Genomic DNA, 144,179 nt, shown 5'->3' with positions numbered 1-144,179 from the left:
TTGAAATGACTTTATCTATCAATATAAATACAGTGCTTATGTAATTTCTTTTGCCTTACACTATGGATTCCATTTATTTTCAAAGTTGTGAGGGTTTTGTTTTGTTTTGTTTTGTTTTTCTTTTCCAGTTCCTTTCAATGACAACATGCTTTTCTTGGTGGTCCTAGCTGAATGTTGTGTTTAATATTTTTATTATAAAAAAGAATCCACATTATTCAGAATATTTTTATTTTCAATATGTCTTAGTTGATATCTCACATATTCTGCATAATTGCCTTAAAATATCTACTTAGGATTCAGGGCATCTGGACAGCTCTGTCGGCTAATTCTTGATTTTGGCTCAGGTCAAATCTTGATTTTGGCTTAGGTCAGATCTCACTGTTTGCGAGATCGAGCCCCTCATCAGATTCTGTGCTGGCTGTGCAAAGCCTGCTTGATATTCTGTTTCCCTCTCTGTCTGCCCTTCCCCCTCTCTTGCACACTGTCTCTCTTTCTCTCTCTCTTAAAACAAATTAAAAAAAAACTAAAAAAACTAAAATAAATAAAATATCTATTTAGGATTCTACATTATAGATGCACACATAACATTATCTCTGTAATTTTAATTATTTGATGTATGTTGCTTTATTTTGTGAAACAATCATATACTTGCATCCTTGTTTGTACAAAAATAATCATTCCTATCTGAAAGACATATTATTAGAAGTGGAGTTACTATATAAATGTTCTTGTAATAAAGATTATGATACATAGCATTACCTCATTTTCTAAGGGGATTATATTAATTTATACTAATGCATAGTGAATGAGATTGCCAGTCTCCATACAGTCTGGCTGAATTCTGCATAGGATTTTCTTTCTAAAATTTTTCTGGGCGAAACTAGGAAGTATATTGCCACTATATATTTAATTACAACCAATATCTGAACATAGTTGAATTTCTAATTTTTATATATTTCTCCAATTATCTTTTAAAGTTATTGTTGATAAAGGTTTTTTAAAAAAATTTTTTTAACATTTATTTGTTGTTGAGAGACAGAGAAAGACAGAGTATCAGCAGGAAAGGGGCAGAGAGAGAGACACACACAGAATCTGAAGCAAGTTCCAGCCTCCGGGATGTCAGTAAGAGCCGGATGTGGGGCTTGAACTCACAAATCGCGAGATCATGACCTGAGCTAAAGTCAGGCGCTTAACCGACTGAGCCACACAGGTGTCCCGATAAAGACAATTTTTATAGAATGGAAATTGGCTTACAACTGTGGAAAATATTTTCTCAACTATTTCCTAGTTTGGGATATTGTTTTTAACATTTCTGGTTGTGAAGAATTGTTAAAAGTATGTAATATATTCATAAACCTTTACTCTTTAAGTCTTAGGCTCTGTGTCATGTTTGGACAGTCTCCAAAATATTTAAATATTTTAGTATTTTTTTTTAGTAATGTTAACATTTTAATTTTATTTTCATGGTGTTGTAGTAATTTTGAGATGATCATACAAAACTTTCAAAATCAGTTTTAATTTTCCAACGTTTCTATATTGAACAGATATTAATACAAATCCAGATAAATAAAACACTATTAAAAGAATAAATATAAGTCAATGGAATTGACAAATTTCTACTGTCATTTTATTTCCCTTAACTTTTAGTTTTTAATATTATTTTTGTAAAAAAATTAATGCTTATTTTTGAGAGAGAGAGACATAGCATGAGCGGGGGAGGGGCAGAGAGAGAGAGGGAGACACAGAATCCAAAGCAGGCTCCAGGCTCCGAACTGTCAGCACAGAGCCCAACGTGGGGCTTGAACCCAGGAGCTGTGAGATCATGACCTGAGCTGAAGTCTGACACTTAACCGACTGGGCCACCCAGGTTCCCCTTTTATATTATTTTTGATTTTTTTGAGAACACTGTGTTTTAAGCTTTCTTGTGATCACCAATACAGAGATACCGTCACATGTAACTTAATTTGTTGTCTATTTGCAGCCTAAGCTAGACATCTTGAAATACACCCCTTAGTAAGCTGAACTCTTGGAAAGTTTTATTTGCTTGTTCAGTTTGGGTCAGAAGTTCTTTCATTCGTGGTGTTTGTGTTTCGGTGTTGAAAGAAAATGTATGTAGCGTTTGATGGTAATTCAAAGCTGACCTCTAGAAACATAGGATGAGTTGGTAATAATTCACTTAATGGATAGCCCAGTTAATCAGACAAAACTAATTTATAGTCTTTGGTGCAGAAAGAAATTCAGAGCGATAGAAGAAGCCAGTCTGCTTTTATAATCGTGTACTTTCATTGCACTGCAGTAACTCACCATCAATAGGTAGTCACATCTGATTAACATCCAGGATTTAGAGAGTGCTCTGCTCTCTCAAACCCAGCATTCTCGGTAAATGAGAATCTTACACAGATTTGGCAAGTGTGAGAAGTAAGCCTGTGTTAACCAAAGTACCTCGGTCGAAACAAAATTCTCAAGTCGACAGATAGGTATTTTATACCGTCTAAACCTTCTACCGCATGGCCCGTGATACTCAAATGAATATAGAACACAGTTTACTCTCCCACTTTATTCATGCCGTCCAACACCATTCCAATCCTTGTTATAATTCCTCATGTGCGGGTAGAGGGGCTTTTGTAACCTAGCCCCTTAGGTGCTTGGGCTTATGTCCCACGTGCGTGCCCTTCTTCCTGAATCAGCTGCACATTCCACTGGTTACACCACAGGAATTTATCATTACCTATTCAAGTCCCTCAGAATATCACTTCAAAAATGTCACTCTCCTCCTACTGACTTCCTTCTTTTCATATCACTTTCTTAAGCAAATCCAAAGAATCCAAATAACTTCCAATGCATTTGTAATCTCCACCTCCTTTATTCTGAAGTGCTATATTCATCCACTTTATTTTTTTAAAGTTTACTCATTTGTTTTTGAAAGAGACAGCACACAAGAGAGGGGGAGGGATAGAGAGAGAGTGAGAGAGTCTGAAGCAGGCTCAGCACCGTCTGCACAGAGCCCCACGGGGGAGCTCAAATTCACAATCCCTAAGATCATGACCTGAGCCAAAGTCAGATGCTCAAGCGACTGAGCCACCCAGGTGCCCCACTATTTACCCCCTTTAAATTCATTTGTCAATTCTTATATGACTTCCTGTGCCTACAGTCAAGACTATCTCTAGCCCTTGCCCTTGGCCAGGCAATACAAACTCTGGCTAAATTCATGTGTTTGATAACCCCATCCCTTATACCCTGGGAGCTACTGTGACTGTAATCAATGTGTAACTATGCTGAAAGTGATCTGTAGAAATTCACAATCATCAGACTGAATTGAGTCACTAATTCTGTCCAATAATTGTTAGATATTTCCTTACTCTGTTTCCTCCTCAGCACTTCATATCTTGCCTGTTTTTGTCCAGGCTCCAAGACAGCTTTCCCCTGCCCACACCTTGCCGTTGATAACCTAAACTTCACTGAGAAAAATTCATGCGCCTGCTACCTTCCCACATACGTGCCCATAGACTCTAGTTTCTCTCGTGTTATTATGGTTACGGTTATGCTTGCAGTTGGAGCATTCCTCGCGGCTGTTAAGAGCCTGCTCCTCCGCTGGATTATTTGTCTACATCCTTGCCCATTTCAATCTATTCTCAGCACAGCAACCAGAGAAATCTGCTAATAAGGCAATCAGATCATGCTGTTACATCACAATATCGATGAGTGGATGGAGGAGAAATTCTTGTTTATTCATCAATGATCTATTTTCTCCTGAAACCTAACTGCCTCATTGTCAGCGACCCTGTAACAATGCGCTGCAATTGGTCAATACCATGGATGCACCCTGCGTCTTATCTACCAGATCTTTTCTACTTCTGAAATAAAGAGAGAAGTCAAATTCTCTATTCTTATCACAGCATTCTTTATATATGTGCATATAAAAGACATGTATTTATTTATTTATTTATTTATTTATTTATGTGCAACTTGCCTATTTCTGTTCTCCAGTCCTGTTCAATCAGGGGGATTCCAAAGGTCTGAGTTCATCTTTTCCTATGTCTTAAGATCTTTGCTCCTATCCCTGCAGCGTGCTGACAAGACTCCCATCCTCGTGGATCTTATTGACTTTATTTCTCAAGCCTGGCTACTCTCTTCTCCTCTCATTGGCTTTCTTCTTGAACAGTTCCATCCCTGTCCCTAGCCTCAATTACCATCTATAAATAATACTTCTCTTTAGCCATTCTCTCCACAGAGCCTCTGATCTACCTATTACCACAGTTTCCATATTTGGGTGAGTCACAGCTAACCCAGCCTGTCTGAAACTCAACTCTTTTCCTTAAAACCAACTCTTCTGTTTCTTATTGTAACAAGAGGCATCACTGTCTATAAATTTGCTCAAAATAGCAACAGAGGTATTATCTTTAACACTTCCCTATCAGTGTTCACATCCAAACGATGTGCTGCAGTTTCTGCATTGAAAATGCTCACATCCGTCCGCTTTATTTGCTCCACACTAATCCTGTCTTAGGACAGACATTGGACACCTGGGTGGCTCAGCAGTTAAGCACCCGACCCTTGATTTAGGCTGAGAGTTCGGGAGACTGATCCCCTTGTCGTGCTGTGCACTGATAACACAGGCCTGCTTAGAATTCTCTCTCTCCCTCTATCTCTGCCTCTCTCTCAAAATAAGTAAATGTTAAAAGATAAAAAACAACAACAACAAACAAATACCACCATCACTCACCTAAATTCCTTTGGCACACTCAACACCCAGCTCATGGCCTCAAGTCTTTCCCTTATTCTGCTCCTGGCTCACCCTGCATCCGGAATGATCTATCTTTAACCAAAATATAGGAAAGTTATTTTCTTTGTCTTTACATTTGACAAAAAGGAGACACTCATTAATTATTTCTAGGAGGAATTAACTGATCTTTTTCTCAGCCAGTAAATATAAAAAATACTAATCTAAAGAAAGTATTTTCAAGGTACTTAAATATCTAAATAGCTTTCACAAGAAAATACATTTATTGTATGGTTTTACATGCAGAATCAGGATTAGAAAGTAAAAGTTATAAATAAGAAAATTTCATTTGAATATATATTAAAATTTTTTTTAACGTTTATTTATTTTTGAGACAGAGAGAGACAGAGCATGAATGGGGGAGGGTCAGAGATAGGGGGAGACACAGAATCTGAAACAGGCTCCAGGCTCTGAGCTGTCAGCACAGAGCCTGATGTGGGGCTCGAACCCATGGACTGCGAGATCATGACGTGAGCCAAAGTCAGATGCCCAATTGACTGAGCCACCCAGGTGCCCCTCATTTGAATATATTGAAGTACTTTTTTTTTTTTTAAAGTTTATTTTTGAGAGAGAGAGAGACAGAGTGTGAGCAGGAGAGAGGCAGAGAGAGGGAGACATGGAATCTGAAGCAGGCTCCAAGCTCCAAGATGTCAGCACAGAGCCCAGTGTGGGGCTTGAACCCACCAACTGCAAGATCATAATCTGAGCCGAAAATTGGAGACTCAAATGACTGAGCCACCAAGGCACCCCTGAAGTACTTTCTGATGGTCAGAAGTGTCTAGACATAGAAAGTCTTAGCTCATGGGAGAGTAGCTCTCAAATCAGAGGCTGGGCTGTGACAATGGAGAAATAGCATAGAGGCAATTCAGTTATATGGTCAGTTTCATCAGCATTTCACAAAATTGTGCTGCATTGCAAATGGTTTGGAGGCATTGAAAATGGTCAAGGATCACTTATATAATGGTATTCAAAATCTAAATTTGGTTTTGGCAAAGATGACAGTGTGATCTTAATCTGCACATATGGAGAAATGGTACCAGGACCCCTTGATGGCTTATATTAATATTAGACCTCACTATGTGACAGCATTAGTGGGAATAGGAGCCCTCGTGTGATTAAATTTGTAGTAAGACATCTCCAAGACATTCATAGTTGAATTGTGATTTCCATGCTCTTGAAATTATCTTTGAGGAGGGTGTTTTACCCTTTCCCAGATGATGGGAGATTGTAAATCCAGTAGCATCATAAGCTTCATATGTTGCTATCAGTGCAGTTACCTAGGGAACAAGCTCAGAGCCCAGCCCTACGCTTATGGGTTTAATGCTCCATGGTAGTTGTCTATCAATTTTTATAATTTTATCTTTGAGTTTGTGTTTTGTAACTTAATATGATATAAAACTGGAGCATGTACTAGGGACTGGGACCTTCAGTTCAGGTTCAGTCCCAACGATCATCGTCTCCTTGCTTTGGCTTCTCATCTACTTCTTCCTTCTTGTTCATATTCCGGGATGACTACTGCCCTCCACCTGGGGACATGAGGTGGACACATTCTTCTAACATCTTCTGGCTTGCAGGGGAGACCTGATCTCCAGGAATGGTGGGGGTCAGGCTTGCAGCCCATAGCATCTCTGGGCAGATCGAAGCAATGGACAAACTATCCTAGGCTGATAGGACCATCCACGATGCATTTGATGGACAACTTGACTATGACTTCCCACCAATTTATAATCCAAGTTTAGATAGCATTAGGATGGGAAGTTATGATGTCTTGAGGTCACCTTTCTACCATGTGTGGAGATACTAAGAAGTCTTTTTTTTAACATTTATTTATTTTTGAGAGACCGAGAGAGACAGAGCATGAGTGGGGAAGAAACAGAGAGAGAGAGAGAGAAGGAGACACAGAATCCAAAGCAGGCTCCAGGCTCTGAGCTGTCAGCACAGAGCTTGATGTCGGCTTGAACCCATGAACTGTGAGATCATGACCTGAGCTGAAGGCAGATGCTCAACTGACTGAGCCACTCAGGTGCCCCAGAAGTTTTAATATATTAAAACAATAGATTCTGTAAGGAAAGAAATAGTTAAGCATCAGAAATGTGTAACACTTTCATGCTTGAGTTTGACATAAATGTATAAATATGTATTTTAATCAGTGTTTTAGCCAGACACCTTCAAATATTTTCTGGTACTTTTATACTGTGATCCTAGGCTATTTATTTCCGTACTTCATGTTTTGCAATGATGTTATTCCACAGTAAGACAGTGTCAGGTTAATTGCACTGATGGCTTCTGCTATTTCAAGTCTCTAGAAGGTTATTCAAGTACATAAAGTGAATAGTTGTCTCCCAGGTGCTGAGACTAATATGATAAACTCCAACTTCTTGTATCTGTTTAAAAATATTTAAAAAAAAATTAACCTTTAATTCACATTGCTACAGATTATTTTTGTTTCTAGGGGCCCAATGATACTGCCTCTCTATTGCTCCCACCCTCATTTGTAACGCTTAAAAGCCCTGGGATGTCTCTTATGAATGCAAATAAACCAGAATTTGTCTGAATATGATGCATGCCAGTAACTTCCTGTGAAATACTAACTGATGAAATTTCAAGTGCCCAACCACTTTTTTGGTCCATTACCCCTCGGGACTAATTCATGGAAATTAAGTGATACATTAACTTATAGGTCAAAGTTAAATGTGCCGCCCCAGGCAGGAATTTTTGCTCAAATTTGCCATTCTGCTTGGAATAAACTTCTTACACTTCATCAGTCTGGTCCAATTTCTCCAAGCTCTGTGCGGTTCGACAACATATCCTCTAAGGTAATAGACTGTCCCAAACAGAGAACCATGTGCTGCAGTTTCCCCAAGAAACCCTTGTTGCTACAAGAGCCTTGTGTGGTAAACAGTGGGCTTCCCATCAACCCAAGACCTATAAAGATTTTGTCCAAATCAGGGTCAGGTAACTAGGTTTGGGACAGTTGAGTTTATGTAGATATTGCCTCTCTTATAATTTTACTATGGTGACGCTTTCCAAAGATATCTACAGCTTTGGACATGTGAAATGAGAAAGCAAACATAGGTTAGCTAAGACTCTCAGGACATTTAGTATGAAAACAAATGATCTTTCTGACTTAAGAGTGATCAAGATATACCTCAGGAGTATTTTCTAAAAGATGAACACATTTAAAATCATAGAAGGGACATGTGACTACCCATAAAAGTAAACAAATGCCAATATTGTAAGATATCTTAGTGTCCATTTGTAACTCAGAGCCCTATTCTCTTCCATGTAGATAGCTACATTTTCCTAAATTGTATTTCTTTTTTTTTTTTAGTTTTTTAACATTTATTTATTATTGAGAGACAGAGAGACACAGAGCATGAGCAGGAGAGGGGCAGAGAGAGAGGGAGACACAGAATCCGAAGTAGGCTCCAGGCTCTGAGCTGTCAGCACAGAGCCTGACGCGGGGCTTGAACTCACAAACTGCGAGATCATGACCTGAGCCGAAGCTGGTCACCCAATGAGCTGAGCCACCCAGGCGCCCCATGTATTTCTTTGCTTTAAGTCCTGAGTCAAATTTGACTGCTTTACACTGGTATAGGATACGATTCTCACAGACATCCTTCAGATAAGGGCCTGATAATTCCAATTATTGGTGATTCTTCCCCTCTGCAGATTCAGACTTCTCCGGGGCCTTTCTTTAAGGTTAGCGGGGTTTCTACTCTTGTTTCAATGTTCGTTGTGCATCTTTCTCTGCCCTGGCTAAATCTCCTCGTAGTTTTCAACTCTTATCCTTCTTGAAATTGACCACAAACCTTTAATTTGTTGAATCTCTACACGCCACATTCGATTCGCTTGGATGAACCTAGTAAGCACACGACTGAATAAATTTTTCAGGAGGAAGGGTAATAAGTTACATCATACGCCTTTGATTCCTTGCGTCAAATCCTCTCGGGCCAGGTCTGAGTTCAGCTGAAACTGTGGTGAAGTTTCCTAGATGCAGACTCAGGGTAAGAGCATCCTACTGAATGGGCATTTGTTTCTAAGAACCATCTCCAACATTCCAATGAAACATGATCAGCAAATTACAGACACAGTGTGAAAATGAGAAGACAATTCGTTGTCAGTAAATGCCTCAGTTTCCTTTTCTGCATGTGGGTAGTCCTAAGAGGCATTATGTGCAGGTGCAATTAAGGTGGTAAACATGGGACTCTTAGAGCCATATCACTCACTTTTAATGCACCAATAAGGTGCACTTAAGGTCACACCTCTTGCTTCTAGTGACTGCCAACACAGACAGGAGGAATAAGCCCAGGCCTGGTTACTAGTTGGGTTAGTTCAATGTATCTTGAACAGTCTGTTTATGGATTGATGCTGTTCCAATCCCTAACAGGAAAAGAGAAGATTTAAACATTACTAGGAAGGGAAAATACTCCCAATGGTTAAAATGGTGAACAGTATATAGTGGTTGACTCCTTTCTATTTCTATGGATCAACAAATGGTTTGAGATAAGCATATGCATGGACTTCTGGGATGTGTCAAATAACGTGGCTATTTGGTCAGGGGCTTGGAAAGCGCCAAATTAATGAAGGTCTGAGATAAGGGAAGAGGCATGTGGCTGGAGATGAAATGTGGGTATAGAGAGGGTAACTATGAGGTCTCAAATTAATGTGTATTGGAAGCACTGAAGAGTAGAAACTCAACCATTAAGTTGTCATCCTGGCCAGAAGGTGTCAGCCAAACTGTCTTTGGCCATCCCAGTGTTTACAGATAGGTTAAAAAATGGAGTAGCCATGATGGCAGAGATGACATATGAGCCATCTAGCCAAGGCTAACCCTTACCAAAGCTAATCTGTTGATCATCACAACTATCCCTTGAGGACACCAAATAGTCACCGAGTGGCAGAGTGGTTTGGAACCCTTCAAACCTGGATTTGTACAAAGGATTTCATATATATCCCATAAATATATATGAGTTTGTTTTTCTCTGGTTTTACCCCGATGTGTAGGCCTAAAGGAAGCCTAAAGTACTATGAGGCATACCATTGCCTCAGTAAGGGGATGCACTTGATGCTGAAGGAGGTACATAGAGTGTTGGTTGCATAGATATGTTGTCCACTGGAAGTTAACCTAATAGAACATTGGAAAGGCCTATAAAAAGCTGAGCTAGGGCACTATCACACCCTTAAGGTAGAGATAATGCTTCCAGAAAATGGCGTACGCGCTGAGCCAATGTTGTATACACACTGCTGTGAGTCTCAAAAGTAAGAATACATAGCACCAGGGATAAAGAAGTGGAAGGCAAGGCGACCATTCTCAACACTCTTCCTGTGATTGACCTGTAGGTAATGTTTTGCTTTCTTTTCTCGCAGTTGTAATCTTTATGGGATTAGTCTCCAGGGGAAAGCATGTGCGTAAGGGCAATCAGAACATTTTCCACAGTCTGAAGTTACAACTACTTGGTTAATTTCATCTTCTCATGACAGTAAAAGAGCAGGCAAAAATAATAATAATTAATTAACTAATTAAAGACAGTATACTAATGGAGGAAGTTAACTCTGGTTATCATCAGGACCCAGAGTTGCTACTGCATAAGGGGGTCTGAGAGAAGAATGTTTGTAACGAAGGATGTTTATTCACTGGAGCATTTTCAGGTGATCCCAAGGCTGACAATCACTGTAAAAATAAAATCCTCAGCCATGGCCTGATGTGAGCAAGGCAACCATGGCTCTGACTGCTCATGGATAAGGGTCTGTTTCTTCCCACCAGAGAAACTAGACCAGTTGAAATACTGAATACATTTGAAGAAGTGAGATGATGTCTATCACTTATGGCCTTGGGACCCTTTGCTGTGGCAGAGACTAGAGAAAATTTGAATGCATCTCTTACATTAAAAAAAAAATAATGCATCACCATGTTTAAAAAGTAAGTATCAATGTAGACACACTACAGAACACAGATTTGGACAGTGACAGGGATGGACTGTACTGGAGACTTTTGGGTTCCTTCTCATAGCCCCATGGTCCCCAGATAAGGCTGTATGTAGTTTAGTCCATGTGAGGTTGGATTCAGCTGACTGTCTTTTGCTTCAGGAACATATTGTGCATTTTCCTCCTTTCCTGCCTTAGTGTTTTCTCTGAACACGTAGTAATCCACTTGCCTGTGCAAAAGCAAAGCCCAAAAAGGATGAGGATGTAATGTCTCTTACAGGTAACGCCCAACGAAAAGAGATGAGAGCTGGTGGATAAATGCCTCAGTACTCTATGTGCAGGTAAAGAATATCGAGAGGCATTCTGTAGCAATCTCAGTAACATATCTTTGCATTAGATAGTCCTTTTTTCTGGCTCATTCTCTTGCTTCCTGGGATGACTTCTCAAATCACCCAGCTGCTACCAAGTTCATTTCTGAGGTACAGGTTTTAGCCAACACTAATTACTACTCAAAATAGGCGGCTTTAATTTATTTTTATACCATATGTTTTCACTCTTATGTAGATCCCGAGAAACTGAACAGAAGACCATAGGGGAGGAGAAGGAAAAAAAAAGTTAGAGAGGGAGGGAGCCAAAGCATAAGAGACTCTTAAAAACTGAGAACAAACTGAGGGTTGATGGGGGTGGGAAGGAGGGGAGGGTGGGTGAGGGGCATGGAGGAGGGCACCTGCTGGGATGAGCACTGGGTGTTGCATGGAAGCCAATTTGACTATAAATTTAATATTAAAAAAAAAGAAAATTATGCTCGCTTTTATTTTTAATGATTTGCCCCATATTTAGGAAAATTATATTTTAAAAAATGTGTTTGGGGCACCTGGATGGCTTAGGTGGTTAGGTATCTGACTTTGGCTCAGGTCATGATCTCACGGCTCATGAGTTTGAACCTCACATCAGGCTCTCTGTTGTGGGCACAGAGTCTGCTTCAGATGCTCTGTCTGCCCTCCCCCACTCACCCATACACACACTCTCTCTCTGTCTCTTAAAAATAAATAAACATTAAAAAAAATGTGTTTCATATCCAGTTGTTTCATTCATAATATATTCGTCCTACCACTTTTCTTTCATTGTAAGGAATATCAAATGCTTTTTTTGAGGAATGAGACGCTACATAACACATAAATTAAATTAAAATAAATAAAATAAAATTAAATTAAATTAAATTAAATTAAAAAAATATGTTGGTCCTGGAACATATTTGTTTTAAAGTATATATAGTTATGTATATATCTGTTTCTCCTTCCCGATTTTAAATTCCTTGAGTTTAGGGGCATAGATCATTTATCTTTTTTTCTATTAAATTGTCAGGCAATGCAATTTTCTTGACGTCAAATTCAGTTCATGTGCCCTCCATTTTAAAACAGCTCTGACAAAAGTAAGGCAAATCCAACATGCTGAAAATCCTTAGTAAAATCCAAAATAGCATGGTTAAATTCTTGGTTTTAAACATTATAAATCCATACTGAAATTACTTGTAAAAGGAAGCAATATTATACACCCCAATTGAAAAATAACACAAACAAGAAACTTGGGAAAAAAGAAATATTTAAAAATGTTCATAGAAGAAACCATTTCCTGTAGAACATGATACAATTCTAGAATACCAATAGCTCTAGAGAAGTTCTCACTGATAAAATACAACAAAACACTTAAACTTACTGCCTAGTTGAAGCTAAACCTTCTACATTTTCAGCTGTTGGTCTTGGCATAATTAGGATGAAGGAATAAAATTAAACTTACCTATTAAACTACTTTTCTCATCCCATAATTGTGTTAGTTGCTAGAGAAAAGCAATAGCCTGGCTTCTAATCACTTAAATGAGGCAAATCTAACATACTTGGTCTAACCATCTTAAGCTGAACAGAGATGAAACTATGAAAAACAAAACAAAACAAAACAAAAAAAACCACAAAAACACGAAGGCACACCATGGGTGTTGTAATTTTAGTATATTAAAGGAAAAGAAAGACGGACATTTGTCATTTGGGTTGCATATTTACCAAAGGATGTATTTGAACTGTAATAATTAGGAAAGGTACAGAAAATAAAATAGTGTCTTTGAAAGAGAATGCAGAGAACAGAGGAAGCTGAAGAAGGAGAAAAAAAAGTATGTAGAGTGCAGGAAATAGGTCGAATCCAGGAGAGTTTTTGTAATAAATAATGATGGAAAACTAATTTAAAAAATTATCATAAGGGTTTTATAGATGTTGAAAATCAGACTGAGATTTATATTTAATGCCATAGTAGTAGCTGGAAATGTGGGTTGGTTCTCTTGAAGGTTGAGATTGGAAAGAATCAAAGATAACTACTAATTTCTAGTTGTGATACTGGAAAAACTTGACATTATGGACAAAAAAGCTATGACCATTGTAGAGGACGATTCATAACAGGCAAAGTTAAGAATCCCATCTAAAGCAGTGCCCTGGATTCATAGATTATAGAAGGCAATCCATAATGAGAGAAAAGGCTGGAGACATTGGTCTTATTAATTTAGAGATTATAGTTGAATACCCTGGAATGGAAGACTTTATTAATTAGGTGAATATCAATGCAAGATCAAAAGAACAGAAGCTCAAGCAGCATGCCTATTTAGGAATAGCAAAGACAAAAGAAATAGCAAAGACAGGAAAAACAGAGGGGAAAAGGTAGTTAAAATATATTTATAACCAAACGTAAAAAGTGAATAAAATAAAATTAGATTCATACCTGACATCAAACACAAAAAAATTGTTATGTTTTGTTATGCTATGCTATGTTATGTTATGTTATGTTATGTTATGTGTATATAGCACTTAAGCACTTAAAGAATAAACCAGATATTTATTGCACTAATATCTCTAAGAGGTGGGGAGTTCAAACAGGATAGACAGTACAGAAATGCAAGGTAGATTATTCAGGTTTAGGTTATTATATATCAGGCTTAGGATAGATTTCTAGAGTTATACTGAGTATTTGCACAACACCCCCACCCCCACAGTGAGCAAAAGGCCCGAGCTATTTTGCATTTCTACAAGCAATGTGTCAAGCTTGGTTTTCCTCGATAGCTTCAATTTGTGAACTTATTCAATAACCCTCTGTGCAATACAGTGACATATCGATGTATTTGGGATCTCGTGCAGGTAATTTTTTAACACTTACTTATTTCATATGAGTAAATTAACTCCAGGAATCGTGAAATGAGTGATACTAAAGAAAAAATGCAGATGGTAAATATTTCACTTTATTGAACTTGCTATTATATGTAACAATAAAGACTTTTCAAATAAATAATATAGAAAAATACAAGAAGTAATCATAGTACAAAAATTTTTTAAATAATGATACTTTTAATTACATAAGTGTATTTTTAAATGGGGAAACAATTCTTATATTTTGGTCTGTCATTGTAATGAATAATATATTTACATTTCTGTTAAATTTAAACTTCTATACATGTGTTAAAGACTGTCAAAATTGAAGCTTTATTTTTTTTTGTTCTATATAGAATGTAGACCAAGTTGCCAATATTTCTTCTTTCCTCATTGATCAACTGAGATTTTTATGAATTAAAAATATTAAGAAGAATATGCATTCTGCCATCGTTGGATAGAATATTCTGTATACGTCGTAGGTTCATTTGATTTATTCGTCTAGTCCAAATCTGCTCTTTGCCTATTGATTCTCTGTCTGGATGATATTTCCATTGAAAGTGTTAAAGTGTTTCCAATGGGGTGTTAAAGTCCCCAATTATTATTATTATGTTTATTTCTCCTTTTGGTTCTGTTAGTTTTTCTTTATATATTTAGGCTCCAATGTTGGATGCATGAATATTTTAAAATTTATATCTCCTTATGGATTAGTCATTGTGTAATGACATTTAGCTTAAAGATTTAGCTTGCACTCGATTTTGTCTGATATAAGTATAGCTACCTTGCTTTTGTGGTTGCTGTCATCATTCATATCAAGTGACTTTTTCCATCCTTCACTCTCAGTCTATGTTTATCTTTAAAGCTAAAATAAGCCGCTTGTGGGAAGCATATTACGGTATCTTGTTGTTTTTAAATCTTTTTAAATTTTATCTATTCACCCATTCTTTGTCTTTTGATTGAAAAATTCAATTTGTTTGTGTTTTCAGGTTTATTTATTTATTTTGAGAGAGGGTGGGCAGTGAAAGGGTCAGAGAGAGAGAAGGAGAGAGAAAATCACAAGCAGCCTCTGCACCTGTTAGCACAGAGCCCAACATGGGCTCAATATCATGAACCATGAGATCATGACCTGAGTCAAAATCAAGAGTTGGACTCATAACCTACTGAGCCACCCAGGTGCCTCTCAATTTGCTTATGTTAGTTAATAATGATTTACTATTCCCACTTTGTTAATTGTTTTATAGTTGTTTGAAGATTCATTGTTAATTGTTTCTAATCCTGTCTTTTTTTGTGTGTTTCGATGTCTTCTGGTATCAGCATGTTTCGACTTCTGTCTCAGATTCCTTTGTATAATTATTATGGGCTTTGCCTTTGCAGTCAACGTGTTACATAAAATTTCTTAAAATGATAACATTCTATTCCAAGATAAAAACAACTTAACATTAATAGAATTCCTAAACTTTACACATTTATTACTCCTCCTCACATTTTAGGTTATTGCTGTTAAATTGACATTTTTTTAAATATTGTGCAACTAATAACTCATTATTACAATTATGGTTATTTTTACTACATTATGCTTTTTTATTTTTAAGCTAGAGTTGTAAGTGTATTATGCACCACCATTACCAAATTATAAAACTAATTTTTAGTTAGCTTGAAATGTTTACACTGAGAAATCTGCTGATAAACTTATGAGGATTCCCTTGTACGTAACTTCTCTCTATTCTCTTACTGCACTTAAAATTCTGTCTTTGTCTTTGAATTTTAACAATTTAATTATAATATGTCTTATAGTCCTATTTTGATTCATCTGTTGGGGTAATTTGGGTCTATGGATCTGGATGTCCTTTACTCTCCCCAGGTTCAGGAATTTTTCAGTCATTATTGCTTTAAGTCTACTTTCTGTCCTTTTGTCTTTCTCTTATCCTTCTGGAACTCCCACAATGAAAATATTATTCCTTTTCATTGTGTCCCTCTGCCTTTTTTCACTCTCTTTCATTCTTCTGTTATTTTTGTCTTCTGCTTTCTCTGACTGGGTCATTTCTAATGCCTCCAAGAAACTCATTCTTCTGCATGGTTAAGGCTGCTCTTTGAACTCTTTATTGAATTCTTTAGTTGAGTTATTGTATTTTTCAACTATAAGATTACTATTTGGTTTTAATTGATGTGTGCTAATTTCTTATCAAGCCTTTTTGTTTTATGCATGCAGCGTTTTCCTAATTTGGTTTCAGTTGACTGTGTGTTCTTGGAGTTCACTAAACTTCATTATGATTATTCTTAATTCTTCTCTGGGTAGTTCATAGATCTCCATTTATCTATAATTTATTATTAGATTTTTTTGGGCTGTTTGTTTGTTTGTTTTTGGTGGAGTCATATTTACTTGTTTGTTTGTGATCCTTGATGTGTTACATTGGCATCTGAACATTTGAATAATCAGATTCATCCTGGACTTTACAGGTTTTCTTTGGCAGAGGCAGATCTTCACCAATCAGTTCAGTTTGGGTTTCTGGGCATGGCTGCTGGTAATGTCTTTGGGCAGGTGCATTCTGTCATCATGCCTATTTTTGAGGGAGGTAACTGAGCTCTGAGGTCAAGGATGTGGGAGGTATGCCACTGGTTGAGAATAGTTGAATATTGCTGCTGGCTTGGTCCCTTTCCAAATGAGGCTGGAGGATTAGCTCCACAGTAGCCTAGATTCTCTGGCCAGGCTTATTAATGGTTGGGACTGGGCACTATATTTAGTAGAATATGGAGTTATGAATAAGCTTTCCTGTTCTGTCAAGGCAACAGGGAAAGACCCTGTACAGGTCACTGTTTGGTGATCCCAATCTGGCAAGAGTGTACATTTAATTCCCCGGTCAGGTGATTCTAGTAGTTTTGCTCTGAAGATGGAGAAAACAATAGACCGTTCGTTCTATTTAAGTGCCACCATAAGCAGGGCTGTTGGATGGGTTATGCAGCTTCCTGGTTAGGGTTCCAGGTCAGGGAGGCTGGAGTCTGCATTCAGCAATGAGTGAACTATGACATAGTTTCCCTGCCCAGACGCAGCAGGAGAAACAGCTCTAAAGCTGGAAAAGCTCTTTGTTGTCTTAACCCAAGGTGACTGGTGCCCCAAGTGTCCTGGCTAAACAAATCCACTGGCTTCGCTCTGCAAACTGCCCTCAGTCTGCCCTTCTCTTGGCTTTCGGGCGACCAGGCCACACAACTTCTAGATATTCTTGCCATCCTTTCTGGTCAGATGGCACCAGGATCCACAGCGGGTGGGGCCATATGTAGGTCCCTTAAGTGGGAAGGAAGAGGAAGGGTTGCTCCAGGCAGCTATCAGTTTCCCAAATAGGATTTCCTGTTGGGGGAGGCCAAGAGTAGCCTTCAGCTTTGGCTGTGAATTAAATTCCCTGGATATAAGTCGCTGAGGAACTTTGCATGCACAGTACTGATTTTGCTCTGGGGGTGATCAGCTCTGCCTGTGTTCCTCTTGACTCAAGTGCTACTGAGCCAAATAACCTTTCCTACCAGGAAAGCCAAATAACCATTCCTACCAGGGCCTCTGGTCAAATAGGGTTGGGAGACACTCTCCACACTGCTTTGCTGGGGTATGAACAAACTGGACTCTAGGGCAGGCAAAACTCCTTGCTTTGAGGTTCCAACTGAGACAGATCTGCATCTGGCTAACTTCTCTGGTCAGAGTGCACCATCAACTTGGCTTTGCAGATGGGCAAAACGGGTGTGAATTTGGACTGCCAAATTGTGTTTGCTGGCCATTTCAAGCCCCTCCCCCTCCCCCATTGCAGGCAGAGGCTCAGTGGATGAGGTCCACAGATTACCCTGCAATACCTGTGGGACAAGATCAGAGTGGAGAATGCCACAAAGCGACCACAGTTTGGGAAGGTGCTGGTTGTCTCCTTGGGTTTTCTTTTCCCGCTAGAGGCACCAGGGGGTCAGGGTAGAGGAAGGTCTCCATGTTAGCTTCCATATAGAACATAGTCTTTAACGGATAACAAAAATATGCCATTTTGAAGTTTTCATACATATTATTAAAACTCAACAATAACAGAAGTTATTGTTTAAAATTTAAATACTACAAGATTTTTTGAGGGAAGAATATTTTATCACTGACATCATTTAGAAATGCCGATACCCAGTTATCACGAAAAACAGACTGCCTTTTAGCTGCATTTGTCATTAATTAATTAATTAATTACTGACAGTTTGTTCCCTTCCTCCTGGTTCACAGGAGTGGACCTTGCTGATGCCTGCTTCGGGTACCTTAGTCCCAGGTTTCAGGGCCTCTACATTCAAATGTTAAGAGCCAAATTTTATTTATTTATGTATGTTATTAACTTGTCATTTTTTAAAATAATATATCTGGATCAAAAAGCCTCTACGTTCTTGCCCTCATATAAATGCCCTTAAATTTCATTTCTTGGTAAATTCTTCATACTCTGTACCACACCTTGTTTGTAAAACTTTATTCTTGCACAAAAATGGTGACCAGCTAAAGTAGACTCTCAAATCCATTCACAACTCGATCATATATATTCATACAATATGAAAAGCAGGACTGAGATAATTAAATCCAACATTCCTTCTCCATACCTGAATCCACACCAAAGTTACATTACAGCACAGAATAGGGTAATGTATTAACATCTGTTTATGATTGCTTATTTAGGCCTTTGAACATCACCTTCTTGAAAGGAGAATCCACCAGATGTAGGGTCAGAGAATGTCTCATCTGTGGTGATTGGTATAGTTTGTCTTAGAAAGTCTCCATTGGTGGAGTTGCTTGCTCTTGGTTATACAGAGGCTGATCAGGATGCAAAACGACATGTGTATTACAAAATAAGGCAAATTACTAGAATTCTGGGGCACTGACTATGAATAATTTCACGCTCAAGAAGGGTAAATTTGGAGGATGGTCTGATTTTCTGCTCCAATAATGAATTATAAAGACAACTGATATAGGAACAAGAGTGACTTCCTGTAGCCCCCCTCATGCATTAACTGTATTGAACAGATACAGGCCTAAACAAATCCACTGAAGCCAGGAGAGAGGGACTTTTCTAAGTAGCCTAAACATCAGAAGAAGGAAGATAGTAAGAAAAAAGAAAGCAGAGCTTTCTACAAAGCGTACAAAGGACAAGGGACTGGGGAACTCTCAGTAATACTTGGGGGCCTATCAGATGCAGCTAAGTCTTGGTGAGGCGTAGACTAGTTTTATATTTACACTCAGTAGCACTTTTGTATTTTCGTCTAAAACAGAACGCATTTTTGCTTCAAATTTACAGGTGGATAAGCCAGCTGCACCCGGATTATAATTAATTATGGCATTTCTTCACAAATAAGGAGGCTGGGATAATCATTGCTTCATTTTTAATGATGTTTTTGAATTATTCTGCTTTTAAAATATAGGAATTTCCTAATTTTACTTATTCCCATGTTACCAGTTTATTTCAGTCTTCAATCATGACATATCTGGAAAATCCCAAAGCCTGCATCTCTGTATACCCCACCTAAATAACCAACATTTTCAAATCACACAGCCCTTGGAGTATGGTAGAGATTTCTCCTGTTTGTTCCCATGGCGTCACACGATGCCAAACATAAAGTAGGAAGTTTTTCTCATGTTTTTCTTAAAAGATATTTACTACATTCCTCTCGTTTCATCTCATCTCACAAATTACAAAGTCTTTATACGCTAGAAGTGGAAAGGAAGTAAAGTACGAATTAGTGAACAAATACTAGATACATCCAAGTGTTTGGAGATTCAAAAATACATAGAGGCAGGGGTTGAGCATCCAACTTTGGCTCAGGTCATGATGTCACAGTTTGTGATTTCAAGCCCTGCTTCGGGCTCTGTGCCGATGGCTCGGAGCCTAGAGCCTGCCTCATATTCTGTGTCTCCCTCTCTCTTCCTCTCCCCTCCCTCTCTCAAACATAAATAAGCATTAAAAAAATACATAGATGCAAGAATATAGGGTTCAGAAAAATAAGTGAAGAAAAAAATAGCAGTGCACTTTGATAATGCTATGGTTTGCAATTTGTAATCTCTCAGAAGATAATTTTGATGGTAATTAAGCATCAGGAAATGTATTCAGGAATATTTTTAGAATTAACACCTGTAAAAAGGAATTAGAAATAAAACTGATCTGTGACTCTGTCCTTATTAAGCCCTTAGTGAGTAAGCAGTTGTAAACATCAGTCTTGAGTTGGAGCAAAGGGACCATTCCGCATACTTATTTCTCATGTAGCTTTGTCACCAGATGTGGGTTATCCTGTAAGAAGGCAACTTTGGGTGAGGCCTGACTCCTCAACTGGGGCAATTTCTGCAGGGGCCTAGAAGGTGAGAACTTTCTTCTAGAAGTGTTTCCAGTAATTGGGGGGAATTCATTGTTCATTCCTGTAGAGATAATGGTGGGACACAGCTCAGCATTCACTACACCATGATAGAGATAGCTGGTCAAGTGGAAACTAAGGAAGAAAAATGTTCCTGTCATTTGGAGAAAGGTCCAAGATTGAGGAGAGAATTTAATACCTTCGGAAATTTCCAGTGGTTCAGATGGCATGACTCCAGTAGTGATAGACAGTTGGTGAGATTGAAAATACTATAGAAAATGGTATGTATCTCCCACTAAAAAATTTGGGTATTTTCACATCGAGTACTGAGTGATGGGTAAAATTTATATTAGAGTATTATAGTTGTATATATAGTATAGTATATACTATATAAGTATATATATAAAAGTAAGTATATATAGTATAGTATATACTATAGTATTACAGTTGAAAGGTATATCTTGATTTATTTATGATTATTAAACGCTTCTGCAGATTCATCATAAACCATGAAAACAATAGAGTGTTTATCTTTTGGGCCTCATATCCATGTCGCACTGTCTGGGCACAAGGGTTGTTCAACAGATTCATGGAAAATAATAAATAAATGGAACTGTTCTCACAGGTAGGTAGTGATGGGTTTGGTTTGACTGTGTTGGGCACCATGAGGGCAATATCATAAGTATCAACAGTATACAGTTTAAATTGCATGCTGTAGGGTTAGTCTAAATAAACATAAAATATTTTAACAACTAACTTTAAAGTAGAAAAAGCGTTGGGCAAAATTCAACATTTTAAAAAATGCTGCTCCCAGCCATCAGCATTTTACAGCAATCACAATAGTTTGTGATCCTTATGTCACTGCCAATTAGAAAATATCTTTATGTATATTACCTAATATGGCTATTATATTTGGACAAGTGTTCATGGAATTTTTAATCTAATTTCTCACTAGAGACAACAAAGAGAGGCAAAAATAACTCCTTATAACAAAATGCCACCATCAAGAAATTTAACCAAAAATTAAATAAAAAAAACAAATGTTCAAAGATATTCTTAATTATTGAATAGTCCTTATATTTTGTTGAAAATTACTGTAAAATGTAGATCTTTTTACAGTGAGAATTTACATGAATATTTAGCCTATCTGTATAACCATTTTCTTATAATTTTCTTATAATTTTCTGCATGTGATTTTTTCTTCTTTTCTAATGTGTTTTTAATAATATTTTAAAAGGTTTCCTTGACTGTCATTTTAGTCTCAGAAGCCAGAGAGTGAGAAAGTAAGGAACGAATTAAAAAATTCCTAAAGGAGGGCGCCTAGGTGGCGCAGTCAGTTAAGCGTCCGACCTCAGCCAGGTCATGATCTCGCGGTCCATGAGTTCAAGCCCCGCGTCGGGCTCTGGGCTGATGGCTCAGAGCCTGGAGCCTGTTTCTGATTCTGTGTCTCCCTCTCTCTCTGCCCCTCCCCGTTCATGCTCTGTCTCTCTCTGTCCCAAAAATAAATAAACGTTGAAAAAAAATTAAAAAAAATTCCTAAAGGAATAATAGATAAATATTTAAAAGTCTTGGCTTGTAAAAAAAAAAAAAAGTCTAAGAAACTCAGTGAACCTTGAGTACGAAAAAGGAGAATCCAAAAGCCACACCATAGTCAAACTTCTGTAAATCAAGTAGGCAGACAAAATCTTAATATCCATCACAGAAAACAAGTATACATTGTATTTAAAGGAACACTAGTATGAACAGAATTCATGTGCATACTGTTCAGAAACAGTGGGAGCCCAAGACAACGGAATGAAATGTTTAAATGGAGAGAAAAAAAGAACGGCATTCTAGAATTGAAGGCAAATGGGCATTTTAGATAAAGCCAAACTGACAGAATTCATTAGTTGTATTACAATCTATACAGTAAAAGAAATTTTTCTGACAGAAAGAAAATGACATCCGATAAGATTCAGATCTGAAGAAATGAAGACAGCATGACATGGAAAACATGCTGTAAATATAACAGGTTTTTTTAATACTCAAATTTAATAAAAAAAATCACAACCAACCGTTTAAAGCAAAAGTTATAACACTGCGAGATGCATAACATATGCCAATGTAAAATACGTGATAATGACACAAAAATGGTAGATAAAAGGAAATACACTCTCCTAAGTGTCTTATGTTTTATACGAAGTGGCACAATATTAGGTCTAAGTCCACTACGATAGGTTCAATGAGACCCTTCTAATATTTAGAGCAACGTTTGAAAGTCAGACAAGCTATCAAAAATTAACATAACTGGAATACTAGAAATAATCCAAAGTGAAAGTAAATGTTTCCTTTTGCTACCATAACAAGTTACCACAGACGTAAGTGGCTTCAAATAACACAAATGTATGCTTCTGAAGCTCAGTAGTCCAAGAACGTTTTCAGGAGCTTTTAAAATCACAGTGTTGGTAGGGTTGGTTCCTTCTGGAGTCTACAGGGAAGATTCCACTTCTCATGGTTGCCAGCTTTCAGAGATTGTTCCTTGGCTTCTGGCGACATCAGTCCTATCTGCTTCTGTCGTCCACAGCTTCCTCTTTCTAATTCTTCCTGCAACCACTTTATTTATAAAAACCCTGTGATTGCATCGCGTTTATTTTAATAATCTGTAATAATTCTTCCCAAACCAATATCCTTAACTCATTCACATCTGCAAAATTCCCTTTGCCATATAAGGGAATATTTACAAGTTCTGGGGATTAGGAAGCAAACATTTTTGGGGGTTATTTAACCAACCACAAGAGAAAGGAGAAACTGAAGGGGAAAATGGGGTAAATAGATAACAAACAGAGTGGTATACTTAAACTCAACTACGCCAATGTTTGCAATAAATCTAAATGCACTGAGGAATGCGTTACAAGACAAGGATCACCAGAATCGTTAAAAAAATAAAGGATCCAACTGTATGCTTTAAATAAACTTTAAATACAGACACAGATAAAACTTAACATTAAATTTAGAAAAAATGATACATCATGCAAATTGTAAGCATAGGAGCCTGGAATGATTATATTCATACGAGCAGAAGTAGCCTTTAAGATAAGAAAGTCATAGTGATAAAGAAGGACTTGTCATAACGATAAACAAGTAAATTCATCTGGACAATAAGGTTATTATGTACTTACCTAATAAAAGAGTTTCAAAATGAAGCAAAACCTTCCTACATGAGGAAGTAGACACATCTTCAAGCATAATACTCCTCTCTCAATAGTTGATAAGATAAAGAGACAAGATTCAGTAAGGATATAGAACATCTAAATCAGTGAATCAAACCAAACTGATATGCACCCAGTAACTATAGAATACACATATTGATGAAGTGCACGTGAAACATTCACCAAGATAGCAATAACCTGACTCATAAAAAGTAGGTGTCAGTAATTTCAAAGGGTTGAAATACTGTAGTATCTCTGTATAAGTGGAATTAAAATAGAAATACATGAGACTATTTAGAAAGTCCTTAATACTTGAAAACTAAACCATATGATAATTAACTCTGGAGTCATGGTAACAGTCACAGTGAAAATTTGTTAAAAATCAAAATGAATTATGAATGTTAACGGCATGGCTAAAAGCCAAATGTCTACGTTTAAGAGCCAGTATTATAAAAGGTGAAAATATTAAAATTGGTGTTTTCATTTTACAAAATATAAGAAGAGAAAGTCAAACCAAAATTATATAAGCCAAGAAAACTACAAAAAAATGTATCTTTCATTTTATTAAAAACAAATTTTTTTTTACATTTTATTTATTTTTGATACAGAAAGAGCACAAGTGGGGGAGGGGCAGAGAGAGACAGAGACACAGAATCGGAAGCAGGCTCCAGGCTCTGAGCTGTCAGTACAGAGCCCGAAGCAGGGCTCAAACTCACAAACTGCAAGACCATGACCTGAGCCAGAGTCGGATGCTCAACCGACTGAGCCACTGAGGTGCCCCCACAAAAAATGTATCTTAAAATCATTGTGCTGAATAAGAGAAGCTTTATATAAAAAGTTACATAGTATGTTTAATTCTTTTATTTATTTGAATTTCAATGATAGGTAGAAATAGCTTATAATAATAGAAATAAAACATAACACCGTCTATGAAGTCATTCAAACCAAAATCCTTGTGGTTTCTACTCTGTCTCCCTCAGACTTATAGTAAATGAATCCCTGAGTCTCATTACTTTTATGTTTTCAAACTCTTTAGGAGAAATCTTAAAAAAAATTAATGTTTTTTATTTATTTTGAAAAGGAGAGAGAGAGAGAGAGAGAGTGAGTAGGGGTGGGGCAAAGAGAGAGGGAGAGAGGGAATCCTAAATAGGCTCCAGCTGTCAGAGCAGAGCCCAACATGGGGCTCAATCTCACAGACTGTGAGATCATGACCTGAGCCAAGATCAAGAATCAGATGCTTAACCGACTGAGCTACCCCAAGCATCCCCTAGCCTTTTTTCTTTTCTTTTCTTTTCTTTTCTTTTCTTTTCTTTTCTTTTCTTTTCTTTTCTTTTTTCTTTTCCTTTCTTTTCCTTTCTTTTCCTTTCTTTTCTTTTTTCTTCTTTTCTCTTTTCTCTTTTCTTTTCCTTTTTTTTTTTTATAGGTGAGTCTAAGCCATGATTACCTCTTGTCATGGTGATCACAGAAGTTTCGAGTCATTGCTTTTTTATTCATCAAATATTGAGTAAATGACAACTATATGGAGAGTCCTGTGATACTCACTAGGGGAAAAAAAGAAAAAGAATTAGCAAATAGATATGATCTCAGTTCCCATAAAGTGTATGGGCAAACTGTGAAAGGAAATGTTATTCAAATACTCAAACTCAAACAACTGATACATGTTAGTGTATGAATAAAGATAATGTGGCAACAAGTATGTAAGAAGGGTACGCACACTGGCTCAGGGTGGTGAAAATAATGCCTAAAAGAGGGACATTTAAGTTAGTTCTGAAAGTTGAATAGAATGTATTTAGTTAAAGCATAAGGCACTTTCCAGGTAATGGGAGGAGCATTGCCCCATTACTCTGAAGTGATAGGAAGCATTGTATTTTTAAGGAATTATGTAAAAGGCAAGATGAAGAGGAAAACAGGAAGTGGAGACAGTAGAAGAAGGTCCGACCAGAGCATGGGGATGGCAAGAAGGAGAATGTACACGTCCTTTTCATCTTTGAAACAGGATGATCTCATCAAAGGAAAGATATCATTGTACTTTTAAACTATAACTGTGTTTTCGGATGAACGGGAGGAGAGAGGAGGCTACCGTGGTTGTCCTCCTAGGAGAAACTGGTGCTGCGGACTGGGTTTACGGAGAAAGGGTCAGCTCATGTATGTATAAGACGTAAAATGGAAATAGCAGGGCGACCGCTCAGATAGGGGTGAAATAGACAACAGTAAGGTATGAATGATAACCGCAGGGCTTCTGGCTGGCTGAACTGGGAAGATGCACCAAGCTTTCCTACAAAGAAATAGCCAGGAGCAGCGAAAGAATGTCATTTTATTCCACCATATATATGCTTCAAGAACATAGGAAAGGAAACAGACTCTAACTCAATAAATGACACAAGCATTAATCTACTAAAGTCAAATAAAATTAAAGAAAAGAAAATCTATAGAAATCTCCATCTTTCATGGGGTCACATTTTAAAAAAAAATTAATGTTTATTTATTTTTGAGAGAGAGAGAGAAAGAGACAGAGCGTGAGTAGGGGACCGACAGAGAGAGAGAGGCAGACACACAATCTGAAGCAGGCTCCAGGCTCTGAGCTGTCAGCACAGCATGACCATCAAAGTAAAACAACCTGAGAAATTGGCCAAAAAAATCTACATCGACGACTACATTTATCACTATGTCTATCTACCTATTTAGCTAGCTGGCTGGCTGGCTATCATTGAGCTATTTATCTAGTGGTGCAAAATGTTAATGGATTGGAATACTTAATATCGTCACTGTCGATATGCACATTCTTATCAAACTAGCTATAGCTTCGACACAACACCAAAGAAAACTCCAGCAGGCTTTTTCGGTAGAAATTGATGAGTTAATTTTAAAGTTGATATGAAAATGCAAATGACATAGATCATGAAAACAATTTCAGGAAAAAAAAAAACGTTTCGGAAGGTTCACACAACCTGATTTCAAGGCAGACTGGAAAGTCATAAGTAGTGTTGACCAAAAGATAGGCATGTAAACTAATGAAATAAAGCAGAAAATCCAGACATTGACCCTCATATATGTGACTAATTAAAATTCAAACAATATGACAAGTTAACTCAATTAGAAAAGAATAGGATTTTCATCAAATAGTGATGTAAGAACTGGACCTTTGTGTAAAAATAAATGAACCTTAACCATTGCCTGATGCCATATCTAAAACAACTCAAAATAAATCACAGGCCTAAACAAGAGCTAAAATCATAAGCATTCTAGAAGAAAACAGACATTTATGAAACCTTGAGGTATCTAAATACTTCTTAGACAAGAAATATGATAGACTCTCAAAATTAAAAGTTTCTACTTTTGGGGCGCCTGGGTGGCTCAGTCGGTTGAGCGTCCGACTTCAGCTCAGGTCATGACCTCACGGTCCGTGAGTTCGAGCCCCGGGTCGGGTTCTGTGCTGACAGCTCAGAGCCTGGAGCCTGCTTCAGAGTCTGTGTCTCCCTCTCTCTCTGCCCCTCCCCTGCTCATGCTCTGCCTCTCTCTGTCTCAAAAACAAAATGAAAAAAAAAATTAAGAAATTTTTTGAAAAGTTTCTACTTTTCAAAAGACATCCCTAGTGTAACCGAAATAAAAACACAGTCATTTTTTTAAATTAGTTTTAAGTTTATTTATTTAGTTTTGAGAGAGAGGGAGAGAGAGGCAGAGCACAGGGGAGGGGAAGAAAGAGAGGGAGAGAGAAAATCCCAAGCCGGTTCCATGCTGTCAGCCTACGGGCCAAGACGGGGATGGATCCCAGGAACTGTGAGATGGCAACCTGAGCTCAAACCAAGTGTCAGACACTTATTCGACTGAGCCACCCAGGTGCCCCAAAGACACAGTCTTAAGGAAACTTTTAGCAATGCATATTTTATGCAAATAACTTATACTGCTAATATATATTAAGCAAATCACAACTCCCTAAAAAGGAGGAAATTAACTCACCTTAAAAAAGCAGAAGATTTAAAGCAACATTTCACAAAAGATGATACAAGAATTGCTGCTCAACACTTGAAAACATGTTCGATAGCATTAGTCATCAGAAAAATGCAAATGAAACCCACACTGAGATACATACTCTCCATGATAGCTATAATTGAAGAGATTAAAAAACTCTCGTATGTTGCTCTTGAGTATAACCCGGGACCATCATTATGAACGAACTGTTATTCAGTTTCTTGCAAAATAAAGTTGCACTTACCATTAGGTCCTGCAATTCCATGCTATGTGTTTGTTTGTCTTTTTGTTTATTTATGTATTTATTTATTTATGAGAGAGACTCTGTTTTAGACTCTGGGTGAAAGGAGTGAACCAAACAAGACAGATTTTTTTTTTTTTTACAACAAATTCCTGTTGTAAGACTAAGAAAATCGGACTGAACTTCTCAGTTAGCAGAGTTAAATTTAACTTTTCATTTTAAGAATGTTTTCATAAATGTCCTTTTATTTTCACCTTTTATTTTCCACGTCTCAATCTGTCTCAGGCATGCATCCCCATGACTATGCCACAAGGAAATCTCAATTAAACGTTTGATGCTGCGGTCAGCATTCTTTTTCTTTTCCTTTTTCCTTTGACCTTTAAATAAGTGGGTTCACCTAACCCTATCTCTTGCTCTTGGTGTTAACATTTCTCCATTGTCTTTTGGTCACTCACAGAGTGAAAATGTCGTAACCCATATTCTAACTGTCTCAGACATGGACAGGTCTTAAATGCTCAAGGGAAGACAGATTTGGTTTAAAGTGAGACCCTTATTACACACCGTATAAGAAAACAATTGGAGTTGCGGCAAGATGGCGGCTTAGGAGGACGCTGGGCTCACCTCATGTCCTGCTGATCACTTAGATTCCATCTTCACCTGCCTAAATAACCCAGAAAACCGCCAGAGGATTAGCAGAACAGAGTCGCCGGAGCCAAACGCAGACGAGAGGCCCACGGAAGAGGGTAGGAAGGGCGGCGAGGCGGTGCGCGCTCCACGGACTGGCGGGAGGGAGCCGGGGCGGAGGGGCGGCTCGCCGGCCAAGCAGAGCCCCCGAGTCTGGCTTGCAAAAGCGGAGGGGCCGGGCGGACTGTGTTCCGACAGCAAGCGCAACTTAGCGTCTGGGAGGTCATAAGTTAACAGCTCTGCTCGGAAAGCGGGAAGGCTGGAGGACAAAGGGAGGGAGAGCTGCTGAGCCCCCTGACAACAGAGCTCAGTTTGGTGGGGAACAAAGGCGCTCGCCAGCGCCATTTCCCCCGCCCATCCCCCAGCCGAAATCCCAAAGGGAACCGGTTCCTGCCAGGGAACTTGCTCGCTCCGCGCAAACACCCAACTCTGCGCTTTGGCGGAGCCAAACCTCCAGCAGCGGATCTGACTCCCTCCCGCTGCCACAGGGCCCCTCCTGAAGTGGATCACCTAAGGAGAAGCGATCTAAGCCTGCCCCTCCTGCCCCCGAGCACCTTGCCTACCCACCCCAGCTAATACGCCAGATCCCCAGCATCACAAGCCTGGCAGGGTGCAAGTAGCCCAGACGAGCCACACCTCCCCACAGTGAATACCGCCTCTAGGAGAGGGGAAGAGAAGGCACACACCAGTCTGACTGTGGCCCCAGCGGTGGGCTGGGGGCAGACATCAGGTCTGACTGCGGCCCCGCCCACCAACTCCAGTTATACACCACAGCACAGGGGAAGTGCCCTGCAGGTCCTCACCACACCAGGGACTATCCAAAATGACCAAGCGGAAGAACTCCCTTCAGAAGAATCTCCAGGAAATAACAACAGCTAATGAGCTGATCAAAAAGGACTTAAATAACATAACAGAAAGTGAATTTAGAATAATAGTCATAAAATTAATCGCTGGGCTTGAAAACAGTATACAGGACAGCAGAGAATCTCTTGCTACAGAGATCAAGGGACTAAGGAACAGTCACGAGGAGCTGAAAAACGCTTTAAACGAAATGCATAACAAAATGGAAACCACCACAGCTCGGCTTGAAGAGGCAGAGGAGAGAATAGGTGAACTAGAAGATAAAGTTATGGAAAAAGAGGAAGCTGAGAAAAAGAGAGATAAAAAAATCCAGGAGTATGAGGGGAAAATTAGAGAATTAAGTGATACACTAAAAAGAAATAATATACGCATAATTGGTATCCCAGAGGAGGAAGAGAGAGGGAAAGGTGCTGAAGGGGTACTTGAAGAAATAATAGCTGAGAACTTCCCTGAACTGGGGAAGGAAAAAGGCATTGAAATCCAAGAGGCACAGAGAACTCCCTTCAGACGTAACTTGAATCGATCTTCTGCACGACATATCATAGTGAAACTGGCAAAATACAAGGATAAAGAGAAAATTCTGAAAGCAGCAAGGGGTAAACGTGCCCTCACATATAAAGGGAGACCTATAAGACTCGTGACTGATCTCTCTTTTGAAACTTGGCAGGCCAGAAAGAATTGGCACGAGATTTTCAGGGTGCTAGACAGAAAAAATATGCAGCCAAGAATCCTTTATCCAGCAAGTCTGTCATTTAGAATAGAAGGAGAGATAAAGGTCTTCCCAAACAAACAAAAACTGAAGGAATTTGTCACCACTAAACCAGCCCTACAAGAGATCCTAAGGGGGACCCTGTGAGACAAAGTACCAGAGGCATCACTATAAGCATAAAACATACAGACATCACAATGACTCTAAACCTGTATCTTTCTATAATAACACTGAATGTGAATGGATTAAATGCGCCAACCAAAAGACATAGGGTATCAGAATGGATAAAAAAACAAGACCCATCTATTTGCTGTCTACAAGAGACTCATTTTAGACCTGAGGACACCTTTAGATTGAGAGTGAGGGGATGGAGAACTATTTATCATGCGACTGGAAGCCAAAAGAAAGCTGGAGTAGCCATACTTATATCAGACAAACTAGACTTTAAATTAAAGGCTGTAACAAGAGATGAAGAAGGACATTATATAATAGTTACAGGGTCTATCCATCAGGAAGAGCTAACAATTATAAATGTCTATGCACCGAATACCGGAGCCCCCAAATATATAAAACAATTACTCATAAACATAAGCAACCTTATTGATAAGAATGTGGTAATTGCAGGGGACTTTAATACACCACTTACAGAAATGGATAGATCATCTAGACACACGGTCAATAAAGAAACAAGGGCCCTGAATGAGACATTGGATCAGATGGACTTGACAGATATATTTAGAACTCTGCATCCCAAAGCAACAGAATATACTTTCTTCTCGAGTGCACATGGAACATTCTCCAAGATAGATCACATACTGGGTCACAAAACAGCCCTTCATAAGTTTACAAGAATTGAAATTATACCATGCTTACTTTCAGACCACAATGCTATGAAGCTTGAAATCAACCACAGAAAAAAGTCTGGAAAACCTCCAAAAGCATCGAGGTTAAAGAACACCCTACTAACGAATGAGTGGGTCAACCAGGCAATTAGAGAAGAAATTAAAAAATATATGGAAACAAACGAAAATGAAAATACAACAATCCAAACACTTTGGGACGCAGTAAAGGCAGTCCTGAGAGGAAAATACATTGCAATCCAGGCCTATCTCAAGAAACAAGAAAAATCCCAAATACAAAATCTAACAGCACACCTAAAGGAACTAGAAGCAGAACAGCAAAGGCAGCCTAAGCCCAGCAGAAGAAGAGAAATAATAAAGATCAGGGCAGAAATAAACAATATAGAAACTAAAAAAACTGTAGAGCAGATCAACGAAACCAAGAGTTGGTTTTTTGAAAAAATAAACAAAATGGACAAACCTCTAGCCAGGCTTCTCAAAAAGAAAAGGGAGATGACCCAAATAGATAAAATCATGAATGAAAATGGAATGATTACAACCAATCCCTCAGAGATACAAACAATTATCAGGGAATACTATGAAAACTTATATGCCAACAAATTGGACAACCTGGAAGAAATGGACAAATTCCTGAACAACCACACTCTTCCAAAACTCAATCAGGAGGAAATAGAAAGCTTGAACAGACCCATAACCAGCGAAGAAATTGAATTGGTTATCAAAAATCTCCCAACAAATAAGAGTCCAGGACCAGATGGCTTCCCAGGGGAGTTCTACCAGACGTTTAAAGCAGAGATAATACCTATCCTTCTCAAGCTATTCCAAGAAATACAAAGGGAAGGAAAACTTCCAGACTCATTCTATGAAGCCAGTATTACTTTGATTCCTAAACCAGACAGAGACCCAGTCAAAAAAGAGAACTACAGGCCAATATCCCTGATGAATATGGATGCAAAAATTCTCAATAAGATACTAGCAAATCGAATTCAACGGCATATAAAAAGAATTATTCACCATGATCAAGTGGGATTCATTCCTGGGATGCAGGGCTGGTTCAACATTCGCAAATCAATCAACGTGATACATCACATTAACAAAAAAAGAGAGAAGAACCATAAGATCCTGTCAATCGATGCAGAAAAGGCCTTTGACAAGATCCAGCACCCTTTCTTAATAAAAACCCTTGAGAAAGTCGGGATAGAAGGAACATACTTAAAGATCATAAAAGCCATTTATGAAAAGCCCACAGCTAACATCATCCTCAACGGGGAAAAACTGAAAGCTTTTTCCCTGAGATCAGGAACACGACAAGGATGCCCACTCTCACCGCTGCTGTTTAACATAGTGCTGGAAGTTCTAGCATCAGCAATCAGACAACAAAAGGAAATCAAAGGCATCAAAATTGGCAAAGATGAAGTCAAGCTTTCGCTTTTTGCAGATGACATGATATTATACATGGAAAATCCGATAGACTCCACCAAAAGTCTGCTAGAACTGATACAGGAATTCAGCAAAGTTGCAGGATACAAAATCAATGTACAGAAATCAGTTGCATTCTTATACACTAACAATGAAGCAACAGAAAGACAAATAAAGAAACTGATCCCATTCACAATTGCACCAAGAAGCATAAAATACCTAGGAATAAATCTAACCAAAGATGTAAAGGATCTGTATGCTGAAAACTATAGAAAGCTTATGAAGGAAATTGAAGAAGATTTAAAGAAATGGAAAGACATTCCCTGCTCATGGATTGGAAAAATAAATATTGTCAAAATGTCAATACTACCCAAAGCTATCTACACATTCAGTGCAATCCCAATCAAAATTGCACCAGCATTCTTCTCGAAACTAGAACAAGCAATCCTAAAATTCATATGGAACCACAAAAGGCCCCGAATAGCCAAAGGAATTTTGAAGAAGAAGACCAAAGCAGGAGGCATCACAATCCCAGACTTTAGCCTCTACTACAAAGCTGTCATCATCAAGACAGCATGGTATTGGCACCAGAACAGACACATAGACCAATGGAATAGAATAGAAACCCCAGAACTAGACCCACAAACGTATGGCCAACTCATCTTTGACAAAGCAGGAAAGAACATCCAATGGAAAAAAGACAGCCTCTTTAACAAATGGTGCTGGGAGAACTGGACAGCAACATGCAGAAGGTTGAAACTAGACCACTTTCTCACACCATTCACAAAAATAAACTCAAAATGGATAAAGAACCTAAATGTGAGACAGGAAACCATCAAAACCTTAGAGGAGAAAGCAGGAAAAGACCTCTCTGACCTCAGCCGTAGCCATCTCTTACTTGACACATCCCCAAAGGCAAGGGAATTAAAAGCAAAAGTGAATTACTGGGACCTTATGAAGATAAAAAGCTTCTGCACAGCAAAGGAAACAACCAACAAAACTAAAAGGCAACCAACGGAATGGGAAAAGATATTCTCAAATGACATATCAGACAAAGGGCTAGTATCCAAAATCTATAAAGAGCTCACCAAACTCCACACCCAAAAAACAAATAACCCAGTGAAGAAATGGGCAGAAAACATGAATAGACACTTCTCTAAAGAAGACATCCGGATGGCCAACAGGCACATGAAAAGATGTTCAGCGTCGCTCCTTATCAGGGAAATACAAATCAAAACCACACTCAGGTATCACCTCACGCCAGTCAGAGTGGCCAAAATGAACAAATCAGGAGACTATAGATGCTGGAGAGGATGTGGAGAAACGGGAACCCTCTTGCACTGTTGGTGGGAATGCAAATTGGTGCAGCTGCTCTGGAAAGCAGTGTGGAGGTTCCTCAGAAAATTAAAAATAGACCTACCCTATGACCCAGCAATAGCACTGCTAGGAATTTATCCAAGGGATACAGGAGCACTGATGCATAGGGCCACTTGTACCCCAATGTTCATAGCAGCACTCTCAACAATAGCCAAATTATGGAAAGAGCCTAAATGTCCATCAACTGATGAATGGATAAAGAAATTGTGGTTTATATACACAATGGAATATTACGTGGCAATGAGAAAAAATGAAATATGGCCTTTTGTAGCAACGTGGATGGAACTGGAGAGTGTGATGCTAAGTGAAATAAGCCATACAGAGAAAGACAGATACCATATGGTTTCACTCTTATGTGGATCCTGAGAAACTTAACAGGAACCCATGGGGGAGGGGAAGGAAAAAAAAAAAAAAAAAGAGGTTAGAATGGGAGAGAGCCAAAGCATAAGAGACTGTTAAAAACTGAAAACAAACTGAGGGTTGATGGGGGATGGGAGGGAGGAGAGGGTGGGTGATGGGTATTGAGGAGGGCACCTTTTGGGATGAGCACTGGGTGTTGTATGGAAACCAATTTGTCAATAAATTTCAGAAAAAAAAAAAAAGGAAAATAATTTCATTAGGTGTAGCAGTGGTAAAAACAAAAAGTGGCATTTTACTTTGAGAAGAATTCATAAGTCCTAGGCAAGCATTCAGAAATCATAACCTGGAAATTCTTTCCAAAAGATCAAGAAAGGGCACCTGGGTGGCTCAGTCGGTTAAGCCTCTGAGTCTTGGTTTCGGCTGAGGTCATGATCTCACGATTCTTGGGTTTGAGCCCCAGGTCCCGCCCTTTGCTGTCAGTGTGGACCCTGCTTGGGATCCTCTCTCTCTCTCTCTCTCTCTCTCTCTCTCTCTGCCCCTCCCCATCTTGTGCTCTTTTTCTCTCAAAATAAATAAATAAGCTTTATAAAAAAGCTCAAGAAAATATTGAATATTCACATCATAAATGGAAACCTATTGGAGAGGATTGAAAAGATCACCTTCAGATATCCATTTGGCAGCAGTATATATCATTACAAAGATAAATAATAAAAAAGAACAAATGTGGGTCAAGAAGTCCACACATGTTGAAACTATTAGTATAACTACAAAAATATAGTTATATAATGTTATTCATTTGACATGATAGCTATATTTTTATTCTCTAAAGCCACTATGTTATTTATAAAAATCAAGAAGCAGTGAATTCTTTGTACTCTGTGCCATTTAATTGCAATTTGAATAACAACTTTTGGGGATATTAAGGGCACTGAATCTTCAGTTCTATGAAGATAAGGTTATTTTCAAACCTGATATATTACTTCAGTGAGTCATATCTTAAGAAATAGCTGTGAAACTAATTTGTATCCGCAATATCTTCTTTTATGGGTTCCTGGGTGGCTCAGTTGAGCATCGAACTCCTGATTTTGCCTCAGGTTAGATCCCAGTGCTGTGGGATGGAGCCCCACATCCAGCTCTGTGCTAAGCAGGGAGCCTGCTCTCTCTCTTTCTTTCCATCACTCTCAAAAACAAAAACAAAAACAAAAACAAAAACGACCTCCACCGATTTCTCGTTAATTTTTTTTCTTGTAATGTTTATTTATGTTTGAAATAAATGACAGATTTGTGAAATAAAAGACTTATGACTATCAATTGTCAGTGTGGAAAAAACACACTATTTCATCATGGCACGCTGAACAAAGAAAAGGTTAAAAATGCCGTAAGGAGTCTCTTTTGACAAATGTTTTATGCTTTCACCTACATCATATACTGTGAGAATTCTATGGGGAACCCTTCAAATTTATTCCTGACATCGTAGAATAGAATGTCCTAGTAGTATTAAAATTAGTATGGCGCTAGAAAATGCCTGTGTTTTGTAGTCATTATTAGGTAGAATGTAATGAATAGTCTTTGATAAGAATTTATATTTCATATCTACTGACAGTGGTAAAGATATTAGGGCACATTCTTAATGGATGAGCAAGTGACATTTTCATTCATAAAACACAGCAAGTAGTTCTGGAAAAATTAAATGTGCTAATTTTACCATAGAAACCATTGTCATTTCAGGAAAATATCATAAATTTAAAAACTCAGATAATCATTGTGGTCAAATCTGCTTCTACTTTTATGTTTTTAGTTTAACTCTTACGTTCTTGAAAGCTAGGTTGTTTCTTAAAATCATTTTTCTGGAGGCAAGATTATAAAACATGAAGGACTCTAAGTCACTTAGAGGTTCAATGAAGGCAACAATTGTCAGGCCAGTGACTGGAACCATGGGAAAAATGTCCACTTCTGTGAGTTTATTATTTCTCTAATTTAACTTCCCTTCCTAGGACTGGGCAATAGATCTCCTTCCCCTTCCCCTTCCCTTCTCCCCTTCCCTTCCCCCCTCCCCTTCCCTTCCCCCCTCCCCTCCCTCCTTCCCCCTTCCCTTTTCCCCTTCCCCTTCTTCTCCCCTCCCCTTCCCCTCCCTTTTCCTTTCCCCCTCCCCCCTCCCCTCCCCTTCCCCCTTCCCCTTTCCCCTTTCGCTTCCCCATCCCCTCTCCCCCTCCCCTCCCCTTCCACTCCCCCTCCCCTTCTCCCTCTCCCCTCCCCCTCCCCTTCTCCCTCTCCCCTCCCCCTCCCCTTCTCCCTCTACCTCCCCTCCCCTCCCCTTCCCACCTCCCCTTCCCCCCTTCCCTCCCCATCCCCTTCCTCTTCATCTTCTTCTACATCTTCATCTTCTTCTTTTTCTTCCTTCTCCTCCTCTTCCTCCTCCTTCTCTTCTCTTCCTCCTTCTTCATTTTTCTCTTCCTCAGTATTACTACATTTGCATATGAATACCATTCATATACACCTTGATTCCTCTTAATCATATCTAGAAATTTTCTACCTCAAAATTAAAGTAAAATTATTTTTCAAACAAAGCTAGAAAATTCTCCCATGAATCCTTTAGTTTAATTATGAAATGCTAGCTTTCTTATCTCAGCAGCTCCCAGTATAGTCCTCTATGAGTCAGGATGACTTGACGTTAATAACATTGGAAACACATCAAAATCATTGCCATGTATGATCTGACCTCATATCTCCTTGAAGTGTGTAGGGCATGTCAAATACCCAACGTTGAATAAATGTTATTGAATGCATGAATGGAACACTACTGACATTCTACTTCAAATTGTCTCTTTCCTTGCTGTTTCAGAACCTCTTCTCCTGGGACTTCTCTCCACTGCTCACCTTTATTTTTCTTGGAGAGCTCCTTTATTTCCTCCAGGCTAAATATTTACATTTTCAAGAGTTCTATCTTAATCCCTTATTTCTTCAATTGTTTGTAGTGTCTTGTTTATGTCATTCATTCTCATGACTTCAATTTCTTCATAAGATGAGCAAATCAAATTTTATGGATAAAATTTCTCTTCACAGCTCCTGGTCATTATCACCTTTCCCATAGACATTTGAAAACCAAAATGATGGATTTTTTCTACTAATCATAACCCTTGTCACAGGTTGGCTTTTCTGGAAAGCACACCCTGTGGCAGTTTAGTGTATTAAGATACTTACATGAGAGTGCCCTTGGGACTTATACTTCGAAAAGAATAAAAGGACGCAATTAGCCAGGAAAGGGTGGATATTGATCTGTGACACAGGCCTAAAAATAGCACTGGTCACTCTAGTGACAGTGGCAAGTTCAGGAGTTCAATGACCCATCAGAGTTGTCCCAAGTTGGGTCAAGATTGTCGGGTTTTATACCCCAAATCAGTTATTACATAGGGTCACACTCTGCTACATCTCAGCAGCAATAAAAGAGACTTTCTATTTCTCCGTATCTTTGTCCAAAACTTATTGTTAGGTTTTGGATTTTAGGTATTCTGATACCTAATACCATCTCGTTTGTTTTTACAATATCCTAGTGACAAAGTTGACTACTATTTCATATGCTTATTGGCGATATATGTATCCCTTTTGGTGAGAGGTCTGCTCAATACTTATCTCTATTTCTAAATTTCTTTGCTTTCTTATTGTTGACTTTGAGAAGTCGTTTATGTATTTTAGATTTACATCCTTTATCACACATATGTATTTTGTAAATACTTTCCCTCAGTCTGTGACATATCTTTTCATTCTCTTCACAGTGTCTTTTGTGGTGTAGAAGTTTTTATTTGTAATAAACTCTGATGTTAGTAAATCCATGTTTTATGGTTAGTATTTTTAGTGTTTTACATAAAACTCATTACCAAACACAAAGTCTCACATGTTTTCGATGTTTTCTTTAGAAGTTGCATATTTTTTTTGCATTTTTTCTTGGCTTTAATGATTCAATTTTAGCCAGTTTTTCTGGATGTCCAATTGTCTCTTTGCTGAAAACACTATTCGTTTTCTAGTTGATTCCACACATTTGTCACAAATCATTTGACTCAATTTGTGTGGCTGTATTTCTAGGCTCTGTATTTTGTTCCAAAAATCTATATATCTGTTTTTTCACGAAGACTGTTCTGTGTTTAGTACTGTAGCTTTATAGCAAGATTTTAAAGTAGGGAAGAAATATCACTATTGTTTTTCACTATGTATGGCTAATCTAGGACATTTGCTCTTCCATTGTATTTTAGAATTAGTTTGCTAATATGCACATAATAACTATTCACAAACAGCTTTTGCTTTAAACTTTGTTGAAGCTATAAAGAAATGACATTTTCCTAATACCGAAACTTTAAATCTGTGCTTATATATTACGTCACCATGTATTTAGATCTCTTGATGTCATCATCAGAATTTTGTAATTTTCTGCATCTAGATGCTATAAACAAAATATGTTATATTTATATTCAAGTATATCATTTTTAATTTGGTGACAGTGTATTTTAATTTCAAATTTCAATTGTTGGTTATTGGTATACATGAAAGCCATGTGTGTATGTGTGTCTGTGTGCATTAATCTTATATCATTTAACCTTGCTAAAATTGCTTGTTAGTCTCAGGGGTTTTGGGTAGATTCATTCATTGGATTTACTACACATTCATGACATCTGCAAAGAAAGATGGTTTAGTTTTTCCTTCCCGGTATGTATAACTTTCATTTCTTTTCTTGTCTTAAGGCACTAGCTATGAATTCCAATGGTATTTAATAGACACTGAGAGGGGACATCCTTACCTTGTTCCAAATCCAGGGGAAAATTTTCTTGTTTCTTGCCATTTACTATGTTAGCTGCAGGATTTTTACAAATGTTCTTTTTAAAGTTTGAAATAATTCCTTCTCTATTTCAAATTGGTTCCTCATCCATTTTGAGTTTATCTTTGTGAATGGTGTAAGAAAGTGGTCTAGTTTCATTCTTCTGCATGTTGCTGTCTAGTTCTCCCAGCACCATTTGTTAAAGAAACTATCTTTTTTTTTTTCATTGGATATTTTTTCCTGCTTTGTCAAAGATTAGTCGGTCATACATTTGCGGGTCCAATTCTAGAGTCTCTATTGTATTCCACTGGTCTATGTGTTGGTTTTTGTGCCAATACCATGCTGTCTTGATGTTACAGCTTTGTAGTAGAGGCTAAAGTCTGGGATTATGATGCCTCATGCTTTGATTTTCTTCTTCAATATTACTTTGGCTATTTGGGGCCTTTTGTGGTTCCATACAAATTTTAGGATGGCTTGTTTTAGCTTTGAGAAGAATGCTGGTGCAATTTTGATTGGGATTGCATTGAATGTGCTGATAGCTTTGGGTAGTATTGACATTTTAACAATATTTATTCTTCCAATCCATGAGCACAAAATGTTTTTCCATTTCTTTGTATCTTCTTCAATTTCCTTCATAAGCTTTCTATAGTTTTCAGCATACAAATCTTTTACATCTTTAGTTAGGTTTATTCCTAGATATTTTATGCTTCTTGGTGCAATTGTGAATGGGATCAGTTTCTTTATTTGTCTTTCTGTTGCTTCATTATTAGTGTATAAGAATGCAACTGATTTCTGTAAATTAATTGTGTATCCTGCAAATTTACTGAATTCATGTATCAGTGCTAGCAGATTTTTGGTGGAGTCTATTGGGTTTTCCATGTATAGTATCATGTCATCTGCAAAAAGTGAAAGCTTGACTTCATCTTTGCTAATTTTGATGCCTTTGATTTCTTTTTGTTGTCTGATTGCTGATGCTAGAACTTCCAACAATATGTTAAACAACAGTGGTGAGAGTGGACATCTCTGTGGTTTTCCTGATCTCAGGGGAAAAGCTCTCAGTTTTTCCCCATTGAGGATGATATTAGCTATGGGCTTTTCATAAATGGCTTTTATGATGTTTAAGTATGTTCCTTTTATCCCGACTTTCTCAAGGGTTTTTATTAAGAAAGGATGCTGAATGTGACACAGGAAACCATCAAAACCCTAGAGGAGAAAGCAGGAAAAAACCTCTCTGACCTCAGCCGCAGCAATTTCTTACTTGACACATTTCCAAAGGCAAGGGAATTAAAAGCAAAAGTGAACTATTGGGACCTCATCAAGATAAAAACTTCTGCACTGCAAAGGAAACAATCAACAAAACTAAAAGGCAACCAATGGAATGGGAAAAGATATTTGCAAATGACGTATCAGACAAAGGGCTAGTATCCAAAATCTATAAAGAACTCACCAAACTCCACACCTGAAAAACAAATAATCCAGTGAAGAAATGGGAAGAAAACATGAATAGACACTTCTCTAAAGAAGACATCCGGATGGCCAACAGGCACATGAAAAGATGCTCAATGTCGCTCCTCATCAGGGAAATACAAATCAAAACCACACTCAGATACCACCTCACACCAGTCAGAGTGGCCAAAATGAACAAATCAGGAGACTATAGATGCTGGCGAGGATGTGGAGAAACGGGAACCCTCTTGCACTGTTGGTGGGAATGCAAACTGGTGCAGCCACTCTGGAAAACAATGTGGAGGTTCCTCAAAAAATTAAAAATAAAGCTACCCTATGACCCAGCAATAGCACTGCTAGGAATTTACCCAAGGGATACAGGAGTGCTGATGCATAGGGGCACTTGTACCACAATGTTTATAGCAGCACTTTCAACAATAGACAAATTATGAAAAGAGCCTAAATGTCCATCAACTGATGAATGGATAAAGAAATTGTGGTTTATATACACAACGGAATACTATGTGGCAATGAGGAAGAATGGAATATGGCCTTTTGTAGCCCCATGGATGGAACTGGAAAGTATTATGTTAAGTGAAATAAGTCAGGAAGAGAAAGACAAATACCATATGTTTTTACTCATACGTGGATCCTGAGAAACTCAACAGAAGACCAGGAGGTAGGGGAAGGGGAGAATAAAAAAAGTTACAGAGAGGGAAAGAGACAATAAATTTCATTAAAAAAGAATGCAATGTGTATAAAACTTGTTTATACATTTGTACTTCTTATAACAAGTTTCATAAAACCTCTTAATGAAAAAAATAAAAATAAAAAAAAGAAGTGTAATTGGTTGATCATGTGGAAATTCTGTTTAACTTTTGAGGAACCTCTAAAATGTTTTTCACATTGGCTGTACTACTTTATGTTTCTATCAGCAATGTATGTCAATTCTAATTTCTCCACATCCTTACCAACACATGCCATTTTCCTTTTTCTTCTGTTTTTCATGTATAGTCATACTGGTAGATATAAAGTGGTATCTCCTTGTGGTTGAATCCATTTTCATTTAATGTAATTACTGACAGAGGAGGATTTATATCTGTTATCTGCAGTTTATTTTTGTTATGTCCTGTCTTTATTTTTATACTTCTGTCTTTCTACCACTCCCTGCTTTTGTTAAATATTTTTTGGTGTGCGTTTTGATTCCCTTTTTGTTTCTTTTACTCTATTTTTTTTACATAATATTTTAGTGGCTGCCATAGGGATTATAATTAACATCTTGAACTAAAACAGCAAAATTCAGATTAATACAAGCTTAACTTCAAAATTATATAAAAATCTTTCTCCAACATAATAGCTTTCTCCCCACCTCTTTTATTTGTGACATTATTTTCATGCATGTCATGGCTTTAAATATAATAAGCTCACAAACATAGTGTTTTTATTGCATTATGCAGTTTTTAAAATTTTGATAGAGGAAAACAATCACAAACACACTGTCGTTTGTATTTAGCTATATAGTTATGCTTAACAGTGTTTTTTATTTTTTCTATGTAGATTTAAGTTTTTGTACAGAATAGATTGAATACGGTGTACTTTCATTAAAAAATAAAAGACTCTTGGGGTGCCTGGGTGGCTCAGTTGGTTAAGCATCTGGTTCTTGATCTCAAGTCATGATCTCACAGTTCGTGACTTTGAGCCCCACATGAGGATCAGCACTGATAGTGTGGGGTTTGCTTGGAATTCTCTCTCTCCCTCTCTCTCTGCCCCTCCTCTGCTCTCTCTCTCTCTCACACACACACAAAATAAATAAATAAACTTTAAAAAATACACAAACAAATAAAAATGATGGACTCCTGAGGTGTTTTGGTGGCTCAGTCAGTTAAACATCCAATTCTTGATTTTGGCTCAGGTCATAATCTCACGGTTCATGGGTAAGCCCCGTGTCAGGCTCTGCACTGACAACAGGGAATCTTCTGGGGATTCTCTCTCTCCCTCTGTCTCTCTGCACCTCCCCTGCTCTCTCTTTCTCTCTCAAAATAAGTAAATAAACTTTATGAAAAATGAAGGACTCTTTTCCTAATTTCTCGTAAGGCATATCTTCTAGCAATTGATTTTCTCAGTTAATGTCTTAATTTACCTTAATTTTTTGAAGGATAGTTCTACTGGATATACAATTCCTTGATAGTCTTTAATTTTACCGTTTGACTATGTCTCCCCACTAATTTCTGTCCTTTATATTTATGGATTAGATAACTATTATTACAGAGTACCCCTTGTATTTAACCGGGTAATATGCTCTTTTTGATTAAAAGTTCTTTGTCTTTGTGTTTAAATAGTTTTAATTATGATGTTTCTAAGCATGGATCTCTGAGCTTTCGCTATTTGGAGTATGTTGAGTTTCAGGGATAGGTAGTTCACTGTTTTTAATTAATTTGGAAAAATTACTTATTTAAATATTCTTTCTGTCCTCTTTCTTTATCCTGTTTGGGACACCCATTTGTACGTGATTATGACTTAAAGCTTCTCATGAGCCTCTGAGTCTCTGTTAATGTTTCCTGATTTCTTTTCTCATTTTCACATTAGATAATCTCAATTCATTAATATTCAGGTTTGCTAATTCTTTCTTCTCCCATCTCAAATATCTTTCTGATCTCATAGTGTTTTGTGTTTTGTTTTGTTTTTTGCTTTTGTTTTTTTTTGTTCCATTTAGATATTGTACTTTTCAACTCAAGAATTTTCTTTTATTATTTTTATAATATTTATATCATTATCCATACTCTATTTATTTATTTATTTATTTATTTATTTATTTATTTTTCATTATATGAAATTTATTGTCAAATTGGTTTCCATACAACACCCAGTGCTCATCCCAAAAGGTGCCCTCCTCAATACCCATCACCCACCCTCCCCACCCTCCCACCCCCCATCAACCCTCAGTTTGTTCTCAGTTTTTAACTGTCTCCTATGCTTTGGCTCTCTCCCAGTCTAACCTCTTTTTTTTTTTCCTTCCCCTCCCCCATGGGTTTCTGTTAAGTTTCTCAGGATCCACATAAGAGTGAAACCATATGGTACCTGTCTTTCTCTGTATGGCTTATTTCACTTAGCATCACACTCTCCAGTTCCATCCACGTTGCTAGATATTTCATTTTCAAATTTTCCTTTTGATCTTCACACTTGGTTTCCTTTAGTTCTGAACATATTTATTATAATATATGACTATATATATGATTAAAAGCCTTTGTTTAGAATTGTGATCTCTGGGCTTCCTCAGGAACTGTTTTTTTTTTTTTTAATTTTTTTTTTCAACGTTTATTTATTTTTGGGACAGAGAGAGACAGAGCATGAACGGGGGAGGGGCAGAGAGAGAGGGAGATACAGAATCGGAAACAGGCTCCAGGCTCTGAGCCATCAGCCCAGAGCCTGACGCGGGGCTCAAACTCACGGACCGCGAGATCGTGACCTGGCTGAAGTCGGACGCTTCACCGACTGCGCCACCCAGGCGCCCCAAGGAACTGTTTTTATTAACTGTTTTCCCCCTTCTTATGGGTCATAATTTTCCTGTTTCTTCACATGTTCTCACAATTTGGTTGTTCATATGTTGAAAACTGGGTATTAAAACAGTACAATATGGCAATTCTGGAAATAGACGCCCGCACACACTCTCCCGATCCTTGCAATGTTCATCGTTGTTGTTCTTCTTTCTCTTGATGCTGCTGCTTTGGGGTTTTGTGTTGTTGTTGTTTTTGTTTTCTAATGAGTTTCTTGATCTAACTGTAAATTTTGTATTCTTTTTTTTTCTATATTTCCACTACAATCTCTTCTTGCTTAGCATACTAGTCAGCTAATGATTGGATAGAGTTTTCCTAAATGCTTGAAACCACTAAGTCTCCCAGTCTGTACCAAGGGTGCGGTGCATATTTGGGGCAAACCTTTAATGCTTCTGCAGGCATTTCTAAGTCTACGTGAGCTTCTACTTCCATTTATGCTGAACCCCAAGATGGGTCAGATGTGAGCCCTTAAGTCTTCCCCAGGTCTTTCTTGCTTAGGCACACAGCTCCGCACATGTTAGAGGTCTTCTACAGTTAAAGCAATATTTCAGAGCTTTTCAAAACTTCCTATGGGTTTTTAATTAAACGTCCTAGTTTTAGCTTTTATTTTATTTTATTTTATTTTATTTTATTTTATTTTTTAATCAGTGTCTTGTTTACCTCAAGTCCTATCACCTCCTGAGGCCGCTCTCATGTTGGACGATTGTACCTGAGTTGTTGAACAAACACCCCAAGCAAATGATTCGCTTTGAAGGAGATCTGGGTCAAGTTGAATAAAAGCAATCTCTGAAGCAGGAGTTTCTAGGCAGCTGACAGTCAGGTGAAAGGTTAAACATTATCTGAAGATGGACCTTTCAGGGTCTCCAAGCCCATTTCATCCCTCCAATGGTTGCTAAATTGTTTGTTTTCTTTGCTACTATGACTGATTCTCCTGGTTACCACACAACTGGGAAAGATGAGAGGAAATAAGGCAAATTAACATCACAAAACTCACTTTTCTTGCCAAGAGTGCCATTTTTTCTTGAATTATGCTTATGAGATTGGTAAACACTTTTGGCAAATTTTGAGAGTTTTAAAATTTTGATTTTGACAGTGTTTGTGTTTTCATTGCTTTTATGGAGGAGTGGATTTCTAAAGTCTTTATTCTGTCTCTCTAGAAATAGCAGCTGCTAGGATATTTTTTTGCAGTCCCCTTGCTTATGTTAACTGCACTTTCTTTTCTTAAATATATTGAAATATATTTTGTCTGATATCAAATTGGTAGAGTATGATTTCACTCATTCCATTACTTTATTTTTTATTATATACAGTACATATTATTTTTTACTTTGTTGACATTCCCTTTATTTAAATTGTTTCCAGGTATGATATATATTTTATTTTTACTGCCTTTGAGAAGTAATTTTTTTTTTCATTTAAGGGCATATGTTCTGCTTAAGGTCACTTTGTTTTTCTTTTCAAATAGCATATTGTATGTAAATTCTATATCATGCATTGTTTTGTTCTAATATCTACTCAGATCTAATAATGTAATAGTATATATAGATTCTCTTACTTTAGGTTAACCACTTTAATATTTCCTTTTACTATCGTCTAATAAGTTAGTATTGTTGCTTCTGCATCTATATATACCTCAAATTTTTTTGTACTTACTCACAGAAAAAGCCACTCAGATGAGACTAAAATTATTGGCTGACAATTTAATTCATTTTTATAAACTCAGCTGACAACTTGTAGTCTAACATATAACTGATTTTGTTTTTAGTATTGTCAATTTGAAATGTTATGAAATGTAATAGAAATAATAACTGCCATCGTTTGCTGAGTCCTGACTATACATACACTAGATATTATGCCGTTATTTATTTATATACCTCAGTCCTTAACATGTTCAGTAGAGGTAAGGCTCATCCCAAAGGAGATGAGAAAATGAAGGCTGGCAAGAGCTTACAAACTTTTGTGATTTAGCGTAGGTAGAAAGTGTGGAAGTTAGGGTTTACCCTTCATCTTTTCTGATATCTTTTCTATGTGTTAATAGGTACCCCTTCCTGCTGTTTCAGGGATTAATGATTTGTCCCTTCCAAAAAGAAAAGCTTGTAGCATGAAAGAATATTGATTTTTGCTCTTTGGATTTAGTTTACTTAAATCTATACTTATGTGATAGCATGACACAGTCTAAAGAAATTTCAAGAAGAATAGGGAAACTTCGAGTTCAATCTCACAACAACATTGAACCATAGGAGTGAGATGGTGAACAATGGAATAACTAAAATAAACTGCAATTTTAGTTAGGTCAGAAAAATCATTTCTTCCTGAACATGTATCAGGGAAGGCCAGTGTTCAAATTATCCTGCATTACCACATTTTTAAGAAGCTTGCAAGTTCATTTTTTTCTTTTCTTTTTATCCAAAAGGCCATATTACTGGATAGAATTTATAAAGAAATCAGCAGGGATCAGTGGGGATTTTGCTGATTAATTTTAGATAAGCTGCAGTAACATTACTGACTAATTAAGGGTTAGACTCCACATGAAGCATTTTAAAGATTTCTTAACCCTGTTGGTGTCTTATAAATCCCAGGAGTGATAATATGCATCTATCTTTGTCTCTTTCTCTATCTGTATATAACTGTATTATGAAATTCAGTTTTTACAATCTCCAAATTTTTTTTTACTAAACCCAAATATAAATATGTCATTTTGTATTTGAAATCAGTAAACATATTTCAGTGACCATCTTGGTATTATATTTAAAGCATGGTATGAAATATGTTTTCTCCATTAGTTTTTGAAAATGGTTGATCTTATCTGTTTATAACATGTATGTTTATACATGTATAAACAGTTTATAACATGTATGATTTAAATCACAAACATTTAGATCATATTTCCATGGTTCCTGTGCATATCTGTGGGGAAAGGGAAGAGAAAATCTACTAAACTATGAACTAGCTGTGTAATTTACAGCATCCCCTTCAATCTCATCATTATCATCTACGGTATTCAAATAATAACATTCCAATATTTTATTATGCTACTTGCATTTAAATCATAATTTATACTTTGTAAACACATTTTGAACAGTAACCTCATAAGCATAGAAAAAGTGTAAGACAGATGCAACTATGCCCATCTCAAAGACTAAGAAACCAAATCACAGAAATTAATATATGCAAATGGGTGTCAATTTTAGTACTAGCACCTAGGTCATAAGTTTTCCTTCATATAATCTTTATATAAAAAGATAACATATATGCACACATAGGCATTCAAACATATGATTATTATATACTTAATATAATAAAAATGTATACTCACCTATATGATTAATATACACTACCATTTGTATTTTACTATTATTATTATTTAATAGATAACATAATATTTAAATTAAGAATGCTACTTAGGATAGATAGGATTAGGATATGAGAGCCAAGGATGAAAGAAGTGAATGTCAGAATAGATGTAGGTATGTTTGCAACAGAGTCTATATTATGTTTTAGAAGCTGTAAGTTTATACATTGAATTTTTAAATCTATATTGGGAAGAAGGACATTTGATATATTCAGAGATTTCAAAGAATCAAATTAGAATCTTCAAATAGGTTCTGCTACTTTAAAACAGGTAATTGTCATAAGAACTACTGAGTCTATATAGGCCTTTGATTTGGGGAAACTTTCACGACCCTATAAATATGGCTATGTAACACCTATAGGCAAACTATTCTATCACGTATGTCCTGGTAATGAAGAAGTTTTTGTTTATTTGTTTGATTAACTGGAACACCTGTCTGATGGAAAAATCACTAAAGGAATAACATCCACTAGGCTGAACACTGTGTAGTCAACTAAAAATGGTGTAATTTTGAATTGTGTTCATAATATACTATAATTTATTATTTTTGGCTGTTATTCAAACAAAACTAAATCACATTAGAATAGATTCTAAAACTATCAATCCTTCTGAAACTATGTAATGAAGGATAAGTTAACGTATAATACACACACACACACACACACAAGACTTACAATTCCAGTCTCGATGCAAAATATTCCTGTAGAGAGAGGGTGAATGGACTACTATCCAGGCCATCTGTTCCATGAAAGGGACACAATGAACGCCATTCAATATTTGGGGCATCCAACTATCTTGGTTTTGAAACTGTTTTCAAACCACATTTTCCTGGTGGTGAATGATTTTATAACCAGCTCTCCTTACAGAAAATAACACAAACATAACACTGACTTTACATATATAGATTCTTAAGACACTTTTTGATTGTGGCAAATCAACATGTCGGTCATACTGATGTGAACTCCAGCCTCAGAGGCACTTTAATGATTCAAGATAACAGCTTTGAGGACTCTAATAATCTAGCAGAAGCAAGAGCATATGTTTGGACCTTCAAAGCTGCTATCCACAGTCTGTACTCCCATTGAGGATGCCACCATCATCTCCATATTTCTCCCTGTACAATTCCAAAGTATTGCTTTTATCCTTTTTTATTAAAGAAGCAACAACAACAAAATTCTTACACGTGATATAATACATTACTTATTACTTACAAGAGATAGAATAGGATGATGGTAAACGTTCACATTCTAAAACTTAGCATAAAACTTGTTTTGTTTCACTGAAATACACAACCTGGGCCTTATTTTGTTATATATGACTGGTGACAAACTTATCACTGAATTATATCCTATAAAAGTTTGCCATGAGTATTTCTTTTGGAGCATGGCTACAGAAAAACCAAAATAAGTAATTATAGAAATAAGCCAGGCCATGCAGCCAATAAAGTAGCAAAATGGGAAAGGCAAAGATTTTATAATATCAGAATACGTAAAATAAAGATAAAACTCTGGCATAGACTTTGAAACTAAAGTCAGAGGTCTTGTCACTGTTCTTAACAGCATTAAGGACCGCTAGCACTTTTTTTTTCTTTTTTTTTTTACAAACCAAATTCGAAGATAATGGGCTTAGATTTGTATATGTAGTAATTTAATCTCTGGCTCTGGCTCATTGTATATTTTTTAATGGAAAAAATAAAGTTCATGGATAGAAAAAATCATCAGTAGCAAAAACCAATAATAGTCTGTCTAGAAAATAGAGGCAAGCCCGGGAGATAACCAGAAGGAAGTTCTAAAAGGCCCCCGCTTAAACTCAGTAACTGAGGTATATAATGAAGACTTAGGATCTGGGAGGAGGCCCATCAAGTGGGTCTGTCTTGGAACCATAAATCTGTAGCTTCTGGAGCTTTCCACGGTAAGAAGAGTCTTTGGAGTGTCTCGGTGATATAGATTCTAATTTCGGAAGCAAATGATTAATGTTCATGGAGAGGCCTCCAAGATGAACCCCAGACAATCAACTCAGAGAACCCCATTACCAATGGGAGAATATTCTTTTCAATATGAATTTGTTAATTCACATTACCAAAAATACATGAACAGGGACATTTCTCCTAATGTGATCACTATGAGATTATTCAGTGACCATGAATCCTGTAAGACTGCTCAGCCTCAGAATTTCCCTGAGGATATGGGAGAAACGACAAATAAGGGAATTATTATTTAAGAGGTAATGTAATATGTATCTCTAAGAGAACATGTAATTATTTTGTAAGTTTGCTACTGGTTACTGAATGACTTAAATAGCAGAGGTTTGTTTTCCCAGGGAGGCTAGAGGCTCGAGATAATTCTCTGCTGGACCCTCCATCGTCAACTTGCAGATAACCAACTTCATGCTGTGTCCTCACATGGCCTTTGCTCTGTGTGGTAACATGACTGGGGTCTCTCTTCTTATAAGGACACTGGTTAGATTGAATTTGGGTCTCATCCTAACCACCTCATTTTAACGTCATGACCTTATCTCTAAATAGAGTCACATTCTAAGGTACCAAGTTTGCAGATTTCAACATAGGAGTTTCACGGGGATATAATTCAGCTCATATCAATGATGTTAGGAAAATAAGAATGACCAATAGCCCTAAGAGACATTTTTAAAGTTTCAAAAATTCATCTCACAATTTCATTAGAATTTGAAGGTATATATAATTTAATAAGTAATAATTTAGTAAATTCATTAAACAATTAATTTAAATTAAATAATAATTAAAAATATCAAAGCTGAAAAATTCAAAAGTACTGAAATGAATTTAGTGAAATAAGCTTGCTCTGATACTTAAACTAGACGATAATACATTAAAACCAAAACAACAGATCCAGCCATCCTTTTTCAAAACTTCTCATTTAAAAACAAACAACAACTTAATTGAGTCAGGGTTCTTATCAAAATAATAACACATTTTTATTTTGTGAATTTGTCTACTACTATCTTCTGATAACCCTTAAGGAAATTAATTTTAAAGGCAATAAAAGATATAAAAGGCTTTTATGATTTAGGACTAAGTGAAAAGTTAATATATGAAAGAAAATAGCTTCCCTATAACTAGAAAGATTAGGTAGAAAATACAAGAGAAAAAATACCTTTTTTTTCACAGAGAGGAAAAAAGTGTCAGAGAAATTTGACAAGAAATATGAAAGCCTTCTAAATATAAACCTTTTTTGAGAGACATAAAGAGCATCGATATCATAATTTTGCTTGTCAATTCTATCTCAAAGCTAAAACTTAAAAAAAAAGTAAAATAAAATGTGAAAAAAGATCAAGTTTCCAAAATTAACTTATTAATGGTTAATAATTTACTTCCCAAACCCATACATATTTTGGGGGCATATGATTATAAACTTTCTTCAGAACAAATCACCAACCTGTGATGACAACTAGAAAGTTGTATAAGAGAGAAATAGTTTGAGAGAGAAACAGAGAAGGAGAAATTGAGATTTAGAACCATGACAAGGCCTTCATGTTAACTATACCTACCAACTGTGTGTGTGTTTGAGTGTCTATAAAATTATACTGAGGAATTTTATTTATAGTAAGAGTCTCTTTTGACTCAGCTATTGTTACTATTATCTTGAATCTCCAAAAAGTCTTTAATTTTAATTGGGTGTTTTGCTTGATAATGCTATTCTGATAATACACCTCTTTATCTGTGTGTGTGTGTGTGTGTGTGTGTGTATGTATATATATACACGTATGTATATACGTTTATACATATATATACGTATATATATATGTATATATATATATGCTTTTTCATTTTTTTTTCTTGCTCTCCCTGTGTACATGGAGGTATAAAAACCATCTCTTTGTTGGTGTCTGAATTCAAACAAAAAAATTGAAGGTCTTTGTTTTACTAAAATCTCAACCCTTTTTCCTTTCTTTACACTGACAGTTACATGTCCTTTCTCTTTTTGATAATGCTGTTCCCTTACAGGGAATAAGAAGGAACAACAGTGTTCTGCAGAGGAGACTATCACTCCCTTCCCTTAATAATAATGTTAACCACTTTAATCTTTATGACAACAATATAATTTTTTTTCTTTTTTAATGTTTGTTTTTGAGAGAGAGGATGTGAGCAGGAGAGGGGCAGAGAGAGAGGGACACGGTATCTGAAGGAGGCTCCAGGCTCTGAGCTGTCAGCACAGAGCCTGAAGCGGAGCTTGAGCTCTTCAGATCATGACCTGAGCTGAAGTCGGACGCAAACCAACTGAGCCACTCAGGCACCCCTATGACAACAATATAAAGCAGACACTGTTAAGTGCCCTAAGTTTAAACATGATGTTGCTAGATGTTCTGCTTTTACCCAATTGTCCACTCTAGAGAAGCAAATATGAACGTTACTTGTGAATGTTCCCAATGTGACATTTTATGTCATTCTACATTTATTGAACAAGTACTGTATACCCTTATGGCATTAACATTCAATACAATACGCTCTGCATTAATTTCATCCCAAAGAATAATACCTTCTCTCCATTGGTGCAAGGAAAGTCAGGATATTTCTTCTCCTTCCTCCTCTTCCTCCTCTTCCTCCTTTTTCCTCTTCTTCTTCTTCTTCTCCTTCTTCTTCTTCTTCTTCTTCTTCTTCTTCTCCCTGTGATTCCAATTAGTAACAGCCCTTTGTTTTGGATTCTGACTGGCGGCACAGAAGGGCAAAGGCTGGTATAGCTCAAATGATATAATTAAGGGAATGAAAAGGACAAAAGAGATTTCTTTTTTTTAATTTTTTTTTCAACTTTTATTTATTTTTGGGACAGAGAGAAACAGAGCATGAACGGGGGAGGGGCAGAGAGAGAGGGAGACACAGAATCGGAAACAGGCTCCAGGCTCTGAGCCATCAGCCCAGAGCCTGACGCGGGGCTCGAACCCACGGACCGCGAGATCGTGACCTGGCTGAAGTCGGACGCTTAACCGACTGCGCCACCCAGGCGCCCCGACAAAAGAGATTTCTAAATAAATAGTATATGGGATATGAAATGTTCTTTATGCATACTGCTAATGTTCCGAGGCTGCAGCAAAGCTAATCTCATTGTTTTCCCCCTCTCTCTATCTAACAGACCTGATTTTATAAAAATATACTTTTTGCTCTGAGCAATTGAGTACCATGGTAAGCGTAAGCTATGAGTTTGGTAGCAAAAGAGGGATAGAAATGTTGCCCTCATTTCACTTAATAAGATATACAATTTATGTCAACTTCTTATATACAAAGAGGGTTTTGTTCAAGTTTCCAAGGAGACCACTTTATTTTCTGTCAAAAATCTCAAAATACAAAGAGTATCTATTTTGTGGCCTTGTCATCTACGTTCACTATATCTTAGGGAAGATGCAGGGAATAATAGCAGAGAGGTGGCTGATGATTAAAACAAACATTCAGGATCCATAGACGCAGCAAAATATTTTTCTATATATATTTACGCAAGCATTTATACAATTCTGTATCTTTATAAGTCATCTTTAAGACTCATCTCTATGGCTGTCCTTTGTTATATTTACTTAAGTATTTTATATTCTACAAATAATTTTAATCATTGAAGTTTTCTTTTTTCTTTCTTTCTTTCTTTCTTTCTTTCTTTCTTTCTTTCTTATAGAGAGATAGTGTGAGTGGGAGAGGGTAGCAGAGGGAGAGAGAGAGAATCTTAAGCAGGTTCCTCACTCAGTGTGGAGCCTGATACGGGGTTCGATCCCATGACTTGGGATCATGACCTGAGCCAAAATCAAGAGTTGGACGCTCAACTGACTGAGCCACCCAGGCGCCCCTCAAGTTTTCTTTGTAATTAAAATTTATATTTGGTCAACTTGTTATTTGTTGGTTCATTTACATAAACTGCCAATATGCAGAAATCTATAATTAATACTATAATATAAATAAATCCATAATTAACATAGAGACATAAATATAAAATTATAAATCATATATGTTGTACATTATATTTACATATATAAATATACAATTAATATGTGTTCACAGTTAGTTCTTTTGTATTTTTCAATAAGAATTTTAACATGAGAAAATAATAATAATGTTGCAATATCTGATTTTATATCTTACCATTTTTTCAACTTACTGTATTGTAAGAGTAGCAGAATAAAGTTTATCAGTGTAGTAATAGATGGCAGACATACCTGAATTTTAATGAAAATATATAAAATTTCTATCAATTAATATATTGCTTATCCAAATGTTTGTGAATTTATCAAATACCCATTATGTGCCAAACATTATATTATACACTGAGGATCCTTAATTTAGATCTTTGTTAGAAATTGGTATCCTTAGAGGTGCCTGGGTGGCTCAGCGGGTTAAGCGTCTGACTTCAGCTCAGGTCATGATCTAGTGGTCTGTGCGTTTGAGCCCCACATCAGGCTCTGTGCTGACAGCTCAGAGCCTGGAGCCTGCTTCCAATTCTGTGTCTCCCTCTCTCCCTGCTCCTCCCCTGCTCACACTCTGTCTCTCTCAAAATAAATTAAAAAGAAAGAAAGAAAGAAAGAAAGAAAGAAGAAAGAAAGAAAGAGAAAGAAAGAAAGAAAGAAAGAAAGAAAGAAAGAAAGAAATTCATATCCTTTATGGAACTGATGAAGGGTGTTTCTATTTCAGGACTACCATGGATTTTTTTTTTTTATTAGAAATAGATGAATCAATCAAGATGATTCCTGAAGCATAACTTTCCTTTAACCTGATTATGTAATTTATTTATATTAAGTGTTGAAATATCCTTGTGCTATTATAACAAAAATTGATCATAAGATTATTTATCCTATTACTGGAATTTCTCTGTTAGATTTAGAATTTAAATGACATATAGATATGTGAGGCTGCTTAGTTGTCTCATATTTGCATATAAAATTATATTAAATATGTATAGTGTGATATAAATATTGTATAAATAACAATTGTAATAACAAATAATTATTAAATTAAAAATAATACATAATTCATAAATAAATGATAATGAATAAATAAATAATAAATTTATTATTAAAGATAATTAACATTAAATAAATGCTATATATCTACATATACATATTTAATGCAATTCCAGTCAAAGTCCATTACTGGGTGGATATAGACAAACTTATTTTAAAATTTATATGGCAGGACAAAAGACCCAGAAGAGCCAACATAATGTTGGATAAAAATAGTTGAAACACTGATACTACATGATTATAAGACTTATTTGAGACAGTAATCCAAACAGTGTGGTATTGGTGAAAGAATGACAAATAGATCAATGGAACATGATAAAGTGTCTAAAACTAGACCCACACAAATAGTCAAGTGATCACTGGTTAAGAAACAAAGATGATTGGGGCGCCTGGGTGGCACAGTCGGTTAAGCGTCCGACTTCAGCCAGGTCATGATCTCACGGTTTGTGAGTTCGAGCCCCGCGTCGGGCTCTGGGCTGATGGCTCAGAGCCTGGAGCCTGTTTCCGATTCTGTGTCTCCCTCTCTCTCTGCCCCTCCCCCGTTCATGCTCTGTCTCTCTCTGTCCCAAAAATAAATAAACGTTGAAAAAAAAAAATTAAAAAAAAAAAAAAAAAGAAACAAAGATGATTCCGTGGACAAAGGATAGTATTTTCAACAAATGGTGCTGGAACATCTGGGTATCCACATGTAAATAAGTGAATGTCCATAATTGGAAATGCCCTTCACCAAAATTAACTCAAATTTAATTCAAAACACAGTCATAAATGTAAAAGTAAAACAATGAAAATTCAAAACGATAACATAAGAGAAAATCTAAATGACCTTAGGTTTTCTGCTAACTTTTTAGAAAAAACACCAAAAGCATAATTTATGAAATAAATAATCATTGTTTCACTCAATTTAAATCAACAACCTCTGTTCTGAAAAAGATACTTTCAAAAGCACCGATAATCTTAGAGAAATGAAACTATTTTGAATATTATAATGAAGGAAACGTCATTATACATTTGTCATAACCCATAGACTATACAGCACCAAGATTAAATCCTAGTGTACATTATGAATTTTGGGTGAAAATTACGTGTTAATTATGGTTCATCAATTAAAAAAAAAATGCCATGATAGTGGGGACAGCGTACAGGCATGGAGGCATTAATGTACTCTGTAACTCTAGTTTCTGGCTGAATTTTACTGTGAACTTAAAACTGTTCTTAAAATTAAAGTCTATATTAAAATAATTATTAAAAACTCTACAGTATCCTGATGATATAAAAATGTTCAGAAACATTTATATTATTTGAACATAACAATTTGATTCCAGTGAATGAAACTGTAAAGGGTTTATCATCACAGCTTTATTTATGATAAGGACAACGAAAAAGTATGTGAGGACATAAACTAGGAGATTGATGATTTCAATTACAATTATACACATATGACAAAACAATGTTAATGTTACAATTTAAAAATAGTTATGGGAGCGCCTGGGTGGCTCAGTCGGTTAAGCGTCCGACTTCCGCTCAGGTCATGATCACAGGGTTCATGAGTTCGAGCCCTGCGTGGGGCTCTGTACCTACGGACAGCTCAGAGCCTAGAGCCTGCTTGGGATTCTGTGTCTCCCTCTCTCTCTGCCCCTCCCCCACACACGCTCTGCCTCTCTCTCTCTCTCTCTCTGTCTCTCAAAAATAAGTAAATGTTAAAAAAACTTAAAAATAATAAAAATATTTAGTTACATTAGAAAATATTTGTTAATTAATTTTAATTTGAAAAGGTAATATGCAGTATTATGATTTATAAATTTGTGGTTCTTATATATGCAACTTATTACTTTTTCATTAATGGCAGGTGTAAGAATTTTTCTTTTACCTTCCTATATTTCTTGAGTTACTTATAATTAATACATGCAATTTATAATTAATACATGCAATTTTTCTAATTAAAGCAGTGGTTTGTATAATTTCATTCTTCTGAGTTTTAGCTCAATCCAGAATTGTCAGTCTTACCAGTCTTCTTTTTCCTTTTCTGCTCGTCTTATGCACACTTTGAAGTCCTCATGGGTTTGCTATCTGTCTTCCCACTTTATACGTGATCAAATAAGATGGTGAGAGAATATGTGGGAGCAGGCTGTAAACTAAGGGCTGTCATCATCTTAGCAGACTGACCTTTCAGTTCTGAGTCATCCAAACGCTCTTTATGAAGTGAAATTGATTTTGTTCAATGTCGTGCTTTCCTTCTGCTCTGGAATGATTCGCGTTTGATGTCATAACTCTATTCTTACAATTATCATTATTACTATTAAGAATGAAATAATTCTGTGCAGACATACTTTGTAACACAGTGTGTAGTCACGGAATCATATCCAGAAATCATAGAATTCTGGAGCTGAATGGATCCTACGTATCCTAATGACGAAACTGCTGATCTAAAGAAAAATACCATTTTTTTCAGGCTGGTACAGTATAAGAATTGTAATCTGGCATTCATAGTTCTCTTATTTTTTTTAACTTTTTAATATCACATGATTCAAAAGCATAAAAAGTAGAAAGACAACACATTTGTCATTCATCATTTCCTTTTGCACAACCACTGTTACAATTTATTTACTTTTCCAGATATATATCATGCATGTAAGAGCAAATTCAAAAAGGTAGCATTTTTTTCTCTTTCCTACAAGTGATAGTATATGTGTCACACAATAATTTGTACTTTTCTCTTTTCCTCATTAATTAATATTTTGATTATTATACCAGTATGTAATAAGATTCCTTATTTTGACCTACGCATAAAATACCATATACCCTAATATTAGTGATCACCTGCTCAAGAACATTTAAGTTGACACTATACTTTTGTTGTTACAAAAAATACTATAGGGAATTACAATTAACATAGTTCATTTTACAAATATGTATATGTATTCCTGAAATAGATTTTAGAAATTTAATTACTGGATTTTATTTTTTGGTACATTTTAACAAATAACTCTCAACAGAAGTTGTACCAAAGCATATTCCTAGCAGGAGAAAATATTGTTTACCCCACAGCTTTTTACCTACACATCTCAATATAGTTTTTTGCCAAGCTTTAGGGTCTCTGTCAACCTAACTAAAGAAAAATATTGTATCACGATAACTTATTTTCCTATTCATATCTTTATCCATTTTCAGATGGCTATTTTTCAAAATAATTTGCAGAAAAAAATAAAATAATTTGCAGAAGCACATTGTGTGTTAGAGAAGTTATTTTCCTTTGTCTATATTATGCATTTTCTCTTTTTTTCTGAATTAATTGTTTTTGTTTTTCTGCTTGCCTTAGGATACTTTTCTTCATGCAGATTTATTATGATGATGGATATCAATAGATATTATATTCAAAGGTTATTGATTTGGGCCATAACCCTCAACTATTACTGAATCTGACGTTAAAAAAAAATGATTATAGGGGCGCCTGGGTGGCGCAGTCGGTTGAGCGTCCGACTTCAGCCAGGTCACGATCTCGCGGTCCGTGAGTTCGAGCCCCACGCCAGGCTCTGGGCTGATGGCTCGGAGCCTGGAGCCTGTTTCCGATTCTGTGTCTCCCTCTCTCTCTGCCCCTCCCCCGTTCATGCTCTGTCTCTCTCTGTCCCAAAAGTAAATAAACGTTGAAAAAAAAAATTTAAAAAAAATGATTATTGTTTTTTGGGTTTATTTTTCTTTTAAAAGAATCACTTTTTAAAATTATTTTTTCAATCAAGATAGGAGATTTGCATCAATTTCCTGTCTTTCAAGTGAAATGATCCTCAATTATTCAGATAGATTTGTATTAAAGTAAATTAACTTTTTGCATTGATCTGAACCAATGCAAAAGGGTAGTAACACCTTTGTTATACTCTAAGCACTCGTAGTTACTTTGCTTACTTGTGATCTTTTTATTTGTTGTGCATCTGTGTCTGTGTACAACAATGAACTTCTTTAGAATCCTCCTGAACATGTTAAACTTTGCATAGCTCATTAAGTTTATATGTTGACATTTTATAATTCTTTTTAGTAATTATATAAAGGATATTTATTTTATTAAATATTTCGATTATGTGTTTGTTGTAAATATGAATGGTATTAATTTCTGTCTACTAATTTTTTGAACTGTTACCTCATTGATTTATTGTTTGAAATAGTTTTTCAGGTTTTTTCTCTTAGGTTTCCCAGTAAACCATTGTCATGTATAAATAATCACACATTAACTTCTTCTTTTCCTCTGTATAAATTAATGTTACTGTTAACTTGTTTGGGTAATACCTCTAGGACAGTGCTTTATAATAAAGAGGATGAAAGTGATTTAGTATTTTTGACTATTGTGTAAAAACTTCAAATGTTATCTCATTGCACTTAATAGTGGAGTTTTGGCTGAGTATTAAATTTTATCACGTTAAGATAACAAATAATTACAATTAATTTGTTTGATGCAGGGAAAGATTTCTTGTGCGTACAAACACAGTCATGTTAAAGGAAAATATAGACCAAAAATAACTACATAGAAATTAAGGTCTTCTGTACATTAATAACAGCATGGAGAAAAACAAAACAAATAAAACAACAATAGCAAAAACAACAACAAAAAGAAATCACAGAATGTAAGAAAGACAAAAGAATCCCCTCTAGAATATATAATAACCTTTACATGTCAGTAAGAAAGAGACATCTCAATAGAAAAAAAAAAATGAGCCTGACACTTTATTTAGCACTACAGGAAAGAGCACACCCAAATGACCAGAAAACCAAATGAAAGGGTGCCTAATCTCAGTCATCAGGAAAATACAAGATTAATGAGAATGGTTAAAATTTGAGAATACCAAGTATTGGCACAGTTCTGGAATAAATGGAACTCTCATATTATGCTGGAGGGAGTGTGATTTCAAATACTTTGGAAAAACTGGTGAATATAAAATACTGGGTGTATCATTGAATATACACATATCACATACTCAGCAACTGCAGTTTTGGTTAAAACTTGAGAGAAATGGTGTGTATTTGTGTAACAAGGGATAAGGGCCAGAAATGTTCAGATCTGCTACATTTATAATAGCATGTACGTCATGAGCACTAACCAAATAGTGTCAACAATAAAGAATGGATAAATAAATTATTGCATAGCTCTTGATAGGGATAATGTACAGCAATTAAAATTAATTTAAACACCTTATAATAACCAGTAAGAATCTCACTGGCATTTTATTGACATGAGGATGCCAGACTCACCATGATACATACATGCTCCAGGAGTCCGTTTATATAATATTTAAAAGTAGGCAGAACTACTGCCGTTGTAGGTATTACAGTTAGGGAAGTGTTACATTGGAGAGACAGAAAGGAGTTCAGGACTGGGAAGGGATTGCAGATGCCGGCTGTGTCTTGTTTCTTAATCAGGTGATTATTCTGGAAGTGCGCACTCTGATAATTCATGAATCTGCACATTCATGTCTTAGAAAAATTTCTGTATATGTTGTTATATACTTCAATTTTAAGTAAGGATCTCAGTGTTGGCTAATCTGGGACTTTTTTTCGAACATATGATGTATATTTCAATATGTAAATTTCTGTCGTCAGCAAACGGTGCTGGGAGAACTAGACGGTGATATACAGAAGAATAAAACTAGACCACTTTCTCAACCGTACAAAAAAATACATTCAAAATGGATGAAAGACCTAAATATAAGACAGAAAACCATCAAAATCCAACAGGAGAACACAGGCAGCAACCTCTTTGGCCTGGGCCACAGAAACTTCTTACTTGACATGTCTCCAGAGTCCAAAGAAACAAAAGTAAAAATGAACTATTGGGACCTCATCAAGATAAAAACTTCTGCAAAGTAAAGGAAACGATCAGCAAAACTAAAAGGCAACTTATGGAATGGGAGAAGATAGTTACAAATGACATATCAGATAAAGGGTACTAATCCTAAAGGATTATATCTATATTTATATTATATTATATTAATTATATTATATTAATTATATTATATTAATTATATTATATTAATTATATTATATTATATTATATTATATTATATTATATTATATTATATTTAGATATATTATTATCTAGATATATTATATTCTATCTAATATGTATAAAGAATTTAGCAAATTCAACACCCCCAAAACAAATAATCCAGTGAAGAAATGGGCAGAAGACATGAATAGACACTTTTCCAAAGACCTCCAGATGGCTAACAGACACATAAAAAGATGCTCACCATCACTTATCAGGGAAATGCAAATCAAGACTACAATGAGATACCACCTCACACCTGTGAAAATGGTTAAAATGAACAACTTAGGCAAGAACAGATGTTGGCAAGCATGTGGAGGTAGGGGAACCCTTTTGCAAGGCTGATGGCAATGCAAACTGGGCCAACCACTCTGGAGAACAGTATGGAGGTTCCTCAAAAAACTAAAAACAAAACTACCCTATGATGCAACAATTGCATGACTAGGTACTTATCCAAAGGATTCAAAAACGCTGATTCCAAGGAGCACATGCACCCCAGAGTTTATAGCAGCACTATCAGCAATAACCAAACTATGGAAAGAGCCCAAATATCCATCAAGAAGATGTAATCCATATAAATAAATATATGTATGTATGTATGTATATGTGTGTGTGTGTGTGTGTGTGTGTGTGTGTGTAATGGAATAGTACTCAGCTATTAAAAATAATGAAATCTTGCCATTTGTGACAATGTGCATGGAAAGAGAGTGTATTATGTTAAGGGAACTAAGTCAGTCCAAGACAGATATCATATGATTTCACTTATATGTGAAATTTGGGAAACGGAACAGATGGACATAGGGGAAGGGAAGGAAAATTAAGACAAAAAGAGAGAGTGAGGCAAACCATAAGAGACTCTAAAATACAGAGAACAAACTGAGGGTTCCTATAGGGGAGTTTGGTGTGGGGGGGTGGGTTAAATGGGTAATGGGCACTTTTTCACATGACCACTGGGTGTCATATGTAAAAGATGAATCACAGGGTTCTATTCCTGAAGCCACTGTATGTTAACTAACTTGAATTTGAATAAATTTTAAAAAATAATATAGGGGCACCTGGGTAGCTCGGTTGGTTGAGTCTGACTTCGGCTCAAACCATGATCCCATGGTTACTGGGTTCCAGCCCTGCATCCAGCTCTACACTGACAATGAGGAGCTTGCTTAGAATTCTCTCTCTCTGTCCCTCTTTCCCTCTGACTCTCTCTCTCTCTCTCTTTCTCAAAATAAATAAATAAAAAATCATATATTATCCAAAAATTTGGTCCATTTTTAATTTTTATTAGAAATTACAAACTCTTATGTTGTTTCTAATTTACTTGTCTATCCTTTTTTTTTTAACCACCATTTTACATTCCTAGTTTAAAAAAAATCTTTTTGAAAACCAGAGTGGGAGGCATTACAATCCCGGACTTTAGCCTCTACTAAAAAGCTGTAATCATCAAGGCAGTATGGTACTGGCACAAAAACAGACACATAGACCAATGGGATTGAACAAAGAACCCAGAATTGGACCCAAAAATGTATGGCCAACTAATCTTTGACAAAGAGGGAAAGAATATCCAATGGAAAAAAGTCTCTTTAGCAAATGGTGCTGGGAGAAGTGGACAGCAACATGCAGAAGAATCAAACTGGACCACTTTCTTACACCATAAACAAAAATAAACTCAAAATGGATAAAAGACTTAAATGTGAGAAACGAAACCATCAAAACCCTAGAGGAGAAAGCAGGCAACAACCTCTTTGACCTCAACCACAGCCAATTTCATACTCAACACATCTCTGAAGGCAAGGGAAATAAAAGCAAAATGAATGATCGGGACCTCATCAATATAAAAAGCTTTAGCACTGCAAAGGAAACAGTCAACAAAACTAAAAGGCAACCGACAGAATGGGAGAAGATATTTGCAAATGACATATCAGATAAAGGGTTAGTATCCAAAACCTACAAAGAACTCACCAAACTCCACACCCAAAAAAACAAATAATCCAGTGAAGAAATGGGCCGAAGACAAGAATAGACACTTTTCCAAAGAAGACATCCAGATGGCTAGTGCACACATGAAAAGATGTTCAACATCACTCATCATTAGGGAAGGATGTGGAGAAACAGGAACCCTCTTGCACTGTTGGTGGGAATGCAAACTAGTGCAGCCACTTTGGAAAACAGTGCAGAGGTTCCTCAAAAAATTAAAAATAGAATTACCCTATGACCCAGCAATAACACTACAAGAAATGTATCCAAAGGATACAGGAGTGCTGATGCATAGGGGCACTTGTACCCCAATGTTTATAGCAGCACTTTCAACAATAGCCAAATTATGGAAAGAACCTAAATGGCCATCAGCTGACAAATGGACAAAGAAGATGTGGCTTATATATACAATGGAATACTACTTGGCAATGAGAAATAATGGAATCCTGGCATTTGCAGCAACGTGGTTGGAACTGGAAGGTATTATGCTAAGTGAAATAAGTCAGTCAGAGAAAGACAGATATCACATGTTTCCACTCATATGTGGAACTTGAAAAACTTAACAGAAGATCATGGAGAAAAGGAAGGGGACAAAATAGTTTCAAACAGAGAGGGAAGCAAACCATAAGAGACTCTTAAATATAGAGAAAAAACTGAGGGTTGATAGGGGGACCAAGGAAGAAGGGGAAATGGGTGATATGGGCATTGAGGAGGGCACTTGATGAGATGAGCACTGGGTGTTGTATGTAAGCAATGAATCACAGGAATCTACCCCCAAAGTCAAGAGCACACTATATACACTGTATGTTAGCTAACTTGACAATAAATTATATTTTAATTTTTTTTTCAACGTTTATTTATTTTGGGACAGAGAGAGACAGCATGAACGGGGGAGGGGCAGAGAGAGAGGGAGACACAGAATCGGAAACAGGCTCCAGGCTCTGAGCCATCAGCCCAGAGCCTGACGCGGGGCTCGAACTCCCGGACCGCGAGATCGTGACCTGGCTGAAGTAGGACGCTTAACCGACTGCGCCACCCAGGCGCCCCTAAATTATATTTTAAAAAACGTCTCTAAAAAGATCTTTTTCACATTCATTCCTTACAATCTTTATTAAGTATTTTAAAATGGTTATTTTCTTGAATATTTTAATGTTTGTTTATGTGTTTAGAGAGAACGAGTTGGGAAAGGACATAGAGAGAGAATGAAGGAGAATCCCAAGCTATCAGCACACAGCCCGACACAGGGCTCAAACCCACAAACCCTCAGATCATGACCTGAGCCAGAGCCAAGCCCGGACGCTTAACCGACTGAGCCACCCAGGCACCCCCCACATGTTCTCTGATTTTCTTTAAGTCATCAGTTTCCCCATTCTTTTCTCAGTTCTATAAGCTTCTACTGATATAGATATATATATACACACACACACACACACACATATACGTACAGGTAAATTTTGCAATTGTTTTTCTCATGGCTTGTGTATCTTCTTTGTTTCTTATTGATACAAAAACCATTATTATAGTTGAGACTGTTTTAAACTTTTATTCATTGCGACTGCTTTTCTTGAATAAATTATGTTGGTATGTTGACTATATTATGTTTCTCTGCCATCACTTTTTTTTGTGGTATTGCTATATGGATGCCCTCTTAGCAATTTCTTAAAATAATACATTCTTTTCAAAGCACATGGATTTTTCCTGGGGCAACTTTTTGGAAGATGTCTACAGAGGATGAAGACAAGTTCAGACTGGTCCTGTAGCTGTCCATTTTCACAGAGCAGAGTCTCTCATTCCTTATTTTTCTTTCTGAAAATGTCACTTGGCTCTCCTCAACTGTGAAAAATAAATAAATAAATACTGGTGCTAGCCTGCTACTAGGCTGTGGACTTTTAGTATTTATTTATATATTTGTCTATGCATTTCTGAGCATCCGATTACAAGCAGGTGCTTCATTTCATCTGGTCTTTTGCCATTGGAGGCTATGTTTCTGCTACCTCTGTCTCCTCTTGATATTCTCACCATCTATTTCTCTCTTTGACATGTATGTTCTCGCATCCTCAAGCACAAGGTCCTCACCTGTACCCAGCTATGCCTTTCTCTGATGTGTAAGGAGTTCAAATTGTTCTAATTGTCTAAAAATGGGCTGTGTTTCTTTTCTGCTTTGTTCTCGAATGAATATCAGGAGTTGAAAGGATGCCACGTCTCACACATAGGTCTTCCATCAATTTGGAGTTTATTTTTGTATCTGGTGTTAGAAAGTGGTCCAGGTTCATTCTTCTGCAGGTCCGCTATCCATTCTCCCAGCACCATTTGCTGAAGGAAATGTGTTTTTTCATTGGATGTGCTTTCCTCCTTTGCCAAAGATGAGTTGACCATATAGTTTTGGGTCCGTTTCTAGGTTATCTATCATGTTCCATTGATCTATGTGTCTGTTGTGCCAGTACCATACTGTCTTGATGACTGCAGCTTTGTAATATAGCTTGAACTCTGGAATCATGATACCTCCAATTTTGCTTCACTTTTTTTCAGGATTGTTTTGGCTATTCAGGGCCTTTGGTGGTTCCATACCCATTTTAGGATTGTTTGTTCTAGCTCTGGGAAAATGATGGTGGTATTTTGACAGGGGTTGCATTAAATGTATAGATTGCTTTGGGTAGTATAGACATTTTGACAATGTTTGTTCTTCCAATCTATGAGCATTGGATGTCTTTCCATTTCTTTGTGCTTTCTTCAATTTCTTTCATAAGTGTTCTATAGTTTTCAGAGTACAGATATTTTACTTCTTTGGTTAAGTTTATTCCTAGGTATTTTGTTGTTTTTGGTGCAATTGAAAATGAGATTGATTCCTTGATTTTTTTTCTGCTGCTTCATTATTGCATTATAGAAATGCAACATATTTCTGTACATTGATTTTATATTCTGCAACTTTGCTAAATTCAGGTATCAGTGCTAGTAATTTTTGGTAGACTCCTTTAGATGTCCTACATAGAATATCATATTGTCTGCAAAATCCTAGACAAAAACACAGGCAGCAACCTCTCTGACCCTGGCTGTCACAACTTTACAGGACATGTCTTTGGAGGCAAGGAAAACAAAAGAAAAATGAACTATTAGGACCTCCTCAAGATAAAAAGCTTCTGCACAGCAAAAGAAACAATCAATAAAACTAAAAGGCAACCTACTAAATGAGGAAATATATTTGCAAATGACATATTCAATAAAAGGCTAGTGTGCAAAATATATAAAGAACTTATCAAACTCAATACCTAAAAAACAAATAATCCAGTGAAGAAATGGGAAGAAGACATAGAGACATTTTTCCAAAGAAGACATCCAGATGGCCAACAGACACATGAAAAGATGAGATATCACTTGTGAGAATGGCTACAATTAACAACATAGAAAATAACAGACGTGAGGGGGAGTGGAAAAAGGAGAACCCTCTTACAGTGTTGGTGGGACTGCAAACTGGTATACCCACTCTAGAAAATAGTATGGAGGTTTCTCAAAAAGTTAGAAATAGAACTACCCAATGAACTGGCAATCGCACTATTAGGTAGTTACTCAAAGGATACAAAAATACCAATTCAAAGGGGCACATGCACCCCAGTGTGTATAGGAGTAGTATCAACAATAGCCAAACTATGGAAAGAATCCAAATTGCCATGAACTCATGAGTGGATAAAGAAGATGTATATATATACATATATATATATATATATATATATATATATATATATATATATATGCAGTGGAATATTACTCAACCATCAAAAAGAATGAAACCTTGCCATTTGCAACAATGTGGATGGAGCTAGAGTGTATTACACTAAGTGAAGTCAGTCAGTCAGACAAAGACAAATGCCATGTGATTCACTCACAGGTGGGATTTAAGAAACAAAACAGATGAACATAGTAATAAATCACTAAATTCTATACTTGAAAAATACAAACAAACAAACAAACAAATGAAAGGAGTTGAAAGGGTAAATGCTAAATTTAAGACACTATGTTCAAACCATAAATCTAAAGTATATGAGATAGAAGTTGCTTGTGATTTATTAGCAGAAAATAATAACTATCATAAAGGCTTACTTCAATTGTTTATCTCATATAAATGACATTACAATCATTAGATATATGAGTACAGATATGTTGATGTCTACTTCTATGTCTGTATCTGTGCCTGTATCTATCTGTATGTACATCTACATCTATGTTTATATGCTATGACATGTGTAAAAGATATCTCAGTGTAAACCAGTGTAAACCATTCATATACTCATGTGTTTGATGGAAAATTCTATTTCTCTCAAGAGGAGGACTAAAGAAGGGGGTGTATATCCTTAATTGATATTTTTACATAGCATTTATATTACATAATTGTTATGGGACTGTCCAGCTGATATAACGTGCCTTTAACCAATGCAATAGAAGACTGGAATTATCCAATTCTTTAAAGCATCACCCAGAGGACTCAGGCATCTTTGAGTATTAGTGATATGCATTAATCTTATGAAAAAAAAAGAGAGGAGTAGATATAGTATGTGATTCTATCTATAATGAGTTTTCTCTATTGTTTCAGACTATTTGTGGATAGTCTGAAATCCACAAATTGATTTTCTTTAAAGATCAAGGATTGAAATATGAAAATACATTGGATTAAGGTTATTAAGATAATGCCTTAGAGAAAAGAAGAAAAGCTTCTTTAGTCTCCAGTGTGCACATGCTAACTTTTGCAGATGCTTTTGTCTGCACTATTTTGTGCAACGATCCGATTTAATTAAGAGTAGTATGTGTGTGTATGAGTGTGTGTGTGTGTGTATGTGTGTGTGTGTAAGCGTGCGTGTGTGTGAATGTTGTAAACAGCGTTTTTGACTATAGCCCTTAGGTCTTCCTACTTCTAATATTGCTCCTATTGGATGTAAAGATCATGTTAGATGCTATTTATTGTTTTCTTGCTTATCTCAAATATTCTGTTGATCTTGAGATTTTCTTAAGACAAAACTCATTTTCCTTTTGGTTATTGCATGCTTATTAATTATGATTGTTAAAAGATTGTTTTGTGCTATGGGTTGAACTGCGCCCCTGCCTCATTCTTATTTCAAAGTTCTAACCTCAGGATCTCAGAATGAGGCTGTATTTCAAGATAAGGTCTTGAAAGAAGAACCTAAAATGAGGCCTCTAGGGTAGTCCCTAATCTGACTGGCGGCCTTAGAGGAAGAGGAAATTGGAACACAGATGGAAGACCACATGATGACCCTGGGGGAGTCATGATGGCCAGAGAGGGGCCTCAGAAGAGTTGAACCTTGTCTACACCTTACCTGCAACCTTCTGGTCTGGAACTATGAGAAAATAAATTCTGTGGTTTCGTCATTCAGACTGCTAATCTGTCCTGGCAGTCTTAGCAAATCAGTACAGTTTGTGGATTATTAGGGATATTAGTACAGATCAAGAAAACCAAAGAATATATAGGCAGGTAGAGGAAAACAAACAAATAAATAAGTCTCTCCAGGAATCTTAGTAGAAAGAGATAATGTACCGTCTTTCTTAGATGTGACAGTGAATCTGACATAATCTTTCACCTACTGTGACCCACATTCAATGTCCCAGGCCAGCCTCTGGGTGTCTCCAAATCTGTTTATGCCATCTGGAAGAGACATCTGAAGTATCAGTTTTATCCAAAGGGTCTCACTATGAAGGTATCTATCAATGAGGGTGTGTGCATTTAAATGTGTTTTTTTTGTTGTTTTTCACATTTATTTATTTTTGAGAGACAGAGAGAGACAGAACACAAGTGGGGGACAGGCAGAGAGAGAGGAGACACAGAATCTGAAGCAGGCTCCAGGCTCCAAGCTGTCAGCACAGAGCCCGAAGCGGGGCTCGAACCCACAAACTGTGAGATCAGGACCTGAGCTGAAGTCGGACGCTTAACCGACGGAGCAACCCAGGCGCCCCCATTTAAACGTGGTTTTAGTTGGCTTGATCTAGCTGTGGCCTTGGAGGAGTGGTTGTAAGCCTACCAACTACCCAAATCTCACCAACGCTGAGAAAGTTTATAACCATTTATTTTTTAAAAATAATAATAATAATAATAATGAAAGGAATTGCTATGGACTCACTCTCCCTAATGTATTTAAGGGATTACTACTCCTTCTATATCCTCCTATTTTTAGTTTTAATGATGTTTATACAACTTCACTTCTTCACTTCATTTAATAAAACATATGTTTTCTGCATTTTTAAGTTATTTCTTGTCAATTCCGTTTGAAATTAGGTATCATCTCACCTAATACACAGGCTACAACATTAAACCACTCCTGTATATTTGGACAGTTTTAAAGAATTTTCTATTCCAGTTATTGTTGCAATGAACAATGAACAGATGGAGGGTCCTTTTATTGTTTTCAGGATGTGCCTGTTAATAATCCATAACTTGCCACCCTGTGAGGCTGAATGCATTTCTCCTGCCTGTTTAACCATGATGCTATCAGCATGGTCACTCAACAGGAAATAGGTCTTGATAAACCCTTCACCATATGTCCACTGGAGAGTGATCTCTAATCTTGTAGAATTAATTTTTAATGTTATGTGATATAACATATTTCTGTGCTTATCAGAAGAATATGCATAAACAAGTAATTTCTACTCTTTAAAACAATAGCAAATACTTGTTATGTAAAATCTGTTAGGCAACATATAACATATACTTCTACCTCTATCAGGAGACTAAGAACAGAGAAGTGATTTTTGCTTGCAAAAGTAAAATAAATATAAATTAGTATTTTGGGTGGCTTCTTAGATCCTATAAGAAAATACATAATAGATATAAGAAAGACAAACAAAATCTTATTTTTAAAATGAGAACAAAAGATGTCTTGAGTAGATATAAACTCAGACTTACTTTCTTGCTTCCAGTTCTGAATAAACTCTCCATCACTACACTTGCATTTTAATAAATCTAAATCTCGTCTTTACCTTTCTTGTTAGATACCATACATCAGGTCTTCTTGCTTATTTGGGCAAAATATGTCCATTACAATTAATAAGTTAAATACTCCTTATTAAACATTTCTCAATATATGCATAAAGCATCTTTTAAAAAACTTGATTCAAAAATATAAGTATAGAAAGAACTTACCTTCATATAATGAACACCCTGTCTGAAAAGCCTACAGAGAACATCATAATCAGTGGAGAAAAGTTAAGAGGTTTTCCTTTAACATCCAGGACAAGGCAAGGACCCCCACACTCTCACCAATTCTATTCACATAATACTAGGGATACTAGCAAAAGTAATCAGTCAACTAAAAGAAATAAAAGTGATTTCTCCAAATAGGAAAGGAAGAAGTAAAATCTCTGTTTGCAGACGGCATGATTCTACGTGTAGAAAAACTCAAATAGTCTGCAAGAAAATTGTTAGAACTAATAAATCAGTAACACTGTAGGATACAAAGTCAAAATTCAACATACAAAAATCAGTAGCATTTCTTTACACAAGCAATAATTTATCTGAAAAGGAAATCAAGAAAATGATACCGTTTCAAATAGTAGTCAGTAAAATAAAATAGAATAAAGTTAGCCAAGGAGTCGAAACATCTGCGCTGAAATGCATTGCACTGAAAACTATAAAATATTGATGGAAGAAACTGAATAAGACAAAAAAATTTTTTAAAAAAGGAAGGGAAAGAAGTAAGTACACATATACTAAAAATGTTGCAGATTTTCTTGAACAAATGATGAACATTAACCCCAATTATGCATCTGATTTCTATAATAAATGATTATAGTCTACACATTTCTTGAGTTCTGATTTTATGATAACTACTGGTTAGGTTTTGAAATATAGAAATATCATAATCAATATTCTCTAAGTGAAATACAGTAGAAGCCAAATAGTTTTAGATAAACTAATAGTATATAATTTTAATAATTGAATTATGTCCCAGATGATTCATTTTTCAGCATTCACATTTACAGATGGAATGATTCATATAATTTATTTAGTTCCAGAAACATATCCAGTCTCTGGAAAAGTGATCTTCTCCAAGATGCATTTTTGTCTTAAGAATGTTTACTTTATGGGGCGCCTGGGTGGCTCAGTCTGTTGGGCATCCAACTTCAGCTCAGGTCATGATCTCAAGGTTTGTGGGTTCAAGTGCCGCATCGGGCTCTGTGCTGACAGCTCAGAGCCTGTAGCCTGCTTCAGATTCTGTGTCTCCTTCCCTCTCTGCCCCTCCCTCACTTGTGCTCTGTCTCTCTCTGTCTCTCAAAAATAAATAAATGTAAAAAAAAATTTTTAAAGAATGTTTACTTTACCATCTTAAATGGGCAAGTAAAAAAAATTTTTTTCAATAGTTAACAAACTTCTCTTGACCATTTTATTCTATTCTCTTGTGACTAAAATTTAAGTCTTTTTTTTCTTTCAGGAAATGTTTAAAAATTATTATGTTTTCAATTATATTTAATTATATTTGAAGGTTTTATATATATATATATAGCCTCAATTATGAACTATAAGTTAAAGAAGAAGTATAGAAAATAAAAAGTTACAAAAGCTCCATTTAATCCAATTAAAATGTGAAGTGGGAACAGTTTCCTTCACCCCTATAGTAGGAAGTATGTATTATAGTTTCAGTTGCAGACAGAAAATTAGAGAAAATGCAGATAATAAAATATGCTTAATTTTTTCCAAAAGACTTCTTGTGTTTTATCTGGAATACTGTATTATTGCATCCCCTTTCATTGTCCAAATGGTGTCATTTGCACTTCCTAAATAATATTTTTGCAATTCATCTTTACTTCACAGTCTACTGGTAGGAGATTCCAGAATGATAGAGATTACATTTTAAGGTAAGAGTGCAATCCTTAACCCAGGAAACTGTATCTCAGGATCTGTGTGATGAATAAACACAGAAGTATCCTTAGGAAAGAGGTCCCTGAATAAGAATTGGATGATTCATGGGCCAGACCCTTAATTGTATAAACAACCATATTACCATTCTTTTTGTAGTAGCAAATTGTCTTTTTGTAGAAGCAAATTTTGAAATATGCGTTCTTTTGAAATTATCATGGCACTAATGTTTCCATACAAGTGTGTTTGAGTTCATTATGTTATAGAAACACAAATATTTTTCATAATTGTAAAAATGTGTTCATTTCCCAAAATATCCATTAGAAGACTACTGTTTTTCTTTCTTTTTTTTGCCCTAATGTTTTTATTTATTTTTGAAACAGAGAGAGACAGAGCATGAGCAGGGGAGGGGCAGAGAGAAGGGGAGACATGGAATCTGAAACAGGCTCTGGGCTCTGAGCTGTCAGCACAGAGCCCGACGCAGGGCTCGAACTCACGGAGTGTGAGATCATGACCTGAGCTGAAGTCGGACGCTTAACCGACTGAGCCACCCAGGTACCCCAAGATTACTGTTTTTCATTGCTAGTGTCATTTAATGATTCTGTATTCCATTTTCTAAAGGTAAGTTAAAAAATTATTCTTATCTGTGTTACACAGCTATTTTAAAACAAACAAAAGAGGAAACAGCATCAACTTCCATTCTGGTATCTTGCTTCGATGATCAGCGAATGCTTTTTGTTTATTTCACCACATTTTAAAATCACAATCATTACAAAGTATACATGAAATTTACAGGTGAACATTACTTATTTGAACAATTGCTCAAGGGAAGAGAGTTTCCCTATATTGTCTCTTACAGTTGGTACAGCCATGTTGCCTCCGTTCAAATGCCTTTGGAGGTGGACAGTTTACCAATTTTTCTTTATTGTTTGGCGTTGGTAATTCTTAGATGAAGTTTCTTTAAATAAAACTAAGTCTGACTAAGCTAAGGTAAATACTTGCTTATATGGTGTGAAACATGTTCCAGAACGTTTCAATTCCTACCTCTGTCAATGCTTCATATTGTCTGACGTTATCTGTAGATGCTTTCCAGATGTTGGCTATAAGCTGTTAAGCAGCTTCAAATACTATGAAAATAAAATGATAAAATTAGAACATTGTGCCTTGATAGCCAAAACAGTGTCAAAGGAAAAGCTTTTGGCAAACACAAGCCAATGGAACTCTCAAGATGTTTTCCATGTAGACAGGGAGCTTATGAGATATAAGTTACTGAGTATCTCTGATCAGATCAATGCCAGAACCAAGAGTCATGAGAATTGTCCAGAGATGTTATCTCTGCAGTATGTTCCTTAACCTGTCCCATTCCTTTCTATCAGTCATATAAACTTAACCTATAAACCTTAAACATATAAACCTGTCCCATTCCTTTCTATCAGTCATATAAAGTTTGGATTTTTGAGATAGATTGAATATATAATTTTATGCATATTATGGAAAAATGCCAGTGACACTTTCTTATCGTTGCATCCCTCAGCAGAACCACTCTGACAGTTTTAGGACATCAGAGCTATAAATTCTATCCCATGGAGATAAGAGAACGTCCTCATCTTCCCAGCTGCCTTTAAGATAATCAACACTGTGTTGAATCATTTATAAAGGGCATGTAGACATATTAGATCAATGACATTTTTTAGGAAGAATAATTTATGTGTGTATATACAGAGGTTTATGTTTTTAATTAATACATTTTAAAGCAAAGATATTGAGCAAAAAAAAAAAAGATCTCCATATATACAGTATTTGTTATTATTGCTTTCCCCAAATTATGAAGCCAATCGCCATTCTGGTGACACGTTATGACACATTTAACTTCAGTTCCTGGTCGATTATCATTTGTCATTTCTGCTTTTTCATTAAAATAGATGGGAAACAATAAGAATGAGTTGCCAGACAGATTACCATGATACCCTGCAAAGTTTGTGATTGAGGTTAATATATATTCTGAAGAAAGTTCACATAGCCAAATCACTTTGACATGACAAGTTTATAATATGAGAACAGAATGCCTAAACAATATTTTTTTTATAAATTCTCAAGAAATAAAACATAGCAAGAAAAAGACTATGAGCTTGTGGCATTCAGTGTAGGTGTCTGCATCCCACTTTCTGATTTTCTTCCAGTGGTAATAGTCACACTGGAACATTCGCTGTCCCATAAAAGCAATGTACTTTCTCCTTAAGGCAAACTAAACATGAATGGAGCTTACAGATAATAAGTTGTGGTATCCTTTCAAGACAATATATCATCTCCAATTCACTTTCTTTCAGCTAAAACAAGAGTAGGTAATCTAGTTATTATGAATTATTAATCATGTGCACAGTCATTTAAATGTTAAAGGAGGTTATGTAGCAATGGCATGCCAAGATTTGAGCAAAGACAGGCATTAAAATCCAAGCATTCTTCATTTTGAGAAGTTACTAGGCCTCTAAAGCATTCGATATATTGTTTAGATGGAGAGGAAGTATATAGAGAAAAGAATTCTAAGGAAAGTCCTGCCAACTCCTCCAATCAAAGCTTTTATTCCTTACTGAGAGTTCTGTGGAGAATAACGACCCATTTTCTGTACTACAAGTATACACTCATTCTTTTCTTAGAGGTAGTTAGATATGTTAAAAGAAACCACTTATTTTAGGACCATATCCCCAAGTATCTACCTCTTGCCTTGTGGAATAATCTCTTCTGTACAATAAGTGGGGATGGTTTTTTGAGACTCTTCACTCTTACCTCTTAGATTCTTCCTTCTGAATCTCATTGCTTATGTGTTACAACTCACTTCTTATAAGTATACTTGTGTATGTACTGCACTATAGCTAACCAGAATCCATTTTATTTTGTGCTAAAACATGAATGCAAACAGAGCTGAGAACAATGCGGTAGACACATATAATTGAGAATTAAAGCATATTCTCACCAGTCGATACAGACAATTTATTTCAATCTTAGCCCCTCCTATTTATTCTGTCTGTGAAAATCATTTTCCTTTTGCTTTATTCAGATAATAGATCTATCTATACAGCTTTTTGGATGCATCTATCAATCTTTAGTTCAAAGATCTTTACATTGCTTATCAGAATTTGGAAATGAAGGAAGGAGTTTCAAATGATTTACTGTGGGCATCATGTAGCTATATAGTCAAGTAGCAGAAGCTTTGTTGGGGGTAAAATACCTCCTTTCATATTTCTTATTCTTTCCCCAAATGATATCTTGATGGCTTTTTAAAAAATGCTCACTAATAAATAAGAAAAAAAAGAAATGGATAAATGATTCCTATCCTTCTTTCTTGTTACCAATTTCTCTACCCCAAGGCAAGAAAAATAATGTTCAATTCCATGTATCAATAAAGAATCCACCAGTCAAACAAATCAATCTCATAAAGTCATTTCATCTGATGTAAAGATTTGGGTTAAGCATTCTTGATTTTCATAACACCACACTCTCTGATTCTCTCCCTACCTCTCTGGATATTGTCTCCTGCTTCTATTCTGTCCTTAACTTTTAGCATGTCTTAGGACCCAATTCTAGATCCACTTCATTCATTCTTTCTTCATGATTTGTCAATTTCAGAGATTTTCATTGTCATGTATATGCTGATGAGTCTCCCATACCTCCCTGGTGCTGGCTTATCTCCTGAGATTTACCAAGGTGTATGCAACTGCCTTCTGAGGTAGTTACATAGGTGCTCAGCAGGTGATCCAAACTCTGCCTTTCCAACTTAAATTCATATTCTGTTTTCCCAGATTTCTCCTCCAGTAGGAGAAATCCCTTTAGTACTTTAGTACTTAGTACTCATTCCCTTTAGTACTTAGGTCGGAAAAGTGGGACTTGTTTCTCCCCTTTCCTTCTGTATCTTTAATTGGATTCAACATGGCAAGTTGCTAATTTTATTGTTACCTACCTTTCTGATACAATCTCCTCTTTTGGAATCAGAGACAGCACATCCACATCACCTCTCACCAGAACTGTAACAGACTAATGAGCCTCAAAGTCTTTCTCCTTTCCACTCCAGTTTCCCTTTGAGAACTAGAAGAGTTTCCAAAAATCAGACTGATGATCAGGGGCAGATTGACACTGAAAATCCTTCAGTGATATCTTATTTTCTGAGTTACATTCCCCAATTCCTCTAATGTCTCTGTAAGGTTCTCCATGGTGTTTTGCTTTCTTAACTATCTGAGCTACATCTAACAACTCTGACCTTCAAAGTGTATTTTTAATTAGGTATTGGTTTTCATTTCCTCTTTGGCCCCATGCTTTATTTTGCATGGAAACTTTATATATGGTGATTCATTTACTGGAACACTCCTATTTTACCTTATTCTTTCTCACTCTCCATTACACCTTAACCTTGGCTTACTTACCACTTCTCATGGAAGGCTTTCACTGCCCTCTTGATGAGCTCAGCTTCCCCTAGTGTATCTTTTCATAGTTTTCCTCTTTCTTCATTCCATCTACTTCCATTGCTTCTCTTCTTAAGGACTTGATTAATTTTTGTTATTTTCTCATTAGATGTTAGCCTTGTGATGTTAGCGAAAGCTCTGTCCATCATGCTCACCATAGATGTCAGAGCCCAGAGCAGTTAATAGCAAACGGCTATTGTATGATAATACATTATACAATATGTATATATAGTATATATAGTATATATAATTATATATATAATTATTAATTATATTATTATATATAATTATAATTATATATTATATAATATATAATATATATATAGACAGAGATATATATATCTCTCTCTATATATATTATATATTATATATATATATATATCTGTATATATATATATAGATATCTATCTCTCTATATATATGTCCTGAGTTTTTTGGAGGGAGCTTCTACACCCTTTCATTTCCCAAGTTACAGGAGTGTCTTTGTTATTCATGGTAGATCCTTGGAAAACACCTGAATTTATGCTCAGGAGATGACTCAGGATGGGGGCTGGTCATGCCAGAAAGACTAATAATATGAATAGACGAGTGAGGCTCTGGGCCACATGATATGGCCCCAACTGCCTGGGAAGGAAGGGGGTTACCAGTTGAGTTCATTTATGGGGCTAGCAGTTCAATCTATCATGCCTGCAAAATGAAATCTGAATTTATTTACATATTTTAACATATATTTATTTTGAGAGAGAGTGAGAGCGAGGGGAGCAGAGAGCAAGGGAGAGAGAGAATCCCAAGCAGGTTCTACACCATCAGCAGTGTGGAACCTGACACAGGGCTCAAATTCATGAACCCCAAGACCACGACCTGAGCCAAATCAAGAGTTGGACATGTAACAGACTGAGCCACCCAGGCACCACTGAGTCCTGAATTTAAAACATTGAGATTTGGGGCACCTGGGTGGCTCACTTGAGCATCCGACTTCAGCTCAGGTCGTGATATCACAGTTCATGAGGTCAAGCCCTGCATTGGGCTCTCTGCTCTCAGCACAGAATCGGCTTCAAATCCTCTGTTCCCCCTCTCTCTGCCCTTCCCGCACTTGTGCTCTCTCTCACAAAAGCAAAACCAAACACATTGAGCCTTGTGTGAGCTTTCTGGTTGATGAACACATCCACGTGCTGGGAGGATGACATGCCTTGACCCCCTGGGGACAGGCCTCAAAAGCGCTGAGGCGACACCCTCCCAGACCTTGCCCTATGTGTCACATTTATTTGGTCCTGATTATGTATCTTTTACAATGATACCATAATAATAAATTTAGTGCTTTCTTGAGTTCTGTCCGTCATTCTAACAGATTTTCAAACTTAGTGTCGTCATGCACCTTCCAGAATTTGTAACCAGTTGGCCACGAGAGTGGCCTAAAGATCCCCCAAAATGTGGCTAGTATCTATGGTGGGTGCAACCTTGTTGACTACTGTGCCTTTAACCTGTGGCATCTGTGCTAACTCCGGGTAGTTAGTGCCAGATGGCACTGTAGTATTGCAGAGGCATTTTTAAGTTTTTACTGAAGGAATGGATAAATGTATTCATGAATTAAAAAATGAAGTCTCTTTCTGAGGCAATGAAAATCTTTAAGCAATCTCCTTCCGTCTTTAAAGTAGTAAATTATTTTATTTTATTTTTGTTTTATATATATATATATATTTAGTTTTATTTATTAAAAAAATTTAATGTATAGTTTTGAGAGAGAGAAACAGAGTGTGAGCGGGGGAGGGGCAGAGAGAGAGGAGGACACAGAATCCGAAGCAGGCTCCAGGCTCCGAGCCGTCAGCACAGAGCCCAACGCGGGGCTTGAACTCACGAGCGGTGAGATCATGACTAGAGCTGAAGTTGGATGCTTAACCAACTCAGCCACCCAGCTGCCCCTAATTTTAATATACATTTGTATTTTTAACTATTTTTATTTGTTTTCTTTTTATTTATTTTTAATATTAATATCATATCTATATTATATTATATTATATTATATTATATTATATTATATTATATCAATTTATTATATTATATTATATATTTGTTTTTTTTTTTCTTGTGGTGGATATATTTCCAAGGTGACCACCAAGATTTCAGTCTACTAGTGTGTGAGTCATCTGCTTTGTGTGTGGCAAGACTGAATGTATGACAGGATAGCTCCCTTGATGAGGCTACAGTATAAGAAAAAAGGGATGGGATAGCGACTCCCATCACACGGCATAAGATTCCATTTAGCAGACTAGAATAAGACTCTCCCGCTGACTTTCTGGAAGTAAGCTGCCACATGAGAGAAAGCCATGTGCCTAGAACCTGAGGGAATTGCCTAACAGGTAAGAGAGCCAGCAAGAAACCAAGGCTCTCATTTCTACAACTGCAAGGAACTGAATTCTTCCCACAACCTGACAGAACCAAGGAGAGGACATCGTGCCCCCGACGAGAACATGTCCCAAGGACCTTTTGGTTTCAAACTTTTCAAATCTGGAGGACTGACCAAGCAACACTGTGCCTGGCTTCTGACCCACCGAAGCTAGCAGATAATAAGTGGGTGCTGTACTTCCCTGGCTTTGCAGTTATTTGTTATACACAATAGAAAACTAGCGTACCTCTCCTTCTACATTTACCCTGAAAGAAAAAAAAGAAAGGTGTTAGAAACTTTGATGTTCCCCTTTCTAGTAAAGACTTAGAAAGCAATTAATTGCATCACCAATTAAAGGGAATTCTGTATTTTGATATCCAGCCAGGCACTGGAAAAGGTAGGTAAATTCATAGAAAAATAAAATAAACATTTAATTTTCATTGTGGCTTCTTCAAATAGGCGGCTCAAACTCGAACATTTGTATATAGAGTGCTTTCCACACCAAGAGGAATGTGTAATAAAATAAGGACACTATAGGCAGCCTTTATATCAAGTGTCGCATGTTTCTAGTTAGAAGAATGAAATGGCCTTTTGGAGCCACGTGGATGGGACTGGAGAGTGTTCTGCTAAGTGAAATAAGTCCTACAGAGAAAGACAGATACCATATGTTTTCACTCTTAGGTGGATCCTGAGAAACTTAACAGAAGACCATGGGGGAGGGGAAGGAGGAAATAAAAAAGTTAGAGAGGGAGAGAGCCAAAACATAGGAGACTCTTGAAAACTGAGAATAAACTGAGGGTTGATGGGGGGGGTGGGAGGGAGGGGAGGGTGGGTGATGGGTATGGAGGAGGGCGCCTGTTGGGATGAGCACTGGGTGTTGTATGGAAACCAATTTGACAATAAATTATATTAAAAAAAAAAAAAAAAGAAATGCTTGTTTATCAAACAACCAAAGCTAACAAAAGTACAATTGCCACGTTTTTAAAAATCATCCTCTCAGGGCCCCAAATTAGAAGATTCATCATGTCAATAACATAAACAATGCAAACATAGAAACAAACATTTTCTGCCAATAAGGAGTTGGAGGTGTAGCAATAAGAACGAACGAGAAAATTTTAATAATGATGAAACTCACGTGTGTTTGTGTGACTATGGCATTAAATATATGCCTTCAATGGCATAAATTGTCATCTACCTTTTTCACCTAGAATCCTTGTAAATAAATAATCACTTTTTTTCTTAAAGCTGCAGTGCAATTAATGTAATGTAAGATCAAGGAGTTATGGAGTGAACAAGTGTCCACGTGGTTTTTGTCGCACTAGATCCTATCACACAGTTCTATTTTCGGCCTGTAAAACCTGGAGGATATTTAGAGGTGCATAGTGCTGTTTGAGAGAGGAAGGAGTTTTCTACTAAAAATTAAGAGTTTATGCATTTAAATAATACCATCGCGAGGCACCCGGATGGCTCAGTCGGTTCAGTGTCGGACTTTGGCTCAGGTCACCATCTCACGGTTCCTGAGTTTGAGCCCCGCGCCGGGCTCCCTTCCGATAGCTCAGAGCCTGGGGCCTGCTTCAGATTCTGTGTCTCCCTCTCTCTCTGACCCTCCCATGCTCCCACTCTGTCTCTCTGTCTCTTTCTCTCAAAAATAAATAAACGTCTAAAAAAAATGTAAATATCATTGCACACTGCTTCCGTATGTTAAGCTGTACATCTCCAGATGGGGCTCCTATATAATTGGATAAACACGTCATCTATGCCGTCTATGATTTGATAAAAATGGTGAACAGAATAAAGCTAAACATGTTAACATAAATCATTCCACAGAGAATCCCATTAGTTGGATGTTGTGCTTTCTGACTCATCACTGTGATTGCTCAACCGGTTCTTTATTACCATCGCTACCAGTATGACCACAAATAAATCCCACGGGATCTTGAAAATGTATCTTGTTAAAATTCACATAAACTACAAATCACAATGGTTTGTGGATGAAATTGTACATTTATGCAAATTTCTTGGACTAGACATATGAGAACCTCACCACACAGTTAGGGCTGCAGCTTTCCTTGCAAGATTTAGATCAGGACCGTGCAGTCAGCCCATTCCGTGGTCCAGCTATGTGAACTTTTCCCAGTTTTCTTACTCTGCAGCTGTATGTATTTTTCCCTTCTCCTCTGGTCCCTGGACACCAAGAACAACAACAACAAAATTATCATACCAACATCCCATTTAAAAAGTTTGCCTATTTAGCGGCGCCTGGGTGGCTCAGTCTGTTTGGGCGGCTAATTTTGACTCAGGTCATGATCTCACAGCTTGTGAGTTCCAGCCCCATGTCCGGCCTTGTGCTGACGGCTCGGAACCTGGAGCCTGCTTCGCATTCTGTGTCTCCCCCTCTCTCTGCCCCTCCACCGCTCTCTCTCTCTCTTTCTCTCTCTCTCTCTCTCTCTCTCTCTCTCTCAAAAATAAACATTAATTTTTTTTAAGTTTGCCTATTTTCCGTCCAGTTTCATTTTGTCACATTAATTAGTTACTGTGTGTATTCTATATTTTGCGAACACTTTAAATATAACTTTTGCAGCTGATGTTGTAACAAAATCTGGACTGACTTAGTTTCCCCTGCTAAAATTGGGTAAGCTTCTATTTCTATATAGCTTCAGAGTCTCACGTATTTTAAAGTGGTGAAAGGAAGCCTCTAGGACAGTGGTGTTATTTATTACGGTACGTTATCCCGTTGCACTGCACCTGTCCGGATCATAGGTTTGCAATAATGCAATGAAAATGATTTGAATGGGTCAGAGGTCTAATGTGTTAAGCACATAAACAAAGACTGCCCAGGGAGAGTGTTAATCCATGCTCATTAATTTTTGAATTCACATTCTGCAAGTTCATCCAAAAATTTATGAACCACATCAGAGTTTGGCTTCAACAGCAATAGAGACATACTGAAACATATGGCTGGGGGGCAAGTGGAGTCCTTGGATGTGCTCCTGCAGAGATCCAGGTGAAGTGAAACACATCAGGGTCTCCAGCATGGCCATGAGAGTTACGGCCCGCAGAAGAGGAACGCTTCACCACGTCTCCAATGCTGTGAAAGGCAAAGCAGGTTCATTTTCAATTACTCCCAAAGCGAAGATCACTGCTCTAGTTTAGTGGGTTCTGTTCCTTAGATTATATCTGTGTGCATGATAAGTTATGTAAACTCTAGTGACCTTTTCTTTCTATGTTCCGTGTCCCATTTACACATCTGCATAAATAGATATACGTGTGTATGGGCACGTATATATGAACCACTGCTCCAAAACAGGATGTAAGTTGTTTCAAAACGTGCAGCATCTATTTCCAGAAACAAAAAGTATTTTCTCAGCTGATTTTATTTTTAAATTTAGTAATGGTGTCAACACTTTGGCACCTAGGTATTATTTTAATTATCTTATTTTTAATGGAAAAAGAAAAGGATTGAATAGAGCAATTTTTAAAAAGCTTGCTTTGAGGATGCCTGGGTGGTTCCGGTTAAGCGACTGACTCTTGATTTAGGTTCAGGTCAGGATCTCATGGTCACGAGATTGATTGAGCCCTGCGTGGGGCTCCGTGCTGGCCGTGGAGACTGCTCAAGAGTCTTTCTCTCTCTCTCTCTCTCTCTCTCTCTCTCTCTCCCCCTCTGCCTCTCCCTCACTTGTGCTCTCTCTTTGTCTCTCACTCTCAAAAAAAAAAAAATCTTGGTTTAACATGTAGTGATATATTGGGGCGCCTGGGTGGCGCAGTCGGTTAAGCGTCTGACTTCAGCCAGGTCACGATCTCGCGGTCCGGGAGTTCGAGCCCCGCGTCGGGCTCTGGGCTGATGGCTCAGAGCCTGGAGCCTGTTTCAGATTCTGTGTCTCCCTCTCTCTCTGCCCCTCCCCCGTTCATGCTCTGTCTCTCTCTGTCCCAAGAATAAATAGACGTTGAAAAAATAAATAAATTAAAAAAAAATAAAAATAAAAAAAAAACATGTAGTGATATATATGAGTCTGATTATTTTAATGCGATTTTTTTTCTCAAGGACTATCTTACCTGGAATGATAATTCGCAAAGGTATGAGAATCCAAACGGAACACTGTATTATGGTACTTAGTTTTCTCTCACTTACATGATTATAAAATATTCCACTGAAATTCAGAAGTAAATATCCATGGTCCGTAGTGCATTTTTTTAAACATTGGAGCTACTTTAACAGATTAGAAATGTAGAAAAGTTTGTTTCCTGTATTTAAATGGTAAGGTACAAATCTTTTCATAGACAACCCATTATATAACCGTCCACTAACATCCTGTGACTCACCTCTGTGGTGGACACCAGCTGTGTGTCTACACTATGCAACCACAGTTCTCTTTTCTCCTGTCACGCTAGACAGGTTTCAGGTCTTAAGTATGCCATGCTCCCATGTTGCTTCTTCCCTTAACTACCTGCACAGTTAAAAATAAATTATTTAAGTGTAATTTACACACAATGTTATATTCGTTTCGGGTGTACAAGAAATCCATCTGACAAGTTTATACATGATGATCCCCATGCTTTATTCATTCCATAGCTAGAAGCCTGTATCTCCCACCCCCCTTCACCCATTTTGCCCATCCCCCTACTACCCACTCCTCTGACAACCATCAGTTTGTTCTCTCGGTTTACAGGTCTGATTTTGGTTTTGTTTGTTTATTCATTTGTTTCTTAGATTCTTCAGATGAGTGAAAACATGGTATTTGTCAGTCTGACTTATTTCACTTAGTACCATACATTCTAGATCCATCCATGTTGCAAAAGGCAGGGTCTCATCCTTTCTTATGGCTGAGTAATATTCCTGTGTAATCCCTTCTTTCTTATCCACACATCTATCTAATGGATATTTAGGTTGCTTCCATATCTTGGCTATTATAAATAATGCTGCAATAAACATGGACGCATATACCTTTTCAAATTAATATTTTCATTTTCCTTGGGTAAATAGCCAGCAGTGAAATTATTAAATCACATGGCATTTCCATATTTAATTTTTTGAAGAACGCCCATACTGTTTTCCGCAGGGGCCATACCAATTTACATTCCTACCAACAGTTGTAGGAGGGTTCTTTTTTCTCCACATTTTTGCCAACACTTGCTACTTCTTATCTTTTCGATTCTATACATTCTCACTGTGGTATTGATTTTGCATTTCCCAGATGATGAGTGATGTTGAGCATTTTTTCATGTGTCTTGGCCTTCTGTATATCTTCTTTGGAATATATCTATTTCGATCCTCTGTCCATTTTCATTGGATTTTTTTTTTTTTTGGTGTTCAGTTGTGTATATTTTGGATATTGACCCCTTATCAGATATATAACTTGTAAATATCTTCTCCCATTCAGTAGGTACCCCCCCTTTTTTTGCTAGTGATTGCCTTCACTGTGCAAAAGGTTTTTATTTTGTTGTAGTCCCAAGAGTTTATTTTTGCCTTTGTTTTATTTGCCATAAGTTGTATATCTTGAAAAATATTGCTATAGCCAATATCAGACAAATTACTGCCTGTGTACCTTTCTAGAATTTTTGTGGTGTCAGGCCTCACATTTAGGTCTTTCATCCATTTTTGTTTTATATTTGTTTATGGTGTTAGAATGTGGTCCAATGTCACTCTTTTACATGTAGCTGTTCAGTTTTTTCAGCACCATTTATTGGAGAGACTGTCTTTTCCCCATTGTATATGCTTGCCTCTTGTCATAAAATAAGTAACCATCTAACTGTGGATTTATTTATCAGCTATTTTGTCCCATTGATCTATATGTCTGTTTTTGTGCCCCTACCATACTGTTTTGATTACTACATCTTAGTAGTATATCTTGAAATCTTGAATTATGATACCTCCAACTTTGTTATCTTTCTCAAGATTGCTTTGACTATTCGGGATCTTTTATGGTTCTATACAAATTTTAATGTTATTTGTTCTAGTTTTATAAAAAAAACTGTTGGTATTTTGATAAGAATTGCATTGAATCTGTAGATTTGTTTGGGTACATTTTAATAATAATATTAATTCTTAATAATCCACAGGCATGAGATATCTTTCTATTTGTGTCATCTCTAATTTACTTCATTAATGTTTTATAGTTTTCAGAGTACTGGCCTTTCACTTCTTTTACCTCTTTTGTTAAGTTTATTCCTAGGTATTATTATTATTATTAATATTTACTATTATTAGTGCAGTTATAAATGGAATTGTTTTATTTTTTAAGTTTGTTTATTTATTCTGAGAGAGAAAGAGAGAGAAAGAGAGAGAGAGAGAACATGAAAGCAGAGGGAGAAAGGGAGAATCCTAAGCAGGCTCCACACTGTCATTGCAGAGACTGATGCAGGGCTTGAACTCACAAACCATGCGATCATGATCTGAGCTGAAATCAAGAGTTGAATACTTAACCGACTGAGCCACCCAAGCACCCTGGAATTGTTTTCTTAATTTCTATTTATGCTACTTTGCTATTAGTGAGAAACACTATCAATTTCCGGGTATTATTTTTTATCCTGCAACCTTACTGAATTCATTTATTACTTCTAGTAGTTTTTTGGTAGAGTCTTTAGGATTCTCTATATACAATATCATGTTATTGAAAGTAGTGACAGATTAACTTTTTCTTTACCAATATGGATCCATCGAATTATTTTTCTTGGCTGATGGCTATTTCTGGGACATTTAGTACTATGTTGAATAAAAGTGGTGACAGTGGATATTCTTTTCTTGTTGCTGATCTCAGAGGAAAAATTCTGTTTTTCACCATTAAGATGTTTGTTGTGTATTGTTTATATATGGCCTTTATTATGTTGTGGTATATTCTCTCTGAACTCATTTTGTTGAGTGTTGAGAATTTTTTTTATTGTGAATCGATGTTGAATTGTGTCAGTTTTTTCTGCATCAATAGATGACCATGTAACTTTCATTCTTGTTTTCTTGATGTCATGTATCACGCTGATTGGTTTGCAAATATTGTACCATCCTTGCATTCCCAGCATAAACCTGACTTGATCAGAGTGAATTATCCTTTTTAATATATTGTTGAATGCAGTTCGCAAATATTTTGTTGAGGATTTTTACATCTATGTTCATCTGAGACATTGGCCTGTGGTTTCCTTTTTTTGTAGAGTTTTTGTCTGGTTTGGGTGTCATGGTAATGCTGGCTTTGTAGATTAAATTTAAAGCTTTCTTTTATCTTCTATATTTTTGGAATAGTTTAAGAAGAATAGGTATTCGGTCTTCTTTAAATGTTTGGTAGAATTCACCTGTGAAGACATCCAGTCCTGGGCTATTGTCTGCTGATAGTTTTTTGATAACTGATTCCATTAATTTGATTTTATCACTAGTAATCAAGCTGTTCAGATTACCTATTTCTTTCTGATTTAATTTTAGAAGAATGCATGTTTTAAGAAATTTACCCATTTTTTTTCTAGGTTGTCCAATTTCTTGACATATAATTTTTTTTTTGGTAGTCTCTCATAATCTTTCGTATTTCTCTGGTGTCAATTGTTACCTCTCTTTCATTTCTGATATTATTTATTTGGGTCCTGTATTTTGTTCTTTTCTTCTTGAGGAGTGTGACTAAAGGTTTATCAATTTTTTTTTCTTTTTGAATGAAAAAAAAAACAGCTATTAATAGCATTGCTCTTTTATATATATATTTTTTAGTCTCCATTTCATTTATTTCAGATATCATATTTATTATATCCTTTCTTCCATTCACCTTGGACTTTGGTCTTCTTTCCCAGCTCCTTTAGGTTAGATTGTTTATTTGAGCTTTTTCTTGCTTCTTGAGGTAGACCTGTATCAGTATATATTCCCTCTTAGAACTGTTTTTCCTCCATCTCAAAGATTTTGAACCATTGTCTTTTTCATATTCATTTTCTCCATATGTTTTGATTTCTTCTTTGATTGCTTCATTGGCTTGTGGGGGTTTGTGTTTTTTCCAGTTCTTTTTTTTGCTTGTGATTTATTTCTAGTTTGATACCATTTGGGGCAGGAAAGATACATAGCATAATTTCGATCTTAAATTTATTGAGGCTTGTTTCCTGACCTAACCTGTGATCTACTCTGGAGAATGTTCCATGGCATTTAAAAATAATGTGTATTCTGTTGTTTTTGGATGCAATATTTTGTATATATCTGTTATGTCCATCTGGCCTAATGTGTCATTCAAAGACGATTTTCTTGTTGATTTTCTGCCTGAATGATGTAAGTGAGGTCTTAAAGCCCCCTACTATTATTGTATTACCATCAATTTCTCAGTTTATGTTCATTGATATTTGCTTTATGTATATAGGTATTCCACTATTGGTCATGTAGATTTTTACAACTTATATCCTTTTGTTGGGTTGATCATGTTACATTATGTAATTCTCTTCCTGGTCTCTTGTTGTAGTCTCTGTTTTATTGTCTATTTTTCTCAAACCAAGAATCAGACTCTTAACTCTAGAGAACAAACTGATGGTACCAGAAGAGGTGTGTGTGCAGGGATGTGTGAAATATGTGAAAGGTCATCATGATGACCATTGGGTAACGTATGAAATTGTTGAATCACTATACTGTATATTTGAAACAATATAATACCATATGCTAACTATACAATTAAAATAAAATTTAATAAAAACATAAAGACTGGGGCACCTGGGTGGCTCAGTCTGTTAAGTGTCAAACTTTGGCTCAGGTCATGATCTCACAGTTCTTGAGTTCAAGCCCCGTGTTGGGCTTTGTGCTGACAGCTCAGAGCCTGGAGCCTGCCTCAGATTCTGTGTCTCCCTCTCTTTCTGCCCTTTACCCTGCTTGCACTCTGTCTTTCTCTCTCTCTCTCTCTCTCAAAAATAAATAAGCATTAAAAAAATTTAAAAAATAAAATAAATAAATAAAAACATAAAAACTATTTTATCTGATGAAAGTATTGCTACCTGTTTTTATTTTCTTTTTTCCTTTTTTTGTTTTCACTTTCATTTGCATGGTAAATGTTTTTTCCATCTGTTCACTTTTAGTCTGTATGTTTCTTCCCGTCTATGATGAGTCATTTGTATACAGCATGCAGATAGGTTTTGTTTTTTTTTTTTTTTTCAATCCATTCCAGTATGGAGCATTTACGCCATTTACATTTAAAGCAATTATTGATAGGTAATTAGATATAGATATAGATAGATATAGATATAGATATAGATTATATACATATAGATAGACATAGATATATACATACTTATTGCCATTTTGTTATTTGTTTTCTGGTTTCTTGCTCTCTCTCTCTCTCTCTCTCTCTCTCTTTTTCTTATTATTGATGAGTCTGTATTGTTATGCTGGCTTTTTTTTTTCCTTTATTTTGTGTATCTATTATAGGTTTTGGATTTATGCCTACCATGAAGTTCTTGTATAATATTCTAAGTATATGTAGCAGCCTATATTAATTTGATGGCCATTTAAGTTCAAACACATTCTAAAAAACAAAACAAAACAAAGAAACATTTTTTTTACTCCCTCTTCCATGTTTTATGTATATGCTCTCATATTTTACAGCATTTTATTCATAATTTTCTTACATCTAATTATGACCATTTCTTTTCCACATAAGTAAATATTTTAACATTTTTTGTAACAGGTTTAGTGATGATAAACTCCTTTATCTTTTGTTTGTCTGGGAAAATCTTTATCTCTCTTTCAAATCTGAATTGCAACCTTGCCAACCTTGGATGTAGTGTTTTTGTTTTTGTTTTTAATTTTTTTTTCAGTACTTTGAATACATTACACCAGTTCTTTTTGTCTTACAAAGTTTCTGCTGAAAAATCAGCTGATAGCCTTAGAGGTCTCCCCATGTAGACAATTCTTTGCTTCTCACTTGCTGCTTTTAAAATTCTCTCATTATATTTAATTGTTGATATTTTCTTTTCTTTTCTTTTCCTTTTCTTTTTTTAACATTTATTTATTTTTGAGACAGAGAGAGACAGAGCATGAACGGGGGAGGGGCAGAGAGAGAGGGAGACACAGAATGGGAAGCAGGTTCCAGGCTCTGAGCCATCAGCCCAGAGCCTGAGGCGGGGCTCGAACTCACGGACTGCGAGATGGTGACCTGAGCTGAAGTCGGACGCTTTACCGACTGAGCCACCCAGGTGCCCCAATTGTTGATATTTTAATTGTACCCTCCGGAGGGGCGCCTGGGTGGCGCAGTCGGTTAAGCGTCCGACTTCAGCCAGGTCGCGATCTCGCGGTCTGTGAGTTCGAGCCCCGCGTCGGGCTCTGGGCTGATGGCTCAGAGCCTGGAGCCTGTTTCCGATTCTGTGTCTCCCTCTCTCTCTGCCCCTCCCCCATTCATGCTCTGTCTCTCTGTCCCAAAAATAAATAAACGTTAAAAAAAAAAAAATTTTAATTGTACCCTCCGGGGCTGGAAATCTGTGTTCTTGAACCTATATGTCTATTTCCTTCCTTAGGTTAGGCAAGGTTTTAGAGATTCTTCACATAAGTTTTCGAACTTCCCTCTTTTTTTTTTCTTCTTCTGAGACTCCTATAATGCAAATGTTTTTTCACCTGACATTGTTCAAGAGATCCCTTAATCTAGCCTCAGTTTTAAAATTCTTTTCTCGGGGCGCCTGGGTGGCGCAGTCGGTTGAGCGTCCGACTTCAGCCAGGTCACAATCTCGCGGTCCGTGAGTTCGAGCCCCGCGTCAGGCTCTGGGCTGACTGCTCGGAGCCTGGAGCCTGTTTCCGATTCTGTGTCTCCCTCTCTCTGTGCCCCTACCCCGTTCATGCTCTGTCTCTGTCCCAAAAATAAATAAAAACGTTAAAATTCTTTTCTCGGGGCGCCTGGGTGGCGCAGTCGGTTAAGCCTCCAACTTCAGCCAGGTCACGATCTCACGGTCCGTGAGTTCGAGCCCCACGTCAGGCTCTGGGCTGACTGCTCGGAGCCTGGAGCCTGTTTCCGATTCTGTGTCTCCCTCTCTCTCTGCCCCTACCCCGTTCATGCTCTGTCTCTCTCTGTCCCAAAAATAAATAAACATTGAAAAAAAAATTTTAAATTCTTTTCTCTTTTTGCTATTACTTCGTCTTCCAGATTGTTGATATATTCTGCATCCACTAGTCTACTGTCGATTTCCTCTAGTATGTGTTTTATTTCAGTTACTGTATTTTCAGCTCTGATTGGTTCTTTTTAATATTTTCCATCTCTTTATTGAAAGTCTCACTGACCTATTCGACTCTTCTCTCCAGCTTGCTGAGCATCTTTATAATCGTTCCTTTAAATTCTTTTTCAGATATATTGCTGATTTCCATTTTGTTTAGTCATTTTTTCTGAGGTTTTTGTCTTATTCATTCTTTTGAAGCATGTTTCTCTGTCTCTCCATTTTGCTTGACTTCCTATGTTTGTTTCTGTGAATTTGACAGAACAGCTACATCTAAATTTGAAGGAATGATCGACCTGCACAAATTTTATTTGGTTTCTTTATTATTATTTTCATTTTGCCACTTTACCTGCCCTCCCTTCAGAGCAGCCCTCCCTGAACACATAGTCCTGGGAAGATCTCTCTGACTCCCTCCAAGCTCCACCATAATTGATCTATGTTGTGGTGATTGTGCATTTGTGCCCTTACACTGTAAGTGGAACGAGGCTGCTGTCTGCCTTATTTACCAATTCCCCCCACCCCCACCTCCTAGCCAACGATGTTTACTTAGTAGTTATGGGGTTGAATAAATTAATAATGAGACAATCTAAAGCCAAGAAAATCTTTTTAAGGAGAAATAAGTTTTATATTTGTGCAACTGTACCCCAGAAGACTTTAAGCCTGAGGGTGGGTGATGGTCTGGTGAAGTCAAAGAAAAGACTCAAAGGCAATGATCAAGATCTAGGTTTATTAGGGGAATTTATATACAGAGAGTGCAGGAGTAGTCGACCAAACGAAGCATCCACTGCTGGGATCTATGTGCAGCAAGTTTTTATATATCATAGCAACTATCAGTGGCCCTTCCCCTCCGTGCATGGCCAGCCTTTCCAAGGAGATCAAGGTCAGCCATTTGGACTCTCTTTCTTACAAAGGAGGTGATGCGCTGGGTTTGTTACCTTCAGAGCCCCTGACCTTGAACAAGGAACAACACATTTTGCTTCAAATCCTGCTTGATGGGAATATAGAGGGAGGACAGGATCTCTTCATTTTTAAGATAATGGCTAAAAGGGACATTTGGGACATCCTTGAACAAACTAGCTATCCAATGTGTACCATGGGACGTTAAGGAAGAAAACTGAAGCATTCATTCACAAGATAGTCAAGTGAGAAAGAATTGTGCAAATACAATGTCTAAAAAACAGTTCTCAGCCAGAGTGAAATGGAAGTAATGGTTTATATTCTTGACTGAGCTCCTTGTATTCAATGAATTAAGGAAATAAGACTCCGATTTTTAGGTTTCCTTCAGTCAATCCAGCACTCAGGGATGATTGAGATGCTTCCAGTGATAAAAGCTTACTTCACACAGATTCTTAAATGTACGATTGAGCTGACAATAAATTAAAAAGAAACAACTGTTTGGAAATCAGAAGCACATTCAGAGCATACATTCCTAAAGGGAAATTTGTAGCAAAGCCATTGTTTGTCTTAGTAGCCCTCTTCTGATGCCTGAGTTGTAAGGTATAGAATTTATCTGGACTGGGTCTTGACGGGAGACAGAGTTTGCATCTGGAGGAAGGAGAGGGTTTTATCGGAGACCCACATAAAGCCAAGAACTATGTATAATGTCACTGGGAAAAATACATAAAAAGCTTCTGACATATCACAGTTCTCAAAACCCTCCAGTGCCTTATCATCTTATCACCTTATTATCCAGATGAGAATTCGAGCCCAAAGAAATCTATTCTTCTCATATGGGCGATAGCAGAGTCCTACTTCATGGTCTCCACACTTCCCCTCACCCTCCTGTCTCTGCACACAGAGGTTTTGCTTCCACTAAATATTTCCTGTTTATTCTCACCTCAGGGCTCATGCAATTCTGTGTTTTCTCCAGGAATACTCTTTCTCAGAATCATTCCAACATTTTTTTCCACCATTTTATCCTAGTATCTCTTCAGTGATCTGCCCCGATGGAGAATATTCATGAACACCAGTCCAAAGTAAAATACCTAACCAAGCCCTTGCATCTAAACTTCCTTTATTTTTGGGGCGCCTGGGTGGCTCAGTCAGTTAAGCGTCCGACTTCGGCTCAGGTCATGATCTCACGGCTGGTGAGTTCGAGCCCCGCGTCAGGCTCTGTGCTGACAGCTCAGAGCCTGGAGCCTGTTTCAGATTCTGTGTCTCCCTCTCTCTCTCTCTGACCCTCCCCTGTTCATCCTCTCTCTCTGTCTCAAAAGTAAATAAACGTTAAAAAAAATTAAAAAAAAATAAAATAAACTTCCTTTATTTTTGTTCATGATACACAGCATTATCTCTTTGTCATAGCTTACCATTGTATTGTCATACAATCTCTTTGTCATAGTTTACCATTGTATTGTCATACAATCTCTTTGTCATAGCTTACCATTGTATTGTATATATTGCATGTCTTTGTTTTAATGTTTATTTAAAAGTTTCTTAATGCTGGGGCGCCTGGGTGGCGCAGTCGGTTAGGCGTCCGACTTCAGCCAGGTCACGATCTCTCGGTCCGTGAGTTCGAGCCCCGCGTCAGGCTCTGGGCTGATGGCTCAGAGCTTGGAGCCTGTTTCAGATTCTGTGTCTCCCTCTCTCTCTGCCCCTCTCCCGTTCATGCTCTGTCTCTCTCTGTCCCAAATAAATAAATAAACGTTGAAAAAAAATTAAAAAAAAAAGTTTCTTAATGTTAAGTAAAGTTTCTTAATTTCACATGATTGGGTCGTCTTAATACTTTTACCTTCAGTCTTTTTCTGAGCCTGCCTGGCTTCGAAAGTACAGTGTTCAGGGTCCTTTCTGAATTCTGCTGCAGTTAAATTACAATCTTTAGGACAAGAAATGCTCACATTCCTTTCGTAAGTTCCCTTGAGTCGCCAGAACAAAGTCCTGGGTGGATTAAAACAGCAGCAAATAATTGACTCATGGCTCTGGAGACTATAAATAAGTCCAAGTGTGAATAGGCCCAGGCTGTCTTGTCTCTGGGCAAGAATTGGATTCAGGACTTCCTCTTAGCTTCTGGTGTTAATTCTTAGTATTTTTTCACTTGCGACTGCAAAACTATTCTCCCTGACTCTGTCAGCACACAGCATTCCCCTTTCTTCCTGTGTCATCACAGAACGTCTTCTTAGAAGGCCCCCAGTCATGGGGGATCAGGGGCCCACACTATTCTAGTTACTAATTACACCCGCGATGGTCTTCATTCCCAATAAAAGCCCACGTTGAGATACAGGAAGTAGTATTTAAACATATCTTTTTTAGAGGACACAATCCAACCCGTAACCGTCAACTCTTTGCCCCCTCCTCCAAATGCCCCCTCCACGTGCACAGTGGAGTCGCCTCACCTCTACATCCCAGATCCAAAACCCTCCTACCCTCAACTCGACATCCAAGACCTCATGTCAATATAATCACTTCAAAAAGTCCCACACTTTGCTTTCTGAATCATTTAAATCAGATATGGACGAGACCGCGTATGGTTCGCCCCGAGGAACAACTCCTTTCCATTTCTAAGTGTGTGAGACTTAGAAAACAAGTTATCTGTTTCCAAGAGAAAATGGTAGGGGATGTGTGAGGTAGACATTCCCATTCGAAACAGGACGATTCGAAATGACAGAACATGGTCATTTGTCTAAAGCAAGTTCATGACTCAGCAGAGCATATCCTGTATGTTCCAAGGCCTGAAAATAATTCTCTGTAGCTTGATGCTCTGTCTCTGTCCTGAAGGGGCAGCCCTGCCCCCTCAGCCCTGGGCAGTGGTCAGGCCCTGTGGAATCAAGCAGATGACCACAAGGTCTGAAGCCAAAAATGCCTTGTCAGTTCAGATCTTGGCATCTGTGGCTCTCTGCCCAGAGAATCTTCCTTCTTCATTAAGACTCATCTCAGTTCTTCATGCCCAGGCTGGCAAAATTTCTGCTGGTATAAATTTCTTAAATACCTAGTTGGTTTTCTGTGGATGTCAAGGGAATCTATATCATTAGATAAAGGGTTTTCCATGGATCTTTCCCGGAAAACCACATGTCTATTTTTGGATTCTTTCTGCTGAGATGGCTGCATGGATCCCTAAGTTGCATAACTAATCTCTTTAGCAAATCAAATGTTTCTCCAGCCACACCTTGACCCTGTTTCCAGAGGAAGCATTCTGGATGGCTGAGAACTTTCCAAATCATTAAGTGCTACTTTCTTTTTACTCAGTGGCTTCTTCTTCAATCGATCTTTGTCTTCTCACAGTTTACTACAAGCAGAAAGAAGAAACCAGGGCACATATTCCACAATTTTCATGAGAATTTCCTCAGCTAAATATCCCTATTGGTCACTTAAAAGTTCCCCTTTCCACCACTAAGGGGCAGAACATAATTTAGCCACGTTGTTTGTCACTTTATAATAAGCATCATCTTTAATTCAGGTTCCAAGAACATATTCCTTCTTTCTGTCTGAGGCCTCACCAGAAGCAGCTTTAACATTCTAGCAACATTCTGTTTGTGATGCTATATGTATTTTCTGTGAAAAGGTAAGTTTTCTGTTCAGCTCTCCTCTCTTCCTCTTGACTCTTCTCCAGGATTGCCTCCAATATCCATATTTCTACCGACATTCTTTTCAATGCAGTGTAGCCTTTTTTCCTATCAAGCACCTCAAAATTCTCCTAACCTCTATCCACTGTGCAACTCTAAAAGCCACCTCCAAGTTTGCAGCTATTTGTTACAGGGAAGGTGGCCTTCCCTGTACCCCAATTTCTATTCGTTTCTTGGGGCTGTGTAACAAAGGCCCACAAACTAGGTGGCTGAAAACAATAACAGTTAGAGTTTCATATTTCTGGAGGCTTAGAAGTTCAAAATCACGGTGCTGGCAGGTCTGTGATTTCTCCAAAGCTTCAAGGGGGAACCTGTTCCATGCTTTTCCTTCAGCTTCTGACGTCACCAATGGTACTTGATGTTCCTTGGCTAACAGCTGCTTAACCTCTCCTCTCTGCTTCCTCTTCACATGGCATCCCCCCGCCCCCAGTGTCTGTGTCCTCACATGGCCTCCCTATGACTTCATCTTAATTTAACTAATTACCTTTGCCACAACCTTATTTATAAATAAGCTCACATTCTGAGATAAGTGGGTGAAGATTTCAACTTCTCTTTTTACGGGGACACAGTACAACCCATATTACATCTCTAGCAGGAGAGTGAAGGGGCAATTTTGGGTCTTAACAGAAAAAAAAAAAATCCCTAACTATGAGGCCTCCATACATTGTACAATTTGTAAGACTGTCTTAGGCAGGTTGAAGGTTAGAAATTCCGTGTCTCATCTACTTTATGGACTGGCCAATATGACTAGGAAAAGACAAAAAATATTAAATAGACCACCCCTAATCACTCCTACGCAATATCCTTCTATGATTTTGCCTAATTCTCCTGGAATCTAACAGTGTTTCATTTTGTTGTGTGATGGAGTAGTGAAGTCCTATAGTTTTTTGCCACATGGCATAGACATTTTTTTTTAATTTTTTTTAACATTTATTTATTTTTGAGACAGAGAGAGACAGAGCATGAACAGGGGAGGGGCAGAGAGAGAGGGAGACACAGAATCTGAAACGGGCTACAGGCTCTGAGCTGTCAGCACAGAGCCCAACGCGGGGCTCGAACTCACGGACCGTGAGATCATGACCTGAGCCGAAGTCGGACGCTTAACAGACTGAGCCACCCAGGCGCCCCAGCATAGCCATTTTTTAAGCGTTTGACAAAATGTGTCTCTACCCGTCCAAATAGCATGACCATCCTGGGCATTTGCTGCACACAGACTGTTGCAATGGTATTTAAGTATGTTTTCTTATTAGCTATTAAAATAACATTCTCTTTTCGAAAATAGGTTGTTAATATGGAGGGACAATATCAAGAAATAACTTTAATGTAGAGCTGAAGGGCTGCTGTGACCTGGCTAGTAGATAAGTGCCTGGAAATCCTTTGTTCTAACTTCCCTCATCCTGTCTTTATAGCTTTCCGTGAGGAGAGCTTTTCTTCTTATACTCAATTGGGAGCCAAGTTCTATGCGTCCTACTCATAAAAGCATAATCTCTTGGGGCATGTGTTCATTAAGTTTTCTTGCTGCCATTTCAAACTGATCGTCTTCCCTCTTTTATCTTTCAGTCATGTCTCTGCGTACAATCATGTTTTTCAATCACATTTAATTTTACACTGAAGCCAAAACACAGATTCCTCAATGAAGTTCAATTCCCCCCCGCCATCATTTGTGAGTTATCTGTGGGAGGTTTTTTTTTTTTTTTTTTTTGGCTGAAGTTTCTCATCCATCATGCCATTACATATTTGGACAGTATGTCATTCTTAAGGGAAATTTAAATATGTCTGTCCAAGGATCTAAAGGAAAAAAAGGAGCAGAGTCTGGACTCTCTGCTGTCTTAGCAGAGTGACTCTAATTCCCAAGGCAAAAAGACCTCTAAATGCATCCCAGTTCTCTCATGCAACAACCTCTGTTGGAATTTACTGTCATGGTAAAAGCTCATTCTACTTTTCTAACTTCCTCACTTCAAAGATGCGTATAGTGCTCATGTTGTATTTTACATATTCAACTCTCTCTTTTTTTTTTCAACTCTCTTTTTATGCGACTTAAACATGACTGCGTCAGCAATGACAAGACAATTAGACATTTCTTCATGGCTGCGTTTTGAAAATCTTCCCAGTACCACATGAGTGTTGTCAAAGTTGTTCCGTGTAGTTCAGCTTTCTTGGAACCAGTGTGGTTTTGCATGTGTGGGATGTTTTGATCCCAATCTCAAACCCAGCATGTGGAAGATTGGGCTTTTTATTTACATTTCTAAAAATGCTGAGTATGACTCCATAGTTGACTCCATAGTTGACTACTCGAAAGTAAGAGCATTGTATTTAAATATTACTCCTTGAAATTTTCTTCTATGAGGGAAAATCGAAAAATTGCCTTCAATTTTTGGAATACTTCTCCAGAACACACTATGTTTTAAAAACAAGACTACAGGGTTGCCCGGGTGGTTCAGAGGGTTGGGCGTCCAACTCTTGGTTCTGGCTCAGGTCACTATCTCATGGTTCATGGGTTTGAGCCCCACATCGGACTCTGTGCTGACAGTGCGGAGCCTGCTTGGGATTCTCTCCCTCTCTCTCTGACCCTCCCACATGCTTGCTCCTTCTCTCTCTCTTTCTCTCAAAATAAAGAAATAAACTTAAAAAAATAAAACAACACACACAGAAAAGGAAAAAGCAAGAACTAAATTATTATCAGTTACATTTGAAAGAAACATTTTTTATTCACAAGAAGGCAAGTTTCACATTTACTTAATAGCCTGTTAGGATTCTGGATTCTCTCACAACCGTATTGTATTAATTGTCTCTTGCTACAGAACAAATTTCCGCAATCTTGGTGACTTAAAACAACACATAGTTTTCATCTCACAGCACTGCGCTGGGCATCCCGTCATAGCTTGGCTGGATCTTCCCTGTAGGGTTACAAAGCAGCCACCAAGGCGTCAGGCTGTACCTCGTCTGGAGGCTCCACTGGGGAAAACACCTTTCCACACTCTCTAAGGTTGTGGCTGGACTTCCTTTCCTGGCAGTGATGGGACACTGAAAGCATCAGTTTCCTGCTGGTTGTTGTCACTAGCTGGACCCCAAGACCTGAGCTTTACTAATAATAGTATTATTATTTTACCTCTCATATTTCAGCTTTTGATAAATGACAAGTTAATTTTTGTGTATGGTATGACAAAGGGGTCCACATTTTTCTTCTGCATGTGTCAATCCACTTGGCCCAGTACAATATGTTGAAAAGACTACCCTTGGCCCATTCAAAGATCCTGGCAACCTTGTCAAACATAAGTTAACCGTAGCTGCCCCATTTTATCGTTGGACCTTCCGTTCAATTACCTTCATATATAGGTCTAGCCCAGAACCTGCACCACTCTGCCTTGATTACCATTGCTTGTTTTCAAATCAAGAAATTCGAGTCTTCCTTTTTGTTTTTCTTTTCCAGGGTTGTTGTGGCTCTTCTGGGTGCCCTGCAATTCCATATGAACTTTTATATTGTTTGGCAATTTCTGCAAAAATCAGCTGGCGTTCTAACAGAGATTGAGTTCAATTTGTAGGTCAGTTGGAGGAGTATTGCTGTCTTAATATTAATTCTTCTGATGCATAGTATTTTTTTCCATTTATTTAGACCATCTTGACTTTCAACAGCATTTCATAGTTTCTAAAATACATGCTTTGAACTTTTTTTGCTACATTTTCCTAAGTACTTTATTCTTAAAGAAGTTATTGTGAATATAATTGTTTTTTAATTCCATTTCGTATTCATCGCGGGTACGTAGAAACACCATTGATTTTTTTTGATATTGACCTTGTATCCTGCAATGTTGATGGGCATGTTTATTAGTTGTAACAGCTTTTTAGTTGATTCCTTAAGGTTTTCTACATATAACACCATGCCATCTATAAATTGAGATTCTTTTACTTTCTTTTCGTAAACTGAAGGCTTTTTATTTCTTTTTCTTGCCTAAAACTTTGTCGAGAACTTCCAGTCCAAGGGGGAATAAAAGTGACATGAGCAATATTTTTGTCTTGTTCTTGATTGTAGGGGGAAAGCATTCAATCTTTTACCATTACATGTGATGTTAGTTTCTTCATATAATCCCTTTATTTGGTTAAATTTCCTCCTATTTCTAGTGTGTAGTATATATTATGCTTTTATCATGAATGGATGTTACATATTTCTAAAGCTCTTTCTATGTTTCTGCTCCTTCTATGTTAGATAATAGATTTTTGTTGTTGTTGTTGTTGTTTTTATTCTAACAATATGGTATGTTACATTAATTTATTTTTGGGTGTTAAGCCAACCTTCTACCCTGAGATAAATCCCACTTAGCCAAGGTACATAGTTATTTTTACATGTTGCCTAACTGGGTTTGCCAAGTATTTTGTCGAACATCTTTGCATCCAAATTTGTAAGACATGGGTCCGCAGTATGATTTTCTTAGGATGCATTTGGGGTTGGTATATGGTTAATACTGATCTCTTAGAATGAGTCTCATAATTACTTTTGGTTGTTTTGAGGCAAGAACATTTTTAATTTTTTTTTAACATTTATTTATTTTTGAGACAGAGAGAGACAGAGCATGAACGAGGGAGGGTCAGAGAGAGGGAGACACAGAATCTGAAACAGGCTCCAGGCTCTGAGCAGTCAGCACAGAGTCCGGCGCGGGGCTTGAACTCACAGACCGCGAGATCATGACCTGAGCCGAAGTCAGACGCTCAACCGACTGAGCCACCCAGGCGCCCCAGAGGCAAGAACATTTTTGAGAAAAATCTAAAGATTAAATCCATTACATTGTCAGGTTTTTTTTCCTATCAAGTAATTTTCAAGCTTAGTACCTAACCTCCATGCCTGAGCTTTCGTCCATCTCTGAATCTTAATTTAACGCATGGTGATGGCGATAGTCAGGGTTCTCAAGAGAAATAAGTATAAGAGATATTGATATATACATCCATGTCTCTGAGTCTACCTTTACCTATTTGTATATCGACATCTATCCACCCAGCCATATCTATCTATTATCTATCATCGATCTATAAATATCCATCTATTGAAAGATTTATTTTTAAGGAATTGTATCATGGAATTCTGCAGCATCTGGCAAGTCTGAAAATCACAGGGCAAGCTGGCAGGTTGGAACTTCAAAAGAGTTCACGGTGAAGTCTTGAATCCGGATTCCACAGAACTCATAAGATTTCTATGCTGCAGTTCTTGTTCTTTAGAAATGTCTTGTTCTTTGGAAAACCTCAGTTTTTGCTTTTAAGACCTTCAACTGATTAGATGCGGCCCACCCTTATTATTCAGGATAATCTGCTTCCCTCAAAGTCTACCGATGTAAATGTTAATCATATCGAAACAGACCTTCATGGCAATACCCAGTCTAGTGTTTGACCAACAATTGGGCACCACAGTCTAGCCAATTTGACACATAATGTTAACTATCACAGCAATGTTTCTTGTTTCTGAACACCTATAGCACTCATTGTAATGTCAACAATTGGTAATTACATTGACGCTCTGTGTGATTGTGTCTTGTGTGATTGAACTAATTTATGAACACACTCCTATGAGAAAAGATAGCATAGAACTATGTGTTTGTATTCCTAATTTTAAGGATCCCTGACCAGATGCATCTTTAGTATATACTATGACCCTAATCACAAACGTTCAAAAGATCCTTATTGCCTAATTAATCTGTTTTCTTTTTTGTTTCGATACATCAGGATTATCCAACTCTGACTCATAGGTCAAATCCATATCACCATCTGTTTTTGTAAATAAAATTTTATTGGAACACAGAACTCCTATTAATTTCATACTGCCAATGGTAACATTCATGCTGTAACTACAGAATTGAATCATTGGAACAGAGAAAGCATTATGGCTTACAAAGCCAAAAATATTTACTACCTGGGCTTTAACAGAGAATGTTTGCCAGCTCCTATTAGGCATTATAGCACTGATCCATTATTTAATAATTCTAGTGCCCACTTTTGCTCTGACTGTAGTTTATCACATGTATGGCTTTCACCCACAATTTCCTCTGCAGGGATGTTCAGCCTCTGCCTCATTTCTTGTAGACTAAAATTACACTTTTCAGCAAGTTTGTGTCACATGATATCTCAATCCCAGGTGTCTTTTCTTAATATAGATACATTAGATATAGATATAAATATCGATAATCTAGATACAGATTAGTCTTTTTTTTCCCATTGTCTTTTCACCAATGGCTACTTATGTACGTCTATTTTTATGAATCATGTTGTGCCTTTTATTTTATTATTATCATTTTATTTGTCATATTTATCTTCTCTACATGTTATGCTCTCTGAATGTAGTCACCTCATTTTGCTATTTACTGCTGTTTCTTGTTTTCCAGGTGTCTTGCAAATAGTAACTGAAATCAATATGCTACATCGAATTAAATTATATTAAACTGTATTGGATTAAATTGTATATGTTAGCCATTTTCCTAGAACTTTTAGATGAAACCTTTTATTGGGGTAAGAGGAAAGAATTTTCCCCAGTTGAAGCAGAGATGAGAAAACTTTTTCTGTATCTAGTCAAATACTAAATATTTGACTTTTGAGCCATAAATGTCTCATGTACTGCTTTTTTTTGTTGTTTCTTTCATTTAAAATTATAAAAGGGCACCTGGGTGGCTCAGTCGGTTAAGCATCTGGCTTTGGCTCAGGTCATGATCTTGAGGGTTCGGTGAGTTCCGACCCCCACATTGGGCTCTGTGCTGACAGCTCAGAGCCTGGAGCCTGCTTCAGATTCTGTGTCTCCCTCTCTCTCTGCCTCTCCCCTGCTTGCACTCTGTGTCTCTCTCTCTTTCAAAAATAAACAGACATTAATTTTTTTTTAACTTATAAAAACAAAACAAAAACAAAAAGCATTCTCTGCTTGTGACCAATAAAAAAAAAAAAAAAAAAAAAAAAAAAAAAAAAAAAAAAACAGTTCCTGGAAGGGTTTGACCTGTTGGAAGCAGATCTTTTTGTCCTTGTGCTTATGGATCTAAGAATCACTACTAAAGTGAGGTTGCCCCAAGGTCAATGAACACAATGAAGTAGCTAAAAGACCGTACACACACACACACACACACACACACACGGTACCATATACCATAAAGATTGTACTTTAGACTGTTTAATGTAGACTTCTAGGCACTTACATCTACCTTTCTTTATAGTATAATATATAAAAATATTTGTAAGACATAAGTAGGGCATAAGCACACACACACACAGAATTTACATACCTATAATGTACATTTGCACCTTTTAAAGCATTGTTTTCTGGGCATTTCTACCAGGACTCTAAGTAATAGACTGCATTTTGAAAGTAGAGCGTAATTTCAACGTAAGGAATAGGTTCCTACTGATACTTACCTGGTTTGTATAAAGGGGGATAATGTTTTTGGAATATGACAGTAGATTGATTTCTACTTAAAAGCAGCTCATTTGTCCCTAAAATGTATAATGTTTCCCCAAAATTTACAGCTGTGGCAATTTTTGATTTGTTTATTATGCTGTCTTCAGGAAAGGCACAATTTGGTACACTTTACTGGAGACTTTCTGAGAATTATTTGGGAAGGAGTGATTAAAACCTTTCTTGTGTTTTTCTCTCAGGTGTTAACCAGGGTGATTAAATTACTTGTGAACGTTTGTTTCATGGTCAGACAGGTTGATTTGTTTTACTAGGCATCGAGCATTCATTATCAGATTATCAGCACACAAATAATCTCTTAGAAAAAAATGGCTACATCAAAGGACATTTTAAAAAGATGTAGAAGTGATAGAAATAAATCAGAGAACACATAAAACTGAGAAAACAGGTTGTGTGACAAAATTACATTTTTCATATCTTCCAGTTATAAAGATTCCACGTCTTTATTCTTTTTCAAGATGCTCACTGTATCTTTATCATGAATAATAATTTGGCTGATAAGGAGTTAGTTACTTAGCAAACATCAAATTTTGAGCTATACGAGGTAGTCATCATTGTGAGTTTTGCTTTTTCCCATAGCCAATAATTTTGAGAAAATACATTGTGAAGATGTTATGTAATGAAGACACAGAAACAGTTGTGAAACGATACTATTCAGAGTTACACAATGAGTCATAAACATGTAGAGATATATGGCATAACATTCAATATTATCTTAATTTTAAAAAAAGATGGGGTGCCTGGGTGGCTCAGTCGGTTAAGCATCCGACTTCGGCTCAGGTCTGTGAGTTTGAGCCCCGCGTCGGGCTCTGTGCTGACAGCTCGGAGCCTGGAGCCTGTTTCAGATTCTGTGTCTCCCTCTCTCTGACCCTCCCCTGTTCATGCTCCGTCTCTCTCTGTCTCAAAAATAAATAAATGTTAAAAAAAATTATAAAAAAAAAGATTACTATGTCCAGAACAATAGAATAAACATTATATTCACTCTACAGCGTGTATAAAATTGAATCCGTTCATATGCTAATACCATGTTGAGTTGAATAACCTAATTAAAGTGTTATTGTATCTATTGGAAAAAAAATCGAGAGACACATTTAGCAAAGGAAATAAGTTGAGAAAAAGTGAAGCAATTAAAACACAAAAGAAAACAAAATGAAAACTTCAAATTCTTATATAGCCCAAACCAAGAAGTAATGGTGAAAAAGAAGCGAAAAAAAGATGCGAAAACAAAATAAATTTCACAAACCCACCCACACTTTACCAAAGTCTTCATCAACAGCTTTGACTATTATTAGAATGTTATATTAATTTGGGGCCAATTGTAGGCAGGACAGTCCTTGATAAAGGCAATCGTATGCTTTCTTAAAAGCCCTTGGGGCGCCTGGGTGGCGCAGTCGGTTAAGCGTCCGACTTCAGCCAGGTCACAATCTTGCGGTCCGTGAGTTCGAGCCCCGCGTCAGGCTCTGGGCTGATGGCTTGGAGCCTGGAGCCTGTTTCCGATTCTGTGTCTCCCTCTCTCTCTGCCCCTCCCCCGTTCATGCTCTGTCTCTCTCTGTCCCAAAAATAAATAAACGTTGAAAAAAAAAAAAAAAAGCCCTGTGCAGTGAATAGCTTATTCACAGGAACATAGGCTCTGTTCAGGAAAGGAGGGTTTTATTTTGTTTTTTTAATTATTGTATCTCCAGAATCAACAAATGTGTGTCCTCGATAGAAGATTCTCAATTAATACTGACAAGATGGTATCCTTTTCTCTAAATTCCTAGCATTCTTAATACTTATTCAAGTTAATTGGTACACACACACACGTTTTCATATATGTGGTAGATAAATATTTACATATGCATATAAACATACCCATATATTTTTATATTAAATAAACACACACACACACACACACACACACACATTTTACTTCTGGACAAATCAGGGACAATCAGGGCCCATCAATTGCGTCTTGCTTTCCTATTTCCCAGCATCCTTTGCAAAACTTTGTGCAGAGGTGTAGAGTATAATTTTTTTAAGCCACGGGTGCTGAGAAGCTGTGTATCTCCTCCCTTTTTCTTACCCCCTAATGCAGTAATTTCTTAATTATGGTGACAGAGAGGAATTTTTCAGGCTTTATTTGCCTTTTATATCAAATACTTGAAAGTCTGACTTGACATGTTAGATCAACAAACCTAGCCCATCATGACTCATACAGTTGCTTGGTATTACTACCTAGTTAATGTGTTATTATTTAATCTCTTGAGATATTAATGAACCTTCTAGATGATAAGCTCTGATAAAACCATCATCTGTGGGAAGCATTAGTTTATGTAATCCAATGCTTCTTGACAAGATCTATACACTAAATAGATATTTATGGCATATTATTTGAACAGATTAATGCTTAATTCTGTCTCTCTAAATGTCTGCTTGTTCTGCCTTCCCAGTTGATAATCTATTTAGGTTTGGAACTCCAAGTCTGTAATCTCAACTAATTTTTTTTTTCACTTTCTTGGAGACTCATCTTCATCATTCAATGAACAACCCATCTTCAAGGTTTATTACCTGTAACTTACTTTCCTGTAAAAAGAGATTTAAAAAGCTTTAAAAAAAATCTCCTGTAATTTATTTTCATCCTTCTAGAATTCTACATATGCATTCCTCTGTTTTTTGGAAGCAGTGATTTATATTTGTTACATTTCCAGACTCAGTAGCCATCCATTCAATTACCCCTGAAGTTTGGCCTTCCTACTATTCACCATCCTCCTGAATATGTTTCTCTTAATGTTTCTGATTTCTAAGTCTATCTCTGTTTTCTCCACTCACCTATGACTTGAAATTTTGGCAGAACTGAAGAAAGTAGATCACATTTTGGAACACTACCTTTGATTTGAATTTTAAAACACCAATTAAAGTATGGTGATTTTTCTTAGGAGCACAAAATTTTGTCTAAAGTCTGCATAAACATGAACTATCACAAAGCCAATGGTTTTGCGCCAATGATAAATTTTTATTATTTTTCCCTTTCTTTATTTCTATTTACCCAACAGAAGAGTAGAAGAATGTGAAAAATACACATGCTCTTTGTTGAAGTTTTATGAAAACAGAGAGAGAGAGAGAGAGAGAGAGAGAGAGATCAAGAAACAGACTCTTAATTACAAAGAACAAATTGATGGTTACTGAAGGTTGGGGGGCTGGGGGGTGGGAGATGGGAGAAATAGGAGAAAAGGATTAATGAGTATCCTCATTGTGATGAGCGCCAGGTGATATATGGAATTATTGAATCACTATATTGTACACCAGAAACTAACAAAACACTGTGTTAAAAACAAACAAACAAGCAAGCAAGCAAATGAACAAATCCTTGGGCTGTTTCAGAGGTGAAGTGAGGCTATTCTCCTTCAAAGCATGGCTTCCCATTTTCCTGGCCTTCTTGTTCATTTCTTCTCTAAACTTCCTGATTTAGTCATTTCATTCATTCCTATGCTTAATTATGCTTTTCACGTAAATGACTTCTACAGCAATCTATCCAACCATATAATCTCTCTAAAAATCCTGTTCTGTAATTATAAATATTTTTGGATAGTTCAGGCATTTTATTTTTAAGAGAGAAGTTAATATAAAGCTACAGCCTGTTATACAGGTCAGATGTAGTTAATTTGCAGTATGGTAAACTGTTGCCTATAGTAATAGCCTGTAGGTTTCCTAGATGAATTTTCTTATAAGTTCTGCTAGTCTATTAGGAATATAAAAGTCCGCATCAGATAATGGCCATTTCGTTAGTGATAAAAGTAATATTTTAAGTTTAGGAGAAAGGCTGATGATATGAAATGACCTCAGGAACCCACAAAGAATGACCTTAGAGGAAAAAAAATTTAAATGTAAGTATCTGTTTATTAAATGTAGGTTATTTGGGATATAACTTCAGTAATGACTAGTCTTCCAATTCCATGCACACTCAAGTGGATATCTCATTGTTGAGAATGGTGTTAAAATAATATACACTGCTGTCTGTCTAAGCCTCACATGTTAACCGATCTATTTCGTAAACTCAAACTTATAAACTGCATGTGTTCAGTCTTATACAATCGCATGGAAGCATTTAGGATATCTTCCACAACGAATTCATTCTCCTGCATATCGTTTCATGAAAAGACAAGCATATGAGTGAGTCATGAATTTACTAGTTGACTGAAACATGGCATCCTCAAATTATATACCAGACTGCCGATACCATCACTTAAGTGACGTCTATTTGATCATGCATTGATTCATTCATTTAACAGATATTCAGCTGATGTTTTCCAAGTGACAGGCCTTGCCTCTAGCCCTGGAAATCCATGAAAATGGAAAATATTCCTGATAATATGCACTCTAAATGATATATTTAAATTGTAAAGCCAAGAACATTTCAGCAGATAGCATATCAGGGTCTAAATTTATAACATGAGAGATACCTCGATTTATGAAGGAACAAGAAAAGGAAACCACATCCTGACCAACTGGGAGAGTCTTGGTGTAAAAGCAGAAAAAGCAGAATCCTAAAGGGTCTTATAGAGAGTAGGAAAACATGCAAGGACTTTTCAGAATAAGTTTTTTAAGGGATTGGAATAGGACTTTGCTAATAGAATACTTTGGCTCCTAGGGAAAAATAGATTGCAGGCAGAGTGGTAACAGAGTGAGCAGTTAGTATATCTCCTGACAACAGATGAGAAGGATGCATCTTTCTATTTTTTTAATGTTTACTTATTTATTTCTAGAGAGAGTGAGAGAGTGGGTGAGAGGCAGAGAGAGAGGAGAGGGAGAATGCCAAGCAAGCTCTGTGCTGTCAGTGCAGAGTCCAGACGTGGGGCCCAATCCCATGAGCTATGAGATCATGACCTAAGCCAGAATCAAGAGTCGGATGCTTAACCGACTGAGTCACCCAGGCACCCTGTATCTTTATGAGTACTTGATTTGGGGTTTATATCACAACGTGGATCTTTTACTGAGATATGTTTTTATAAAGTCCTTTATCCCAGTTTAGAAGCATAGAATGAGATATAGAATAACATTTGGCTGAGTAGCCCCCTTCCTACTCTAATGATGAAAAGTCAAAGAGATTAAACAAGACAAACATTCCAAAGAAGAGAAAGCACATTTGCAATCATATCTCAATTCCTTTCATTAAGGTTTTACCTGTTGCAGCAATGCGATACAATTTTATTCTCAAGGTACTAAGTCTTGCTTCTAAGGTATGGTGGGAAAACTTTTACAGAAAATTGTCTGAGGTCCCCAAAAGATCAAGAATACTTTTTTAAACTGGTGGTTCTTAAACTCGTGCATATATTGGTATCACCTGCAGGGCTTTACATATCTTATCGGAGGCATGATTCAAGAGGCATGTAATAGGGCCCAATGATGACATTTCTAACAAGTCCTCAGGTGAGGCTGATATCACTGGCAGGAGGCCAGTGTTTAAGACACTGTTTTAAAATTATAATACTGTCTCTGGCATTTTAGTTAGAGTAAGTGTCATTTGGTTCTGTTATTATTATTGAGCGAATATCCAAAGACAATGGTGTCTTTAGATCCAGAAATTGTGGTTGGCCATCATTCTAGGTTGACCTGCTTCTGCTGTTCTTCTAATTATTGATAAAAGAGAAGGGTGTTGAAGACACACACATCCACATGCTGTTTGAAATCCAGATAGAAAGGTGAGGAAAGGAAGAGAAAAATGAAGAAGGGGTAGAAAAACAAGAGGGGGATGGAGAAGGGGGAAGGGACAAGATGGCACATACACTAGATTTTACTAATTGGTTGGAGGAAGATGAATAGTTTAAAAGATTTTTTTTCAACCAGGTATACGTTCCTGTTGAGGGCTCATGTCTATAAGATTTTGCACTCATAGTTTAATATAATTTTTTAATGCTTATTTATTTTTGACACAAAGAGAGAGAGAGAGAGAGAGAGAGAGAGAGAGAGCATAGGTGGGGGAGCAGCAGAGAGAGGGGGAGACACAGAATCCAAAGCAGGCTCCAGGCTCCAAGCTGTCAGCACAGAGCCCGACGCGCGGTTCGAACTCGCGAACCCGGAGATCATGACCTGAGCCGAAGTCGGACGCTCAGCCGACTGAGCCACCCGGGTACTCCTAATATAATTTTTAGAGGACCTTAATGATGTTGGCGGACTCAACCAACTGCTAGGAAAACAAAAGTTTCAATCTGGTACCTCTTGGTCCTATATCTGTAAGATTTTTTTGCCTCAGTTTTTAACAGAAATTAATTACCTCTTTGAATTCTGAAGTGAGAAGACTAGCTATGATATGAAACATATTTCATACACTCTCTAAACTTCAGCATTGCTTATCCTCTTCATATTCAACATCGTAGGGAACTTTTGAATAAAACAAAGGAAAATAAATACACTCTAATAGGGTAACTAGTGTTCTCTACCATAATTCATGCATACCTGGAACCTCAGAATGTGACTTCATTTGCAGGCGAGATCTGTGTAGATGTAATTAATTAAGGATCTTAAGATGATATGATCTAATTCCAATGACTGGCATCTTTATAAGAAGATGAGAGGACACAGTGATACACAGAGAAGAAGGCAGTGTGAAGTGGAAACGGAGGAATTCACTACAAACCAAGAAACTCCTGGGGCCAGCAGAGGCTGAAAGAGGCAAGGAAGATTTCTTCCCTAGAGCCTTCAGGGAGAGCACAGCCCTGCTGACACCTTGATCTCTGGAACTGTCAGAGAGTAAATTTCTGCTGTTTTAGGTCACTAAATGTGTGGTGATTTGTTATGACGGCCCTAGGAAATGAATATATACGCCAACCAACTCTGTTTATACTGAAATTTATATTTTATAGTTTGTTCTATATTCCTCTTGTGTGTTATTTTCTGACTCAATTACATTATTTAAGTTTATTTATTTATTTTGAGAGAGAGAGAGAGAGAGAGAGAGAGAGAAAGAGCATGAGTGGAGGAGGGGCAGAGAGAGAGAGAAAGAGAGAGGGAGGGAGAGAGAGAATCCCAAGCAGGCTCTGTGCTGCCAGCACAGAGCCCGGTGTGGGGCTTGAGGTCACAAACTATGAAATCATGACCCGAGCCGAGATCGAGTTGGACACTTAACCAACTGAACCACCCAGGTGCCCTGATTGTATTAGATTCCTGTGGCTACTTTAACAAATTAGCACAAATTGGGTGGCTGCAAACAACACAAATTTATTATTTTACCATTTAGGAGGCCAAAAGTCTGAAATCAGTTTCACTGGACTAAATGCATGATGGCATTAGGGCTTCATTCCTTCTGGAGGCTCTGGGAGATGGTCTGGAACCTGCCTTCTTTCCTCAGCTCACGTCCCTCCTTGGCATCACTCCAACCTCTTGCTTTGCCCACGCATCCTCTACTTCTCTGTCAAATGTCCTTCCTCCTTTCTACAAAGACACTTGTGGCTTTGTCTCAAGGGGATGGTGCATAACAATCTCCCCATCTGAAGATCCCTAATTCATTAATGTCTACAAAGTTTCTTTTGCCATATAAGGTTATATTGACAGGCTGCAGGCTTTGGAAGATGGACATTTTTGAAAGACATTACTCAGTTTATCACAAGAGCTAAACTTAAAAAAAATGACTAAAAACAATTACTATGAGTTCCTCTTTCTGATCCTGCTTGACATTCACATGTCTTCCTAGTTTATATGGAATCCCAATATCCTAACTTGTTGACCTGCAAAAAATGCTAGAGACTCTATAACAATGAAGTAGATAGCAATAGAGTTGGCAGACAAGCTATTATTTTTTTATTTAAAAAAAAATTTAATGTTTATTCATTTTTGAGACACAGAGAGACAGAGCATGAATGGGGGAAGGTGAGAGAGAGAGGGAGACACGGAATCTGAAACAGGCTCCAGGCTCTGAGCTGTCAGCACAGAGCCTGATGTGGGGCTCAAACCCACGGGCTGCGAGATCATGACCTGAGCCGAAGTCAGATGCCCAACCGACTGAGCCACCCAGGCGCCCCAAGACAAGCTATTTAAACACAGTTTTCATGGTAAACATTAGTAGCAAATTTGTCATAGTGATATTATATATACTATCGGGTAATCCAGGAGCTTTTTTGGAAAATTGTGAGTGCTAATGCAGAAGCCAATGGCAAGTAGCCCCAAGATGGGCCATTTTGGCATGAATGTTATTTTGAGTTAAAAGAAATCAAAACCCAGCATTTTCAGGAAAGGCTCTTTATCTCTCCCTCAAGTACCCGTTTATACAAGGAAGGGAGCTATTTTTTTTTTAAGTTTATTTATTTTGGGAGCAGGGGGATGGGCAGAGAGAGAGAGAGAGAGAGGGAATCTCAAGCGGGCTCCACACTGTCAGAACAGAACCTGACATGGGGCTTGATCTTATAAACCTGGAGATCACGACCTGAGTCAAAACCAAGAGTCAGACACTTACCTGACTAAGCCACCCAGACATCCCAAGGAAGAGAGCTATTAACACAAACTCATCTTTACAAAAAAAAAAAATCTTATCTACATAAATAGGGCAATGGTTGTGTTCCAAACATTTCCTTTCATCTCCCTGCTAATAGTTTTTTTTCCTCTTTTGTGTCTTCAGCCCCTTGCTGCCCTCCTTAGCTTACCTTAGCTTATATAACTATCACATTGCCCCACTGCCTTTGGAATGTTATGTCTATGTGGATTCCCCCTACATTCCCTATTAAACTTGATTTTCACCTGTTAATCTACCGCATGTCAATTTGATTCTTAGCTCACCTAGAAGGACCTTGAAGGGCAGAGAAAATTCTTTCTCACCAACACGAACATCAAAAAATTCAATTAAATTGATCTGGGAATAAAATGAGAGAGGCGAACTTGAATGCATTTGAAATTAGAAGCCAAAAGTTTAATCAACTATACCAAATTGTTTGAGAAAGTGTAGGTGAAGAGAAGGAAGGTAAGCCTAGAGTTTTGAAATGCAAAGACTCCAGTTGTGTTTGGGGGTTGCAAATGGGAAAAGCAGCCTTGGCAGGCCAGCGAGTTCCAATTTTGTTGATTATGAGTTCCCTTTTGTGGCGATGGACAAAGAGGGTTATCAAAGCCCAATGTCACTGAGCATAAAAATTACATGATAAACTACCCAAGTTTAAATTCGATGCCAGCAAGCTACTCTTTCACAGTGTGACTTCTGTTTACTCTGGGTATTGGAAAGAAAATACTGACCAGTCTGACATAGTTCTAGCGTGTGCACTGCTCATAAAAATTAAATAAGCTGTTTATGTGGACATGTGTATATGCATGATGCCAAAGTGAAAGCTTAGAGGAGTTTGTCCCTTTTTTGTTTGCTTTCAAACTTGAATATACTATATGAACAAGGTGCAATATTTATATAATCGAATAATTATAAATAATTCTGTACTTCATGTAGAAAAAAAGGAAGAGAAAACAATACATCCGGAGTGAGGAACAACATGTGTTTTCCAATAATGGCATTGGTATTATAATACACAAAAGGCACAGTTTTGGTTTTGATGCACTTTTTGTTTTTTTTTCTTAGATTGCTTCTCCTTACATGTCTGTGTCAGGGTTTTTCCTGCATGTGCTAAAGTCTTGCATATTTGTATATCTAGAAAAAGAAGCAAACGCACTTCTTAAATTCAAGTTTATTGTAAAGTTACGGAGATCTCTCCTTTAGGAACCGGCCATTCTTGTAGTTTCGGTGATTTATTATCATGATTCCCTAAAGCGCAGAACAGCAATAATGTAAATATTTTAGTGATAGGATTTTTGGAAGACCATTTCCATGGTTAATAACTGAATAATAATTGCTTGTTCAAGTGATAATGGAGAAAAACAGGCCCCCGGCCTAAAGGAAGAGAACGGAATGTTTTAGACCATCAGGTCCATCTTACCAAGATGTCCAGGGAGTTCACTGGGGTCTTAGTCACTAGAGAACTTATTGATCACTGCTGTCTGGTCAACAGAGATGCTGATATGAACCTGGACCACGTTATCCATGTGTAGAAGCTAAGAACAGAGATAAATCATGAAGAAAGTGGGAGGAAACAGGATTTTACTTACTCTATTATCAATGGATCTCCAGTGAACCAGGCTAGAATGCTTCATCTTTAACACATGGGTAAGAAATGTGCTTCCAATGTAAAAGTAGAAAGTGACGTCTTATGATCGCCTATAAAGCACAGGCTTTTGTTGTGATGCTTCATAATCAAAAATGTCCCATAGAGTTTTAGACACAGTTTTAGGTTAGTCATATAAAAATAGGGAGAAAAATATTAAGGAATACACCCCAAATTGTGTCAACCATGCTTTTCGTTGGTATAAATACGTAATATTTTGCATCTCTCTGTTTCTTCATTTTCTAAAATCTTAACTAAATAAAGTATGTGTGGAGTTACCTTTTTTTTATTTTATTTAAATCCAAATCAGTTAACATATAATGTAATATTGGCTTCAGGAGATTCATCACTTATATATAACACCCAGTGCTCACCCCAACAAGTGCCCTCATGAATGCCCATCACCAAGGTAGTTCATCCCCCCTACCCAACACCCCTCCAGCAACCTTCAATTTCTTCTCTGTGTTTTACCGTCTCTTATGGTTTGCTCTCTCCCTGTTTGTATCTTATATTTTGTGTGGAGTTGTCTTAATGAGAGAAAATATCAGATGGATTGAAAACCATGGAGTATTTTAACATTGACAGTGCTTACAAAATAAATGTAATATTCACCTTACAAGAGTCAATCTTGACTCTAAAAGGACTGTCAAATATTTGCCTTGCCTCTTGATGAATTTACATTTTTTCAAGTATTTGATGAGCCATTAAGACAGAGTTGCTGGAACTATGTGATTAGATGGTGTGCCCCAGACTTCACATACTAAACGTCAACTCTTGACCCCTAAGAATTCTCCATAACCAGTCACACCATCTCATTAAAGGTCACCACATTTATGGATGTATTTGAAGTCTCTCTCTCTTTCTGTTTCTCTCTCTCGTTCATTTTTCCCCCCATAGGTCAGCTCTTGAATCAATTCTATTTATAAAACACATCAAGAGTTACATTTTCTCCCCATCTACATTCCCACTTGGATAGCACAGACACAGTCTCACTCCTATTACCATTCCTTTGCTCCTCTCCACGCAGGCACAGAATAATCTGCAAAAGTAAACGTGTCAAGTCACATCCATTTAAGATATTTCAGTGACTGTTTTCCTCTGCACCAGAATGGAATCACAGCACCTTAAGAAAAGCTTAGAAGCCCTGCCTACTGGCAACCCCTACCTTTCCAATCTCATTGGATATCGGCGTCTTCTTTGCCCATGTCCCTCCACCCGTGGGAGAGGTTAAGGAAAAATAGTACAAGTTACATCAAAAGGAGGAGCATGTGTCACAGAGATGACAACCTGAAGTTGACTGAACACAGGTACATTCAGAGATGCATTTCCTTTAGCAGGCAGCTAGTGATTCTTGGGGGTAGTTCCGTCCACAACACGCAAAGAGGGTCATCTGTGTGCACACGGTGTGACAGTTAGCAGTCTAACCCAGTGTGCCTAAACCCAGTTGTTGCGCTAACAGAGACCAAAGTTTGTCATCTCTGGCTGTACCTACAGAGAGATAGTGCCTGTCATGGGGCCAAAGTGCTACCCTGAAATTGTTGGCACTTGGAGTCAGACCAACTAGAAGTGTCAGGTACAACCCCCTCTGTCTGCCTCCTCCCTGGTCACATATACGGAGATAGTGACATATACTCATGCCACAGTACTAAAACATAAATCGCAGGGGCACCTGGGGGGCTCAGTTGGTTAAGCGTCCGATTTCAGCCCAGGTCATGATCTCAACACTCGTGAGTTCGAAGCCTGTATCAGGCTCTGTGCTGAGAGCTCAGAGCCTTGGAGCCTGCTTCATATTCTGTGTCTCTCTCTCTCTCCACCCCTCCCCTGCTTGTGCTCTCTCTCTCTAAAAAATAAATAAACTTGGGGCGCCTAGGCAGCCCAGTTGGTTGAGAGTCTGACTTCGGCTCAGGTCATGGTCTCGCGGTCTGTGAGTTCGAGCCCCACATCGGGCTCTATGCTGACAGCTCAGAGCCTGGGGCCTGCTTTGGATTCTGGGTCTCCTTCTCTCTCTGTCCCTCCCCTGCTCACGCTCTGTGTCTGTCTCTCAATAATAAATATACATTAAAAAAATTTAAAATAGGGGCACCTGGGTGGCTCAGTCGGTTAAGCGTCGGACTTCAGCTCAGGTCACGATCTCGCGGTCCGCGAGTTCGAGCCCCGCATGGGACTCTGGGCTGATGGCTCAGAGCCTGGAGCCTGCTTCCGATTCTGTGTCTCCCTCTCTCTCTGCCCCTCCCCCATTCATTCTGTGTCTCTCTCTGTCTCAAAAATAAATACATGTTTAAAAAAAATTAAAAAAATTTAAAATACATAAACAAAGAAACTTAAAAAAAGATCTCAGATTTTTCTTTCCTGTGTAGGAAAAAGCCCAGTTCTTCCCTACTATGTGTCCCTTCCCCGTGGGTGTCCTTTATTCCTCACAAAGAACTCTTTAAACAATTCTGGTCATGAAATGTGTGTGTGTGTGTGTGTGTGTGTGTGTGTGTGTGTGTGTGTTTTCCCCAAACCAAGCGATTCTCTACAACACCAGCTGGGGGTCCTACAATATAACTCAATTCTTACCCTATCTACTCAGAGATATGACCATATTTCACATGTTAAGGGTTCAGTTGCAGAAAACTACACTACCACACACACACACACACACACACACACACTCACACACACACACACACACACACACACACACACACACTTGAGACGGCAGGAGCAAATCCAGCTTGTCACCCGTGCTTCTGATCAACTACATTACTTCAGAGGTTCCCAAGGACCACTCAGCCACCCTGGGTTTCATTAATTTGCTAGAGTGGCTCCCAGGACTCAGGGAAACACTTACTTACATTTACCAGTTTATTAAAGGATATGATAAAGAATACAGATGAACGGCCAGAAGATGAGACACACAAGGAGAGACCTGGGAGGGTCCTGTGTGCAAGAATTTCTATTCCCTGTGGACTTGGTGTGTTTTTCAGGATCCCCATGTGGATCCATTGAGCAACCCAGCAGCCTTCCAAACACTCCACTACTGAGATTTAATAGAAGCTTCCTCATGTAGACTTGATTAATTATTAACTCCATTCCAAGCCTCTCTCCCCTCTCTAGAGAAATGTGTGTGGGGACCAGGTGACATTGACAATTGTAAGCTTCTAATAATGGCTTGTTCTTTCTGGTGACCAGCCTCCATCCAAGAGCCATCCAGGGTTCCTCACAGCCACCTCATCAGAACAAAAGATGCCCAACACTTAGGAAATCACAAGCATTTTAGGAACCCTGCGTCAATGATGGGGCCAAACACAGACATTAGAACAAGAAATGCACCTAATTTTCTTATCACTTTGGAAATGACAGAGGTTTCAGGAGCTCTGTGACAGGAACTGGGGCAGAGAATTATATACATACATATTCTCACACACACAATTGGAAACTTGTTTGCAACTGCTGGTGTAAGAAAAGTCTAGAACATGGAGGGAAAATGAATGAAATCTCGAATACTTTTATCTGATATCACTGAATGAAGTAAGGTATTTGGAAAATTATTTTATTACCTCTCTTGTTCCATGTTTAAAATTAATTTTTGTCATAAATATCCTCGATGGTTTTGTTTATTGATGTTTGCCGCTAACTAAAAACACAATGTAAACACAACTGCAGGAACTCTAGGTAAAAAATATGTGACCTTCAGTAGGTTGGGAAAAAACCCATGGAAGGTAAGTTCGTATTTATTTAGAATGGATTGAACGTAAGATTTCAGAAATGGTATATAAGAAGAAAGAAACCTGGAGAAATTAACAGTAAGTGTGGAGAATTCACATCACAGATGAAACAGCTTCTGCGGTGGTCCTTAAATAATCTGAATCTATGAATTTATTAGCAATGCATTACGCTTTTTCTGTGGCGATATGTGGAAAGAATGAGTCAATTTTATCGCCATTAGTTTTGTTATTAACAAGTACATTTTAAGGTCACTATCAACATAAAAATTCTTAGCAATGTAGATTGCATATGTGGATGAAATAGAAGGTTGGGGCGGCAGGGTGGCTCAGCTGGTTAAGCATCCAACTTCTGATGGGGTCATGGTCTCACGGTTCATGAGTTTGAGACCCCCATGGGGCTCTCAGCTGTCAGTCAGCAACAAGCCTGCTTCAGATCTTCTGTCCCCCTCTCTCTCTGCCCCTACTCAGCTCGTTCTCTCTTTCTCTCAAAATAGATAAATAAACTAAAAAAAAAAAAGGAAATAGGACATTAGATTTGGAAAATAGTTATTTTTAAACAGAAATCGGCTATAAGCTGTGAGCAATTTTTGAATTTCCTTTGGACCACAGACATGTGGCTTTGCCTTCTGTGTGTGAACACGCCCATTAGTTTTTATTTTCAGCGCACAATAATGCAGATATGAATGGAGCATATGAATAATCAGGCTTGATTTACAATAGTTTGGTTAACCCAACTGGTTAACCCACGTCCTCCAGTGTTTAACCAAGAAGCCACCAAAATTATCATGTAAATTTAGAGCACTTTAATTTTCTAGAGCCTCAGACTCTTTGTTTGTGAATGCACTTTTTTTGATATTCCTAATCTCATGTTTTAATCATTAATAACAGATTAGCAAAGGCTTTTTTCCCCCACTTATCCTTATTTTATTTCCATTTGTCCAAAATGCATTCACAGATTTTAAGTGGCGTAGCAAGTTTTGTGTCCCTTTATAGGGCTTTAAATTGCATTATGTAATCACAACCATCTGCCTAGGATCTCACTTATTTTTTTTTTCTATTGAAGCAGCTTGAAATTAAAATGGACAAGAATGGTCTTCTAGAGGCACTTATCCAGAAAGCTAAATGGTATACATCTATACTGTTCAAAAATAAGGGATCTCAAATACATATGTAACTTTTGTATTTAATTATAACTCTATACAGTGTGTTCTATGAAAGTACAATGATTCGGGGCGCCTGGGTGGCTCAGTCGGTTGAGCGTCCGACTTCAGCTCAGGTCATGATCTCGCGGTCCGTGAGTTCGAGCCCTGCGTCGGGCTCTGGGCTGATGGCTCAGAGCCTGGAGCCTGCTTCCATTCTGTGTCTCCCCCTCTCTCTGCCCCTCCCCCGTTCATGCTCTGTCTCTCTCTGTCTCAAAAATAAATAAAACTTTAAAAAAAATTTTAAAAAGAAAGTACAATGATTCTACGGGGCGGGGGCGGGGGGAGGGGCGGGAAACAACCTAGATCTAATCAATGGCATGGTATGGGTACTTCAGGAAATCTCAACTCCATGCCAGAATATTCAACAAGAAATGTGAATGTTTACGTTTCTTGAACCCATATAGAAGCTGCCAAGATTATAATGATGGGCACTCAAAATAGCTCATATATAATTAATTACTTTTCTAACTAAGGGAATGTAAATAAATAACTTCCTCCAACATTCCTAAAGGTTGTGTGATAAGAGGAATACTATATGCAGATTTAGAGCAACTGGGTTTCAAATTCTACCCCGTGGCCTCTCAGTCTGGTATATGTGAGGAAATATATCTTCTTCCCGGTGTCTGTCAGGTCCTCCGTATCTGTCTGGTCCTCTGGCAATGCAGATTATTTATAAAATTGAACGATGCAGTACATTACAATCTGTTTAGCAGCAAATAATGCATTAAGCGAAGTGTTAAGAATTGCAAGAGATACAAGAGAAATGCAGAGCTGAATTGTTAAAGCAGGACTGAGAACACAACATCTTTCCTCGTGGACTTTTCTTATTACCTCGGCGGTGGGCTCAGGGTCATCTTCGCGAGACTTAGTGCCAGGGAGAAGCTGGTAAGGGGGCCACTGCAAAGTGATGTGGAAAAGGATTTAGAAACATACGAATCTTTACACAATTGTCTATGTTGTTAAAATACGGTTGTATTACTTGTTAATTCGTGTTTGTGAATGCAGTTTCAGAATAAGAGCAAGTTCTATTGATGAGGACCAGTAAACTGGATGCTGGGCAATGCCACCCAGTGCTGCTGAAAGACCAAGGTACTTTGTCCTGTTCCTTCTAGGAGGGTTGAGTCCAAGCTTACAAGCTGCTTTCTGAGAATTGGCCAGCGAAGGGGACTTGCTCCAGAGTAGATCCTTCTCAAATAAACAGTCAACACAAGGTACAAGTTCTGGTCCTTGTACCTCAATTCAGAACATGTTTAAATTGGGGCGTCTGGGTGGCTCAGCCAGTTGAGCCTCCGACTTTGACTCAGGTCACGATCTCACAGTTCTTTGGGTTCGAGCCCCGTGTCTAGCTCTGTGCTGACAGCTCAGAGCCCAGAACCTGCTTCGGATTCTGTGTCTCCCTCTCTCTCTCTGCCTCTCGCCTGCTCACACTCTGTCTCTCTCTACCAAAACTGAATAAACGTTAAAAATAATAATAATAATAATAATAAAGAACATGTTTAAATTGTCATGCCTGGGGCGCCTGGTGGGCTCAGTTGACTAAACATCTGACTCGATTTCAGCCTAGGTTAGGATATCATGATTCGTGAGTTTGAGCCCCACTTCGGGCTTCACGCTGACAATGCAGAGTGTGCTTGGGATTTTTCCTCTCTTCCTCTGTCTTCCCGTCCCCAGCTCAAGCTCACACACTCTCTCTCTCTCTCAAGATAAATAAATAAACTTAAAAAAAAATCACCACGCCTACTCTAGAATTCCCCATAATAGCAAGTTCTTGCCTGTTTTGCAACTTCCTGACAGTTCTACGTATCCTTATGTGCAATCCTGCTTGGCCCCTTCCATATAGGTGGTGTTTCCCCAGTGCACCTCCTATGAGCCATACTCAGTCTCAGAGCCTAGTGCCAGGCAGCTGTTCTAAAACTTTATTTGTTTTTTTTTAGAGTAGCCATAGGACCAAACTCCAAAATAGTATTGTAAAGTTGAATCACCTACCGACTGGCCACCACAGATAAAATACAAATAGCCCTTGGGATGATGCAATAGTGCAGTTGACAAAATTTTCACTAGCGGGAAATACGATAGGATGTCTGTGGCTGGTAATATCTCAGGTGTCTGAGGTACGAGGAAGCCATTCTTACAAATAGTGGGAAATTAAATATCTTGTTGGGTGCTCTTGATATTTTGGAAAAAAATAATTAAAAAAATAATAACATAATAGTAAGTCATTACCAACTTAAGGCCTTCTTGGAAACTTAAAAAAGTGGTGCTTATTAGGAGTCCACACCGTGGAAGACACAGGTCCTAGCTAACAGGCACTGGCATTAGTCAGTTCAGCACAGAGCTGGGCCCCGAGGATGACAGATGATTCAACAAGAATGGCAATACAAATCTGGAGAAGAGAGATATTATCCAAGTAGAAGGAGGACAGTGATGAGTATTTTATACCTTTACAAAGAATCCTTGAAGATGTGGCCATAAAACCCGCCATAGAACATTCTAGGAATCTTGCACCAAACAATGAAATGAAGTAAAAATGGAAGCACTTCCGGGAAGGCTAGCGGAGGAAAAGAACCAACACGCTCAGGAAAATTGCCTTGCTGGCATGGTTGTATCACATATGACTGGCACACCCCCCAGCTGGCTTTTTTCCATGGGCGATCACAGAGCGCACTCTGTTTGCTAGAAATTAAAGACTGCTCTGCGGGCACAGCACCATAATCATTGGGAGGTTTTGTGGTTGCTGACCTCTTCAGGTTGGGGTGATTGAGGGAGGCGGGCTGTCTGTAGCAGGAGGCATGAGGGAATGCTGAAATTATACAAGTGCAGAGCCTGACTGTAGGGAGCAAATGGACACAATTATCCTAATGAGCATCGGATTCTGAGTGACAGCCAGAGGCATCTGACCTGAAGGAAAGTACAGAGATGGTTCATAAAACATGGTGCACACAAAGGGCAAGAGAGATGGGCAGCCAAGAACACTACTGTTTAGTGTCTACAACGGAGATGAAATCAAGGAGAAAAGCATTTCTTAGTTTTGACATGTCAGGAGTTTGGAAGTTGTGAGTTATCGTTCCAATGAGAAAACAAAAAACTGGAAAACAAAACAGAAAAACCTAAAAATCAATAAGTGAGCCCCATCAGAGAATTAAGCCACTGGGCAAACCACCACTATAGCGGGATTCTTGCACAGAGAGTGGTGACACTGTGGCTTTTCGTTCCAGGAAGCAATGTTATTCATGCTGACGTGCGCTCAGAGGGTTTGCACCCAAAAACCGGAGCCCCAAACACCACGTGATATAGCCTTTTATGCATTTCTACTTCTTTGTCTCCCATATATGGGTGACGTATAGACATATAGTCTGGGGGTCTCATGCTATAGAGTCGTGAGGGATGTCACATGGGCACATAGTCAGGGTGCCTTCCCTTATCTTGAGATCTTTTCTCGCCATGTTCCCTAAGGAGGGGACTCTGCCACACCACCCCAAAACTCAAGATACAAATACAAATGATTACAGAGAATCACGGCTGAGATGAGCTGACCAGGAACAGAAGTTGCTCAGCCAACAGCAGGTAAGAAAGGACACTTCTGTGGCGGGGGCGCCTGGGTGGCTCAGTCCGTTAAGCATCCTACTCTGCCCTCTCTCTCTCTCTGTCTCAAAAACAAATAAACATTATTTATTTATTTATTTATTTATTTATTTATTTTTATAAAAGAACACTTCAGTGGTAATTTTGATGAACTGCTGAAGATGGAATGTGGATTACCTTGAGACCTCCTGGGGATACAGTGGTGAGAAATTGCTCCCTTTCATAGGCTTTATCTCCAGGATATCCATCAGGGTTTCCTGGTAAATATCAGAGCAAAACCCCTTCCCTTTCTGGAAAAGGAGAGGGAAAAAGTAACCATTTGAAATACTCATAGAGCTTTCTCTGTAACAAGGGGCTATCAGGAACCTAATGAGGCAATGCAATCCCCTTTGCCTTACTCGCTCACATAAGGGGAAGGGAAAAAAGGCAAAGAAAAGCTTCTCAAGGTCAGAGTGAGGAGACTCATGACCACTGGAAAGGTGTGATTCGATCATAATCTGATAGAATGCTTTCCTCCCAGTAGCTTACCGTAATATCAAAAGGGCTCCATCAGTGGGTTACAGCTAAGAGAGTAGCAAGATGCAGACCCCATTTAAGGAGATTTTAAGAAGGAAAAAAAAAAGGATTTCTTAAGGAAATACAAAGACAACAATGGAAAAACATATATACATATACTCCATGTATATAATCCATATATATATATATATACTCAATGTATGTTCCATATATATATTCCATATATATGTTCCACATATATATATTCCATATATGTATATTCCATATATATATTCCATATATGTATATTCCATATATATATTCCATATATGTATATTCCATATATATATTCCATATATGTATATTCCATATATATATTCCATATATGTATATTCCATATATATATTCCATATATGTATATTCCATATATATATATTCCATATATATGTATTCCATATATATATATATATTCCATATATATGTATTCCATATATGTATTCCATATATATATTCCATATATGTATATTCCATATATATATTCCATATATGTATATTCCATATATGTATATTCCATATGTGTATATTCCATATGTATATTCCATATGTGTATATTCCATATATATATTCCATATGTGTATATTCCATATATATATTCCATATGTGTATATTCATATATATATATTCCATATGTGTATATTCCATATATATATATTCTATATATATATATTCCATATATATATATTCCATATATATATTCCATATATATGTATTCCATATATATATATTCCATATATATGTATTCCATATATGTATTCCATATATATATTCCATATATGTATTCCATATATATATATATATATTCCATATATATGTATTCCATATATGTATTCCATATATATATATTCCATACATATGTATTCCATATATGTATTTCATACATATATTCCATATATATGTATTCCATATATATATTCCATATATATATGGCATATATGTATTCCATACATATATGCCATATATATATATATTCCATATATATGTATTCCATATATGTATTCCATATATACGTATTCCATATATGTATTCCATATATATATTCCAAATATGTATTCCATATATATATTCCATATATATGTATTCCATATATGTATTCCATATATATATATATATTCCATATATATGCATTCCATATATGTATTCCATATATATATTCCATATATATATATTCCATATATATATTCCATATATATATATATTCCGTATATATGTATTCCATATATGTATTCCATATATATATGGAGTATATATATATATATAGAACTAGGGCAAAGTGAAGCCTCTGGCACCACGAGTTAAAACAAACATTAAACGTCACACAGTCCCTAGCTAGCTTAGCATAAAACCAGACACAATAAAACCCCACAGGTCCTATTTCCTGATACCTTGCATCTAGTTTTTAATGAAAAGTATAAGGGATGCTAGAGGTAAGACAAACACATTCTAAAGGAAAACAAACAAACACATCATAACCAGGCTGCAATATAATATATATTTTGAATAATTAGATATGGAATTTAAAATAATTATGATTAATAGATTAGTGGCTCTAATAGTAAAACAAGGTCCAAGAACATGTTGATGATGTAACCAGTGATCCACATAACACAGAGAACACTAAGCAGGAGAAATATAAAAAACGTTCCCACTCGTTATATTTTACATTTAAATTTCAGAAAGCCAAAGACAATGAATGAGAAGGTCCTCAAGCCAGAAACAAACAACTTTTACCTACACAGTAATTAGGATAACAATTGCATTGATTGTACCATTGGACTTCAGAAAACATTAAAAAAGGGGGCACCTGTGCGGCTCAGTTGGTTAAGTGTCCCACTTCCACTCACGTCATGGTCTCACGGTTCATGAGTTCGAGCTCCATGTTGAGCTCTACGCTGACAGCTCAGAGCCTGGAGCCTGCTTTGGATTTCGTCTCTCTCTCTCTCTCTCTCTCTGCCCCTCCCCTGCTCGCACTCTTTCTCTCTCAAAAATGAATAAACTTAAAAAAATGTTTAAATAAAATTAAAAAAAGAAATCATTAAAAATGGGTGAGAGGAAAGTATTTAAAATGTTGAAAAAAAGAAACACACCTAGATCTGCATACAGCAAAACTATCTTTCCAAAGTAGAAATAAACACTTCCTCAGAGAAACACAAACTGAGGAAATTAGTTGACAGTAGAAATGTTAGCATAAGTTTTTCACAGACAAGGAAGGAGATATAGGTCATAAACTGGGTGCACATAAAGAAAAGAAGACCTTCAGAGTAGAATAACTAAATGGAAAATAAAAACATTTTAGATTTCTTATTCTCAGTTAATCTAACAGATGACAGTTGAAAATAATCATAGCAGCATATTGGGTGATTACAGCAAGCGGCTAAGTGAAATGAACAACAATATCATAAGGGAAGGAGGAAGGATTGGGAACATTCTGGTACATGGTATCAGTAGTAAACATGAGGTGGTATGATTCATTTGAAAGTGGATTTAGATTAGTTGTAAATGTATATTAAAACGTCTAAGCAACCACTATTTTTTTTAAAGAAAAACATTTAATGTATTGGAAAGAAGAGAAAATTGAATCCTATCAAATGCTCAATGAAAACCAGAGAAAGTGTATATATGCACAAAATGAGTATCATTAACCTAAAAAAGGAAGGAAATTCTGACACAAGCTGTGGTGTGGACGAACCTTGGAGACATGATGTGAAGTGAAAGAAGCAAGTCACAAAGGGACAGGTGCTACATGATCCCACTGCCAGGTGGTGCCTAGAGCTGTCTAATCCATAGACACAGGACTGAGCATGGTGGGTGCCAGGGGCAGAGAGGAAAGGGGAAGGTAGAGTTATTCTTTAATAGGTAACAGAGTTTCAGTTTTGCAAGATGAGTTTTGGAGATGGATGGTCTCAATGGTTACACAACAGTGTGAATGTACTTAGTACTACTGAACTGTACCCTTAAGAATGGTTAAGATGGCGGGGGCGCCTGGATGCCTCTGTCAGATGAGCATCGGACTTGGGCTCAGGTCATGATCTCGCAGTTCCCGAGTTCAAGACCCACGTCGGGCTCTGTGCTGACAGCTCAGAGCCTGGAGCCTGTTTCAGATTCCGTGTCTCCCTCTCTGTCTCTGCCCCTCCCCCACTTGTGCTCTCTCTCTCTCTCTCTCTCTCTCTCTCTCTCTCTTTCTCTCTCTCTCTCTCAAAAATAAACATTAAAAATTAAAAAAAAAAAAGAATGGTTAAAATAGAATGGTTAACCTATAAATAGGTTATGTGTATTATAGCACAATTAAAAATAAATGGGTAGGGAGAGAGAGAATTTTTTCCAAGAGAACCCAAAATAGCTTCAGCATATAGACAACAGTTATAAACATGATAGATATCAGTCCCACTTAGTAATAATTTGGATGGCTGAAATACACCAAGTAAAAGACACCGATTGCCAGAGTGTATTAGAAAAACAAGACCTAACTTTATAATGCCTTCAAGAAATCCACCTTGAGTATAGACATCTAGATATGAAAAGGAAAGGGATAGAAAAAAGATAGACCTGATTAATTCTAATAAAAATGAAGCTGGAGTTTTCAATGTTATCAAATTCGTGGGCATGGAGTGGTTCATAAAAGTGTTTTATTATACTTTTGATAACCATGGTATCCGTAGTAATGTCTTCACATATTAGTAGTTTATTCTTTTCTATTTTTGAACAGAGAGTGCTCTGTTTTTATGGATGTATAGTAGATCCTGCCATAATGCATATACGTTTTCCTAATATTTACCATGTTATGCAGAATTGTGCAAAGGAATCCATGTTGCTTATGAAATAAATAGTGTGAGGTTCTCACAACTTAAAAAAAAAGACAATGAATTATGGACACATTAAAACAACAGGAACCTAATACAATTTTTAAAACTGTTGATGCATGTTAAATACACAGTTCTGGGGCGCCTGGGCGGCTCAGTCAGTTAAGCATCTGACTCCTGATTTTGGCCCAGGTCGTGATCCCATGGGTCTTGAGTTCCAGTCCCACGTCAGGCTCTGGGCTGACAGCGTGGAGCCTGCTTGAGATTCTCTCTCTCTTCTCTCTCTCTCTCTCTCTGCCCCTCCCCTGCTTGCATGCTCTCTCTCTGTCTCTCAAAATAAATAAATAAACTTAAAAAATACAGCGTCTTGTGCATGTCAAATGTTTAATACATAAATACTATAACAGATATGCTCTTTTCCTTGAAAAAAAAAACCTCACATTTGCTGGCGGAAGTGGGCATCAAAATGTTATCTGAAGTATCTGAGGGAAGATTATTCGATGTCGCATGGAAAATTTTAAAACCAAGCGAGAAGAGTGTAGGTTGTAAAACACATGGTGAACTTTGTTAGCAGTCCTGACTTTTTACACCAACCTTAATTTTTCTTCTTCTACTTATTTTGGTTTTAACTGTTTTATTGTTCTTATCTAAAATAATTTCTTCAGGCAGAATCTGAGTTAATTTATTTGAGCTGTCTTCCTTTAAATTACATATTCAGTGCTATAACTTTTTGTTTCCAAATGCTGTTTCAATGGTATTCCACACATCATAGTAATTTTTGAAAACATTTTCATTTATTTAGACACTATTATCCCAATTATTCTATTCTATTGTTAAATACTATCTAGTCTATTGTATTGTAATAATTTAATTATTTCTAATTTACCTTTTATTTCTTCTTTAACACAGCATTACTTAGGAGTGCCCTATGTAGCTCGGAATATTAGGAGATTTTACGGATAGCTTTCTATTACTGTTTCAGTTTATTTTTTGTGAATTTTTTTGACAGTTTTTTTTAAAAAGTTTATTTATTTAGAGAAATGGAGAGAGCATGCATGGGAGAGGGGGAGAGAGAGAGGGAGAGAGAGAATCCCAAGCAGGCTTTGTGCTGTCAGCAGAGAGCCTCCATGTGAGACTCGAACTTAACGAACCATGAGATCATAACCTGAGTCAGACGCTCAACTGACTGAGCCACTCAGGCACCCCAGTAAATTTCAGCTTAAATCAATTGTAGTTGGAGACTTGTGGTCAGTGAATACATTTTGTTTACCTAAATATATTTAATTTTTTTTATTATTTTTTTTTTTGACAGAGAGAGAGACAGCATGAGCCAGGGAGGGCAGAGAGAGAGAGGGAGACACAGAATCTGAAACAGGCTCCAGGCTCCAAGCTGTCAGCCCAGAGCCCGACGGGGGGCTCGAACTCACAAACGGCGAGATCATGACCTGAGCCGAAGCCAGACGCTCAACCGACTGAGCCACCCAGGTGCCCCTACCTAAATATATTTAAATTTATTGATGTTTGATTTGTGGTACAGGATTTAGTTTATCATAGCAAATATCTCATATTCACATATTTTGAATAATTATGTTAGTTTTGAGTGGAATGCTTTATGTCAATTAGGTGAAATATTTCTTTTGTCTACATAACCTATTGGTCATTGAGAAATTATTGAAATCACCACTGATACCTATAGGCTTTTCTAGTTATTTTTTCAGTTTTTGATTCTTATGTTTTGATATTTTGGTACAAGGTACACAAATTATTTCTTCTTGATGGATTGACTCATTGCCGTCATGAAATGTTCTTCCTGATTCCTGATGATTTTCTGTGCTCCTGAATGTATTTTGATAGCCACCCCAATTTTTTATTGTGATAAAACATACATTCTATATAATTTACCACTTGAACCATTTTTACGTGTACAGGTCAGTGGCATTAATCATCTTCACGTGGTTGTACAACCATCACCATCATCCATCATCCATCATTCGTCTTTCCCCACAGCCACTCTCACCCCGTTATGCAATAACTCCCCATTCCTCCTTCTCCAGCCCCTGGCCAACACCGTTCTATGCTCTCTCTAGGAATGTGACTCCTCTAGGAAAATCACATAGTGGAATCATATAGTGTTTGTTCTTTTGTTAATTGGCTTATTACATGTAGCAGAATGTCCTCAAGGTTCATCCACATTGTGGCCTGTGTCAAAAATACCCTTCTTTTTTAAGGCCGAATAACATTCTCTTATATGTATATTACACATTTTGTTTATCCATTCTTCCATTGGTGGACTTATGGATTGCTTCTACCTTTTTGGCTATTGTGAATAATATTGCTATGAACATGGGTGTATAAATATCTGTTAAAGTCCCTCCTTTATTTCTTTGGACATACACCCGGAAGTGGAGAATTGCTGGATCATATAGTAATTCTATATTCTTTGGGGAATTACCATACTGTTTTCCATAGTGGCTGCACCATTTTGTATTCCTAACCAGCAATGCCCAAGACTCTTCTTTTTCCACATCCTTGCTAATACTTGTTATTTTCTGTTTTTGTTTATTTTGTTTTGTTTTGTTTTGGGATGAGGGTCATCCTAAAATGTATGTCCTGCTTTCTTTTAATTAGTGTTAGCTGTGTATGTCTATTTTCTAAGCTTTGGCTTTTTAAATTTATTATCCAAGTATAGTTGGCATACAATGTTATATTAGTTTCAGGTATACAACACAGTGATCTAAGCTTTTACTTTTAACTTGTGTTCATAAATTTAACATGTGTCTCTCATAAGTAGAGTACATCTGGGACTTTCTATTTATCCAATCTATTTTTTAATTGGAGAAATATTATAATTTGTATTTAAGGTGATTAATTAAGTGGTTAGGTGTATCTGTTGTCTTTCTACTAGCTTTCTCTTTCTCCTATCTGTTCTTTGCCCTCAACTCTCTTTCCTTTTTTTGTCATTTTTTATTAAGTGAGCTTATTTTATTATTTTATTTTTCTTTATTTCTATCATTGGTTAATTATCATTAGTTCTTTTAATAAAGTTTTTCCCTGTCTACCTCCAAGTGATACATCCGTTTCACATATACTGTAAGAAGCTTACACTACTATACTTCCGTGTCTCCACTCCCATACTTTATGCTGTTATTTCCATTTGATTAATTAATTGATAGGTCACAAACCTCTTACACATTGTTATGTATTCAGTCAATTATCTTTTCAAAATATTTAAATTATAAGGGAAATATGATTTATTTTTATTTGCCAATGGGCAAATACCTGTACCTATTCCTCTGTGTAGTACTCTATTTCCATATGGTATAATTTTATTGTTCCTGAGAGAATTTTTTAGAATATATGTTTTATTTAATGTTTATTTATTTATTTTGAGAGAGAGGAGACAGCATGATCCAGGGAGGAACAGAGAGAGAGGGAGAGAGAGAATCCCAAGCAGGAACTGCACTGTCATCATTGAGCCCGATGCAGGCTCAATCCCATGAACTGTGAGATCATGATATGAGATGAAATCAAGATTCAAACGCTTAACCAACTGAGCCACGCAGGTGCCTAGAACATTTATAATAGTGCATCTGTACTGGTGATAAATTCTCTTGCCCTAATACGAAAAACTATTTCATCAGCATTTTTTAAAGATATGATCTTTGTATTTCAAGTTCTAGGCTTCCGGTCAGTTTTTGTTTTTGTTTTGTCTCAATACTTTTAGGATGCTACTCACTTTCTCCCTAGCATTGCCTCCGACATGACATCTCCTTTCATCCACATCTACATTCCTCTGTGTGTGATGTGGCCCAGTCCACAATTTTAAGAACATGCTCATTATTTTTGAGCATGTTCAGTATTCGATGCTTTGGTACAGCTGTATGCCTATATCTTGTACTTGGATTCTGTGGAGCTTCTTCAGTCTGAGTTTATAATTGTCAACATATTTGGAAGGTTTCCCCCCACTGTTTCTTTAAATATATTTTCTGCCCCCATCCTCATTCCAGAGATTCAAATTGTTCATTTATATGACCCTTTATTTGACAGTTCATGGAATATCTTCATTTGTTTAAATTTTCTTTCCTCTCTCTGCTTTATTTTGGATAGTTTCTGTTGATACGTCTTCAAGCTCATTATTATTCCATTCTTCAACTGCCATTAACCTGCCATTAATCTCACCCACTGTAATTTTCACCCCCCAGACATTGTAGTTTTCTTGTCTAGAAGTGCTATTGAGCTCATCTTTAAAATATCTTCTGTTTCTTCTTAATGTTTCAAATAAGCCATACATTTATAACACCCACTTTAATGTTTCTTTCTGCCAAATCCCACATTTGTGTAAGTTTGGGATCGGTTCTGACTGACTCTCTCTCTCTCTCTCTCTCTCTCTCTCTCTTTTAATGTGTGATATGTTTCTCCTTTTTGCATGTCTGGTAATGTTTGATTTGATGGCAGGCGTCATGTGTTTTACCTTTTTTGATGCTGTGTAGTTTGTGAATCTTACAACTATTCTTGAGTTTTTTCCAACAGCTTGGTCAAATTAGTCGGAAACAGTGTGATCCATTTGGGTCTGCTTTTGATATTTGACAGGTGGGCTTGGTTCAGCATTTCTTTTAGGGCTGTGATCCTTTCTTGTATTTTTCATGGTTTGCTGATTTTCTTTAGTGAAAAATCTGAATGTTATTCTCTTTATTCTGTACATATTTATTAGTGGTTTCTGATTAGTGGCTACCATTATGTTTGCACAATAACATCATCTTCATAGAGTGGTTTATATTAAGTTGATGGTCATTTGAGTCTCAGCCTATTCTTCTTCTTTTTTTTAATGTCTTATTTATGTATAAGACAGAGAGAGACAGAGCATGAGCAGGGGAGGGGCAGAGAGAGGGAGACACAGAATCAGAAGCAGGCCCCAGGCTCCAAGCTGTCAGCACAGAGCCAAATGCAGGGCTCGAACTCACAAACCGCGAGATCATGACCTGAGCTGAAGTCGGATGCTCAACCGACTGAGCCACCCAGATGCCTCCAATGGGGAATATTAATTTTTTTTTAAATGTTTATCTTTATTTTTGAGACAGAGAGAGACAGAGGGAGCAGGGTAGGGGCAGAGAGAGAGGGAGACACAGAATCTGAAGAAAGCTCCAGGCTCTGGTCTGTCAACACAGAGCCTGATGCAGGGCTTGAACTCACAAACTGAGAGATCATGACCTGAGCCAAAGTCGGAAGCCCAACCAACTGAGCCACCCAGGCACCCCTGAGCCTATTCTTTACTCCTCTCCTCTCCATGTTTTAGAAATATGCTCTCATGTTGTACATCCTTTTATTTTGTGAATTCTTTGACTGATTTTTTACAGAAGTATTCATTTTTATTGGTTTTGTGTTTCCTACTTTGATACTGTCACTTTTGGTCTTTCCTTTCCACTCCGAGTCCCCTTTCATATTTCTTGCATGGTTGGTTTAATGGTCACACACTCCTTTAGTCTTAGTTTTTCTGGGAAACTCTATCTCTCCTTCTGTTTTGAGTGATAGCCTTGCTGGGTAGATTGGTTTCGCCCCTTGTTCCCATTTACCACTTTGGATATATCATGCCATTCCTTTCTGGCTTGGAAGGTTTCTGTTGGAAAGAAAGAAAACTTTGCAAGGCCTTATGGGGGTTCCTTGTACGTTACTGTCATCTTTCCTCTTGCTGTTTTAATTTGTTTTCTTTATTATTATATTTTGCCAATTTAATTACCATAGGTCTTGGTATGGATCTGCTTTCCTTGATTTTGTTGGAAGTTCTCTGTGCCTCCTGAATCTGGATATTGGTTACCTTCCCCAGATTAGGGGAGTTTTCAACTATTATTTCTTCAAGTAAATTCTCTACCCTTTTTCTCTCTTTTCTTCTGGGACTCCTGTAATGCAAATGTTACTTGCTTTGATGGAGTCTCTGAGCTCCCCAAGTCTATTCTCATTTTGCATAATTATTTTCTGTTTCTTTTGTTCAGCTTGATTACTTTCTACTACTCTGTCTTCCAGGTCATTAATTTGTTCCTCTGCTTCTTCCAGCCTGCTGTTCCTTACATCCAGTGTGTTTTTAATTGTATTTATTGCATTATTTTATCTCTGATTAGTTCTTTTTTATTTCTGTGTTAAGAGTCTCGCTGATGTTTTCCACTCTTTTCTCAAGCCCAGTGAGTATCTTATGATCATTGCCCTAAACAAACCATCAGTCATGTTTCACTTACAACTCTGGCAATGGGCTTGTCCTGTGCCAAATTTGTGACAGATTTCTCTGTTGTCTCATTTTGTGTAAGTCTCTGTGCCTGTTTCTGTGTTTAGGAAAGACAACTACATGTCCTGTTCTTGAAGGTAGTGGCCTTCTGGAGAAGGGGTCCTGTAGTGCTCTGCATGTAATGACCCCTGTTCCCCAGGGCCTGGCACTTCAAGGAGTGCCCCCAAAATGCGCTCTCTGCACTCGGCATTTGCACCCTGGCCACTTTATCCTTCAAGCCAGTTGTCCACAGAGGCTCTTTTTGTCTATTGGGAGCAGTGTTTGGTCCCCAACCTGAACGTGGTGCATTTTAACCACGTGTGCTTTGGTCTACTAGTGCAATGAGACCTTTGACACCAATGCTGGGACTGAGGCCCCACCCAACTCCCGGGTCAAACAGATGCAGTTTTGGCAGGGATTTAGGCTAGTCTTCTGGGGAGGAGGCCTGCCATGTCGGGACCGGGGCAAGTGTGACTGGGAAGAGCCGTTCCACCAAAGTGTAGGGGAGTAGGGCCTGATGTAAGCAAGTTAAGGAGTGAGTTTTGGCACTGCTTTGGTTCCCGTGGGTGGGTCTGCATTTATGCTGAGGGGTGGGGCAGTGAAATGGCATCTTCCAGTTCCTTTGTTCCCAGGGGGATCTCTCCATGAGTGCTGCCACTCTGGGACATATTCTGAGATGAGCAAATAACCTACCTATTGTGCGCCCCAGCTGCTCTTCAGATTGGGTTCAACAATGTATGTCCAAGGGCTGTTTGCCCTGCCTGTCTCCAATAGCAGCCCCAATACTTCTGGGTTCTCCCTGAGCCAAGACCCATCCTTTAGAACTCCAGGCTTTACGTCCTCCTGGTTGCAAGAACTCATAAAATTCGGTCCCTCTTGCTTTCCAAACCAATTGCTATGAGGATATGTCTCCCTGAGTAGGCTCCCCGGTGTGCTAGTCTGTCTCTCACTCTTCTCCATGAACCACAGCTCCCTACCCACCACAGCAGCCATGATATCTTTCTCTCCCAAGCCACATCTCCATACGTCCTACCTCCTTCAATGTGGCCCCTGCACCTTTGGCTGTGGAGTTTGTTCTGTCAGCCTTCCGGTCAAGTTCTAGGGTATTTAGGATGATTTGATAGTTATCTAGTTGTGTTCATGGAATGGGGTTACACTTAGGTCCTAGTACCGTGCCAACATCTTCCCCCTCTTCCAGATAATAATTTAATTAGGGGTTTTCACTCCTGAAGGCTATATTGTCACTACAACTTTCTTATGAAAAACAAAGAGATTTATCACTAAGAATAAAGTAAGGCCGGTAATACAAGGCCCTCATTTTGTGGATATAATTATAATGTATAACTAATTCCATCAAAAGGCAAATATCGGAAATAAATGAACATGATACAAAAGATAGAATTGCTCATTTTTCATATCCAACTAAACAATATTGTAAAGTTGTATTTAACATATTAGGCATCACATAGTTTGAATGGGAATAAGGAAGCATTGAGTAAGGATGGAAAAATCATGTTCTAAGAAGTTTCTGGATTATTAGAAAAAAAGTATAATCTGTATGTGTATAAATTAAGTTCATTTTATTAGGACGTCTTCCATATTCTATTAAAGACAAGCCTTTTGTACTAAACTGCACAGATGTATTTGTTATTCATTAAGACTATAAAAAGGTATAATCAAAACCGGAGAGCTAGTTCAAATCTAACAATTCACATACCTGCACATAAGGAAAGCACATTTTCTCCCTACCTTCCAAACTCTTTGATGACTCAGAAGCTAAACACGATGGCCAGGCCACTTCTGCAGTGTTGCATTCCTCTACCTGTGGGATCCTGAAATGCCCAACACCTCCCCACCATATGCCAGGTAAATATCTACTGGATTTTATCTTTACTATATACAGCTCTAAAAGCATCTTCTCGATAATGACTATTTTCTCCTCCTAACAATGGTCATCTTAATCATTCCTTCCTTCAGACTATGTTTTTACATACTTTTAGAATTTTGCCTGTAGAAATTTAATTCAGTTATTATTATTTTTTTAAGTGCTGTAATGTCTAGTTTTGAGAGAGTGAGACAGAGAGCGAGTAGGGGAGGAGCAGAGAGAGAGGGAGACACAGAATCTGAAGCAGGCTCCAGGCTTTGAGCTGTGGGCACAGAGCCCAATGCAGGGCTCAGATTATGAGCCATGAGATCATGACATGAGCTGAAGTCAGATACTCAACTGACTGAGCCACCCAAGCACCTCAGTTGTGACGATGATCATGGTGACGATGTCTTCACTAGGTTATGAGATCCTTGAGTTCCAAGACTGTGCATTGTCTTTGTACTGTGGCACCTAGTGTTTTCAGGCATATAGCTTAATATATTTTTAGGGAATGAATAAATGATGCTATACAAAGCTGGGGTTATTAAATAATAATGCGTGTATTAAATACTAAGTTAAAGGTTGGCATTTAGAGACAAAATTTCTTGGGCAGACTAAGGCAGTGGAGTACTGCGGTAATTAATATGAGAAGTACATATTTAGACATAACTTTCCCTCTACCCTCAAAGTAAGCAAGCAAACAAACAAAGTGATAAGAAAAGAACACGTTTGCTGTATCTCTGCAAATTTCACTGTATGCATTGAAAAATTATTTGAGACTTAAAAAAAAAACCACTATGAAAATAGATGTTTCTTCAAGGGCTGCTTCATTTTTGATAGTTCAGTCACCACAGTTCTTACCCTCAGAAGACTAGACCTTGGTGTATTTTTCATTTTAGAGAATCAGGAATATTGTAAGAAAATGTCAATGTCTCAAAATTTAAGATAGATTTCTCTACTCGAAAGACAGGTTCTTGGAGTGTCTTGGGTGGCTCAGTCCATTAAGCATCTGACTTCGGCTCAGATCCTGATCTCATGGTTTGTGAGTTCTAGTTCTGCATCGAGCTCTGTGCTGACAGCTCAGAGCCTGGAGCCTTCTTTGGATTCTGTGTCTTCCTTTCTCTCTCTGCCCCTTCCCGAGTCATGCGCACTCTCTCTCTCTCTCTCTCTCTCTCTCTCTCTCTCTCTCAAAAATAAATAAATATTTAAAAAAAAGACATTAGCTTCCTATACAATATTATGACCTCACCCAAATTCATTTATTCTATTACCTCTCATTTTCTCCAGGTAACAAACAAAAGTTACATTTATTTTATTTTTACTTTGCTTACATTAATGTAGCTGTATGTGAAAGATTTCTGCCTTCCTAATGTTCTTGTTTCCTGCAATGTGAAATTTCATGTATTTATCTTAAATTGGCTTCTGCAGCTTATTATTTGCACGCGTGGCCGGAATCTTTGTGTTTCTAAAGTTCTGCCTCTAAATTAATTTTCATCGATATCTATCCTAATGTTTCTCAAATGTATACTAAAGCCTAGATATCTCTCTGCATCTTTAGCCTCCAAAACCTGATATCCAGAAAAGAATGTACACTCATCCTCTTTATAAAATTATCTATACCTATATATGTAATTTTGGTCAGTGGAAAGTGGAAATGCTACCTTTGAAATTATGATAAATCTTTTGTAACTCTCCCTTCTCCTCCCTGAAACCTGCATATAAATTCTCTCTAAATGTGATCACTTTTTTCCCTTAATTGATCTTGAATGTAGTCTTTTTCTTTTCTTTTCTTTTCTTTTCTTTCTTTTCTTTTCTTTTCTTTTCTTTTCTTTTCTTTCCTTTTTTTTTTTTTCTGGTCCCAAGCCTGATTGCTTCCAGACCAGCATCCTTTCTTGCCTGAATCATTTCAGTAGTGCCTTCACTGTTTTCTCCACACCATGTCCTGCTCCCCAATTTCATGCTATGAACCATCACCCACATACGTATGATTTTTTAAAACCAAAATCTGTCCATGCTTCTTCAGTGCCAGGAACCTCAAAAGTAGACCTCATATGGTTTCTTGAACAATCAACTCTTCCTAGAATCAGCTTTCCATCTTGAGGATTGCTCCTCCGGGGACACACTTTCTCCTTGGCTTCTTTTCCTTCCTTCAACGTGCATCTCAGTTGTTTCCTCCTCAGAGAATCCTTCCCCAGCACCTCCCACAAAACTGGGTGTATCTTTCTCCCAGTGTTAATGCATTATAATTGTTCCACTTCACTTGGGGTTCCCCGAGGATAGAAAAGGCATGGTTATCTTTCTCATCATTAGTGCTGGGCATACTTCCTTGCACAGAGTAGGCGCTTAATAAATTTGCAAACTAGGAATAAATGTTTCTGGATACACAAACACGATTCTGTAATTTAAATAATTCTACTCAACAAAGAGCAACTGTTATGTATCTCTCAGTCTTCTGGGCACTGGCAACACAGTAATGGGCAAAACAGACAATAATCCCTGCTCATGTGGTGCTCACATAAAAATGAAATTCGGGGCACCTGGGTGGCTCAGTCGGTTGAGCGTCCGTCTTCGGCTCAGGTCATGATCTCGCAGCTCGTGGATTCGAGCCTGGAGCCTGCTTCTGATTCTGTGTCTCCCTCTCTCTGCCCCTTCCCCGCTCATGCTCTGTCTCTCTCTCTGTCTCTCAAAGATGAAGAAACGTTAAAAAAATTAAAAAAAAAAAACTTCAAAAAAATGAAATTCAAAAATAAATACACAATGCTTGTAATATATATATATGATTAATGTCATTGTAAGTTATAAGATCTCCCTAGATATTTTGGAAATAGCAACTGAGTATTGATGATTCCATTAATAATTAAATATATATTAATTTAAGGATCATACCTGTAGTCACATTCTATGAGTATTCAAAATTGGGGCACCTGGGTGGCTCAGTCGGTTAAGCGTCCGTCTTCAGCCAAGTCACGATCTCGCGGTCTGTGAGTTCGAGCCCCGCGTTAGGCTCTGGGCTGATGGCTCAGAGCCTGGAGCCTGTTTCTGATTCTGTGTCTCCCTCTCTCTCTGCCCCTCCCCTGTTCATGCTCTGTCTCTCTCTGTCCCAAAAATAAATAAACGTTGAAAAAAAATTTTTTTTAAAAAAAACAAAGATGTAGGTGAGAAAGGTGTTCCCATACTGTGGGGTTGATTTACCTAACTTAGGACTTGTGCTGTTGGTGCTGGCTTCAGAATACAGTTTAATAGTCCTTTGAATCAAAACCTGATTTATATACAGAAATAGTTAATCACCTGATATAAGTCTCTATGGAGTGTAAGCATATGAAATTCAAGGTTTGGATACTCCATGGACTTTCTAAGATTTTGCGAGCTGTTTCAATGTCATTGGACATTATTAATAAGAACTGAGCAGTCCTTCATGCATGACTATAATTTGCTTCATATGCAGGTAAATCATACTCTTGAATATGTTAGGCCAGAAATCAAAATGGATTTGACTTCCCTAGCTCCCAAAAGAACCAATATTTCTTCAGATATTTCATCATTTTCTGTGCCTTTGATTCATCTCACCATTTGTTTATTCCTCCAACCATAGTTACTAAATGTCTCCCAGGTGGCCGAACTGATGCTAATTGCTCTCTCTGATAAAGAAAACAAAAGAGTCTGTGAACAAAAGAAGAAGACATTAAACAAACCCACAAGATATGGAGTTTAGTATACGGTAGGTGGATAACTATACATTGAGATGAGATCTATAAAACGTAAACAGAATTCTAATCTACTTAGGGGTTGCTTCAGGGGTGGTTCATTAAGAACATGACATGAACTAAGGTATTAAAGATTTATTGAAGGATAAAAATGGTGCTGTTAGAAAAGAGGAAGAAATAGAGATCACATTTAATGTGGACAGAGAATGCCCCTGGCAAAGGTGCACATGTCACGTTTAAGGAACAAAAATGAGACCTGCATATATGTATCGAGTTAAGTTGAAGGTATGTTCATGGGGAGACTGTACAGAATCTGAAGCCTACTGTGGGTCACTTTGACGTTACGCTTAATCAAATGATAAACCACCAAAGGTCCTAAGAAGAATGATGATGTGTGTGGCTTAAAGATCAGTTTCACTTTGAGTAAATTAAAAACAAAGACAAAAACAGGACATGGTTGAAAATAGTTGAATACACTGCAGTATTCCAGGCTAGAGATAAGAGTAGTTTGGACAAAGAAGTCATCATTAGATATGAGAGGAAGTAAATAGAATTAAGAAAGCGTAGTAGATAAATCTGGAGAACTTGCTTAAATATGGGGATAGCAAGTGAGGGAGAGGGATAGAAACTTCCAGAGATTTGCTTCAAACAGCGGATAGATGGGGCGCCTGGGTGGCGCAGTCGGTTAAGCGTCCGACTTCAGCCAGGTCACGATCTTGCGGTCCGTGAGTTCGAGCCCCGCGTCAGGCTCTGGGCTGATGGCTCAGAGCCTGGAGCCTGTTTCCGATTCTGTGTCTCCCTCTCTCTCTACCCCTCCCCCGTTCATGCTCTGTCTCTCTCTGTCCCAAAAATAAAATAAACGTTGAAAAAAAAAAAACAAAAAACAAACAGCGGATAGACAATGGTAGCATTCACGAAGATAAGAATCATTGCCTAGGATCTAGATTTGGGTTAAAGATCATGGTTTCCTTTTTAAGATATAGTCTTTTTAATATTGTTCAATAAATAATTAGAAATGTGTATTGGTAGCACAAAAAACTGTTGGAGGCACAAATTTTCATGCCCTGTGTGTAAAGTTGTATGTATATGTGTGTGTGTGTGTGTGTGTGTGTGTGTGTGTGTATTTTTTTTTCAAGGATGCTAATTGAGCTTAGGACTAAACAATATCACTTTGCCAAGATGCAAAGCTGTGTGCAGAGATAATCCCCCACATCTTAGCCTCAGTGGTAACCAGTAGAGCTAATAAACCAATAACTTGAGGAAATGGCACAAGAAATCTCTTTGGGTACATTAAAAATGTGAATAAACCATATTTTCAGCTTGATGCTTCACTGCTCAAAAATGCCATCTGTTCTGCAAAGCCTGTGATATAAAACCCTAACCCTTTAGACTATCAGTGAAAGCCCCCTGCACAACCCAGGGCTGGCCAGCTTCCAGTAATGTTGAATACTCCCTAATGCTCCCTCTCAGGTCTTGACTCAATTCACATTTTTTTTCCTTTCTGTTTTCCACACCCAGTCTAGGGCCTTAGGGGCTTTCTTATGCCTCTCCATCAACAGAAAGGCTTAATTTTAAGGGACCAGCTCCATGCTATTTTGTCGAGACGTTCTTTTTTTAATCTCTCACATACTACCCACCCCTAACCGACACAGATCACACTCACCTCCAAATTCCCAGAAGTCTTATTGATTTTGCTACTTACTTAGCTGTTAGATGTATTTTCTCAGCATAATTTTAAAAATTATTTTATCAGAATTTACATTCACAGGCAGCTATGATAAAACAGTCACAAAATTTTAAAGCTTTTTATTATTTTGCACACACCTCTCCTTTTTAGTCTGTAACCACATAAAACATTTACAATCCACAAACGAAGATATTAAATAGAACCAGAGTGAGCAAAATGAGAATGAGGAGGAAGCACAATGCATTGCAGTACGGAATTTCTGTGACACCTAGCAAATAAACCAAGAGTGTGTGCTGTGCCTTGTAAAGTATTTTAGAAAGCCCAGATGTCTCTACTTCAGTAGTTTTGGTGGCTATGGAATTGTCTTTTTTCTCTTATGGTTATGAGATGATATAGCTAACAATGTAGAGCGCAGTTCTGAGTTCTGGCATCAAATGCTTCCACGGGAGATGCTTCTTATGTTTACGTGGTTGTCAATTTCCTTAGTGGGAACACCCTCAGAGGTGAACCAAAGGGTTTCAACACTGGGCTTGTAATCATTGTAGATATATTTGCCACATGCCCTACAGACTTGTTGGGAGTAATAAAAAGCCTTTTGATTCTACTTCACAGATCCTCGGAGTGAGAGAATCTCATAGTGCTCCAGGGATTTGCCATCAAGATTACCAAATACGATGTAAATTATGTTTACTGTTTCTGGATGAAATTCTAACACTTTGAATGTCATGAACTCCTAAAACAGCCTTGCACTAAGATGAATCGTCATGAAATCATCTTTATCTTCGAATAAAATTGTAATTCAAGCTAGGCAGAGATGCGACAGAAATGATCAGCTATACAAGATGCTAGCAGTCGCTTTCCTTAAAATCCAGGAAGTCAAAGCTCTTTGCACGCATGCAGAGACAAAATATGTTTCAAGATTTTTTTTAAAGCCCTGAATAACAACTAATAGGGCTGTATTTTAAATAATCCATTAACAGCATGAGAACCATTAGTATTATGTGAATGAAGAGACAGAAAAAGATCCTGTTATGTTTGATATATGGACTCTAAAGATGTTGTAGAATAAAATAAGGCTTTTGTTCAGGATTTTAAATCTTGTTTGTTTATTTTTTTTTTCTCCAAGTTGGATTAATGTATCGCCTTTTCCCCATTCACTATTCCATCAGGCTGGTATCTACCAACTTCCCATCACCAAGGCTCTTAAATCAGTTACAATGTTTAAATAATCCCTTACCGAACAAGGCTCATGAACTTTTTTCCTGGATGTTTCCCCAGAACCACCCTGGATCTTCCGAAAATGCATCAATTCAAGGATTTACATGGTATGTTTCTCAGCCAGGATCCTTCTGGGACTTGCTCCTACAGTCAGGTCCTGCATCCGTCCTGATTGAGAAGTACTCCAGCCATTCCAAGTAACAACACTGCAAATGTCAATACTGTTCCTACAAATTGCTTCTGGAATTACATTTCCAAATGGCAGGTGTAATCTGTTCATGTCACTCAATGGTTTAAAATATTCAATGGTATCTTGAATAGCAGTTCAACTTAAATGATATAATAACTGAGGATTATCCTGACGTAAAACAACGTCGTTATTCTTACAAATTCTTAGTTAAAAGGATATTTTCTCAAGAACTTGAAAAGGAGGAAAAGATAACCCTCCTGTGTTAAAATGAACATTTAAGACAAAGTGGATTAATGGACAAAAACGAATAAATTCCTTGAAAGATTAAATAATTCAGAAGATACTACAGACTGAATACATTAAGAATTGAATATAGGGGAACCTGTGTGGCTCAGTTGGTTAAGTATCTGACTATTGGTTTCGGCTCAGGTCATGATCTCACAGTTTGTGATTTTAAGCCCCACATATGGCTCCATGCTGACAGTGTGGAGCCACTTCAGATTCTCTCTCTCTCTCTCTCTGCCCTTCCTCCACTCACTCTGTTTCTCTCTCAAAAATGAATAAATAAACCTAAATTTAAAACAAAGATAAAAAAAAAGAATATATAAACCTACCTAAGGTAAGAAGTCAGAACTGGATGTCTTTACACAATAAAATTCACATTATTTCATTACTATTGCCCTGAAAAAATATATATACATTTTATAAAATATAAAGTATATTGATATAATCACAAGATTACATAAAGTGCTATAGATCATATATATGCATATGGATATCTTCCCACGTAGGACTTGTCTGGCTTCCTGTACAAGGAGAGGATTCACTGGCCATTCAACCTTGGCGGCAATGTCTGACTGAAAATTAAAAAGTTGTCATATAACTCGCCCTATAAGTTAGCAATAGCAAGAGAGTGAGCTGATTTTGACAACGTGAGTATTCTGGCTCTTTTGACAGATAAATTATTCACTATGAATTAATAAGTCAGCATAGTGGGTCAGACGGCTTTTTAGTGATCGATTTTTAGTTCAAACCGCTGACAAATGAAGCCCCTTGTTCTTTCAAGCCTGAAGGTCAAAGTTTTGAAAACATAATGAGCATTTCTAGGTGTGGTCACTTTGGAAGCAGCTGCATAACCTTCCTTGGAGGACACATCCAGCTCTACCGGACAAGCAAAGTTTTTCTCCTGCATTATAAAATGGTACTTTATAAATATGGCCACCTATTTGTCTCAACCTCATCAGGCTTGAGGGTTTTTCAGGCATTCAGGTACTCAGAAAGTTCTTGGCTCTTGGAAAGTTATTATATAATAATAAAGGGGACAATCCAACAAGGGGATCTAACAATCGTAACTATTTATGCGCCCAACCTGAGAATACCCAAATAGGTAAAACAGAGCAATATAAAGGAGCTAATTGATAATAATACACTAATAAGTGGGGATTTTAACAGCTCACTTACATCAATGGACAAATCATCTAAACAGAAAATGGCAGACCATCTAAACAGAAAAGGAAACAATAGCATTGGATGATACATGGGAAGAGATAGATTTAACAGATATATTCAGAACATTCCATCCTAGAACAGCAGAACACACATTATTTTCAAGTGCACATGGAACATTCTCCATAATAGATCACATATTAAGCCACAAAAGGAGCCTCAAAAAATCCAGGAAGATTGATATACCACGAAACTTTTCTGATCAGAATGCTATGAAACTAGAAGTCCACCCCAAGAAAAAATCTGGAAAGAACATATTTATATAGAGGTTAAATAACATGCTACCAGACAATGAAGGGGTCAACCAGGTAATAAGAGAAGAAATTTAGAAACACATGAAAACAAATGAAAATGAAAACAGTCCAAAACCTTGGGGATCCAGCAAAAACTGTTCCAAGAGAGAAGTTTATAGCAATACAGGCCTGCCTTGAAATGCAAGAAAAATCTTAAATACATACACAATCTGAACTTACACCTAAAGAATCCCAAAAGAATCCCAACAAACAAAACTTTAAATCACCAGAAGGGAGGGAATAATAAAGATGAGAAGAGAAAAAAAATGATATAGAAAAAAAAACAAACAGATCAATGAAACCAGGAGCTGGATCTTTAAAAAGGTCAGTAAAACTGATAACCTTTAGCTAGTTTTATCAAAAAGAAAAAAAAGAGATAAGACTCAAATAAATAAAATCAAAAATGGGAGAGGAGAAATAACAACTAACACTACAGAAATACAAACAATTATAAGAGAATATTATGAAAAACAAGATGTCGACCAATTGGACAACCTAGAAGAAATGCATGCATTTTTAAAAACCTAGAACTATATAAACTACCAAAACTGAAAGAGGAATAATTAAAAAATTTGAACAGATTGATTACCAGCAAAGAAATCGACTCAGTAATTTAAACTCCCAACAAACAAAAGTCCAGGACCAGATGGTTTCACAGTGAATTCTACCAAACATTTAAAGAAGTATTAATAACTATTTTTCTCACACTATCCCCCCACAAAGAAAGAAATGGAAATAAAATTTCCAAATTATTTTTATGAGGCTACCATTAATTACCTTGATACCAAGACACCACTAAAAAAAAATAAAAGCCAATGTCCCTGATGAGCATAAATGCAAAAATTCTCAACAAAATACTAGCAAACCAACTTCAACACTATATTAAAAATAATCATTCACCAAAATCAAGTGGGATTTATTTCTGGATTGCAAAGGTGATTCAATATATGTAAATCGATCAACATGATATTCTACACCAGTAAAAGAAAGGATAAAAACTATATGATCGTTTCAATAGATGCAGAAAAAGCCTTTGACAAAGTATAACATCCATTGATGATAAAAGCCCTCAACAAAGTAGGCTTAGAGGGAACATACCTCAACATAATAAAGGCGATGTATGAAAAACCCACAGCTAACATTATCCTTAAAAACTAAGAGGTTTCCTCCTAAGATCCCTTAAGACAAGGACATGTACTCTTAGCACTTTTAATCCACATAGTACTGGAAGTTCTAGCCACAGAAATCAGACAACAAAAATAAATGAAAGGAATCCACATCAGTAGGAAAGAAGTAAAATTTTCAGTATTTGCAGATAAAATGATTGTATATATAAAAAAACCCAAAAGACCCCACCAAAACCCCACTAGAACTGAGAAATAAATTCAGTAAAGTCACAGGGTACAAAATCAGTGTCTAGGAATCTATTGCATTTCTATACACCAATAATGAAGGAGCACAAAGAGAAATTAAGAAAACAATCCCAGTTATAATTGCAACAAAACAATAACATACTAGAATAAACCTCACCAAAGAGTTGAAAGACCTGTACTCTGAAAATTAGAAACGCCGGTGAAAAAATTGAAGTCCAAAAGAAATAGAAAAACATTCCATGCTCATGGATTAGAAGAACAGAAAATATTAAAATGTCTATACTACCCAAAGCAAGGTACACATTTAGTGCAATCCCTATCAAAATACCAATAGCATTTTTCACAGAACTAAAACAAACAATCCTAAAATTTGTATGGAACCACAGAAGACCCTGAACAGCCAACGTGGCCTCGAAAAAGAAAAACAAAGCTGGAGGCATTACAATTTTGGATTTCAAGTTATATTACAAAGCTATATTAATCAAACCAGACACATACATCAGTAGGATGGAATAGAAAGCCCAGAAATAAACCCACAAGTTCATGTTCAATTAATCTTCAACAAAGCCAGAAAGAATATCCAATGGGGAGAAAACAAAACAAAACAAAACAAAAACAAACAAACAAAAGCACACACACACAAAAACTTGTCTCTTCAACAAATGGTATTGAGAAAACTGGACAGTAACATGCAAAAGAATTAAACTGGACCACTTCCATACACTGTTCACAAAAATAAATCCAAAACAGATTGGAGACTTAAATGTGAGACCTGAAATCATAAAAATCCTAGAATAGAACACAGGCAGTAACTTCTCTGACATCAATCAGAACAACTTTTTTCTAGATAACTCTCCTGAGGCAGGGGAAACCAAGCAAAAATTATTATTGGGACTCCAATAATAATAATTTATTGGGACTCCATCCATATAAAACACGGGGACTCCATCCCCATATTTTAATAAATGTAATTATTACATTTATTGGGAATAAATTATTGGGACTCCATCCATATAAAAAGCTTCTGCACAGCACAGGAAACAATCAACAAAATTCATACACAGCCTACTGAATGTGAGAAGATATTTGCGAATGACATATCTGTCAAAGGGCTAGTATCCAAGATATATAAAGAATTTATAAAAGTCAACAAACAACAAGCAATCCATTTAAAAATGGGCAGAAGACATGAATAGACATTTTTCCAAAGAAGTCATCCAGATGGTCAACAGACACATGAAAAGATGCTCAACATCACTCATCAGGGGAGTGCAAATCAAAGCTACCATAAGATACTACCTCACATCTGTCAGAACGACTAGCATGAATAACACAAGAAACAATAGGTGTTGGCGAGGACGTAGAGAAAGGGGAATCTCCTTGCATTGTTAGTGGTGATGGAAACTGGTGCAGCCACTCTGGAAAACAGTATGGAGTTTCCTCAAAAACTTCAAAACAGAATCCTTCTATGATCCAGTGATTACACTACTGGGTATTTACTCAAAGACACAAAAACACTAATTCGAGAGGAAATGTGCACCCTTATGTTTATAGCAGCATTATTTACATAGCTCAATGGAAGCAGCCTATTTCCATTGGTTGATGAATGAATAAAGAAGATATGGTATATATATATATATGGAATAGTAGTCAGTCAGTATACATATATATGGAATATTATCCAGCCATAAAAATAATGAAATCATGCCATTTGCAACAACATGGATGGAGCTAGAGAGTATAATAGTAAGCAAAATAAGTCAGTCAGAGAAGACAAACACCATATGGTTTTACTCATATGTGGAATTTAAGAAACACAACAAAAAAACAAAGGGGAAAAAAAAGAAGAGAGACAAACCAAGAAACAGGCTCTTTATTTTTAAGGTGTATTTATTTTTGAGAGAGGGGAGGTGGGAAGGCAGAGAGAAAGAGAGAGAATTCCAACCAGGTTCAGCACTGTCAGCGCAGAGCCTGACAGGGGATTCGAACCCATAAACCATGAGGTCATGACCTGAGCTGAAACCAGGAGTCAGAGGCTTAACCGACCAAGCCACCAAGATGGCCGGAAGAAGCCCCACTCTTAACTATAGAGAACAAGTGATGTTTACAGAGGGGAGGTGGGTGGGGGGTTGGAGGAAAGAGGTGACAGGGATTCAGCAGTGTGCTTGTCACCCCGAGTATCGGGCGTTGTACAGAAGTGTATTGTAAACCCGAAATTAATATTACACCGAACTCGGTGTTTTCCTAGTTACACGGGAACTTGGCCCGGCACGTAAGCAGTAATGCAGTCC

The sequence above is a fragment of the Prionailurus viverrinus genome, chromosome A2 (assembly GCF_022837055.1).
Source record: "Prionailurus viverrinus isolate Anna chromosome A2, UM_Priviv_1.0, whole genome shotgun sequence".
NCBI lineage: Eukaryota > Metazoa > Chordata > Mammalia > Carnivora > Felidae > Prionailurus > Prionailurus viverrinus.
The sequence above is the reverse complement of the archived record's forward strand: the minus strand, read 5'-3'. Positions refer to the sequence as shown.